Raw genomic sequence first — 121,896 nt, forward strand, 5'->3', positions numbered from 1 at the left:
GTGTATGACCTGCCCTGCCCTCTCTCTTCACCAGTTCCAGCTCCTACTAGCTAGTGAAGATCAGCCTGGGGGTCTCTTCAGCCAGAGGGTGGTGAATCTGTGGAATTTGTTGCCACAGAGGACAGTGGAGGCAAGTGACTGCAGAAATCAAGGCAGAAATCGAATGGTAAAGGGAGGAAGGCAGGAGAATGGGGATTGAATAAAAAATCAGATGTGATTGAATAGTGGTTTGACTCGATGGGCTGAATGGCCTGATTCTGCTCCTATATCTTATGGGGCCTGGCTGGGTTCTTTGTAGCCAGTCCGCAGTCCCCTGCTGTTTCCTGTGCTGAGAGTCTAAATTTCCAAACCAAAAGGTATAACCAGAGGTGGTGTATGTACAGTGGAGAAGGAGCTAGGTTCAGCTCAACTCTGATGCTTAGTCCATTAAAACCTGAGGGTTGTTTGTAACTTTGAATGGTTCCAGAGCCAAAGTCCAAGATTGGAGATCTCACCTGTTGACATCCAACTTTTCCACTATTGTTGGGGGTTCAACTTAGTCCATTGGGGACAAGGTCAGTGTGAACAAGATGTGCCAGCCCGTTTTTATCCCCCCAACCCCCGATCTGGGAACACTTTTCCTAAAAGATTCACAAAGATATAGAAAGATCCAGTTGATGTGCACTGACTTTAGCCCAGTGATTCTATCAATGAAACCATTCAACCTGCCAGAACCCTCAAATTAAACCATAGAACATTACATCACAGAAAGAGGCCTTTTGGCCCTTTCTGCCTAGTCCCACTGACCTGCACCTGGACCATATCCCTCCATACCCCTCTCATCCATGTACCTGTTTAAGTTTTTCTTAAATGTTAAGTAAGCCTGCATTTACCACTTCATCTGGCAGCTCATTCCACACTCCCACCACTCTCTGTGTGAAGAACCCCCCCAACTTAATGTTCCCTTTAAACTTTTTCCCCTTCACCCTTAACCCATGTCCTCTCCCTAGCCTCAGTGGAAAAAGCCTGCTTGCATTCACTCTATCTATACCCATCATAATTTTATATACCTCTGTCAAATCTCCCCTCATTCTTCTACGTTCCAGGGAATAAAGTCCTAACTTATTCAACCTTTCTCTGTAACTCAGTTTCTCAAGTCCCAGCAACATCCTTGTAGACCTTCTCTGCACTCTTTCAAGCTTATTAATATCTTTCCTGTAATTCAATGACCAAAACTGCACACAATACTCCAAATTCAGCCTCACCAATGCCTTATACAACCTCACCATAACATTCCAACTCTTATACTCAATACTTTGAATTTATAAAGGCCTCTTTACGACCCTATCTTCCTGTGACGCCACTTTTAAGGAATTTTGTATCTGTATTCGCAGATCCCTCAGTTCTACTGCACTCCTCAGTGCCCTACCATTTACCTTGTATGTTCTACCTTGGTTTGTCCTTCCAAAGTGCAAACGCTTAAATTGATTGGAAATATTTTACCTGTGAAGAGTTGTACCTTCCCTCTCCCACCCCCCCCCCCAACCCTTCCCTGGCACAGCGATATTAACATGTACTCTCTTTGCCCACAGGCTGCGATTGGCAAGGATGAACGAAGAGATGCGGGAGACGGAAGGATCTTTTGGGCAGCCAGGTCAATATCCCAGCAGCAGCCCCACTGAGCTTCAGTACAGAAAGTGCATACAGGAGTTTATCAGTCTTAAGATAGACGAATGCTAGGAAAGCTGCCCTGACCGGGTGATGTAACTGGGCCTCTTTCTTGACTGTGTTTTCTCATGGGTGGTAATGGGCTACTTCTTCCATGCCTATGCACAGCTGCTGTTGTTGGTGAAAGAGGAAAAGGAAGAGCTCTTGGGTTTTTTGTGTGAACAGCTCTCTGACCTTCACGATTTTTCAGTTCTGCTGTGAGCACTGCCAATCATGGAGTTTTGTAATTCAGAAACATTCCACACCGTTATTAAGGGTTGGTAGTGGAGCATCCCTTTACCTAACTGTTGGACTCCTTCCCTTGCATGGCACTGTTCCACAAAGACCAGCAGGGTGTGGAGTCTTTACTGAATGAAGTGGCTCATCAGTCAGTGGAAGTGAATTGGACTTGCTTCCCCCACGTCTGCTCTAGAAGTAGTGCTTTCCCGTTCCAGAGCGTGACCCAGTGATTCCAATCGGATGTGTCGTATCCTTGGGCATGGCAGTAGAGAGGGCTTGACAGTGACTGGCAAACCAGTTAAGGGTTTGCCAATGGCCACTGCCTCAGTGATGCATGACTGTTGTGCTACTGGCTGCTGTGGAACTCTACAGCAAGAGTCAGTGATGTCGACAGTGGAGAGAGAGAAGGAAGCTAAAGTGAATTTTAAGTTTGCAAAACAGCCTCTAAGTAAATGAAAGCCCATCTCCAGTTAAATGTGAAACCATGGGTGAAATGCATTATAGATCAATAGTTGATGAATGCTAATATTCTCATGAAAGTTAACTTATGTTCATTATTAAAAAATTAACCACTCTCAAGGATTTGGTTTTGAAAGACCTCCATATTAAACGTAGTTTATCTTGGTTCTCTTTGGTAAGATCCTGGTCAGGACTGTCCCCACCTTTGGCAGATCTCACCCAGGACCAGTGACCTTTCCAGCTGCCGCTTTGGCATTGTTGCTCAAAGGAGCGTCCAGCACACTATTCCAAGAGCCAGATGTGTGGCAGGCTTCCTTTGGCACCTTCAGGCCGGAGATGGCCACCACAAGTTCTGTGGGTACATCCCTATGTTTGCAGGTCCTCCCAAGCAAGGACTCGGGGGGGGGGGGGGGGGGGAAGGAGTAAGAAATATCACAGGTTTATTTGAGATCTATTGTTTCAAAGGGAGGTTGTTCACATGTCACCAAGTCAAGCAAAACCCTTCTCTGCTTTCACCAACAACGTCTTGTCAATGTACAGGCCTAATTACTAGCGGCACTGTCTGCCAGGTTCGAAGGAGAAACCTGGACCGTGGTGCTTAGACTCGGTTGCATTGGTGCTGCAGAATTTGTTGCCTTGGTAACAGGAAATAACCATTCAGGCAAATTGGAAAGAGTTAGCAGTCAAATCGGTTGTCTCACAGGACTCACTTTAATAACATCAGCAGTTTATGAATAGCTATTTTAACTGCCCATTGAATTATTATTAAGTAACTTGAAGAAACTTAATATTTATGATATTAATCTTTTCTACAGCAATATGTGGAAATGCAGAGGAATAGGGAAGTGCTGAGCCATATGAACTTTGATCATTCAAACACTGCTTTATGCAGATGCTGCATCTGGTAACCAGAACATGAGCAGCTCTGAAGGAGCTTGGTTTTCTGAAATTGCGTTCTATGGTGTCACTGACCTTGTATCTTTTAATCTTGATGGTAATTATCATTGACAGACCAGGTGACCTTCAGTTTATAAAAAAAGATAGGATTGATTCTGGCTTTGTGCCTGTTAAAAGTAGGTGTTGTGTGTGGACGATATTCATTGCTTGGTTTTCTTTGAAAAGCTGGATATGTCTGTTTCTCCAAACGGGAAAAAGAATTCAGATTTTTGTGAGGGTGGGAGGGGAAGTTGTGTAAATATTTAAAAAAAAAAGGAGTTTTGTTCTAATCGGGACAATTTATTTAAAATGAAATAGACTATGAATTAGATTATATGTATAAAAGCAACTTGGTGCACTTTTCCAACCTTACAGTATTGTTTTCTGTTACACTTTGAATTTTTGACAGTGGAAGTGTTGTTTTACGTGTTTATTTATATGAATTGCCCAGAGGAATAGTGCAATGAAAAAGAAACCCAATACAGGTAACTGTGTTTATTGTTGGAGATGTGTTTTTTTTTTCTTTTGTAACACCATAGAGTGTATTTTTTTAAATTGACACACTTTGTTTTGTATCGGCACAGTACAGACATAAAACGTCTGAGCTTTCATTTAGTGCAACGCACTGGTGCAGATTTCTATTGCGTTGTTTAGCCTAGAGCACACGGCAAGTTCTCAAAAGGTCAATTTTATTACGTTTTGTGAAAGCTGCTCGATTTGCCACAAAGCCTCAGCCTATGGGATATCAACAGGTACAATTTTAACAAAAGAAAAAGCAACAAAAAAAAACCTTCAGTTTGAAATTCTTTCCTGTGCTTCTGTGTATGGAACACTTTTTAAACTGGTTTGTCATAGCTGACATCTCCAAATAAACGCTGTGCATAGCCTCGTTTCATACTCTAGTACAAAAGGCTTACAAGTCGGTAATATGGGTCTTTGGGCAGAAAGGAACAAAATAAAGCCACCCCTCTGCCCCTCCCAGAACTCGATGGGCTTTTTTATTCTCCATTCAGTAGAGCGAGAATGCCCAGGAGCTTTCTCACACTTCTGCCCACCCACACACTTTTCCCCTCCCGGATACGGCAAACAAGAGTTCACGTTAGAGGGCTCACGACAGTTTAGCCATGGCTTTTGCCAGGTGAGCTAATGATTCTGAAACAAACTTGATCCCAATTCAGGACTTCCCAGTAGCCAGGACTACTTTGTGATAATGATGAGCGAGATCTCCTCTTCATCTCTTGCATACTTGCCTCTTCTAACTGTGGCAGGATTGGACTAAAGTAGGGGCTCTCCACTTTTTTTTATGCCATGGACCCAGGTTGGGTAAACTTGGACTACAGGCTCCTCAACTCTGTTTTGACTTTTAATATCCTCATCAATGCTTGTCCTAAGTCCATGTTTCTGCTAGATCTCCAAAGCCTATAACTTCCCTTAGTATCTATATCAATCTCAGTCTTAAAGGTATGATGAGGCAAATTGACTCCTCACACTGTGAGTTGCCAATTTTGTTTGTACTCAAAGCCACTCACCTGCGCCAACTCCATCTCTCTTCCTGGGGTGCACACACACACTGCTTCATCAGCCAGTTTGAAGAGGTTTTAGTTTTGTCCCTGTTGTATTAAATTATCTTGCTGCAGCTGAGAGGTTGATTACATCCAAACAGTGCAGTCAAAAGTAACCCCAGCTTCTATGCAACGTATAAACACAAGATTCTGCAGATGCTGGAAATCCAGAGCAACACCTACAAAATGCTGGAGGGACTCAGCAGGTCAGGCCAGCCTTCTCCGCCCCAACATTCCCCAGCCTCCTCCACCCGAATACTCCTCAACCTTCTTCCCGACACTCCCCAGCCTCCTCCACCCCGACACCCCCCACCTCCTCCACCCCGACACTCCCCAGCCTCCTCCACCCGACACTCCCCACCTCCTCCACCCCGACACTCCCCAGCCTCCTCCACCCGACACCCCCCACCTCCTCCACCCCGACACTCCCCACTTCCTCCACCCAGACACCCCCAGCCTCCTCCACCCCGACACTCCCCACCTCCTCCACCCCGACACTCCCCACCTCCTCCACCCCGACACTCCCCACCTCCTCCACCCCGACACTCCCCCAGCCTCCTCCACCCTGACACTCCCCACCTCCTCCACACCGACATCTCCCCAGCCTCCTCCACCCCGACACTCCCCAGCCTCCTCCACCCTGACACTCCCCACCTCCTCCACCCCGACACTCCCCAGCCTCCTCCACCCCGACACTCCCCACCTCCTCCACCCCGACACCCCCCAGCCTCCTCCACCCCGACACTCCCCACCTCCTCCACCCCGACACTCCCCACCTCCTCCACCCCGACACTCCCCAGCCTCCTCCACCCCGACACTCCCCAGCCTCCTCCACCCCGACACTCCCCACCTCCTCCACCCCGACACCCCCCACCTCCTCCACCCCGACACTCCCCAGCCTCCTCCAACCCGACACTCCCCACCTCCTCCACCCCGACACTCCCCACCTCCTCCACCCCGACACTCCCCAGCCTCCTCCACCCCGACACTCCCCAGCCTCCTCCACCCCGACACTCCCCCAGCCTCCTCCACCCCGACACTCCCCACCTCCTCCACACCGACATCTCCCCAGCCTCCTCCACCCCGACACTCCCCAGCCTCCTCCACCCCGACACTCCCCAGCCTCCTCCACCCCGACACTCCCCGCCTCCTCCACCCCGACACCCCCCGCCTCCTCCACCCCGACACTCCCCGCCTCCTCCACCCCGACACTCCCCGCCTCCTCCACCCCGACACCCACCGCCTCCTCCACCCCGACACCCACCGCCTCCTCCACCCCGACACCCCCAGCCTCCTCCACCCCGACACTCCACACCTCCTCCACCCCGACACTCCCCACCTCCTCCACCCCGACACTCCCCAGCCTCCTCCATCCCGACACTCCCCACCTCCTCCACCCCGACACTCCCCAGCCTCCTCCACCCCGACACTCCCCACCTCCTCCACCCCGACACCCCCCACCTCCTCCACCCCGACACTCCCCACCTCCTCCACCCCGACACCCCCAGCCTCCTCCACCCCGACACTCCCCAGCCTCCTCCACCCCGACACTCCCCACCTCCTCCACCCCGACACTCCCCAGCCTCCTCCACCCCGACACTCCCCGCCTCCTCCACCCCGACACTCCCCGCCTCCTCCACCCCGACACCCCCCGCCTCCTCCACCCCGACACTCCCCGCCTCCTCCACCCCGACACCCACCGCCTCCTCCACCCCGACACCCCCGCCTCCTCCACCCCGACACCCCCAGCCTCCTCCACCCCGACACTCCACACCTCCTCCACCCCGACACTCCCCACCTCCTCCACCCCGACACTCCCCAGCCTCCTCCATCCCGACACTCCCCATCTCCTCCACCCCGACACTCCCCATCTCCTCCACCCCGACACTCCCCACCTCCTCCACCCCGACACTCCCCACCTCCTCCACCCCGACACTCCCCAGCCTCCTCCACCCCGACACTCCCCAGCCTCCTCCACCCCGACACTCCCCAGCCTCCTCCACCCCGACACCCCCCACCTCCTCCACCCCGACACCCCCCACCTCCTCCACCCCGACACTCCCCACCTCCTCCACCCCGACACCCCCAGCCTCCTCCACCCCGACACTCCCCAGCCTCCTCCACCCCGACACTCCCCACCTCCTCCACCCCGACACTCCCCACCTCCTCCACCCCGACACTCCCCACCTCCTCCACCCCGACACCCCCCAGCCTCCTCCACCCCGACACCCCCCACCTCCTCCACCCCGACACCCCCCACCTCCTCCACCCCGACACTCCCCACCTCCTCCACCCTGACACTCCCCAGCCTCCTCCACCCCGACACTCCCCAGCCTCCTCCACCCCGACACCCCCCACCTCCTCCACCCCGATACCCCCCACCTCCTCCACCCCGACACTCCCCACCTCCTCCACCCCGACACCCCCAGCCTCCTCCACCCCGACACTCCCCACCTCCTCCACCCTGACACTCCCCACCTCCTCCACCCCTATGCTCAGGAAGAGGGAACCCAGCACATTCCTAGGTTCTGTAGTTGCCCATGTGTAGTCCCTGTGCAGTGCTGCAGCTAATGGAGGAGAGGCAGGGACAAAAAGGTTCCACATGGGTCGTCGTCGTCTTGTAAAGTTTAGTGGCGGTTGGCACACCAACATCGGGGGCATTACCACCAACTACTGAGTTGGAGTGTGGAGCAGACAGGAAGTACATCCACTATAAACCCCCCACCCCCAAAAATAACATAATAGCAAAAAGTCTAATACACACTAATATATGATCCAACGGAGCACTCTTCTAAGTATTCATGTTAAATTGTGTCTAACCCAAAGATCTCAATTTAACAATTAGATATTTCCTTTACACCTCATAAGATCTACATTCAAACTATATGTTGCACCATTTCTTGACAGGTGCACCCCTACAAATGTTTGTATCATGCATATTAATTCAAAACAAATAACTATTCAACCTAGTATGTCCAACTCATAGATGAGTAATTATAACTTCTTCCCTCCTTTTATATCCATCTCCCATTTGAGCTCCCAACATCCTCTGAATTTTATATAAATGCCACCCTTTCTTTTCCTTATCCTAACGTGGTTACCACAGGCATTTACGTCCTTGATTTTTAAAGTGATTGTTTGGCTAGAATGTCTGCCACCTCATTTTCTTCAAACCCAATATGGGCCGGGGCCCATAAGGTCTGCAGACACAAGCCTGGACTCTGCACTGCTAACAGATATTGTCCAATTTCAAGAAGAATGTCTGGCTACAACTTTAAATCTACATATTTAACAAATATAAACTGAGAACGAATCAGAGCACAGGAGTACATAATCGGGGCTTAATACACTATTTCAACTAATTCCACATGCTAGCAACTATCTCAGAGCCAAATACAGATACCTTGATCATCTAATAACATAGATACACCAGAACTGGATCTTTTGAACAATAGACAATAGGTGCAGAAGTAGACCATTCGGCCCCTCGAGCCTACACCGCCATTTTGAGATCATGGCTGATCATCTACTATCAATACCCTGTTCCTGCCTTGTCCCCATATCCCTTGATTCCCCTATCCATAAGATACCTATCTAGCTTCTTCTTGAAAGCATCCAGAGAATTGGCCTCCACTGCCTTCCGAGGCAGTGCATTCCAGACCCCCACAACTCTCTGGGAGAAGAAGTTTTTCCTTAACTCTGTCCTAAATGACCTACCCCTTATTCTCAAACCATGCCCTCTGGTACTGGACTCTCCCAGCATCTGGAACATATTTCCTGCCTCTATCTTGTCCAATCCCTTAATAATCTTATATGTTTCAATCAGATCCCCTCTCAATCTCCTTAATTCCAGCGTGTACAAGCTCAGTCTCTCTAACCTCTCTGCGTAAGACAGTCCAGACATCCCAGGAATTAACCTCGTGAATCTATGCTGCACTTCCTCTACAGCCAGGATGTCCTTCCTTAACCCTGGAGACCAAAACTGTACACTGTACTCCAGGTGTGGTCTCACCAGGGCCCTGTACAAATGCAAGAGGATTTCCTTGCTCTTGTACTCAATTCCCTTTGTAATAAAGGCCAACATTCCATTCGCCTTCTTCACTGCCTGCTGCACTTGCTCATTCACCTTCAGTGACTGATGAACAAGGACTCCTAGATCTCTTTGTATTTCTCCCTTACCTAACTCTACACCGTTCAGATAATAATCTGCCTTCCTGTTCTTACTCCCAAAGTGGATAACCTCACACTTATTCACATTAAACATCATCTGCCCACTCACCCAGCCTATCCAAGTCACCCTGAATTCTCCTAACATCCTCATCACATGTCACTCTGCCACCCAACTTAGTATCATCAGCATTTTTTATGCCTTCATCCATCTGTACAGATATGCAAGAAGCCTTGTATATATTGCCGAACATCCTGTGCCACTGATATAAACCAACCTTCATCTTAAAGTCCTGACGAAGGATCTCGGCCTGAAACGTCGGCTGTACTTCCTGTAGATGCTGCCTGGCCTGCTGCGTCCCACGAGCATTTTCTGTGTGTTGCTTCATCTTAAATCTTTTTTTAAGGCAAAGTAGTGACAGAAAGGGGTACAGTGGGACCATATTGCGCATTAAGCAACCCAAGATTTCATACACGTTCATTTCTTACCCACCCAAACCCGAAGGCGTCGCTAATGTTGCCTCCCACGCGGGTCAGGCCTGCGGAGCTCGGCAAACCGCTCGCCTCCTCTCAGAGTCCGAAGTCACCTCCTTGCCCTGTCAATCGCCATTGACAAACCGGGCCACTTAGAGACCAAATGAAGCAAAATTCCTCTACGTAACGTGGTGCCCTGAAATATTCAGCGCAGGTTTTAAAATTTAAAATTATTTTAATCTGAAAACACGCCCGTTCCACGATTCGTAAGCCCGTTACTTCCTGCCAAAGACCGGAGAGAGAGACAAACCAGGTAAAAACCGCGGCGGAAACCGGCAGCTCATTCCTGCTGCAGGTTCATTCGGCTGTAATGAGGTTGGCTGGCTGAATTCTGAGAGTGGGGCGCGGCGGAGGGTTGAGGGTGGTGGTGGTGGTGGTGGTCTGGGGCAGGGTTGGGGACCGGGGGAGGGAAACTGAGTTCTTCTACCTCCGGCTCCGTGACTCCCGCTGATAGGAGCTTGGTGAATGACAGGGTGGGGAGGCAGCAGATAGCCTGGTGAAAGGGATAGACTGGAACACCTTCTGCCCAGGAATCGGTGCCTACAGGCGGGGCATACCGGGGGTGGGGTGGGAGGGGTGGAGAGGAGAGTGGTGGGTATGGGGAAACCAAATGGTTAGTTAGAAGTCGATGCCAAATGATAAATTGGCAAATTACCACGGCAAACTTTGCGTGTATGTGCTTGTGTTAGATACCGTAGGAAGTGCAACCCCGCATTTTAAAGTAGTTGCTGTGAAAAGTGTGTAGAATTGCTGTAGGCCGCAGTCTTGCTGTAAATATGCTACGCAACTTAACCCTATCACTGCCTGCTTTGTCATGAGCCTGCGCGTTCTCTGTACTGAATGTTGTATTCGGACTGATGCATTCTGGAGCTGGATATCTTTGTACAATTTACACTTGTGTCTGCTTTCTTATTGTCTTTTGAAACATTGTTAATAAATTCAGTTTGAAATCCTAACCTCAACTGGTAGTCTTTGCTTGCTTTTGCACGTTGTAATTCTGCCACTGGCACTCGCGTCTTTACTGATCACTTTAGTTTTTATATTAAAAAAAAGCACTGCATCAATATTAATGCTCGTCGGTGTAGTCCAGATGCTTTCGTTTTAACTTACCCCAATCTCTCTAGACCCGCCTCATGGCCTGCTCGCAACTCCCCACCCCATGACCCTTGTGCATGTCAGCTACGGTTCAAGCTCGTCCGAAGGTCGAAAGTTCAGGTCCGACTCCGGAGACCGGCTCTAATCTGGGTCAGTCTTGGTGCCGCAATGAGGAAGTGGCGTCTTTTCAAATACGAGACGAAACCTCACAGGTGGGCGAAAGAGATAAAGTGTGGGGGCGATCACTCTCTCTTTAGTGGTCATTACAAATCTACCCCCCACCCTCGTTCAGAAAACAATGTTGTTGCCGCAGCGGTCGCTGAGTGTTTCAGGGGTGGAGAGGTGAACGAACGAATGTTGTATACGTTTTTTTAAAAGTGTGGAGCCAAAACGTGACCTGTTGGGTGACCTTCAGTAAGCAACTTTGATCTCATTGTCTCCTCGCTGGCGACACGCGAGGAGACGATTATAAGAGTTGTCTCTCTCGACTGTTTTTGTCTCTTAATGCGCCGACTTTGTAATGGGCCACTGTCTCAGAAGGCGAATATATCCATAGAGTGGAATGTGTGACCTGTCAGTAGATATTAAAGAGTATGAACACCAGTTGGATTGTTGAGACCTGGGATAGTCCGGTTGTTTGACACCCATCGGTCTCGCTATGCCAGCCCGAGCACCTGACAAGGGAACACACCTCTTCAAAACATGGGGACTCGCAGCCTGAGCTTGGTAAACGGTTAAAGACCATTTAAGATGCAAATACCTATTATCAATGTTACTTTTAAAACATTGTAGAGAGAGCCCGTGGATTCCTGTCCTTGGCAGGAAGCCCCTTCGACGCGCAGAAGCACGAAACAGATTGGAAAAGGTCTCGGAATTAGAATTGATTGATTATTGTCACATGTAACAAGATACAAGAATATCTTGCATACTGCTCAAACAGATCAGTACAGAGTAAAACGATTACCATAGTAGAGATTAGAAGTGCCGGAAGCAGCTTGCGACCAGGTGCCAAACTCCGGCGCCATCTTCCATCAATTTTCCAATCTTTTATGTTTCCGTCAGTTGCATCGCCAATCTGTTATTTGTGCCCTAGAATTTTTTTTAAAATGCCATTATTTGCGAAGTACGCGCTACCTCCAATAAACACAAGAATGGGCCAGGATTGAGAGGGCCTGTTGGAACGTCAATTAAAATACAAGGTGGAAAGAATTATTTTGAATAAATGGACATTTTCTCCTCCGTATTCCCTAATCACTCTTCCTGCAATGTATTTGTATTGAACTCTGGGCTTTGGGCCTGACGTGACCACGTTGAGTTTCATATATGGCGAGAGGAAGCTAAGATGGTCCCTTTTGGTGAGGGTTGGTCTCCAAAAGTTCGAAAGACAGAACTCTTAAAAAACGTGGTTCCAATTGGGGGGGGGGGGGTTAACGCTACTGGACTATCCTGTTGTTTAGAACTAAAAGCCATGAAGCAGGAGTTTAGATTCCATCGTTTGGAGTGTGGGAACCTATAACGCCCAGTATAATGGTAAACTTAAAACATTGAATGAAAAGCCAGCATTAGAAACAATTAACTTTAGACCACAGTAAACGTGCTTCCGAGTTATGTGAATATTGCAGATATTAATTCAAACAAGAACCAGCCTTCAGTTCTTATTGTACCCGGAAACATCCTTATAAATTTTCTCTGAACTCTTCCAATCTTACTGACGTCGTTCATGTAGGTAGATGACCAGAACTGTGCACAATACTCCCAGACCCTGGGGAAAAATATATTAACTAGCAACACTCTTGTGGGAGAACAAAGTCCACCCAGCGGAACTGGGAAGGGGTGTTTCTGTTATCGGGCATTCTTTGTAAAGCTACCGCGCGCCAATGCATTAAGAAAGATGGAGATGGTCGGGCAGCATCTTTGGAGAGAAAGAAAATCAAACGTTAAAAAAATTTCTCCCACCATTGTTACTGCCTGACCCATGACGCTTTCTCCAACAGTCTGTTTTATTTCCCATTTTCAGCATCTGTAGGGTCCCCCCCCCCCCAAAAGGTAGAGGATGTTGAGTCTAAAAATGTCATGCTGTCTTGAAACTTGCGTCGCCTGTATCCAGGTGTACGGGTTTGGGCGGCTGGATATTCATGAAGAACCGTCCTGTTCCGATTAGAGATCGGGCAGCTTGATTTACAGATTCCCGTCGGGTCGAAAGGTCGAGGCGGCATCCCAACGTTAGAGAAGAGGTGGGATTCTGAACAATGGGAGGCGGCAGTGAGCCTGTGGTTTAAACCCCGCTAATGGAGAAGCGAAGGCTCCGAACCCACCCCGAACACGGGGACAACTTTCTGCTGCATTTCCCGTTCATCGCATACTGTAGAACAAGCTCCCATGGGTACAGGATACCAGTTATAACTGAACCCAGGAGTCAATTTTAACCTAGGTTACTCCATCGAGAGTTGGCGGGTTTGCATGTTACTTACATACACCTCCTATTTCTACCGCATATCCATCCGACTGGGTGGGCTTCCAGCCAGTTATCAGGTCGAGTGTCCGCAAATTGGACAACGTTTATGCGCATCGCAGACCCAACCTACCGCTTCTCAACAAAGGTTGTTAGCGACAATCAGGAAGATCGTCTCCTGTCCTGTACCGGGTTACCGAGGCCAACTGTACGAACTAATTTAAGAAACAATTGGTTAAAACGTAGTTGAGCGCGTAACAGAGCGGGGGCAGTAAGTTACCTTCTCCCTTAGATTGTCCAAGCTTGGGCCAAAGCATGGAAGTGTTGAGTTTCTCTTCTGCAGATGATGAGGAGCAAGTACAGTAACGAGTAAATGCTGCCCTCTACTGCTCAAAGACGGCAGATTCTAAAGTACTGCTCACGGCAGAAAATATTCTTCTTGGAGAAGGACGGTCTAAAATAGATTTACATACGTTAACTACAGTCTCGGACATACGAAAACGTGTCGTCATTACTTGTTCCATATTAAAGCTGCCACGACACCTACTTCTGTTAACTTGCCTAAGTATCAAAAAGCATGTTGCAGGAAGCATAGCCCATTTTGGTAGCCAGGGCCTCTGAAATATCCCTCAATATTGACGCCCAAAGGCATTAGAACTGTGCCTCCTTTTTGCATCCAGTGGTTCTGGGACTCTCCTTGATATGGCTGTTTGTAGAAAGTATTCCAGTTCTCCTGGAACTCCACTGCACCGATGTATCCAGTGTTCTTAACTGGTATTGGAAGCTGCAGTATTTTTCTAAATTAATGCTTTTAGAAAGCTCGATCAGATCTAAAAAAGCATAGTACCCTAGTAACCCATGTTGGTTATCTCAGATAACATCTTTTATAGGACCATAAGATATAGGAGCAGAAGTAGGCCGTCGGCCCATCGAGTCTGCCCCGCCATTCAATCATGGGCTAGTCCATTTCTTCCAGTCATCCGCACTCCCCTGCCTTCTCCCCATACCCTTTGATGCCCTGGCTAATCAAGAACCTATCCATCCCTGCCTTAAATACACACAATTATGAAGAAACTAAGCAATCACTCAGTTGCTCTTTCACCAATGGCATTCATCATTTCCCATGCAACGCGTAATTATGTTTCTGCAAAATATTATTTAACATGATTGTGTAATTCCCCCCAACCCCAGATCTTCACTTGCTCCCCAGTGAATGCTTTTTGATGCACTTCTGTTTCCTTTCGGTGGAAATATACCTTTCCCAGTCAACCTTTCAGCCCCCCCCCCCATTTACAAAAATCTCATTACATTTTCTTTGAGTTCAGACATCTCAAGCTGAACATCTCTCAATTTATAAAGCTAAAAAACTTAACTCAAAAAGAAAAATCAAAAATCTTGCAGATGTTGGAAATCCACTGAAATTGCTGGGAAACCCGGCAGATCAAGCAGCATCTGTGGAAAGTAAAATTGTTTCAGGTCAAAGACCCCATTGGTGCCACCTGACCTCGAGTGTTTCAGACATTTTCGATTTTCCACCTCTCATTCTTATCATTTTGGTTAGATCTGTTACCCGTGACCTTAATATTCCGATAATAACTGGGGCGTTTAAGATAGCACAGACATTTTCTCTTAGCATCTTACCAGATCTCATTCTAAATCCATTTTACCTTGCAGGTGATGAGACATATCATGATATTTTTAGGGAGTTTTCGCACATGGCATCCAACAATCCCGAGAAGCTCAACAGGCGAAGTTTCCAGTTCAGCCATTCCTGCAGGTAACATACGAAGATGTTCCTCGAGGCCTTAGCCGTGTGTTCAGGAGAATCGGGCCACAGCCAGTCGACCATGAGGAGAGGCTGTGAACTTCCAGAATCCTGACCGAAGTTTTGATACACTTCCGCCTCCAGGGGGCAGTCAAAATACTTGACAATTCTGATATTTGTCATCAGATGCAGACTGAGTTGTAGTTTCCAAGTACAAACTTGAAATATTTGTTTTAAATCAGCTACCACCACTCGTGCTTCAGAGAAAACATCAGTTGAGGAGGAAAATGCTTATCTTTCTGATCACTATCTAACAACTCCCTTTTACAACTTTTGTCTTTTATTGCCAGCTGACATTGTATGGGGATTGATTATTTTTAAACATCTAATTGAAACGTCACTCTCAAAACTCCTTAAGTATTATCTGGGTCCAAGATTCACACCATCCTATCACTCTCAGAACCTCCACTATACACTCCCTCACCAGGGGTATCTTGCACAAGGGTGACTCGGAAGAGGGACAAGCAGTCGACGTAGATAGATCTGGCATTCACACGTCCAGCCTGCCGTCCAGTCATGAAAATGGCCAGCTTGCCTGGGATGAACTTGTTCATTGATTAACTTGTGCCAGAAATTTCTCACATTCCATTCATCTCTTAAACATGACAATAAAACAAAATTAGGCTGCTGTCTATTGAATCAGATCCCAGGACAGCCCTGCTAGCACACTTGAGAGAAAAGCCTTCATTTAAATAACAGAATATTCCAGTACTCTATATTTTATAGAACTAATTTTTCATTCTGTTTCAGTCCAAGAGTAGACATTGTGGACCTATGAGAATAAAAATGTGTCATGATGCCAAGTTGCTGGCAATATACATGTGATTTTATATCAATTATTTTCTAATTAAAAAAACACTTTGGTAATTGGCCAATACCATATGAAGGTTATGATACCTTGAGTAATCACTTTATGCAACCTTAATATATGTAGAGGCTGTTACATTTAAATATGGTTGTCATCTTAAATTGTTTTCAACTTGTGGGTAAAGATCTTACTCCATCTTTTTCCTTTGCCACACCATACTTCTCTTTATGTTGTCTGTTTTTAGAACCTCCATTCGTTCTAATGAGATCAGATAGATGACGTACGCATCAACTCTAGTACATCCTCTATTCTACCCTTCTTAACTAAAGCACCAAGTTTACGAAGTAGACAACTCCTTCTGCCTCTGCTGGTAACTTACGTTGGTCAAAGGCAAACCAAATTTTCGACTAGTTGAAAGATGTGTAACATGTGGCACCAGCTATTAATCATAGCACCTCCTAATTATTTGATGGATATTTCCCCTTCCTGACCACCCTTTCCATGGAATCTCACTGAAAGGTAGCATAGGTCTGGCGTCCTTCACGAACTTATATTCATGCAACTACCAAGCATTAGGCAGTTGGATGTAGATTATTGAGCTCAATTTTGGTGTGTCAGTGCTTTCAGAAGAGAGGGAGAAATTTAGGAAGGGAGGGAGTGAAAGAGCAGAAGTAAAAGTAAAAGCATTTAAGCATTGCTCATGTTTGAGGAACAGTTGCTCAGCACTTTCTGTTGAGAGGATCAGTTTCCAAAACATTATTTATTACAAGCTAGTTTGTAAGAGACTGGTACTGCTCATTTCTAAGCTTGTTGAAGCATGAGATGATGCACTTTGTGTACTTGCTTTGTGTAATAAAAAAGATTGTATGTTCAGACTATACAGGTATAGTCTTCAAAGTTTGCCACTTATAAAATCAACCCTTGTATATAATGTACATGTAGGTCAGGGAGTAAGAAGTAATATATCACTCAAGTATATTTTTAATAAACTCGTGTGGAGTATAAACACCAGCATGGAGCTATTGGGTCCAATGGCCTACAGCCTTACTGTAAAATTCAATGTTATTCTATGTAAAAAAAAATATCAAACTGTTGCAACAATTATGTTGAATATAAACATAAATATAAATAAAACCAATCTGTTTAACATACTAAATGTTATTGCTTTCTTTTCTATTGCAATGTGCATGAAGTGACAGTTGGCACTTACACAAATAAATTTCAACAGCTACTACTGAGCCAATGTTCAAGTCATGGGAACGTGGTCTTGGCAGGTTTAGTTTGTGACAATGCTTGGACTGGGTGATACAGCTGATTGAGGCTCAGTGCTGGTATCTGCAGCAGAACCCACTTCTGCCTGTGTAAAGTCCAATTCAAATTCTGATTAGGGTGATCATGGTCATGAAGACAATAACTCTTCATCCTCCAATGTAAGCTCACCTTGGATTCCTTCCCTGCTTTGTCATGGTTTTGCATGTGCTTGTTATCTGCAGAAACTGCGCACTAGAAATTGCAATGCCTCTGCTCCAGGAAAATGCTACCCACTTGTGTACAACTTTTCTGATGTGGATCTATCATGGTCTCTGTAACGTTTATCAGCTTGGGACACTTACCTAGGTCCAGCCATTTATATCAAACAGCAGAACAGCCACCAGTGATAAAAGGCTTGCTTATGTTGCCATGTTCTCATACTTCGGTGCTTCCATAGCACTGTTGTCATGCCAGTTTCCTGGCTGTACCATCAGGCTTCACCATCATTTTCTCTGCATCTACATAATCAAGATGTGCTTTACATTTGAATATTAAATTCAACACCAAGGTCAAGGGGCTTTGTCAGGTCAGTATCAGTAATTTTACCCAGAAAATGTAGGTGTGTAACAATCACTGAAGGACAAGATTGAGGCTGGCTGGGTTACCTAATATTCACACTTAAGTACTGTTTATTGCTGACAGCTGTGGAGTTCCATTGCAAAAAAAATTCCAATAAAATCTTTCTCCAAATATCCGCACTACTTCCTTATATAAAACTGTTCTTTTCTGCACTTTGTTTGTAGTAACCTTATAAAATTAAATATATATCCTACCACTAGAATCTACCTTTACAGGTAGAGGTTTCATTCTGTGACTATTTTACAGACACTAGGTTCATCAATTACTTCAGATATTCACCACTGGACAGAAATACCTTCTACCACACTTGCCGTGCATATCCATTGATAAGAAATCTTTTAGAATCATAGAGTACTACAGTGCAGAAAAATGCTCTTTGGCCCATCCAGTCTATGCCAATCTGATCTTCTACTTAGTACCATCTACCTACACCCATACTATACACCTACCCGAATTTGTCTTGAATGTTACAACCGAACCCCCATCTACCACAGTCCTTTTGGTCATGCAACAAAATTTCAAACACATACCCATAATCCTACTCCACCAGAGCCATATAAATCCTGTTAGTGATTACGCTTTTCAAGATTTGACATTTAACCTTATAAGAAATATTAATCTCCTGTCATCATCCTTTGGATAACTTGAAATTCAAAATCAAACTAGTTAAGCTTTAGGAAGTACGCATTTATAAAATTATTTTTAAATGAAATATATTGACCGATAATCATTAGGAAGATATGCTCCCTCTATCCTAAATAATGACAATTGATTTTCTCTCCTGGCCCCTTTGGAAGCTCATATCAATTTCCCACTTCTACATTACTATTGTTACCAATGCCAATCTCACAACCCAGTCACACAAAAAAAATCTTTGACCTTTATTTTTGCAAACTACTGCCCTCAAGTGTTCCTTGTCATATCTATGGCTGTCATCACATTATCACTTCCCAAATTGGTGTCCATTGTTTCTGATACTCCACATCTAAACCTGTTAAATCAGTTTATATGGAAACACTAAAAAAAGCTGGAGGTTATTCAGACTCTGGGCCTATTCTGCCATTCAACGAAACCACGGCAGATTGTCCAATTGATTTTCGTCCAGCTACTGCTCATTGATCAAAATCACAAATTATGTATTTGATGTGGTGAGGATATTTCCAGAAGTATGAGAGTCTTGGACCAAAGGGCACAGCCTCAGAATAGAAGACATCCCTTTGGAACAGAGATAATGAATCTCTCTCGCTTGAGGGTAGTGAATCTGTGGAAGTCATTGCGAGACGACTGTGAAAGCCAAATCATTATGTATATTAAAAGAGGTTGATGGGTTCTTGACTAGTAAGGATGTCAGAGGTTATGGGGGAAGGCAGAAGAGTAGGGCTGAGAGGGATAAATATATCAGCCATGATCAAATGGGCAGAATGGATTAATTCTGTTGCTATATCTTATGATTTTATGTTACACTGGTAAATCTTCTCTCAAGATTTGCCAGAGTATCCACTTCCAAACTCTTCATTTTCCATCCCTGGTACCAATTTGATGAAGTCATACTTTCTAACTTGTAACATCAAAGCTGTATGAGTTAGAAGACTGACAACTTCCACATTCATTACACTGCCTCATTTCGTCCATGTTAATGAATTCATTGATAACTTGGTGGCATTTATATTTGGCCAGGCCAAAGTTCTTCCTTCCAGCTCTCAACTTCAAACATCCGTAAACTTCATTATCCATATCCTGATATACCAAGCTTGCAAATTTCATTATCCTTTTACTTAGAATCCTAGACTGGCATCTTGTTCAACAATGACTCTATTTCAAAGTTCTCAACCCTAGTTTTGAAATCCCTCTGTGCCCTACAGCACCTAACTCCTTTCAGGTATACAACCTTCTGATATCTCAGTTCAGTTACACTGTCTGCTGTACCAGTAGTTTTCACCTTTCCAACTTTGGCAACTGAGCCTTCAGTCAACTCTGGATCTCAGCACTGGGATACATGGAATCTAAGCTACACGCACCTTTACTCCATCTGCAAAGTGCAAGATTTCCGGGTTGCCAAGCAATTTAATTCCAATCCCCATTCCCATTCCAACACGTTGGTCCATAACCTCCTCTACTGCCACGTTGAGGCCACTCTCAGGTTAGAGGAGCAACACCTCAGATTGCATCTACGTAGCTTCCAAGCTGATGGCATGAACATCGATTTTTCGAACTTTCAGTAATTTTTCCACTTCCCCCTTTTCTCTTCTTCCGTTTCCACACTTTGGTTCCCCTTGCCTGCTTATCACCTCCTCCTGGTGCCCCTCCCTCCCTTTCTCCCTCAGTCCACTCTCCTCTCCTATCAGAACCCTCCTTCTCCAGCCCTTTACCTTTTCTACCCATCATCTCTCTGCTTCTTATTTTCTGCCCCACCCACCTGGCTTTACCTAATACCTTCAAGTTTGTAATCTTCCCTCTTCTCCCACCTTCTAACTCTGGCTTCTTCCCCCTTCCTTTCCAGTCTTGATGCAGGGTCTCGGCCCGAAATGTTGACTGTTTATTCATTTCCATAGATTCTGCCTGACCTGCTGAATCCCTCCAATGTTTTGTGAGAGTTACATCTAAAGTTTTCCACTTCTCTTTCAGTGACCTAGCAACTTGTCCAAGCTGCTCCAATTTCTACTCTTAGTATCTTTCCTTTCAGTTAGTCCTGACGAAGAGTCTCGGCCCAAAACGTCAACAGTGCTTCTCCCTATAGATGCTGCCTGGCCTGCTGTGTTCCACCAGCATTTTGTGCGTGTTGTTGTTTGAATTTCCAGAATCTGCAGATTTCCTTGTGTTTCCAATTTCTACCTGCATGGATTGGTATCAAATTTTGTTTAATAATATGTTTAATGCATGATTATGTTGAAGCTCCCATTTAAAATGAAAGCTGTTACGATGCAGACATCAACTTATCGAGGTCAAGAATGAACTTAATTCAATGTTTAACTTAATAATGAGATATGTATTCTGACTTATATGGAAATGCAAATGTGATACAAATAATTTGATTTTTATTCTAGAACTGGATTCCAAATGGCTTTTACTCAAGATACACTTCATTCCATAAAGAATGCAGCTATTTTGTTCCCTGCATCACTCAGATTTTCCATGGTATTGTTTAACATATATTTTTGGTGCCTGCCAGCCCTCTGGTGGTACCTTCAGTCCAGCTTTTTTCCAGATTTGCTTCAAATCCCTCTCAAACTTTACCTGCAAAAATACAAGAAGATTAATTTAATAAGAGGCATATTCATTCTTTAACTATGACTGGCAATTATAAGAGCTGGTCTTAATAACTGAAACTGTCTCCAACTTTCATTTTTGTATGACAGTACATCTTGGATACAACACAAATGCGTTTACTTAAAAAAAATACCAGCTTATTCCATAGAAACATACTGTGTGCATTGGGGCAGCACAGTAGCAGAGTGTTTAGCACAATGCTTTACAGTACAGGCAACCTGGGTTCAATTCCTACTGCTGACTGTAATGAGTTTGTGCATTCTCCCAGTGACTGTGTGGGTTTCCTCCCACAGTCCAAAAAACAGTAGGGTGGCAGATTAATTGGTCGTTGTAAACTGTCCTGTAATTAAGTGAGGATTAAAACAAGGGTTACTGGCGGTGCAGCTTGAAGGGCCAGAGGAGCTCAATAAGGAAATACAATTGCAGTTATTGAGTAAATACAAGACTGTTTCACACTGAGCTGTGAGAACAGGACAGGAATTAGAATTCAAGCACTCGTCTGGACTAAAATAACTGACATCAGGCAGGAGGTATAAATAACCCTAGGAAACAGTGGCAATGAGAGTGAGGGGTCATTTATCATCCACACTTTCAGCTGTTAATCCATGACAAATGACAATTAACAGACACCATATACAGTGGGTTGAGTGGTGCTGTGAATCTTACTGTCCCTGAACAGAAACATCCACTCAAGAATTCTGCCACAAGTCTGCTTTGCTCATGAACAATTATCATTTGTTAGCTACTGGTGCATTAAGTAATTACTGTCCCTGTGGAAGAGACAGAGAAAAGTGAGTGATGAGGCTGCAGGTTAAGGCACATATACTTACCTGCTATTTAAAAAAAATTTAACGAGTTGAAGTTGAACCACACTGTAGCCAACAGGCTCTGCAATAGGTTGTCAAAACAGCCCACTCATCACCGACACCATCCTTCCAGCCACAAAGGACGTATATACAGAAAGGTGCCGGCAAAAGGTCTGTAATATCATGAAGAATCCCACCCACCCTGCTCATAGACTGTTTATCAGGGAGGAGGCTACGTGGCATCTACACCAGACTCAAAAAACAGTTACCTTCCCCAAGCAGTAAGACTGATCAACAACACCACCCACTAACCCACCCCTCCACACCTCCCACCACCACTACTTAATGATTTCCTGTCAGTCACCGAAGGTACAGACACTCCTGTGCCTAGAGTCACTTTATGGTCATACAACCAATCTCTGTACATAAGCTATCTTATGTATTTATAGTTAGAGTTTTATTAATCTTGCATTCATTATCTTATTGCAGTTTGCTTTGTGCTGCATCAGATCTAGAGTAACAGTTATTTTATTCTCCTTTACATTTGTGAACTGGAACTGACATTAATCAAACTTGAATTCTCACTTCACCCCAGGGCTTACAGATAAACTTCAAACATTTAAAAGTATGTGCAGCTACTATTACACTTTCTTACCTGCCGCCGTCTTCTACGACCTTCCTTGACCCGCCTACGCAAAAACTTTGTACGTTTTAGCAACTTCTTGTACTTGTGCCTGTTCATCTTTCGCCTGCGAATCTTCAATACGTTTTTACATTCGATTTTGTCTATTTTGTAGTTTATTGTTGCTCCATCCTCTTCAAAAAGTTGGGATTCCTCCAATGGAGGGCAGTCATACACCAAAGGATTCCCTAAACCTACACCAATACCTTGTCCGTGGTTTAGGCCCAGACTGGGCACCCAGTATTTAATTGTCAGCCAACTTTCTGAAGGGCTAATGGACAATTTTCTTGGAATCAGAAGCTCCTCCAGCTCATGATCTAGTGCACACCAACGCTGTGGTTTCAACTTGTGTCTTGGAGATGTATAACAATCTTTGGATAATGTACTACATCTTCGAAGAACAGAGCCAAAAAGAGCCTGCATTCCTAAAAAATGAAATAAGAAGTCTATCAAATCCAAAATCTAATTCAACCTAGAGTTTTTTGTAATAGCACTGAACTGAACGGTGAGATATTTCAAGTCCTGGTATTAATATTTAGAGAAATTATGACAATATAAAGGACACCAGGGAAAAGGAAAGGAACTTTGAGGAATTCTCCACTGCACCTTTTTGTAGGGTTGACCAAGGTCTAGCATTGGAACAAGGGCAGCACAGTAGCGTAGTGGTGAGCACAACACTTTACAGTACAGGTGACACAGGTTCAATTCCCACCACTGCCTGTAAGGAGTTTGTACGGTCTCCCCATTGCCGTGTGATTTTCCTTCAGCTGCTCTGGTTTCCTCCCACAGCTCACAGACCTACTGGTTAGTAGGTTAATTAGTCATTGTAAAAGGATAGGGCAAGGACTGAATCGGGGGGGGGGGGGGGGTTGCTGGGCAACATGGCTCGAAGGGCCTATTCCACGCTGTATCTCAACAAATAAATAAAGATTAACAATGTGTTTTTGTTCTTTTTATCCCCCTTCCAATGTTGCCTTTGTCCTTCTCTCCATCCAAGGAAAAATGCAACACTGTAAGAGGAATAAAAATGAAAACTAAAAACTCTTATACAAACTAAATTAAAAATATTTTCTTCTTTTTAGACAAATTACTATTTACACCAAGGTGCTGGCTATTTCAACAACCTTCAAATGGGGAACCTACCACCTTGCATTGTTTAACCTCAATGCAAGGTTAAACAAAATGGTCTTGACCCTGTGCCTAAATAACTTAAAATAAATTGTGAGTCGCTTTGCCATGTTTGGGTTCAGAAAATGTATCAATAATGTAGTATTTATGCAAAATAATTTTAAACAGCAAATATAGCACCCTATTGTATTTTCACATAATACCATTTAAGTGTACAGCGACACTGTCTTGGGGAAGAAATTATCTTTCACTACCCTAAAAAGCAAGGGAACAGCCAATAGAATTTTTCGATGATTCCATTACTGCACTCCGTCAGTTGAAAGATTTATTATCTACATTGCAGAAGTTAAATATTTGCAAACCGTTGGATAATATAAACATTTTTTCATAGCTGCAGTGTTCAATGACTTATATGGAGCTGAAATAATACCATACGACTTGAAAATATAAGTATTGACCTGATTGATTTAGTCATGACTATTAAAACGATTCTTTAAAATATTAAAAACTTCAGATCTGTAATAAAAAACAGAAAATGCATGAAACTCTCAGTAAACGAGGCACCATCTGAAGAGAGGGGAAAAAAAAGAGTTAATGCTTCAGCTTGAAGACCCTTTATCACAAAGCAAATTTGTTTAAGTACCTTTGTTCAGTTTACTTAAGTGACCCTGAGCTTTGTGCTGCGTGTTACTGTATTTCTCAATAGCTTGCTGTTGACTTCTTCCGGTAATGCTGCAACAAGGCCTGATGTAAGACATGGAGACTTCAGAGAATGCAGATGCTGCAATCTGCTTGAGGAGCTCAGCAGTTCAGTGCAAGAGATATCCTGAAGGCCTGATGTAAGCTTAAAAACAGCACCTCACTTTCTTCTCGAGTAAATTACAACATTTAGAGCTCAACATTGTTTTCAACAATTCCAAATAATTCACTTTCTCTTTGTGTTAGACCCGACTACTTCTGCTGAAGTTCATCCATCCCAATTGCTGACTCAGTTCCTCCCTCAACACAGAGACTGCCTGATATGCTGGATATTTCTTACAGCTCTGACCTGCCTCTCTCTTCACTTGTCTCTTTATTATTTTCCCTCTCTATCTACAATTTATCACCATGACAAGTGTGACCTCAGCCTAACAGAGATATTCCCTCTGTCCTATCCAACCTTGCTTCATTAAATGCAACTCTCTCTTTCTCAGTTCTAATGAACAGTTGTACACCCGAAATTTGTTTCTCCTTCCTCCTTTGGGGGGGGGGGGGGGGGAGTTCTCATTGAAACCTTTCGAATATTGAAAGGCCTAGACAGAGTAAATGTGGAAAAGACGTTTCCCATGGTGGAGGAGTCTAGGACAAGAGCGTACATCCTCAGGAGAGAGGAGTGTCCATTTAAAACAGAGATGTGGAGACATTTCTTTAGCCAGAGGGTGGTGACTTTATTACCACAGGCAGCCGTGGAGGCCAGGTCGTTGGGTGTATTTGAGGCACAGCTTGATAGGTTCTTGATTCGACATGGCATCAAAGGTTACCGGGAGAAGTCCAGGGAGTGGGGATGAGGAGGGGAAAATAGATTCAGCCATGATTGAATGGCAGAGCAGACTTGATGAGCCAAATAGCCTGATTCTACTTCTATCTCTTATGGTTTTATATGCTGCCTGACTTGCAGAACGTTTCTAGCATTTTCTGTTTCTATCTAAAATCTTAAATTCCTATAAGAAAAATTTGAATCAGTTAGGACTTTATTCCTTGGAACTTAGAAGATTGAGGGGAAATTTGATAGTGGTATACTAAATTATGAGGGGTATAGATAGGGTAAATGCAAGCAGGCTTTTTCCACTGAGGTTGGGTGGGACTACAACTGGAGGTCATGGGTTAAGGGTGAAAGGAAAAAAGTTTTAAGCAGTACATGAGGGGCAGCTTCTTCACTCAGAGGGTCATGAGAGTGTGGAACGAGCTGCCAACACAAGTGGTGCATGTGAGCACAATTACAACATTTAAGACAAGTCCGGTTAGAAACATGGATGGCAGAGGTGTGGGGGGCCATGGGCCGGGTGCAGGTTGACAGCACTAGGCAGTTTAAATGGTCTGGCGTGGACTAGATGGGCTGAAGGGCCTGTTTCTGTACTGTACTTTTCTATGACTCTGTGACTCCATTCTTGCCGGAGACAAATTGCAGGAAGGACAAAAAAAAAAGACAAATGCACTGCAGCACAGAACCTGATCTCATCAGAATACACATATCAAAATTTTGATATCACAACATCTAAAGTCTGGTGTAAACTTCAGCAGGTTACTTTTCATTTCAAATGTTGACTGGAGGTCTCATGTGATTGCTGCTTAATGGTTATCAATTGCAGACATGATCTCAAAGGGCAAAGTTATGGTAACCGACTCTAGAACTTTCACTGAAAACTCAACCTGTCCAGCCACATTAGAAACATAGAAAACCTACAGCACAATACAGGCCCTTCAGCCCACAAAGTTGTGCCAAACATGTCCTTACCTTAGAAATTACTAGGCTTACCTATAGCCCTCTATTTTACCAAGCTCCATGGACCTATCCAAAAGCCTCTTAAAAGACCCTATCGCATTCGCCTCCACCACCGTTGCCGGCAGCCCATCCCAAGGACTCACCACTCTGAGTAAAAAACTTACCCCTGACATCTCCTCTGTACCTACTCCCCAGCACCTTAAACCTGTGTCTTCTTGTGGCAACCATTTCAGCCCTGGGAAAAAGCCCCTGACTATCCACACAATCAATGCCCCTCATCATCTTATACACCTCTTCCTTGGCCATAGATTGGGGTTTATGTGGTGAAATTACTCATCTCCTGACACCTTTTAGCTCTTCTATCATCTGCAAAGTATACAACTCCAGTCAGGGTGTTGACAGCACACTGTCCACTTGCCTGATGACAACTCTCTAGAAACTTGATACCTGGGACAATATTGTGTGAATGACACTTCTTCATTGACTGCCCGCATGAGTAATTAGAATCCAGAACATCCGAGACATCCAAGGGGATTAAAAATAAAAACTAAGGAGAATGGAATAAAAGGAATTAATGAGGGAAACTGTGTTGAGTGTAACTCACAAGTATGGTGAATGTGAAGTTATGGAAGCCCCCTTCAGGGTTAGAGTTTGAGATACAAGGAAGGGGAAAAAATAGCATTTCTATAGCAACTTTTGAGATTTTAAAAAGTCGCAAAGTTCGTTTCAGTGAGCTGTATCTTTTAAAGTGTAGTCGCTGTTATAGTAGGGGCACTACGGCGGTGTAGTTAGCGCAATGCTATTGCAGCTCGGTGTGTTGGAATTCAGAGTTCAACTCCGACACCGCATTCTAAAGAGGCGAGTAGGTTATTTGGTCATTGTAAATTGTTCTCCGATTAGACTAGGGTTAAACAGGCAGGCTCATGGGTGATGTGGCTCATTGGGCCAGAAGGGCCTATTTCACACTGTATCTCTAAATAAGTAAATGAATGAATGTATGAATTAATTAATAGACAGTATTCTTATAACCAACAACAAGATCAGATATATGAATTCCCGTTTCATTGCATAAGAATACTATAGCAAGGATGGAGGCCACGGCTCATCATGCTGAAATTAATACTTTAATTAATTCTACTCCTCTAGCCTTGTTCTTTGTTTTCCCCCATTTCAAGTTTTTCTCCAAATCCACTTCCTCGATCCTTTTGGTGCATTTCAGGTCACAACACACTACATATAGAAGAACCTTTATTTGTTTCTGGCTCCTTTGTGCATCACTTCCACAAACACCCCAAGACATATAGGCCACACTGTGCTCCTCCCCCTCTCTATTACTTCATTTGATTTTCTTTGACACAATTATAGCTTTTAGGGATTTCCTCACCGAACTCACAGCTGCCTACTTCATCCCTCATAGAGAAGTACAGCACAGACATAGACCCTTTGACCAATCTAGTTCGTACCGAACTATTTAAACTACCTACTCCCTTCAACCTGCACTGGGACCATAGGCCTCCATACCCCTACCATCCATGTACCTATCCAAACTTCTCTCAAGCATTGAAATCGAGCTCACGTGCACCACTTCCACTGGCAGCTCGTTCCACACTCTCACCACCCTCTGAGTGAAGACATTTCCCCTCGTGTTCCCCTTAAACTTCTCACCTTTCATATTAAGATCAACATCAGCATTCTCCATTGCTGCAGATCCAAGGCAAACCGAAGGAGTGTGACCAGAGTTACTGCATTTTACATCCAGGAATTCCCTCAGTACCAGAACCAAGTGACATTGCTACTTTGAGGAATGATTTTCTTAAACCTTCTCTTTATTCTCATCCTTTTCAGTATCACTTTAGCAGCCACACTGCTACACTGACAGTATCCTTTTCTTTAGTGAAGGTGCCTTCACTACAATCACTGTTTAATGGTCTCTGTGACTTGTTTTGTCCCTCAGCCATCTCTATCTACACTATTACAACTTATGTTTATAAAATCTTTATGGGGTTTATTTTAAGTTGGAAGTATGATTCAGTTAATTCCATTCCCTTGTCTTTTCTCCTTTTTTTTACATTTTCAAGTGAATATATTCTTATAGTCTCCAATTCCCTTTTCCAAGACTATTTTTTGTACTTCATACAGCCTGTTTTTCCACTAAATTGTGACCTTTGTATCCTGTACTTTTTCTGTTCTGCATTTCTACTCCATAAATTTTGCCAACCACTAACTTTGAAAGCCTTTCTTGATGTTAATTTTCTAACCCCTACCAGATCCACCTTCACACTAGCTATCAGTTTTAATGCCAATCTGCTAGGTTCAGAAAATTTTTCCACTCAGTTATTTTATTTGGTTTTAGATACACAGATATGTAGAAGAGTACAGCACAGGAACAGGCCCTTCAGCCCACAATGTTGTGCCAAACCAGCAAAAAGAGTAAATCAAAAACCCTAAAAAACTAATCCCTCCAATCCATATCCCTCCACCTTCCTCACATCCATATGCCTAACTTTAAAGCCTCACATATTTATCTCTACCACCACATCAGGCAGCACATTCCAAGCATCCACCACTTTGAGTTAAAAAAAATTAACTCTTATAACCCCTTTGAACCCACTCCCTCTCATTTTCAATGCATGCCCTCTGGTATTACACATTTCTACCCTAGGAAAAAAGATACTCTCTGTCTACTCTGTCTATGCCTCTCATAACCTTGTAAACTTCTATCAGATCTGCTCTCAGCCTCTGCTGCTCCACAGAGATCAACCCAAGCCTCTCATGATAGCACAAGCCCTCTAATCTAGGCAACATTTGGTAAACCTCTTCTACGCTCTCTCCAAAGCCTCAAATCCTTCCAACAGTGGGGCAACCAGAACTTTTGCAGAACTCCAGACGTGGCCTAAGCAGACTTTTATCAGTTGCAAGCAACATAACCTTTTGACTTTCGAACTTATTTTGCCTTTTTCCAAAGAATACAACACCAAGATGTTTTTCAGTAGAGAAGTATCAAATGGAGACATCAGAATTCTGAGCAATGGTCATTAACTATTTTCCCTCTCTGTACTTACTATCCAAACTGGGAATATTCCTTATGTTTTCTCTTTTTATTTCAGATACAGCATTTTAATATGGCTCTTTCTTTTACCACAATCATAATATCGCTCTTTTGAGTTCCAAATTATCTCTGTGAAACTTCAGCTTACCTGGAAATGTGTGTGCTTTCGCAAGTTGCAAAGACAATCTTGACAGAATCATTATGGTCATTCATTCAGAAGCAAATGATTAAAATCTTCAGTTCAACCTAAAAAACAGGATTGCAACAAATCTTAAAATCCAAATGGTAGAGTAGGGTTGAAGCAGGCGATGAGGTGATGCGCATCAATCGAGCAACCAGGTTTTTGAAGAGCCAACATAGTGGGGCAGGTGGTGTTCCTATTTACTTGTGTTCTTGTGAGATTAAGGTGGACAGTACGTTTGGTGGTGAAGCAAGGAAGACTAAGATGATAACTCTGATTGCAAACAGCTATGGAGGGAGAGCTCCTACTGTCTACGATGGTCCTCCTTAATTGCTGTGGAACTGCTCCATCAATTACAAGAGAAATCCAGGGAGCAACTTTGTCCACTAATCTTGTCATTTTACTCCATCAACAGAGAGTGACCGTTCATCCTTCTCAAATGTAGCTGCCAGAGTCTCCACTACAAATGCACGAATCCACAACAGACTCAGTTTTAATGCAGACTGGTGTCAACTGAAACTAGACAATTGGTTCAGTAATTTTTCGACCCCTTTTTTGGCCACAATCCAATTCCAACAAGCTTCTTGGAGTTATATCTACAAGATAAATGGAAACTGTGAAAACCATGTTTCCTCGAAAGTACAGTTATCATCAAAATATGTATAAACTTAGGGATTCATCTCCTTCCAGGCAGCCACAAAACAAAGAAACCCAATAGAACCCATTACAAAAAAAGACCGTCAAACACCCAGTGTGCGGGGAGAAAGAAAACAAATTGTGTAAACAATAAAATTAAGCAAACTGAAGTTCGTGAAATTGAGTCCACAGACACAAAGCCAGCAGCCGACTGAGTAGCCCATAAGTTGCAGGCCACACCCTCAGTACAGCGCAGGGACAAGTAAACCTGACAGAGCAGTGAACTGAACCCGCCCAACGCTCAGAGGATCAGAGATGGAGAGGGTCAGCAACTTCAAGTTCTTTGGTGTCATCATTTCAGAGGACCTGTTAGCAATTACAAAGAAAGCACGGCAGCACCTCTACTTCCTTAGGAAATCGCAAAGACTCAGCATGACACACAAAACCTTGACAAACGTTTTTAGATGTGTGGAGGAGAGAATATTGATAGGCCATGATGTCAGCCTGGTATGGAAACACCAAAGCTCTGAATGAAAATTTCCACAAAAAAATGGTGCACATAGCCCAATCCATCACAGGTAAAGCTCTCCCCACCAACTGACCACATCCACACAAGCGTTGTCGCAGGAAAGCAGCATCCATCATCAAGAAACCCCACTATCTAGGTTATGCTCTCTTCTCGCTGCTGCCATCGGGAAGGAGGTACAGGAGCCTCAGGGCTCACACCACCAGGTTCAGAAACAATTATTACCCTTCGATCATCAAGCGGTTGAACCAGAGGGGATGACTTCACTTGCCCAATCACTGAACTGTTCCCACAACCTATGAACTCACTATCAGTGTTTTCATCTCATGTTCTCAATATTCACTGTTTATTTTTTTTTATTTTTTTTATAGTTGCACAGTTTGTTGTCTTTTTCACACTGGTTGTTTGCCAGTTCTTTCATTGCCTCTATTACGGTCACTGGATTTTTGAATATGCCCACAAGAAAATAAATATCAGGATTGTATATTGATAATAAATTTAATTTGGATTTAAATCCCCCAATTTTAATCATTACTAGCAATGTACATGTTCAGTCATCAGAGTCCAAGTCCAACAGGAACACACTGACTAAAGCCTATAAGAAAAAAGACTTCACATTTGGCATCCATTAAACCAAAAGTTTCTACCAGCCTCTTCCTCTCCCAAACAACACTACCATTCAACAATGAAAGCTTGTGACTAAACCCAAAAAAACAAGTCACCACTCAATCCAATTTTACATCAATGAAGAAATTTACCATCACCTTTCAAACATCAACAACATTGGGGAGCATGCCTTATGAAAATAGGTTGAGTGTACTCGGCCTTTTCTCCTTGGAGCGAAGGAGGGTGAGAGGTGATCTGATAGAGGTGTACAAGAGGTATTGATCGAGTGGATAGTCAGAGGCTTTTTCCCCAGGGCTGAATTGGTTGCCACAAGTTTTAAGGTGCTGGGGAGTAGGTACAGAGGAGATAGACGTCAGGGGTAAGTTTTTTGCTCAGAGAGTGGTGAGTGCGTGGAATGGGCTGCTGGCAACGGTGGTGGAAGTGGATACCATAGGGTCTTTTAAGAGGCTTTTAGCTCTTGGAGCTTATTAAAATAGAGGGCTATAGGCAAGCCTAGTAACTTCTGAGGTAGGGACTTGTTCGGCATAACCTTGTGGGCCAAAGGGCCTGTATTGTGCTGTAGGTTTTCTATGTTTCTATGTCTTTTGGCCATCCGAGGATAAAATATACTCACATATCTCAACCTCTAGCCTTGCACAATGCTGCTGACCTATTGAAATGCCGAGACAGAGTAGAGATGGAGAAGATGTTTCCATTAGTGGGAGAATCTAGGATCAAAGAGCGCAGTCTCAGAATAGAAGGGCATCCCTTTATGACAAGAATGAGGAGGAATTTCTTAAGAGTCAGTGGGTGGTGAATCTTTGGAATTCGTCGCCATAGACGGCTGTGGAGACGAAGTCATTGGGAATATTTAAAGCAGAGGTTGATACTTGATTAGTAAGAGCATCAAAAGTTACAAGGAAGAGACAGGAGAATGGAGTTGAAAGGGAAAATAAATCAACCACGATGTAATGGCGGAACAGCCTCAATGGGCCGAATGACCTAATTCTGTTCCTATTTCATACGAATCTACTTGGCAGCACAGACTGCTGCATTTTTACATACTTCAGTGACACAGCTATCTATATCAAGCTTCTTAAAGTACTAAGATGCCACCACTGATGTCTGCAATTTTTTCTGACAGAACAAGGCAACCAAAACACCAACGGCTTCTCCGGTTACACTCGGTTGGTACCATAACATCAACATTCAAATCATAAACTGTATTCCGAGTTCTGTCACAGAAAGTAACTGCTGGGTGAACAGGGATGCTCGTGGGTAAACAGAAGTACCTCTCGGCACTATGCACCAATGCCTGGTGAAATACCTCCGATTCCATCTATGGTATTTCCTCATACTGGACACTAACGGACAGGGGAGAAAGTTGACGAACACTACGACCCTCAGACCGACCTTCAAAATAAACGTGACCGAGAAGCTTCGAGCACGGCAATTTCCAACTTACCCGCCCCCCCTCAGAATATCCGGCACTTCCGGTTTAACGCTCGAACCGTTCCCCCAGTGCCGAACACTGAACGAAAGTTCCGCTTTCCTGACAAAAATGGCTCTGGGGTTGTCAAGTCAAAATCAGAATTAAGCAGGTTTGGTATCACTGGCATGTCGTGAAATCAGTTGCTTTGCAGCAGCAGTATTTTGCAATACATAATAAAAATCTATGTTACAATAAGTATTTACTGTATAAAAATAAATATTAATTAAATAAGTAGTGTAGAAGAGAGGGAAAATACTAAGGTAGTGTTCATGGCTTCATTGTCCATTCAGAAATTGAATAACGGAGGAAATTGTTCCTGAAACATTGAGTGTGTGCCTTCAGACTCCTGAAATCTCTCCTTGATGGTAGCAATAAGAAAAGGACATTTTTTGGGTGATGGAGGCATCGCCTTTTGAAGGTGCCCTGTTTGTTGGGGAGGCTACTGCCCATGATGGAGTTGACAGTTTACAATGATCAATTAACCTACCAACCAGTACGTCTTTGGACTTTGGGAGGAAACTGAAGCACCCGGAGGAAACCCACAGGGAGAACGTACAAACTCCTTATAGGCAGCAGTGGAAATTGAACACAGACCACCTGCGCTTGTAAAGTGTTGTGCTAACCACTATGCTATCATACCACCCTATATGTTGGGCCCAGGATTTACCCTCAGAGATGTTGACACTCAGGAACTTGAAACTGCTCAACCTTTCCACTTCTGATCACTTGACTTCCCCTTCCTGAAATCCTCAAACAATTCCTGTCTTACTGATGTTGAGTGCAAGGTTGTTGCTGCCACACCACTCAACTAACTAATCTCACTTCTACATGCCTCATCACCATCTGACAAGGAGGCATACAAGAGCCAGGTGGTGGGACTTCCCAAAGTGTGAACATGGGATGGCACAGTAAGTGCTCTTGATGGTGATCTAACAGCAGTTAAGTGTGTTGGCTCCTCTGGCTCCGCAGGTGATATGTCGGTAGTCAGAGACTTCAAGCTGGCCTATTTGAAATCTCCTGCAATGATAGGAAAGGCATTAAATTGCACAGTTTTATGTCTGCTGATTACATTGCTCAGTGCCTGAGGTGGTATGTACACCACTGCTAGAATGATGATGATAAACTCACTCAGAGGATAAAATGGACATTTGACTGCGAGATGTTCCAGACCAGGTGAGCAGGACTGAGACAGAACCACAATGTATGTGCATCACAATAAGTTGATCATAAAGCACATACTAATGCTTGCTACTTACAGAAGTCTTGGACTCTACTAAATCTTTTCTATTACTGAATATATTTTATGTACAGTAAAATTTAAAAAGTAGAAATTATTAGAGGATTAGGTGAGATACGTATGGCAAGGATGGTCATGTTTAAACTGTTTGAAAATAGCTGTTAGTCCTTAAATAAGAGGAACTATTCAAGATTAGGATGAAGGAAATTTTTTTTTTAAAACTTAGAAGGTGGTGAATCTTTTTGATTCTCAGTCCTAAAGGCTGCAAAGGTTCAATTACTGGTTTTAGTCAACATATTAATTCTTCTAATAGCCAGTAAATTTGCAAATGTGGTGGCAATCAATGTTTGAGCAAGAAAATTATAACCTTGAGTAGCAGAGTAGGCTTGAAGGATCAAGTTCTTCTGTACACAAAACAAGCATGATGAAACCAAATTAATCATTTTAGTTCTCCAAACACACACAAAATGCTGGTGGTACGCAGCAGGCCAGGCAGCATCTATAGGGAGAAGCGCTATCGATGTTTCGGGCCGAGATCCTTTGTCAGGTTCTTCGTTAGTTCTCCGTTTCCTTGAGGATCTGCCCCTATGAGTATTGCTCAATTAATGAACAAGCCTGTCCTCAACACTCCCATCCCAAAATTGGTCCTCTCCCCATACTGTGATGTGCGGCACCCTCGCTGGACGTGATCAATAAACAGCTATCCAACTTACTCCATGCAAGTCAAAACTCTTCAAGCACTTTTTAAATCAGGGGATTTTTGTTCTTCATCTTCCCTCCAAACCTACAATCATTTCTTGGTATTTGACCCTTTAGCTAAGAGGAAACAGGTCACCCTGATTTACTAAATATTTTTATAAAATAATGTGAAGCATAGATTAAGGGACTCTGTGTTAAGACAATCCAATCTTTCCTCACAGCTGGAATCTCCCAGTGCTGACAATACCTTCAAGTGTTCCCTTCATCTCAGGAACAGTGATATTCTTCTAATAGAGAAAGACATTGGCTTATTAAGTACAAGAAACACTACCAGCATGCTTTCTGTACTCCACCTCCCCCCCCCACCCATGATGCTTTCCAAATGTTTTCTACCTGTTGTTGTGGAAATACATTCCAGGGTCCCTGTTTTGATATATTCTTACAGTTTGCCAATTATTGTATATTCAAACATCCTTTTGCCTCTCGCCAGACAGAATACCAGTGGTGCTGGAAAGCTTGTGAACCCTATAGAATTTTCTCTATTTCTGCATAACTATGACCTAAAATGTGATTGGATTTTCACTGATGTCCAAAACTAGATAGAGAACCCAATTAAATAACAAAAAAATATATACTTGATTTGTATTATTGAGAAAAATGATCCAATAATACATGAATTTGTTGGAGAAGATATGTGAATCTCTGGGGTAATACCTTCTTCAAAAGCTATTTGGAGTCAGGTGTTCCAATCAATGAGATTGGAGGTGTGGGTTGTAGAGGTGCCCTGCCTTATAAAAATGACAAAGTCAGTTTACTGTCAGAGCCTGCTCTTCTCAAGAAAGATCTGTTTATGTACACCATTCCTCAATCAAAACAACTTTCAGAGGACCTTAGAAGAATTGTAGAGATGCATGAAGCTGGAAAAGGCTACAAGAGCATTTCTAATGACCCAAGTGTTCATCAGTCCACAGCAAGAGAAATTGTCTACAAATGGGGGAAACTCAGTACTGTTGCTACTCTCCCTAGCAGTGGGCATCCTGCAAAGATCACACCAAGAGCACAATATACAATGCTGAAGGAGGTTTTAAAAAAAACCGAGGTTAACAGCAAATGACCTGCAGAAATCTCTATAACTTGCTAAAGTTCATATGTCCACTATAAGAAAAAAACCCTGAACAGGAATGGTGTTCATGGAAGGACACCACGAGGAAACCACTGCTCTCCAAAATATGTATATAAATAAACATAAAAAAATAAAAAATTGCAAGCTTGAGACATGCAGCAAAGAGCCACCTGGATGTTCTACAACACTTCTGGGACATTATCCTATGGGCAGAGGAGACAAGAGTTGAACATTTTGGCAGAAATGCACATTGCTATGCTTGGAGGAAAAAGGGCCTGCACACCAAAACCTCATCCCAACTGTTAAGCAGGGTGGAAGGAGCATCATGCTTTGCTGCCATCGAGCCCGGACAGTTTGCAATCATTGAGAAAAGAATGAATTCAAAGTTGTATCAAGACATTTTACAGGAAATCGTCAGAGTAGCAGTCCGTCACCTGAAGCTTAATAGAAGTTGGATAATGCAACAATGATCTGAACAACTAGAGTAAATCAACAACAGAATGGTTTAAAAAGAAGAAAAATTCTGTTTTGGAATGGCAAGTCAAAGTTCTGATCTTAACCCTACAGAAATTTTGTGGAAGGGCCTGAAGCAAGCAGCTCACCAACATCCTAGAGTTGAAGATGTTTTGTAAGGAGGAATAGCCTAAAATTCCTCCAAGCCAATGTGCAGGACTGATCAACAGCAATTGGAAATGTTTGGCTGAAGTTGTTGCTGTACAAAGGGGGTCACGCCAGTTACTGAAAGCAAAAGTTCACATACTTTTTCCAACAAAGACATATAATCATTTTCTGCATAAATAAATGAACATGTATAAATGTTTTTGTGTTATTTATTTAATTGGGTTCTCTTCAACTACTTTTAGGTCTTGCATTAAGATCAGATCACATTTTAGGTCGTATAGACACAGAAACTTCTACAGGGTTCACAAACTTTCTAGCACCAGTGTACCTCTCACTTTCTGCACAACTGACTATACTGGATTCATCTGTTTAAAGGCAATAACTTTCCCCCACTTTGTTGACTACATGGGCAATTTTATATTCTGCAACCTTCCAAAGCCCTCTATGTTTCAGTCCAAGTAATTGATACATAAAACACAAAGAAAGGGAAGATGTAGGGACTCCACTGGCACTGACGTCCAAAAAAAAATTCCACTTCCCTTTCTTTCTTTTCCTTCAGTTATTATACAACATGCAAACGAGGAAAAAGTCAAGTAGTTGGTAGTTTTTCAGTTTCCGAAAAAGAAACAGGCCTTATGATGCAGATATACCATGATCTGTGTTGGAGAACAGCATGTTCTATCACATCAAAGGTAGAAGAGAGATCTGTACAGTACCAAGAGGAAATCTGCAGATGATGGAAATCCAAACAACACATACAAAAGGTTGGAGGATCTCAGCAGGCCAGGCAGCATCTATGGAAAAAAGGTACAGTTGATGTTTCGGGCTGAAACTTGTCAGCAGGACTGGAGAAAAAAAGCCGAGAACTGTAGATTTGAAAGGTGGAGGGAAGAAAAACACCAGGTGATAGGTGAAACTTGGAGGGGGGAGGGATGAAGCAAAGAGCTAGGGAGTTGATTGGTGGAAGAGTCAGAAGGCCATTGAAGAAAAAAGGGGAGGGGGAGAGCACCAGAGGGAGACAATGGACAAGCAAGAAGGAAACATGAGAGAGGGACAAGAGGATGGGAAATGGTGAAGTGTTGGGGGGGGGGGGGGGGGGAGGAAGAGGCATTACTGGAGGTTAGAGAAATCGATGTTCTTGCCATCAGGTTGGAGGCTATCCAAGCGGAATATAAAGTGTTATTCCTCCAACCCAAGTGTGGCCTTATCCTGACAGTGGAGGCGGCCATGAATGGAGATATTGGAATGGGAACAGGAAATGGAATTAAACTGGGTGGCCACTGGGTGATCCCGCTTGTTCTGGCGATCAGAGAGCTGATGCTCGGCAAAGCAGTCTCCCAGTCTACATCAGATCTCACTGACATACAAAGGGCCACACCAGGAGCACCAAAGACAGTATATGACCCCAACAGATTCACAGGTGTTGCCTCACCTGGAAGGACTGTTTAGGGCCCTGAGTGGTAGTGAGGGAGGTGGTGTAGGGGCAGGTGTAGCACTTGTTCTGCTTGCAGGGATAAGTGCTAGGAGGGAGATCAGTGGGGAGGGACAAATGGACAAGAGAATTGTGTAGGGAGCAATCCCTGTGGAAAGCAGAAAGTGGGGGAGTGGGGAGGGAAAGATGTGTTTGGTGGTGGGATCCAGCTGGAGGTGGCAGAAGTTTTGGAGAATTATGTGCTGGATGCGGAGCCTGGTGAGGACAAGAGGAGCCCTATCCTTGGTAGCCTGGTGGGAGGATGGGGTAAGAGCAGACATGTGTGAAATGTAAGAAATAGAGGAATAGTACAGAGTGCTTCATTTGTAGTGATAAACGTTATATCCATCACCGTGGTGGGACAAAAGCTGATTTTGAAAGAAAAAAAACATTTGCAGGGGAGTAAAAAAAAAACTGGGTCCAAATTTTAGTAGTTGAAGCATTCACATGTATGAAAATTAAAGATAAGGTAGATGCTTTCAGGGATAGAGAAAGTGCTCTGCCACATGATTCTGAGCAAGGGTTGAGGAAATGCTAGTGGCACTTAGTGTGGTACAGCCAGCTTTAGAATTGGTGCATTGTATAAGATGCAATCCATTATTTTCTCTAATTATGGTCCCCATCTTAATTGAGAGTTAATGACTGAAACATGCATACTCTGCATAAATATTAAGCCCTGATATCAAATGTAGAAACAACCCTATGTATGCTTTAATTTATCAAGAATTTAATTTTGGAACAAAATATCATGACTATTCTATCCCAAACTCATGGCAACCAGTGATAAAACATGACAGTATCTTCTTTTAAAACCTCTTTCACACAGAATAGAGAGAGCTATTTACTGAAATAATTGTATTCACAGTTTTAGGAAAGACTTCAGATTGACCATCAGACTCAAGAAGGCAAGCAAAGATTAACTCACATTTAATTCCATTCGTCAGTAAAAACAACTGATTAGCAGATGAGTGAGAAACTCCAGTGCAATCATTTTCACACAAAATATCGAACAAAGTTCATATTCATTGTTGAAAATTTTCCCTATTACTAAAATTTTGAATCAATATATGACCATAGTTAGTAACAGAATAACTCTACTGCAATCAGATTATCAATACTTTTTCTTGATAAGAAAAATCAAAAATCATTTCCATATATTGCTCTTCTCAGTGATTCCATTGACTGCTTCAGTTACCACACAAAACCACAAATCTAAAAGAAAATACTGGTTAAATCAATTCACTACAGAATATAGACAATGTTCCAAAATCAGCTGTTTGCCATTATTTTACCCCAGAGCTGTATCTCTATTTCAGAGCTGTATTTCACAACCACGTCAACATTCCTGGTGATTCACAGGATGTCACAGCAAAAGCGTTGTGTCTCCTTCAGTGCAATTTAAGTTCAGGTGTACTATTAAGTATTTATTTTGGAAGGTAGTGATTTTTTTGAGAATTACGTAGATGAAACACAAACATTAGTCATACCATTGCATTAACACCAGATAAGTATTTAAAAATCTTACTGCATCAATGGCACTAATTACATACTTTGAACATAAACTATCAAACACTGAGGTAATGAAGATAATTTCATTACAATTAAATGTTGATTTCCAGTCTTTTACTCCTGCCATCATTTCTGATCTTTTCTGAAGCAGCCCTGAGAATTCTGTCATCCAGAACTCAGATATTACAATGGATAGAAGAGTACCTACCAAATACACAGCTATATCAGCTGAAGTGTTTTAAGAACAATTTTCAGTAGGTAACATGCTGTTAAAAAGTTTAATGGAGAAGCTCAATATAATTTTTAAAAATCTATTCCATATATGGGTATCTCCATGCAGTCAATGGAACATGAGTCTCCTTTACAGACTGTGGTGAAGTCCAACGGAGAATGTAGTGGGGTCCTCCAGCCTTGTCATTAGTTCCTTAAAAAAAAGTGAAACAGTTAATGTTTTTCACATCTGTAGATAATATTTTAATCTACTCTGTTTGAGCACCCTTTGAGAGGAAACATTCATACTTCATAATAGTAAAGTTTAATTTTTGTTTTGCAGTTAATATCTGCAAGGTTTAAAAGCAACAATGTGTAGACCCCATTTAACTGATTTTAAGAAAGTATGTGGAACATTTTACATTACTTCAGATGGGCAACAGGAAAGATCCTGCATGCACACATGGTTCCAAGTTTGGAAAATGTTTCCAGAATGTAGCCAACACCTCAAATTCAACTTTGGACACTAAATAATGCTAGTGAGTAAGTGTGTCCACAGTCAGATACACAAACGATTCATGTCAAAGGCTCAATAAGGAACAGAAATTCAACACACAGTCGGCCGGCCCTCCTTACCCGCAAGGGATTGGATCCAGGAGCCCTCGCAGATACCAAAAAACGTGGATGCTCAAGTCCCTTATTCAACCTGTCGTAATGTGGTAGATCTTAGGACCTAGCAGAACCCCAAACCTTATTTAACCTGTCTCAGTGCGGTGGACATTAGGACCTGACAGCCGAGCACTGAATCCGCAGTGTTTCTCTTCTCTAAAATAATCAGGATCACGATTGAAAATAAAGTGGAAATAATAAAGCGATTGTAAAGAGCTGAGGCCATCAGTCATTGGAAAAGCATTAGGCTAAAGTCAGTCAACGATCAGAACAATTTTAAAGGATAAAGTGAGAAAGGCCCTGCCCCAATGAAAGCTACAATTATTACTAAGCAATGCAGTGTTTTAATTATTGGGCTTTGTGATTTTGGGTTTTTGATCCTCCGCATCAACCAGGCACAGAAGGAGAGCACGTTCAGAAGTGATCTGTCACTGGATCGAACTTGGGAACTTCCTGAGCCTGGCGCTTAAACATATGTTCTTAAGTGTTTTATATGCATAGAAAGGTAAAATATATACTATATACCAAGACAAACGTTTGACTAACTGATGCTAAATAATACCAGATGTACCCGTTCCAACTTACATAGTAAGAGAACTTCCAATTTTTTAAAATCCCGATCCATGGTAACCTATGCACATCCTCCCGTATACTTTAAATCATCTCTAGATTACTCATACCTAATATAATGTAAATGCTATGTAAACAATGCAGTATAACAACTAGTTTAGGGTAGTGGTCACCAACCTTTTTAAGCCCAAGATCCCCTACCTCGGCCTTAGTTCAAGGCAAGATCGACCCCAGAGCAATTAGTTACACGCATGCGCACCAGGGCAGAAAAGACCGAAGTAAAACCCCACAACCCGGAAGTGGAAATAATGTATGAACACCAGGGGTCACCAACCTTTTATGCACCGTGAACCAGTTTAATATTGACACCATTCTTGCCGACCGGCCAATGGGGTGGGGGATGGGGGTTGTTAAACATGATGGGAATACAGCGATACTTGAAGCAGGTTCTTTATGTCCAGTCTATTCCGCAATTTCATGGCTCTCGGCACTTAGCTTCTGTCCCGCGCTGCTCACAAAATCCGACGTGTTTGTCTAAGTGCAGGGTGCTTGGATTCAAGGTACCGAAGCAGTTTTGAGGGCTTCATTGCCTCATTAGACAGCCTCCGGGCCTGAACTCCAGCCTCCCGCTTGCCCGCTGCCAGATGTCTTGGCCAGGTGAGATTGGTCATGGGTCGGGTGAAAGGACAAGGTCAGGGCCAGAGGGCCCCGTACCGGGGGGGGGGGGGGAGGGGGCAGCAGTCGCAGTCCAAAGAGAGTGAGTGAGGAGTTTCACAGGGAGTGGGCCTGCCTGCCCCCCCCCCACCCCGTAGGATCTATCCGCCAACACAAGTTTGTTTCAGTAGATCGCAGTGAGGTAACTGCTCTGATACTTACGAAACGCTGAGCCCGAATTTGGTCGTCTGCGAATATTTTAGCACTGGGTTCCCCACGAATATTCAGTGTGCTAAACAGTTTTTCCTGCTGGCCAGTTACCCGAGGCCAACCAGTGATCCTTGGCACAAGGGGATCACTGCATTTAGGCAACTGATGACCTCAAGTGGGTTCAAGTTCAACAGTGGGCTGACAGGGGATGAGGAAAGGTGCAACTGACTCATATCGTTTCCTCCCGGCCCGGTGGTTCAGGACCACTGAAGTAGTGTGTAGATTGGGGGAGCTGCACGCATGCGCACTGGGCAGAAAGAACGGAATTAAAACCCCGCAAACGAGAAGCAATCTCTCAACAGTATTTGTGTATTTATTTTTCTTTCTTTCTTTTCGGGATCTACTGGGAAAGTCTCAAAGATCTGCTAGTCGATCAAGATTGATGGGTTGGCGACCACTAGCTTAGGAAATAATGACAAGAAAAAAAGTCTGTATATGCTCGAACAACAAGTGCTGGAACAGCATTTCTGGGTTTTCTCAATTCGCGGATGGTTGAATTCGTGCATGTGGAACTCGGGGGTAAGGAGGGCCGACTGTAATTCCTAAAATAGTGTGAATATTGTAGCAAATTCACAGTGGGAAATAAAAGTGAGATTGAGAGGAATTTAAATCATCTAGATGGGCTCGAGGATGCTTTAACAGCAAACACCAGATGGATTGTTCAGAACTCAATTCACTAACCAGAGATGCGAGCTCCTCCAAATGGCTGCTGTGCAACAACTGAGCCAGTCGATTTGTCATTGATGTAGAAGTTTCCAGCAGAAAATCGCAGCACTTGGCATGCTTCAGCTATAACACTTCTGTAACAAAATGGAAATCAAACTTTCAATTCATACAAGATGGGAAAGTGGTTCTTTTAACTTAGGGAGGTGCAAAACAAACATTAAAGAACAAATTGAAACGGACACAGTTAAATGGGAGGAGTGGAGTCAAGTACAATGATCAGGACGGACCACTGTACTTGCACCCCTGGAGGACATGCTTCTATTCTACATGACTAAAATAATATTACATTGGAAAGGGAATTAAGATACAATGGATCAGAAATTGTCTATTTGTCACTAAAAGCAACAAATATGTTTCAATAGTCTTCAATCTGGGATCTCCTGATGCTGCCTTGATAATCGGCCTTTATTTATCAACATCAGAGTGATTTTAACATTACTCTTAAAATACAATTTCCTGATGTTTGAACTTTTGGTGCATACTTATTGGGAATTAATTGCGGCCTTTACAACTGAAGCATACAAAGAATCTAGTTGATTATCATCGAGAATCTAGCAAAAATTTATTTAAACCGCACCTTTAACTTAGCTAATTACTGTTAAAGAACTTTCAAAAACCATTTTTAAAAAAAATTAGGAACACAGCAAGTAGACAAATTTGCCAACAACCCTTCCACAATGATGCTCTGGTCCCACCAATGCAAGAGATCCCATTGCCTCAGTTACTTCACACAGTGATTTGCAAGTGGAAGATCTTCAGGATCCTCTGTCTGCCACCCCAGTCTTTTAGGTCTTCTCGAGTGTTTCTCAATGCCCTTCATAATCCAGAGTTATTTAAAAACTGCTTAAGTAGAATTCTTTTATAATTTAAATTTAAAGACATTTATCAATTAAAATAAGAACAAAATACTTCTTAATGCAGGTTGTCAACTCCTTTAATGGGATTCATCTATTACTGGCAGCATGGCTGTATAATTCTGTGGACTTAGCTAAGAAACAGATCTAGCTCTTCAGCTAGCTCCACCATACCAAGTCTATACATGCAGCAGGCCTAGGCAAAGAAGTCAGAAACCTCTGACCCACTGAATTGCACTTACTAATGAATTGCTTTTGGAGCACCAGGTATTGTTTGGTCCTTCACTGGTCAAGGTTGTACAGAGAAAGGGAATGTGGTTAAGGGAAGTGAGGAGAGATTGAAGTAAGAAATTCCAGAGCTTAGTTAGGCAATTCAAAGTACAGCTGCTAATGGGAAAATATTTCTGGTAATGCTAGAATAACTGGGTGATTATTGGACTGGAGAATACAAATAAAGGAATTTGCAAACAAGATTAGTATACACAAAATGCTGAATGAACTCAGCAGGTCAGGCAGCATATATGTATCAGCCCATAACAGTGTTTATTCCTTTCCATAGATGCTATCTAACCTGCTGAGTATTTCCAGCATTTTGTGTGTGTTACTCTGGATTTCCAGCATTTACAGAATATCTTGCATTATTGAAAACAAGATTCCAGCCAAATTTCAGAAAGAAATACAAATATTCAGAAATACAGTAGATTCCAGTTAATTGGATGATGAAGGGTCTTGACCCAAAACATCGACCGTACTCATTTTCATAGATGCTGCCTGGTCTGCTGAGTTCTTCCAGTATTTTGTGTGTGCAGCAGTGTACACTGGATGAACTCCTGTCAATAAGTACTAGAAACTAATACAGAGTTTTATAGTACTGTGGTAGTTATGGCTGTGTTCTAATTTGTTCTGCATTTCATTTAAATACATAATTTGTTACTCAGTTAAACAGTAGTTTTTCTTTTTTTTAAAAAAAAACCTTTTTAACAATTTCCATGAGACTTCGCTTAATTGGGGCAGCCACTTAATTTGGACAAAATGTATTGCTCCCAATGTGCCCCAATTAATTGAATTTACTATCTAGCTTCACTCACCATAAAGCCATTTCTTCTGTTATGGCAAATGGGTCACTCATTTGCAACGACTTGTGCCATTAATCCATTCTAGTTGTGGATACTGTGTACATAGAGTCATAATGTCTTAAAAACTGCCCTTGTATAATTTTTCCCCATTTTCCCAGGACCTCATAAGTCTTACAACATGAATGATTTTCGACATCTTAGTTATCTCCTAATTATATTCTACTTGGTTATGGCTCTCTGGAGAAAACTACAACCAACTCAATAATGCACTGCAGAAGGAAATTTAAAATTACTAAGCTCCCATACAGGTATCAGCAACACCAGGAAGAGAAAGCTCTGGTTTTGAGAAACTGCTTATTCTTTAATTACAAATCTCACCCCTCTGGTTAGAAGGAGCCAAGAAGAAATGATGGTCTTCTCTCTCCCTTTAAAAAATTGAGAAGAGTAATGATCCAACTGTGACAGATGAATTTCAAAATAGTTTTAATTAAAAGCAGTTTGAAGTTATAGTATTTGCTATAACTTCAAATACTATTTTTAAATAAATTAGTTAACATGAATATCCATGGGCAATTTAAAAGGCATTGATCATACTTTCAGAATTTGGCTACTGATTAAAAAAAAACTTACTTATCTTGTGCAAAGACTGCACCTGTGAGACCATAAGGTGTGCTTGTATCAATCAAGTGAAGAACTTCCTGGTACTTGTCTTCTGGATAAACATACACAGTTACGATTGGTCCAAAGATTTCCTGAAAGCAGAGAGAGCAATTTTATCACCGTTTTGTTGTGTTGTGCTTGATAATTCCACAACAGCAGCTGAAACCAAAAGGCCAGGTCTTAACTTGTGAGCATGAGTATTCATCAAGTCCTGTATAACCAAAGGGATTCAATTTTTCAAAGCTAAAATCCAATTTTGTTGTGCAGCACTAAAGGCTGAACTGTGCGCAGTGAAGGGAAGGACCATTAGTGAAATTAGTACTTTTAAGAGCAATTCACATGTCACAGTAAAGAGAAAGCCACAGATATTTTCAATAAAAAAAATAAATTTCCTGATATTTATGGAAATACATAAGTTTGATTATTTTGAGTAAATTTCAAATAGTCTTAATAATATTTTAACATCTAAAACATAGGTTCTTCATAGCGCAAAGTGGCTCTTCAAACCAAAATACTCATGTTAAATAAGCTCTAAAGTAAAAACTATCTTAACATTCAAAGGTCAGATATTTCCCCATTTGCAGAAATGCATTGGCAGATCAATTTCTTACCTCTTTCATTATAGGGTCTTGAGGATCCTTTGTCTCTATAATTGATGGCTGCACATAATAACCAACTTCATCATCACATTTTCCACCTGCTATTATTGTTAAATTTGGTGAGGATTGTGCATGTTTAATCCACTTCTTTATTCGAGCAAAAGACTGAAAGAAAATAAAAGCTTGTTATAACACACTAAACAGAATCATAAGTGTTTGAAATTCCCCCCTCCCCCCCATACAGGTGGCTTTGAAATATCTTCCTGCTTCCTTAACCATGGCTTCCCCTCTACCATTCTGAACAGAGGCTTCATGATCCACCTCCTGCACTTCTGAACTCCTCTTCTTGGGCAGGACAAGAACAGAATTTCCATGGTCCCTCCCTTCCACCCACCATCCTACACAATTTTCACCCGTTTCAACAAGATTTCACCACCAGATTCTTCTCATCTCCCCTTTCTGCATTTTGATTGGATGACATACTTCATAAACCCCAGTTTGATCTTCTGTCCCGTTACGTCCGTGGCCCCCTCCTTTTTGAGAATCGCAAGATCACTATTAAGTCAGGCCAGGAGACCCAGGAAATGAGAGAAAGACATGCAGAATCCACAATGAGTTTGGAATGTGTCTTGGCCTCCGAAAGGCGGAACCATTGATAACGGCTATTGTCCCTTGGAGATGGAATTGTGTATTGAATACTGTACAATTCATCGAAGCCCCCAGGCAATGAACCAGTGGGGGGGGGGGGGGGGGGGGGGTTGGTGGAGGGATTGCATCATCTCAACCTGATTGACATCTGAGACCCTGAGTCAGGATAAAAGAGGGTCTGGGGAACAGCCCCTTCAGACGCACCAGAAGAAATGCTAGAACTCCTGTAACAGCGTAATAGCGAAAGCCGGTGGAAAAGCCCACGTGCGTCCTTTTCCATTTGCCTTGGAATTGGTGGGCCTTTACTACGGAAGCACGGCTTTAGCTAACCACAAAGGGGAAATCAGTCCCCAACGACTCTCGAAGGATTGACATCATAAAAGGAATGGGCAAGTTAAACCTCCGTCTTTCTCTCCAACCAAAAAGCTTGAATGAACTTGAGTGACTTTTATATTTCCATCGGACAATACATTATCCCCTAGACAACGATAGAGCTATTTCTTATTGATTATTATTATACCCGCGCTTTTAGATTTAGTATTGATGACGTATATTATCTGTATGTTTGCATTGATATTATTTTTGTGTATTTTTATCAATAAATACTGTTAAAAATAGTACCATCAGACTTCAACGGACCTCTCTATCTTTGCTGGTAAGTGACCCAGTTATGGGGTACGTAACAGTCCCAACTTCCTGATGTATGGCATTCTCTTGTGCAACTGCACGAAAACTATGCCTGTCCTTTCACTTCTTTCATTCCACCTTCCAAAGATCCAAACAATCTTTCCAGCAAAAAAAGGCAATTCACTTGCACTTCCTCCAACTCAGTTTTCACAATATGGCCTTTCTCTACATTGAGGAAACCAAATGCAGTTAGGTGAATACATTGCAGAACTCTTGTATTCAGTTTGCCGAAGTGACTGAATTTATGTTGCTTGTTACTTCAATTCTCTGTACCACTCCCACCCCAATCCCTGTCCGTGGCCTCCTGCAGTATTGAGCAAGGCCTAAAGCTCAAGCAAAAACTTATCTTTCATTTGGGCACATTGCAGATTGCAGGTCTAAAAGTTGAATTTCCAACTTCAGTTAACTCACTTTCTTTCTACTTGCATTAAGGAGAGGCTATTTTTTCTTGCCATTCCTCTCCTCTTATTTTTGTTTATATATTCTGCCCTGCTAGAAAATTCCAAACTAAACAAAATTATAGTCATTAGCAAAATATTACACAAAGGAGCTAACTACCTCTTAAAGGCCACATTATTTCATTCACTATCCTCCCAACTTTCTGTTACCTGGGCTAATTATTTTTTTTTAAAGTTGTGAAATGTTAGCCATGCTACCTAACCTGTAGCATTTTACCAAGCATTTCTTAATTTTAATTTTTCACCAATTGAAATGAGGAGCTGAACATTACATCACTACTGGCATTCTTTACCTTGTCATCAATAACAGCTGAAAAGAATGTTGTGAAGTCCTCAGCTGGCTAAAATAAAAAACATTAATAAAGATTACAATCCAACTTACTCAATTCACATCTCAAAAAAATGAAAGTATTTTACAGCACATTGCAAAGTAACAAATATCATACACTTATTTGATATTGCATTGTCTTTCAAGTCTCTATTTAGATTAACAGTATAGCCATCCCCATACACCAACTTTAATAGTCCCAAATTATAATCTGAAAGGATTGTAATTTCAAACATAAAGATCCCAGAATTGTAAATCAATTCAGTTACATACAAGGCAACCATCTGTTTAGCTGTAGAATCAGATTATCAGAAATTTACAAAATGAAAATCTGCTTTTTCAAGGTCTGAAAGAAAGAATTACTTTAAAATTAGTGAGTGCTTTTACAGTTAATACAATGTGAAAACAATTGGAAATCTCCCTAAAAAGCTGTATAAACTGGGCTGCAGAGAAAAAGAACAAAACTTGGTTAGAAAGGGTTGCTAAATCAAATGGAAATAAACTACAGATCAGCCATAATATCAATGAATGCCAAAACACAAACAGTTGAATGACTTATTTCCATTTTTCTTTTTAATAATACTCCCTTCTGTTTGCCACACATACTGAAGACAAATGTGTTCAGTTTGGCCAAAGGTTTGTGGCAATTAAATTTCTAAGATTATGCCTCCATGTCCAGATCTAACAATCACACCAATACGATGCAACATTAACAACTCTGCAGCATGTCCCCATGGTTTCTTGCTGAGCTCACACTGGTGTGGACTGGAAGATTTTAGTGGGAAAGGGCCACACTGAAATGTTGCTACTTGTTTAATAGCATCACACTAAATGGAATTCTAATTTTGTGTGGCAAGTTTAGCACCTACATTGGGTTGTGTCCGTAAAACTCAGTGGCAAGGACCAGAACCTACAAAAGAATAAAAATTATTTTAACTTAAAACAAATGCCTTTCTTTTTAAGTCCATGGCCTTAATATAACCAGTTTTCTTTGCTACAACTATCTATTGACACACACAATCCAGCTGGTGGATGAGATCTTAACAAGTCCTGGCTTATGAGCAGCTGCTGCACATCCTATTCTTTCCCTCCATCTTCACATTACTGACTCCAGGTGCACATTTATTAAAATGAGCTGTTGTGGTTAAATTAACCTATTTAACATTTGTGCTTTCTATGCATGTTAAAAACAAGTGTAATTGCACTTAGAAATTTTAAAACTATCCTAAAGAAACTCTCTACATTGCTATCTCTGGTGGATTAGTTTCAGAGCATTCTGGGCAATTCAAGTGCATGGAATTTTACCAGACAGCAGTTATTCAACACTGCAAGCTCATACCAGAAAATCTGCATACTAAAACCACACTGCCTACAGCAAAATAAAACCCAGTGCTGACTGTCATTTAATTATAACTCAATGCATATGCACATATAATACCTACGGACACCAACTGAAGACTTTAATCAGATGCAGTATACTGGCAAGAATAGTGGGATGCAGTATACTGGCAAGAATAGTGGGAAACATCATGCTGAAAGTGTTACTTTGTTGCATTTATTTGTTACTAATAGAAGATTTTACAATTTTAATGCTGACCTTTTTGTAACAAGCTATAATTATGCAAATGGATTGGAATCTTTCTAAAAATTACTTTTAAATATTTGTGAAGATCATAGGAATGAAACTATGCCATTCACATACAAGTCATGATCATCCTTGACAAGTATAAGCTAACATTAAAATAGCAAACTGTAGGTTCTAGGATGCAATGAGATTCACTGGAGAACAAAAATATTACAATCTAACAAAACAGATCATATTTATGTAGATTTTAATTATTGATTAGTGTATTAGTTTCCATTTTCAAATTAAAAATCAGTAAAACCGTAATACAGACTAAATGCTGTTTCTTTCAAGACTGCACATTGGAGATAAAATGTGTGGCATTTGCATTGATTTATACCATAAAGTTTCTGAATGCATTTGTTTCTTGTAGTAAAACCAAAAACTACATTCAATCATTAAGCCAAAGCCAAGCTATTTAATCACATTTATTTCTATAATAATCATTTCAATATACATGCTTAAGTTCATCTAATCACCACCTTCTAATTTACAGCATATTCCTAATTCCTATTTTCAACCTGGCAAAGGCCTATATAAAAATACCTTCATCTTGGATTCAGAAATTTTCACTTTAAAAACTGCATGATGGCTGTATTTTAATTTCAATCTTACTTACATCTCCCACTTTTATGTTCTTCTGCTCCTCCAGAAGATTCTTTTTTATTTCAGGCCACAGTGAATCAGGCACATACAACCTTGAACACGCTGAACATTTCTGCCCTCCGTACTCAAAAGCAGAACGAATGGTACCATTTGTTACACTGATAACATCAGCTGATTTATGCACAAAGTGGAAGTTTTTACCACCACATTCTGTATATAAAAAAAAAGATTTACCTTAGAAATCCATTTGATTTTGAGCATACCAATGTGATTAAGCAATAGGTAACAGTTAGTCAATTCAGGCAAAATCTTAAAACCTTCTGATTCCCTAACTTGACAGCATGACACAACCTCTTTAAAATTTGAAGGGGTTTCCATTTATAACTCTTTTTGTAAAAGTTACAAAAGAAAATAGAACTAAGTTGAATTAGGGAAAACACAACCCTTCTCTTTAAATGGTTCTTAACACAAGAGATTCCTGAAATGATACTTAAGCTTTTGGTTCTTGGTAACTGTTTAATTCACATTAGTCTAAGGATATTATGTGAAAGTGCTTCCATAAGAGAACAAGCAATGGAGAAAATGTCCAGAGCATTAAAAAATGAATCACAACAAATATCTGTAAAAATTTTATGGCCTTAGATTTGGTGACTGATCACTTGGAATATAAAGTCATTTTAAGATCAGAGACTCCTTGGCTTTGAACTAATGAGCATATTATCTATTAATATATATATAATTTTGAATTAACCACTTCTAAAGACTCAACTGCAATATATTTCCTTTACAATTTTCACAAAATCTTCCTTCCAGTTGTAGTTTCTTTCCTGATGCATTTTTATTCAAAGAGTCACACCAATATTTGGAGCATTATTCAACAATACATTTTTACATTTGTGAGCTTTCATAATATTTCTCTTTGGAGTTGTTCCTCATCTTTCTGTAAAGGCTATTATGCGCTAAGCAGTATGTAATGAACCAAATTGTAAAATGTCAGGCAATATTGTGCCGGAGAAGAAAGAATATGGTTTGGAACTATTCACAACAAATGTATATTGCCACTTTCTTGAGAATTTTCCTTTTGTCAGCACCAGATCAGTTTCCATAATTTACTTAATTGGCATTATAACTTCAACCTCAGAAACTTAAAGTAGGCTATCAAAAACAAAATGAAGATATTTAGTAATGTCTATTTACACAGAATGCTTCAAAGGAGTGCTGGTCTGAATTTAAGAGAAATGTTCTCACCTCCAGATAGGCGAGGAAAACAACGGTACTTATCCAGATTTGCAGACACTTGTTTCCAAAGATGTTTAAATGTTCTAGAAAAGGAGAAATACATAAGTTACAAAAATATGCCAAATAATTTTTCATAGTTGTAGAAATTTAGTAAGAAACATTTAACATGTTACATCAAATAATAAAAATCTTATTTTCTGATCTGATTGAAACATAAGATTATTAAGGGATTAGACACGCTAGAGGCAGGAAACATGTTCCCGATGTTGGGGGGAGTCCAGAACCAGAGGCCATAGTTTAAGAATTAGGCCATTTAGAACTGAGTTCAGGAAAAACTTTTTCACCCACAGAGTTGAGGATCTATGGAATGCTCTGCCTCAGAAGGCAGTGGAGGCCAATTCTCTGGATGCTTTCAAGAAAGAGTTAGATAGAGCTCTTAAAGATAGCAGGGTCAAGGGATACGGGGAGAAGGCAGGAACGGGGTACTGATTGTGGACGATCAGCCATGATCACATTGAATGGTGGTGCTGGCTCGAAGGGCTGAATGGCCTACTCCTGCACCTAATGTCTATAAATAATCTTAAGAAAACTGGTTTAAAGTTAGAGTTGAAAAAAAATTCAAAAATCCAGTTTCTGTGCATTTGGCAGCAAGAAGAAACAGATACAAGATAACTGGCAAATAGGAGTGCAAGAAACTTAGAACAGAGTTATGATGATCCGAATACAGAACCCAAATCTGGTCATGGTAAAAGCAACCTTAGAAGTAGCACTTGAATCAGAACTAGATGAAGTTGTACTAATGTAATTACATCATGTCATTACTAATGCTGCTATGGCAGTTCAATTCTTTATCCCTCATCTTGTATGCCCCAGTTCTGCTTTCTAGCTGTTACTTTACTTAAAACTAAGTACACTGATTTTCAAAGAATAAGGTACAACTTTAAAAAGGAGCTATTATTTCTGCATGTTTTCTAGAATATTGTCCTTTAACTCTAAGGCACCTGTAAACGTGATGCCCTCCAACTTTGAAGCGCATTCCATGAGACAAAAATTGAGTCACTATCAATTCCGGAGATATATCATTTCTAAATCTTTTGCAACTTAAATACAAAGTAAGCCTAACTTGATTCACCAATCTTGTCAAACTTGTTTACATCAGAGGTTTAAGATTTTGGAATACCTAACCCTCGGGAAATGATGCGAAGAAACATAACCTTTGTTATACTGTCTCTTCAAAAATTAAAAATATTAAAATGTCAAAATCCATTTCTACCATCCACGGTTAACCTTAGATTAACTAAATTGTATTCACTTTCAAGTTAATTCCATAACAAAAAAAAATCAACAATTGTCTACATGCATTTGTTCAGCACAGCATTGTGGGCTGAAGGGCCTGTATTGTGTTGTAGTTTTTCTATGTTTCTACTTGGTTAATTCTTCACTCCGTTGAATAATCAGTCACTACACTCTGGACTCATGTTGTAATCAGCATACAAGGTCAGATAAATAATCAAATACTGCTTCTAATCTATATTTGTTCCAAGCCCAGAATACCTCTTTCACATATCACCACCCAGCTTCTTACCTCACTGCTCTCCCCCGCTCAACCACTTTCTCTCTCCCTTGTCTCAACTATCACCAGTTCGTAATCCTTCCCCTTTCCCAACCTGCTTAGTCTGGTTTCTACTCCTTTCCTTTCTAGATTTGATGAAGGGTCTTGGCCCGAAATGTTAACTGTTTATACCCTTCCATAGATGCAGCTTGACTTGCTGAGTTCCTCCAGCATTTCACATGTGCTGTACCAGAGTACAAATACCTCAGAATATAGTGTTTTAACATCAATTTCTGCAGTTCCCCTCCCTAAAATCCTTTTTGACCTTTATACAATTTTACATTTTTTCTAACAGTAATTTAGTTCTCATTTCCAACATCATTAGTAAATATTTCAGGCAACATAAGATTTTCCCTTTATCTGAGTAGTTAAGACATTTTCAGATCTAAATTATTCCTTCAATGCTCCTGGAAAAGTTTACTAACAACTACACTTTCAAGCAACCAATCTGACCTTAAACTTCCATTCACAGCAGTTTGGCAGTTAACTGCTCAAGCACTTCTCCATTCATATCCACACCTCCATATAAAACTCTTAACTACCCTGGCTGAGGGCCCTTATTAACATTCCAAGTGCACAGAATCACAGAACATTACAGCACATTCAGCTCCCCTAGTCCATGCAATGCAATTATTTTGCCTATTCCCATCAACCTACACTTGAACCACAGCCCTCCATGCCCTCCCATCATGTACCTATCCACATCTCTTTTAAATGAGAAGAACTGAACCCACATCCATCCACCACTTCTGCTGAAAGTTCATTCCACACTCTCTCCATCCTCCGAGTAAAGAAGTTCAACTCATGTTCCCCTGTCCAAGGAGTATATAGACTTGTACATATCTAGTACATAATTGAGTCACCAATACGTCAATGGATTTTTCTCAACTTATATGAACCAATGGTTATCACTTCTTTCAGCTGGTACTCCAGGGTTATACTGGAGAGAAATAATGTTTGTCTCTTAAAATTTGTGACACAACCAACTCAGGTGCTCTAGTTTCTTCCTTTACGTTCCCACTAAGACAGATCATCACCCTGATTCACTTGCTCTAGTCCCATCACACATCCCCAGGTACATGAGCCACATGGTTCAGTTAATCTCTGAAACTGATGAAGTTCTTACCCACTCAGTCACCAACAAGCAACTCTTAATGGCTCTATTACCTCATTATCAGCACACCCCTTTTGAAAACCATCACATACATCCTTCCACATAATGAGAGTTGGTCTGGTTCCAGTTCTGGCCTTGCTTTTTTCAATACAAGTGAATGGTTTAAAATTATAGATCCATAGTTAGATCTACTTTTTCATGAAAAAAAGTAACTTGCATCAGCTCCCCTATTAGCAAGTTTTATTATCTTTAATCCCCTTAACGTCATTGTTTATTACAGCATTCAATTATTCTAAACTTACAATTAGTTCATCAGAATTCATCATTTCAGCCCTTATGTTTAGTTGCAGCAGCTCTAGCTTCACTCTGCCAGGCTGCAATTTCCAGAATTTTATCCCCAAAATCATTCAGCGCTCTTACAATGACCAAGTCTCTCCAAATAGTTCCTTCCACGACCTCCTTACCTCTGAATTAAAGCACAGATTATAGATGCTATATAAAAATAGTTAATTTCTGATTTAAAAAATGCTTAAATGGTCATTAATTTCACTAATAGTTATTTCTGTATTTCTTTTAGTCTTTCCTTTCTCATGAGCCATCACATTTTCATTAAGTTACATAACTTCCTTAATTTACATAACTTCCTTTACTATTGTTAGCTGTGGTACTGATCTCTCTTTGTTAACTTTTCTTGCAGAGTTAATTTTAGTCAGATCATTTCTTTTCCATCTTTAATCTAGCTGACCAAGTTAATTACCATTTAGTTTTCATTTTGCCAATTCCCACTTCTAACCACTTTCTACTCTCCAGTTACTTATCCCAAATAATTTCTAAAGATCAAAAATATCAAGCCACAGACTTTTATTTGATGGAAACACTTAACTTCATAATCTTGCCAAGAATATTTAATTAAAGAAATTTTAACAATTCTTGTCAAAATTAATTTGGATGAAATGATAGTTCCCCCCATCACCATATATTCAAGACTGCACTTTTAACCCTGGTGTGTCTCGTCTTCTCAATTGTAGGCATTTATAGCTCACATCTCCAAGCTTTTCCCTTGTAGTTCTTTTTAACCTCCCTTCACAAAACCTCAAATAAGTGCTATCAAACTCCATGTAGTGTTCCCGCTCAGGTGTAAGAGAACGCTGAACTAAACACAGAGGTAAACCGTAGTCAATGAAAACAGGATTGCAGTAAGATTAACCGTTTACTGTTCACTCTTCCTCATCAACGTATTGTGAAAATTGTTGATAAAACAGTACAAGATTTGTACAGTATTTGTTTCCTTCTTGATATCACATTTACATCGTAAATACTTGCAAAAGTAAAACTACAACTACATTACATTAAAGTGCAGCATACAGTCAGAATCTACCTACGCCATTGACTGCTTTAAATACACTTCAACACAAACTATCCGCAACTCTTTAACTAACGAAAACATAAACCTTATCAACCGTCATTACTTTTAACAGAATCAACGTTAACATTTTAATTCAACATATCGATTATCTCATGAATTTACGGCGTTATTTCACTATGTTTCTAGTGCATAGAAAGACAACTTTTCTTGCGCTGATCTTGCACATGTGAGCCCCCTCTTTCCCATTTCTCCAAACCGGTATTTTCCCACAAGACACGGCGAAACCGGATGTGACGTCATTGCATGCCGCAATATATTACAGACAACGAATTTACTTTAAACAATCCTAACTTTAACTAAAAAATGCTAACAAACAAATTACTAAAGCAGAAATATTATAAACTAAACAAATGCCATAAAGGCAACACTCCATGTTATCCAACACTTACGTACTCAATTCACAACTGCTACAACTACATTGATATGACAATTATAGTCCCAGCACAGATGGAACTATAATTGGCTACCATCAACTTTATTTTATTAAGAACACTTTTCCACTTCATACCTCACACAATGTCATCCCACCCATAATTGTGTTCTCTGATTTGCATTTGTTTTACCACTGAGAAATTCTAATTTTCAAGTTCTCAACCTCAAATTTACATCACACCACAACATTACTTCCCAAATACAAGAGACTCAGAGCCTGATGAAGGTTCCTGGCCCAAAACATCAAATGTTTATTCCCGACCATAGAGGCTGGCTGACTTGCTCTGTTCCTTCAGCACTGTCAGTCTGTTGCTTGAGATTTCCAGCATCTAAAGAATCTCTCACATTTATGGCCTTGCTTTCAACTGCCATGTGCTGAAGCTCAGTCTTCCTCATTTTAGTCTGCTCTTTTTAAACAGCTCCTTATAAACTCTCTTTAACTAAGCTTTAAGTCACGTCATAATATCATCTTAAATAATTTCAGTATTTATGTGAAGCACTCAATAAATAAGTTTGTGAATACTTACGGGACACTGCCAGTGAAATTGATTCCTGCCAAGTGCTCAGAACTTACAATGGTTTCTCCAAATAGTGGCCCATCAGCTGGCACAAACTGAATGACATTTGGTGGAAGTCCAGCTTCAAGAAGTATTTCATACACATTATAACTAGCAGCCATAGCAGTGTCACTGGGTTTCCAGACCACCACATTACCCTGAAATTACATTATCATATTGCTTAAAATTCATGTTATTACCGAAACTGCATTACAGAATAAAGTGTAGTTCCAAAAAAAAAAACACCACAGAAACGGGAACAGAGGGTAGAACTCAAGTGGTATAAACTAATCACATTTATTATCACACGAAACAAACAATTCCACTAATTTTAGAGAAAATGGTTGTTGTGATCCCTTCTATTACTCTCCTGTTATTTTTGTTGAGTGATGTTCTTGTGTTTGCAAGTGAATGTAGTCAAATTTTCAGTTGACAATTAAACTTGAATCATCAGGGAAGAATTGTATGTGGTATCTATAGAAATATGCACAACTATGAGACAATGAAGTGCTATATATCATCCATACACACAACTTACTTTTTTTAATACCACACCAAGAAACCAACAAACTGTACTCTGCCTGGTGAGGGTCTAATCCCCGTGGGCACCAAGTACCCTTCACATTTGAAAGGGAACACTAAAACAGGTTCCTATCCATCTGGTGGCAATTGAGTCAAATATGTATTTTCAAATGTGCTAACACTTTCCCAACACTGTTATCTGAAAAGAGTTTCTAAAGCAGGGATCCCAACCTTTTTAAATGCTGTGGACCAATACCATGAAGCAAGGGGTCCATGAACCCCAGTTTGAAAACTCCTGTTTTAAAGCATCTAGCCTTTTTGTATCATGAATTCAAAATGAAACAATGTAAATAAAATGTAAACAAAATACCCAAGGTTGGAAATATTCACAAATGAAAAAAAAAATCAGGACCAAATTAGATGCATCTGGGATGGCAAAGAAACAGGCCTGGAGATAGTAGAGATGTCACGATCTTTAAATTGCCTCTTGATATTGAAAATGGTGGAAAACTACTGCACCTTTTAGATTCTGCCAGCTGTATGTTCTCTAATATCAAGTCTGATCCACTTCATGAAGTGTCTGGGGAAAATTGCCTATTTTTGTTTCTTACCATAAGTGCTGGAGCTCCTGCCAGATTTCCACCTATTGCAGTGAAGTTAAATGGAGAAATAGCTGCTACAAAGCCCTGCAAGAAAAAATGGTAAGTGCGGTATTAGAAGTCCATTATTGACCACTTACTGCAATACAAAACCCTGCTGACTTTTCCCAATGTTTTTACTAAGGATAAAGCAAATCTCTTTTGCATCTTTACTTTTTGCATATACTCAGTTGTACACTCACTTCTAGACTCCTGTACAGAGTTGTGTTTGTGCTTGGCGGTTCACTAATTGGCTGTTCATGCTGAAGTTCCATTGCATATTTGGCATTGAATCGGAAGAAGTCAATTAGTTCTGCTGCTGCATCAATCTCTGCTTGAATTACTGTTTTTCCCTGGAAGAACAAAAGTTACATGTATAATTTTTTTTAAATTACCATTGTCAGGCTAAGACTTTAACTGAGACACTGCATGTTCTCAAGTGGATGCAAAGAATTCCATGGTATCTTTTCTTGGAAAACAGATTGTGGGTTCTCACTGCCTAACCAACATAAATGAAAAAGAATCGAGTCACTACTATAAGAATGTTTATCTGACACTGCTGTACTGTACATATTACAAAAGTGCCAATATTTTAAGACATTGCCTATTATGTGGTTTAGACATCCCAAGCACTTGAAAATGTGCTTAAGAATTTTCTTTATCTTGCTTTTGGGAGTCCACTTTACATACCTGGCCGATAATAGTTCTAGCCAATAGCTCTGCACGTTTTGGCCCACTAATCAAGTCAGCTGCTTTGAAAAATATTTGAGCTCGATCCTCGATAGGTTTGAGATCCCATTCTCTGTGGGCAGACAGTGCTGCATTAATTGCTTTGTTAATTAAATCCTGCAAAAGGAGAAAATTTGAATCAGCATTTACTAAAGTGAAAATAGATTGGGTGAAAAAATAAAAATTAAACTTCTCAAGCAAACTTATTTTTAGCTAAATAGTGAAAAATCAATTTCTACATTCCACATTCAGAATAATTATCAAGCCGTAAGCCCCAGTGTAAAATGGTAATACAAGGAGTTAAAATGCTTTTTTTTTGGGGGGGGGGGGGAGGAGGAAGGGAATGGTGGGCATGGCTCAGAAACACCAGAAGAAATAGGAGCAGAATCAGGTTATTCTGCCTCTGGAGTCTGCTCCATCATTTCATCATAACTGATACATTTTCCCTCTGAACCCCATTCCCCTGCCTTCTTCCCATAACCTTTCATACCCAGACTAATCAAAAACCTACCAAAAACCGAAAAACTAAAGGCCGTTAATATACTCAATTGCCTGGCCTTCACAGCCACCTATGGCAACAAACTCCATTCAGCACTTTTTGGCAAAAGAAATTTCTTATCTCTGATCTCTATGCTGAGGCTGCACCTCTAGTCCTATTCAATATAGGAAGCATTCTCTTCACATCTAGGACTTTGAACATTCGATAGGTTTCAATGAAATCTCCCCCATTCTTCTAAATTCCAGTGAGTACAGGCCCAGAACCATCAAACCCCACCTCGTATGATAAGCCTTTCATTCCCAGAATCATTCTCATGAACCTTATCTGAACCCTCTCCAAAGTCAGCACATCCTTTCTTCTACAAGGGGCCCAAATTCCTCACAATACTCCATGTAAGGCCTTACTAGTGCCTTATAAAGCCTCTTCGGGCAGGTGGGGCTCATCCTCTTTGGGCAGCCACCTGCCTAAGGAAAGGAAAACTCTGATTTTAAGCCTTCGCTGCCTTGCAGCCATACCCACCCATGGAAAAGACTTCGAGAATAAACCCAGAGGAAGAAATTTGGAGCCAGGGTCCCTAAGGCAGTTTGATGTTTACAACTTCACTCTGGCAACCTCTGTGACAACACTGGTGTCAAGTTGTATCGGTGCTCACCCTTCTCTTGGACTACATCAGTGACTTGGAGAGGGGGAACCCGCTGCATGGGCAACAGCCAGTTCTTCAAATCTTCCCGCCCAGGCTTGCACCCTGGAAATCCTCTGGGATCAACAGCTGCCTACACACAAAGCCTCAGCATTACATCCTGGTTTTTATATTCTAGACCTCTCAAAATGAAAGCTAATATTACATTTGACTTACCACCAACTCAACCCTCAAGGTAATTTTTAGGGATTCCTACACAAGGGCTCAAATCCCTTTGCACCTCTAATTTTTGAATTTGCTGCATTCAGAAAACAGTCTACACTTTTGTTCCTTCTACCAAAGTATAGGACAATACACTTCCCAATACTGTATTCCATCTGCTACTTCTTTGTCCATTCTCCTAATCTGTCTCTTTCTGTATCAATTCCATCATCCAAATCACTGACATGTAACATAAAAAGCAGTCCCTACGTTGACCCCTCCAGACCACTAGTCACCTGCAACCAACCAGAAAAGGCTCCCTTTTTTCCCACTCTTTGCCTCCAGCCAATCTTCTATCCATGTCAATATTTGTCCTATGTTACCGTAGATTCTTATCTTAAGCAGCATCATGAGTACCACCTTGTCAAAGGCATTCTGAAAATCCAGCTACACAACAATCAGCCAATTCTCTTTTGTCTATCCCATTTGTTATTTCCTCAAACAATTCCAACAGAACTGTCAGGCAAGATTTTCCCCTAAGGAAACCATGCTGACTTTGGCTATTTTATTACGTGCCTCCAAGTACCCTGAAACCTCATCCTTAACAATCAACTTCAACATCTTCCCAATCACTGAGGTCAAACTAACTGGCTTATAATTTGATTTCTTAAAGAATGGAGTGACATAACAGAATCTAGTGATTCTTCAAAGATAATAACCAATGACTCCACCATCTCCCCAGCCAACTCCTTCAGAACCCCAGGGTGTAGACCATCCAGTCCTTACTACCTTCAGACCTTTCAGCTTCCCAAGCACTTTCTGCTAACAGCAATTGCACTCACTTCTGCCCCAACACTCTTGAACTTCCAGCAACTGCTAGTGTCTTCCACAGTAAGATAGATGTAAACTACTTAGTTAGTCTGCCATTTCCTCGCCCCTACTCCAGCATTAATTCCAGAGGTCTAATATCTACTCTCACCTCTCATTTATTCTTTATATATCTGAAAAAAATCTTTTGGTATCCTCTTTGATATGACTGGCTAGCTTACCTTCATATTTCATCTTTTCTTTTGTTATGGCTTTTTTAATTGCCTTCTGTTGGTTTTTAAAAAGCTTCCCAATCCTTTAACTTCCCACTAATTTTTGCTCTATTATATGCCTTCTCTTATGCTTTTATGTTGCTTTTGACTCCCCTTGTCAGCCACAGTTGCGTCATCCTGCCTTTAGAATACTAAGACCATAAGATATAGGAGTAAAATTAGGCTATTGGCCCATTGAGTTTGCTCTGCAATTTCATCATGGCTGATCCAATTTTCTTCTCACCTCAAATACTACACTATATTATGACTTAGAAGTGTATCTATTTTGCACCTTCCGAGTTGCTCCCAGAAATTCCAGGAATTACTGTTCTGCCATTATAATTCAGAGGCCCCTTCCAATCAACTTTGGCCAGCTCCCCTCTCATGCCTCTATAATTCCTTTTACTCCACTGTAATACTGATAAATCTGACTTTAGTTTCCCCCTCTCAAATTGCAGAGTGAAGTCTATCATCTTAAGGGTTTCTGCCTCCTAAGGGTTTCTTTATCTTAAGCTCCCTAATCAAATTTGGCTCATTACACAACATTCAATCCAGGATGCCCTTCTCCCTAGTGGGCTCAAACACAAGCTCTTCTAAAAGAAAATCTCATAAGCATTCTACAAATTCTCCCTGTAAGAACCTGATTTTCCCAAAATACCTTCATCTTGAAATCCTCAGGACTATCCCAACATTGCCATTTTTACAACCATATAACAATCACAGCACGGAAACAGGCCATCTCGGCCCTCCTCGTCCATGCCGAACTCTTAATCTCACCTAGTCCCACCTACCCACACTCAGCCCATAACCCTCCACTCCTTTCCTGTCCATATACCTATCCAATTTTACCTTAAATGACACAACTGAACTGGCCTCTACTACTTCTACAGGAAGCTCATTCCACACAGCTTTCACTCTCTGAGTAAAGAAATACCCCCTCGTGTTTCCCTTAAACTTTTGCCCCCTAACTCTCAAATCATGTCCTCTCGTTTGAATACAAGTTTTCCATCTTCCATTGTAATTTGTACCCACATCCTGGCTGCTGCCCAAAGGCGTTTATAATTCCCATAAGGGTCTAATTACTCTTACAGTTTCTTAACTATACCCACAAGGTCTCCAAATCTTCTGATTCTATGTTACATCATTCTAAGTACTTGACTTCATATTTTACCAAGAGTCACCCCATCCCCCTGCATAGCTTTTTGTCCTTTCGATACAATGTGCGACCTCAAACGCTAAACTCAGAACTATAATCTCCTTTCAGCCACAGCTCAGTGATGCCCATGACTCGGTCATACCTAGCAATCTTGAACTGTGCTTCAAGATCATCTAGCTTATTCCATACACTGTGTGCATTCAAATATAACACCTTCAGTCCTGCTTTTGAAACCCTTTTCAATTTCTCCCTATATTATACTGCAACTCATCCCACTGACTGCAATTTAACCCTATTATCCCACTGGTCTTCCTGACAGTCTCACTCTACACTGTATCTAGTTGTATACCAACTGCGCCATCCTCAGCCCTATCATTCTGGTTTCCATCCTCCCCCACCATCAAGTTAATTTAAATTCTCCCCAACAGCTCTAGCAAAGCTGCCAACAAAGATATTGGTCCCCTTGGATTCAGGTGTAACTTGTCCCTTTTGTACAGGTCTACCTTTCCCTGAAGAGATACCAATGATCCAGAAATCTGAAGCCCTACCCTTGCACCAGTTTCTCAGTTAAGCATTCATATGCCAAATTATCCTTTTCTTACCCTCACTGGAGCATGGCACAGGCAGCAATCCAGAGATTACTAACCTGGAGGTCCTGCTTTTCAGCTTTCTACCCAACTCCCTAAATTCTCTCTTCAGGACCTCCTCCCTGTTCCTACCTGTCATTGATGCCAATATGTACCAATACTTCTGGCTGGTCATCCCTGCCCCACCACCTTTAGAATGCCATGATCCAGTCCATGACATCCCTGACCCTGGCACCTGGGAGGCAACATACCATGACTGTCTCTTTCCTTCCACATAATCTCATATCTACTCCTCTAGCTGTGGAATCCCGCATCACTACTGCAGTCCTCTTCTCCGCCCATTCTGAGCCACAGCTCCAGACCCAGTGCCAGTCGGTTGCCACAGTCAATGGTATCAAAGCTGCATACTGATAATTGAGGGGAATGGTCACAGGAGTACTCACTGGCTGCCCATTTCCTTTCCTTCTCCTGACAGTCACTCAGGTACCTGCCATCTGCAACATAGGGCTGACTACCTCCCTGCAGCTTCATTCTACCACCTCCCCAGTTTCTGGTATGAGCGGAAGATCATCAAGCTGCAGCTCGGTGCACGTGACCTGATGTGGTTATCCGGCAGGCTGGATTGCACATATCACTCAAAAGAACACAACACAGCCCCACTTACCTCACCCAAACTGGTTGAGCCAGTCTCCCCCACTCTAACACTGAACCACTCAAACAATGGTTGCTCCGCTTGTCCCGACCCCATTTTTATTTGCCCTTGCTATTGAATCACGATTCAATTGGGCCACTGGAGAAAGCCAAAAGTCTGTGAAATGCTCTTTATAAATCTCTCACCCTGACATGTGTGTAGCCTTCTCTCTCAATTCAATTAGGCCACCAGAATCAATTCAATTGTATGTCTTCTCTTCAATCACTCGAAGCCTCTGGTTCAATTGGTCCAGTCCTCTCATTTGTGGGAGGCATTTCTCAAATTCTCATTAATAAAACAATCTTCCAAGTCTAAGGCCAATCTTTGAATTACTCAATCCTGGTAATTACTGATTATTTAGAATGCTGAAGACACTTTTACAAACTGTTTACTTCCCCCCCAAAAATCTGAATCAACCTTGGAAATTTGAACAATAATGCAACAGTCTACAGGTCAGTGTAAGAAACAGATTAGTCTTAATAGTTCTTGCCTTTCTCAATGAATCTTATTTCCAAAACCTTAGATCTCCTACTGTAGTCACAAAATCATAATACATTTATTTTGGTCTGGGGCTGAAACTAATTCTACAAATTTTATGGCATTCTAATATTATGAAAAGAACAAACTGCCATTTCATTGTCCTGTTCACAACTTTACTACTTACCAAAGTGCTTCTATAAAATAGCAAACCAAACAGGGCAATATAGCAGCTAACTTGTTTGCAACAAACCCTCATGATACTAAAAGACAAATTGAACTACTACCTTTAATTGGTTTTGATGTAATGACAAAAAATAGCTACAATAGAAGGGACTCCAAGGAATACAATTTTTTTTTTAAATTACATCCATCTAAGACAAACAGGACTTCAATTTGACTTTCCCCAAAATATTGTCCCTCCAACAGTGCAATATTCCCTCATTATTGCACCAGAGCAGAAACCTGAGTTGGGAGTTAGAAACCAGAGCACTATGATTTAGGAAATAACAGTGGTGCTCACTTAAATCATTTTAATACAATAATATTGTAAAGTCCATAAAATTGGACTGCAGTCTCTATATTTTCCAACCATGCTGTTGAAGGTGTTCAGCTTACCTTGTCAGCATAGCAGAATTTGGCCACCTTGTGTGAATGGTTAAATGGCTAAAATAAAAAAAATATTCTGTAGTTATAGTCTATAGTTACAAAACAATATAGCTATAACACTACTTGTGAGAAAGCCATACTTCCTGCAACAATCAAAAAGGCCAAGGTCCGTCAAGCACAAGGCTAGAATTTCATTTCAAGAACAATTAAAGACACATAGTATTTGACCTCTAAAACACGATTTAGGAAAGGCATAAAGACAAAAAGGAGGAACTGAAAGGATTTATAATAATAATTGTGGGAATGACAGACATCCCACCCTGCAAAAACTCATTTCTGGGAGGTAGCACCATCAATTTGCGAGAGACTCCCGGAACTTCTGGGAGAGGTGGGATGTCTGCAGGAGAGTAGCTCCTTAGCAGCTAGCCAGCAAGTTTAAATAACGTTAGCTATGCTAATGAACGAATGACACCTGTTAAACTCACCTCAACAGTGATTTAACCCACCATGGGCAATAGAAAAGTCACTGTTGCAAACAGTGCAACGAGCAACACTGTCATTATTTTTGACCCCTATTAGGCAGGGGTACACTTTAGTGTAGTCTGGGCTGAAGTACATTTTGTATTTTCTTTTTTTTTGGAATACTCTGACATGGCACACCCACTCGCTCTCTCGCTGGCTCTCTCTCTCTCAAAAAATCGAATATAATTTGTGGGCATCAGGGAGCCACCATCAATAGGCAGGAGACTCCCGGAACTTCCGGGAGAGGTGGGATGTCTGGAATGAGAACTTTATCTGTATGGATAGACAGAGGCCATAGCTGTTCTTTCAGGATTAAGATAATTGAAATGGGATGTGATGATGGCATTTTAAACTATAAACTGTTCAGATCATGTAAATAGGGAAAACTTTACATTAGTGAAAAGCTCAAGATTTGGAGGATATAAAATTGATAACAACTAGCAAAACAATCATATGTGAGTGAACACAAGTTCAGAGTTCAGAACAAGAACTCTGCCAAGTTCAGAACATGAGCATACTTTTCGAAAACAGAGTAGGCCATTGCATCCATCCAGAAAGGGCTTCTTTCACATTAATTATTAGAAACCTGTAAGTTTTCTTTCGAGATACTGGGAAGGCAACTGAAATTTGATACCTAGTTCAATAAATCCTCAAATACTTAAATGCAATCAGAGATTTAGATGAAAGCTAGGGTACATGCCAGGCTTTATGTGGCTGGTAGAAACAGTTCAAGGAACTAAAGGCATATCATGTGCTTGCCCATTCAAACTCAAATGGGAATTTCCTAATTCATCTAACCAGAAAGCTTGACAATTTCACCACTGCCACACCACTACTCCAGCATCTTGCTGATAATTATTTTATTTGAATACAAGGCTTAATAATAACATTCTGGAATATCCTGATGTCTTAATTTCTAAATAGTCTATTTACAATATTTCCTCCCAATTTCAATACTCCCATTCAAAAACATCAAATGATATTGCTTATTTTTAAAGAAAATGCTCACTCTCTACCTGTAATTCAGGAAGTACATATTTTTGCTCTTTAGATCTCTCTGTTATGTGACTTCCATATAGTCTTGCCACTGACAGCAAATCAACTTCTGCCTGGTATCTGCCTGTTCATTTCACTAACCTAGGCCACCTTGATATCCTCTTCACCATTTCCCATATCTGCATTTATGTAATTTCTGATATCCTATTCAAAGAATCTAATGAAGTGAAATCAGTGCTGATCTTTAGCAGTATATCACAATCAAGTTTTCTGTAGAGTAACATTCCTTTGTTTCTGATCAACCAACTTGGTACCGATTGCTATTTTCTATGAATACATCTAACCCAGACCAAGGAGAGCAGACTTCCTTTCCAGAAAAACTTTAATAAAGCAGATAGCTTTAAGACAATATGGTGGTTTTATGGTCACTATTATTGATACCGATTTATTTTGGTTTAGATTTATTCAAATAAATTTACACTTCCTTACTGCTAATGGAATTCAAACTCATGTTTCTAGATTATTAATCCTATCTCCAATGCTAATCGGTTAATTTAACTACTATCATTCAACCCAAGGAAAATATTCTAGATCACCCATCACCGTGCTTCAGTAAATGTATATTCTGAAAAATAAAAAATATTTTATCATTCAATATAGCTCAAAAAACAAATATCAACATGTTCCAATTTATAGAATACAATCTAAATAGAATAAATTGCATTGCTACAGAATAAAGGCAATTCTATGGCGAACTTCATAAGTATTCCAAATATGGTAAATTCGAATCAACCTTTCATTAACTTCAATACTCACACATAGCTGGTGTCGTATCTCTTTAGTCCAGACACGCTCGCCACCAATAACACATGGTATTTCAAGTGTTCGTCCCTTCAAATCATTCAGAGCCTAATGAAAGGACAATCGCATCAAAGATCAGAATCATGGGAGGGCAATATCTAAAATTGCTGTACTGTGTATCAGAACATAAAGTGCCTACCCAATCCCCAAACTAGACCTAGCTTTCAGATCCACTTCTACCCTCACTCTTCTGATTATCTGCCATATATTTTCTTCTTGCCAACACATTTTCAATGTAGAATCTGCAGCCATCATGGCCTACACTCCATTATCTTCCAGAAAGCTTTTCAAACTTGTACCCATGATTACACCTTAGTTACCTAGCCTTCTTGCAAACTGTGAAGTCACATTTAGGTTGGCAAGGACAGGGTTATGCATAATTAGAGCTCAGGACTACACAGACTATCTGAATTAGTCTTAGGTTACAATGCAATGATGTGAATATGACAACAGTGACAGGACATGAGATTAGCTCAGTTTAGAATTTATCAGTCTCCCAGGACTGTGAGCACCAACCAGAATAAAATTATAATAGCTAGTTTCTCAGAAAGAGCTAGGAACATACAGTACCAGAACTGTTTTAAAAAATCATTACAGCAATGATGTGTTGTAACTATCATTGATAATATTACAATTAATTCCACTTTGTCAATATAACAGAAGATGACTACTAGCAGCTCAAAGATCAACGTAGGCATTGATCTTTCAAGATTCAAGATTGTTTAATGTCATTTCCAGGTACACAAGTGTAAAGGAGAATGAAATAATTGCTACTCCGGATCCAATGCAGCACACAAAATAAACACAATAAGGAACAACAATAATTAAAAAACATAAATATAAATACACAAGATAGCTTATATACATACATTGATTGTATGTCCATAAAGTGACGTTAGGCACAAGAGCGTCTGTATACGCGACTAACAGAAAATAATTGTCGTGGCAGCTGAGGGCGTGGAGGGCTTGTTAGTGGGTGGAGGTGTTGATCAGCCTTATTGTTTGGTGAAAGTAACTGTTTTTGAGTCTTTTGGTCCTAGCATGGATGCTATGTAGCCTGAACCCTGATGGGAGTGGGACAAAGTCTACAAGTAGGGTGGGTGAAATCCTTCACATTATTGGCCCTCTTCCAGCACTTTTCTATATACATATCCTTGATGACAAGTAGGCTGGTACCAGTGATGTATTGGGCAGTTTTGACCTGTTGTAGAGCCTTCTTGTCCACCACAGTGCAGTTTCCATAGTATACAGGATGCAGCTTGTTAGGATGCTCTCTACAGTGCATCTGTAGAATGACATGAGTACAGATGTTCATACGCAAGCTCTCTTCAGCCTCCTCAGGAAGTAAAGGGGCTGATCTTTCCTGTTAGCAGATACAACCCTTCCCAACGTTGAGCACATCTACAAGAGAAATGTTACAGGAAAGCAGCATCTGTTATCAAGAACCCTTACCTTTCAAGCCTAGTTCTCTTCTGCCATCAGGAGGAGAGTACAGGAGCCTCAGGACCTACACCACCAGGTTTAAGAAGAGTTATTACCCCTCAACTAGCAGGCTTTTGAACAAAAGTGGATAACTTCACTTCTCCATCACTGAACTGTTCCCACAACCGATGAAATCACTTTCAAGTAGTCGTCATCTCATGTTTTCAATTGTTATTGCTTAATATTTTTTTCTCTATTTACACAGTTTGTTTTTTTTAACATATTGGCTGTTTGTCCTTCCTGTTGGGTGCAGTCTTTCATTGACTCTATTGTGTTTCTTGTATTTACTCTGAATGGCCATAAGAAAATTAATTTCAGTGTTATATAAGATGTCATATATGTACTTTGATACTATATTTACTTTGAACTTTGATTGCCTATGATACGTTCTGAGATAGAGAGACTGGGCGATTCAAGCACTCCCAGGAGTTTGAAACTGCTGTTTCCACCGTTAAACCGCTGATGTAAAGGGGGAGGGTACAAGTTTGTCTCGTTGACATCAAGGAAAATATTATTTGCCTGACCTCAGACCTTGAGCTAGCTCTTCCACCCCTTTTCTGCAGGCCATCTCATCATTGTGGATGATGAGCCCCACCACTGTTATGTTATCCGCAAACTTAACAGTGTGATTGCTTGGATGTTTGGCCGCGCAGTCACGTGCGAGCAGAATGTACAGTAATTGAACTCAGCACACATCCCTGAGGGGCACTCATGTTGAGGATGATGGGGAGAGAGGAGCGATTCTGCATCCTGACTTTGAGGTCTGCTGGTTAGGAAGTCCAACGGTTGCACAGTGGTGTATTTAGATTGATGAGTAGGAGTTCGTTCACTGTGGTCCAAGGGACAATAGTGTTGAATGCCAAAATGAGATCCAGAAACAGCATTCTGACTTAAGTGCCCTTGATTTCCAAGTCTGTCAGGGCCAGGTACAAGACAAATGCTATGGAATCTGTCATAGAGCAGTTCTGTTGGTAAGCATACTATAAGCTAAGAACACACTGTTTTCTGAAAGCTGTATTTACCATCAGCTACAAGCATTGGCACATTTTTCTGTGACCATGTGAGATTCCTCATGTGCACCAATTTTCACCCACATCCCAAAGAAATGCTGATTGGCAAGTTAGGTAGCAACTGTAGATTGCCACTAAGTGTAGGTGGGAGGGGTGTTAAATGAGAATATGAGTGAGTAGGTTACAAGAAATAAGTGGGGGAAATGGGATTGCTCACAGATCAGACACAATTGATTGACCTAGTGATCTTCAGCTTTGTAAAGAAATAACTTTTTATTGTTCTGTTCAAGGGACTAGCTACAATACTGAAGACATCCTGTATTGCTTGTGGGAGTTGCAATTATACAAATACTACAAGTTTACTACGTAAAGCTTTGACCATACCTTCTGTAGAGCTTGCCGTTCTGAGCTTCCTGGTTTAAATTCAAGGATTGGTTCATTCTTTACAGCAACTGCAGCTGTGTGTTTCAAGCAGAATCTGCAACAAATGGTCAGACAGTCAAACTGGAGGTTAAGATTCAACTAATTTAACTTCCCTTCAAATAATAAATATAATTACATAACCTTAAAATAATGGAAACAAAGTGATTTTATAATTCTCTTTGACATACTCATGCATTCTGTGTTTGGAAGATACTGTGTCTTCAGGACCAACTATCACTAAACACCTTTGCATTTCTCTGTGCTACATTAGGGTGTCTTCCTAATTCATTTTCTTAGGTGCAAAGATACTCTTACAACTTCTCCCTTACTTAGCTACATTCCATTAACCCACAAAAAGTGAACTTGATCTATATTTGCCATGGACAAAAAACCTCATGACTGCTGACTCCCCTTCCGCACTTCCTTTCACCCTGTCATTTCTGCAGTTGTCAATATGCTTCTTGTCACTATTGACATTCCTTCCCAACACTCTCCCAATTATTCTCCTCAGTTATAAACATCTTATCTCCTTCAATTAGGAGCGTATTTGGAACACAACTGACTGGACTACACCAGTAATTATCCTTAAAGCCTTACACACTGGAGTCATGATAAACAGTAACTCCTGCTCAGTCTCCCCCCCCCCCCCCACCACCACCACTATTATGTCCTTAACCCCTTTTATTTCTACCTTCAAAAATAGTTAAGCAGAATTTTGAAACATTTAAAATTCTTAAGAGTGTTGACAGTTCTGATAAAGAACTTTCGACACAAAAAGTTAACTGTTACTTTTTCATGGATTTGGATCTTTCTTTTCTTCCAGTTCTGTTGGTGTGTGTAAGCAGAACTTTTTAATTCCATCTGCAGTTTAAACCCACTTTATTGTCCTATATACAATTGGTCAACTTCTGAAATCCACTTGTCCCCAACTTTACATTGCACACGCCTAAATAAAATCTCCAACCGACATTCCTTGCCAATCCCACCCTTAGTTACCCTCTCCAATCCACTTTCTCTGCAAATTGTTCATCAATCTTTCAGCATCGCAACATCAGCGGGGACTATTCCTTGCGACTGCGCTAAGAAACGACCTTGAGGTCCAGGGATATTAAGAGGGTGGTCTGAAGTTAGCTGGTCAGGTTCGCTGCTACACGCACATAATTGCCTGGTTCTGCCCAGGGACCTGACCGAGGAAAGGCTCGGGGAAATCGCAGAGCGACGTCGGAAGGCGGCCTCCTTTCCAGGGGCAGAGCTACGCGTCCCCTCCCCACTGCAACTTCCTTCCTCCGCATCCACATGGTCTTGGCCTCAAGTTGACACTCACCCTGACCTGCCCTTGGCCAGGAGTCGCCTCAGAGTCAACATGGCGCTGCCGCTCACTACAGCCTCGCGAGACGCCCCCCTTCCCTGTTCGTCAGCCGGCGTTGCGGACGAGGCAAAACAGACCAAAAGGCCGCCTTTCCACTTCAGATGCCCTCACGGCGACGTCCCGCGGAGCTCTTCCCCGCCTCCCGTGATTTTATCTTCGTGCTCCGAGCGCAAGAAATGGGCGCTGGGCGGCTCGGGGCGAAACCGACAGTGACCAATTGGGTTCGCGCTTTCACTCGGACAGCCAATGAGAAGCGCCAAGGCGGAGCCGCGGGTGGCGCGCACAGAGCACGCTGAGCGAGCAAGGGGACAGCAGGTACAGTCACTGAGGCGAAGCAAAGTATCGATCCAGAAACACTTGGAACTAACCTGAAACATGCCCTTCGACCCTCAAGTCGAGGCATTGAGTTCAAGTCATGAGATTATGTTGCATAGAACATAGAAATCTACAGGCCCTTCGACCCACAATGTTGTACCAAGCACATAACCCACCCCAGAAACTGCCTAGAATTTCCCTAACACATAGCCCTCTATTCTTCTAAGCTCCATGTACCTAAGAGTCTCTTAAAAGACCCTGTTGTCGCTGGCAGTGCATGCCACACACCCACCACTCTGTGTGGAAAAACTTACCTCTGACATTTCCCTTGTACCTACTTTCCAGTACCTTAAAACGATGTTCCCTCATGTTAGCCTTTTCAACCCTGGGGGAAAAGCCTCGGGCTATCCACACGATCAATGCCTCATCATCTATCAGGTCACCTCTCATCCTCCAATGCTCCAAGGAGAAAAGGCCAAGTTCACTCAATCTATTCTCACAAGGCATGCTCTCCAATCCAGGCAACATCCTTGTAAATCTGCTCTGCACTCTCTCTATAGAATCTACATCCTTCCTGTAGTGAGGTGACTAGAACTGAACACAGTACAGTACTCCATGTGGGATCTAACTAACATTTAGGTCTTAGCTGTAACTTAACCTCACAGCTCTTGAACTCAGTCCCACAGTTGATGAAGGTCAATGCACCATACAATTTCTTAACAACACTCAACCTGCACAGCAGCTTTGCGTGTCCTATGGACACAGGTCCCAAGATCTCGCTGATCCTCCCCACTTCATAGAACTCCAGTTAGGCCACATCTGGAGTACAGTATTGCAAACAGTTCTGGTTGCCCCACCATAGGAAAGATGTTGAGGGTGCAGAAGAGGTTTACCAGGATGCTGCCTGATCTAGAGGGCATGTGTTATCATGAGATGCTGGATAAGTTTAGGTTGTTTGGAGCAGCGGAGGCTGAGAGGTGATCTGATAAGAGGTTTACAAGATTATGGGAGGCATAGACAGAGTAGACAGGGAGTATTTTTTTCCTGGCGTAGAAATATCTATAATACCAGAGGGCATGCATTGAAGGTGAGAGGCAGCAAGCTTTTTACTCAGTGGTGGATGCCTGGAATGCACTGCCTGGTATAGTGGTAGAGGCAAATACATTAGAGGCTTTTAAGAGACATTTAGATAAGCATATGAATATGAGGAAGATGGTGGGATATGGACATTATGTAGGTAGGAGGGATTAGTTTTTGTGTTTTTGTTTTATTTACTTTTCAGCTGGTTCGGCACAACATTGTGTGCTGAAGGGCCTGTTCCTGTGCTGTACTGTTCTATGTACAGAGATAGAATGAAAGGGTTTTCTTTGCATGCCATTTAAACTTTATTTCATATGTAAGTCCATTGAGATCATATTAAAGGAAGCAAAAACAATGTGGGATATAGTTCAAGAGTAAGGAAGTAATATTCCAGATGTGTAAAACTCTGATTAGGCTGCAGAATAGTATGTTCACTTCTGGTCATCTCATTATAGGAAGCATGTGAAAGCTTTGAGAAGGTACAGAGGAAATTTACCGGAGTGCTGCTTGGATTATAAAGCATCTCTTACCTGGAAAGGTTGAGTGAGCTAAGACTTGTCTCTTTGGAGTGAAAGAGGATGAGAGGTGACTTGATAGAAGTGTATAAGATAAGAGGCATTGATAGAATGGATAGCCGTTGCATTTTTCTCAGGGCTAACATGAGTGGGCATAATTTTAAGATGTTTGGAGGGAAGTATAGGAGGATGTCGGGTAGGTTTTTTACACAGAGTGGTGGGTACGTGGAATGAACTGCCGGCGATGGTGTTAGTGACAGATATGTTGGAGTCGTTTAACAGATAGGCACATGGATGGAAAATAAATAGAGGGCTACGTCTGATTGAGGCTAGATTGATCTTGGAATAGGTTGAAAGGTTGGCATAACATTGTGAGCCGAAAGGCCTGTTCTGTGTTGTATAGTTCTATATTCTGATGTTACAGAGAAAGCACAGTGCCATTATAAAAATAAAGTGTAAGGGCCTTGACCAGGTAAATGGAGAGATCAAGAGCTTGTGTATGGGAAATCTGTTCAAGAGTCTGTAAATAATAGAACAGAAGGTGTCATTGAGCCTGGTGATATGTGTTTCTCAAGCTTTTGTATTTCTGCCCAATGGGTGGGGTAAAAAAGAGGGTGGCCAGGGTGGGAGGGATTATGTCAGATGCTTTCCCAAGGCTGAAGGAACTGTAGCCAGTCAATACAGAGGAGGCTTATTTTCATGATGAACTGGGCAGTGTTCACAACTCTCAGCCATTACTTATGGTCCAGAGCAGAGCAGTTGTCATACCAAAATGTGATGCATCCCGATAAGTTGCTTTCTGATTGTTGACTCTGCTGCTTTCTCCATAGATGCTGCCTGACCTGCTGAGTATTTGCTTTCTTTTTTTTCTTGTTTTTTTTAATTGGAACCAGGAAATGTTGTCTGGCCCTTTGGAGGTTTCATGTCAGATCTTTCTGCATTATCCCCATGTCATTTGAGTGCTTGAATATCAACTGGTCTCTATTTTGAATAAACTCACTATTCTCCAGGATAGTTAATTCCAAATAATCAATAATCTTTGAGTGAATACACCATCTAGTGGCCAACATCTTCCTTACATCCACATTGTTTAGTCCTGAATTTTTGTAAGTTTTTGTGGGATCACCGCTTATTCTTTTAAACCCTGGATACTGCAGGCTTTGTCTTTCCAATCCCAACTCTGACAACAAATCCACCATCATAAGAGTATTCCTGCAAATGTTCATTGGATTGCATCTATAGAAAGAAAATGTTTTTTTTATGTAAGGACACCAAAAATGTACACAATACTCCAGATGTGGTATCACCTCTATATAATTATATTTAGACATCTTTACTCGTGTATCTGATATGAAAAGAACACACTGATCGCTGTGGAACTCCACTAGTCACCACCAGAAAAGGCACCTTTTATTCCCACTCCTGCCAGTCAGACAATCTTTTAACCATGCTTGTATCTTTGCTGTAATACCATGGGTTCCTGTTAAGCAGACTCCTGTGTGGCACACTATCAAAGGCCTTCTGAAAATCTAAATAAACAGCATCACTGACTCTCATTTGTTTAAACTTCTTTCCTTAAAGAATTCTATTGACAGGCAAGATTTTCCACTTAAGGAAACCATGTGGACTTTGGCCTGCTTCCAAGTCACCTGAAGCCTCATCATTAATATTTGACTCCAACATCTTCACAACCACTGAAGTCAGGCTAACTGGCTATAATTTCTTTTCTTCTGTCTCCCTCCTTTCTTAAAGAGTGGAGTGACATTTGCAATTTTCCAGTCCTCTGGTACCATTGCAGAATCTAGTGTTTCTTGAAAGATCATTACTAGTGCTTCTACAATATTTTCAGTCACCTCTTTCAGAATCCTGATATGTGGTCCATTTGGTCCAGATCATTTACCTACCTTCAGACCTTTCAGCTTCCCAAGCACTTTCTCTGTAGTCATAGCAACTACACTCACTTACGTCGCCAGACACGTTTTGACTTTCTGGCATACTGCTGGTGTTTTCCACAGTGAAGACTGACGCAAAATACTTATTAAGCTTGTCCACCATTTCTCTGTCCCTCGTTACTACCTCTCCAGCATCATTTTCCAGTAGACCAGTAATCACTCTCACCTCTCTTTTAATCTGATGAAACTTTTATTCTCTTTTAATTATTGGCTAGTTTACCATCATATTTCAATTTTTCCTTTCCTATGACTTTTTAGTTTCTTTCTGTTGGTTTTTAAGAGCTTCCTAATCCTCTAACTTCCCACTAATATTTGCTTTATTATATGGCCTCTTATTATATTTATGCTGTTTTGAACTGTCCTTGTCAGCCTTGGTTGCATTATACCTCCTTTAGAATTCTTCTTCATCTTTGGGATGCAGCTATCCTGCGCCTTCCGAATTGCTTCCAGAAGCTCCAACCATTTTTGTTCTGCCACCACCCCTGCTAGTATCCCCTTCCAATCATGTTGGGCCAGTTCCTCTCGCATACCTCTAAAATTCCATTTACTGTAATATTGATACAGCCGACTTTCACTTCTCCCTCTCAAATTGCAGGGTGAAGTCCATATATTATGATCACTACCTGCTAAGAGTTCCTTTACCTTAAGCTCCCTAATCAAATCTAGTTTAACACACAACACCCAATCCAGAATAGCCGATACCCTACTGGCTCAACCACATGCTGCTCTATAAAAACATCTCATAGGCATTCTAAAAATTCTCTCTCTTGGGATCCAAATTCAGCCCCAACTTGATTTTCCCATCTACCTGCATTAGGAAATCACCTATGAATATTGCAACATGGCTCTTTTTTATATGCCTTTTTGATCTACTGTTGTAATTTGTATCCTTACATCCTGGCTATTGTTCTGAGGCCTGTATACAACTCTCAGCAGGGTTTTTTTACCCCTGCAGTTTCTAAAGTCTACCCACAAGGATTTGATATTTTTCAATCATATGTCACCTCTTTCTAAGGATTTGATTTCATTTTTTTTTTACCAACAGAGCCACCCCACCCTCTCTACCTACCTACCTACCTACCTACCTGTTCTTTCGATACAATGTGGATTTTTGAATACATATAATATTCTTTCAGCCACTGCTCGGTGATGCCCAAAGCACCATTCTTGCCATTGTGCTACAAGATCATCTTCCTAATTCCTTATATAGCGCACATTCGAATATAACACCATCAATCCTGTATTCATCACCCTTTTCAATTTTGCCAACTCATCCTGTTGACTGTAAATTTGCCTTATCATCTGTCTATTCTTCCTCACAGTCTCACGACACACTGCATCAAGTTGTATACCAACTGCCCCTTCCTCAGCCCTATCAGTCCCAAACCCCTGCCAAATCCATTTAAACCCTCCCCAACATCTCTAGCAAACCCTCCTGCAAGGATATTGGTCTCCCTCGGGTTCAGGTGTAGCCCATCCTTTTTGTACAGGTCATAACATCCCCAGAAGGAGAAGGTTGGTGCCAATGACATTGTCAGCAAGGGTGACAAAGTCCTGCAAAGTGAGTTCAGGGAGTAGGTGCTAAGTTAAAAGATAGGACCTCCAGATGTGCAATCTTAGGATTGCTACCAATGCATGTGCTAGTGAGACCAGAAATAGGAAAATCATACAGTTTAACATGTGGCTAAGGAGGTGGTGTCAGAAGGAAGATTCCAGATCTTTGGATCAGCAGGATCTCCCAGCGGCCACACATTTTAATTCCATGTCCCATTCCCATTCTGATATGTCTATCCATGGCCTCCTCTATTGTCAAAATGAATCCAAACTCAGGTTGGAGGAACAACACCTTATACACCGGCTGGGTAGCCTCCAATCTGATGGCATGAACATTGACTTCTCTAACTTCTGTTAATGCCCCTCCTCCCCGTCTTACTCCATCCCCAACGTATTTAGTTGTTTGCCTGTTCTCCATCTCCCTCTGGTGCTACCCCCCCCCCCCCACCTCCTTTCTTTCTCCTGAGGCCTCCCGTCCCATGATCCTTTCCCTTCTCCAGCTCGGTATCACTTTCGCCAATCACCTTTCCGGCTCTTAGCTTCATCCCACCCCCTCCGGTCTTCTCCTATCATTTCGCATTTCCCCCTCCCCCCACTACTTTCAAATCTCTTACTATCTTTCCTTTCGGTCAGTCCTGACGAAGGCTCTCAGCCCGAAACGTCGACAGCACTTCTCCCTATAGATACTGCCTGGCCTGCTGTGTTCCACCAGCATTTTGTGTATGTTGTTTTTTGAATTTCCAGCATCTGCAGATTTCCTCGTGTTTGGATTATTAGGCCCTCTTCCAGGAAAGGTGCGACCTATACAGAAGGGGCAGTTTGCACTTGATCTGGAGGGAACTAATATCCTTGTGGGAAGATTAGCTAGTGCTGGAAGGTTGGTGGGGGAGGGGGTTAAACTAGACTTTCAGGATGATGAGAACCAGAGCAACAGAGCAGATAATGGAGTGGTGTGGGGAAAGATGTGGTTAAGCCTACATACAAAATTAGGAATTGCAATATTGAGTATAGGGGTCTAATGTTCATGAGTTGTGTATATTTCGATGCAAGCAGTATTGTAGGATAGGAGGATGTGCTTGGGGCATGGATCAGCCAGTGAAATTATAACATAGTCATTAGTGAGACTTGGTAGCAGGAGGGGCAGCACTGGTAGCTCAGTGTTCAAAGGTTTCAAAGGTACAGTTAATGTCAGAGAAATGTATACAATATACATCCTGAAGTGCTTTTTCTTTGCAACCACCCGCTAAATCGGAGGAGTGCCCCCAAAGAACAAATAACAGATAAATGTTAGAACCCCAAAGTCCTCCCAGTTCCCCTCCCTCCCGTGAGTAAATGGCAGTAAACAACAATCCCTCCTTCCCCTACCAGCAAGAGAAAGCATCGGCACCCACCACTGAGCACTCAAGCGTGAGCAAGGCAACAGCAAAGACACAGACTTGCAGTAGTAACCCAAAGACTGCTAGTACACTTAGTATTTGACATACCACAGGCTCTCTCTCTCTCTCTCCCCCCCCCCCCCTAATAAGGGAGAAAGAGATGTCTCCACTTCACAGTGTTAAAAGTCCATTGCATTGCTTTTTCCAAGCTCTGTGCCCAAAGATCTTGGTCTCTGGGCACATAGCCTTAGATCTTCCATCTCCCATGGCACACAGATCTCCTGCCCGGACACTGACCTCCGATCCCCCCCCCGCCACCCCAACTCCAGAGCCACGAAATCTCAGTCCTCCGAAGGCAAGCGAAGGATAGACGTATATATTTGGATGGACGGCGTAGAAGAATGAGGGATTTGATAGAGGTATTCAATATTATGAAGGGTATAGAAAGGGTAAACGCAAGCAGGTTTTTTTCCAATCAGGTTGAGTGGGTCTAGAACCAGAGGTCAGAATCCAAATCAGGTTTAATATCACGGGCATATGTCATGAAATTTGTTAACTTAGCGGCAGTAGTACAATGCAATACCTGATAATTCAGGGGAGAAAAGTAAATCAATTACAATAAGAATATATATATGTTTATTAAATAGTTCAGATTCAGATTCAGTTTGTCATTTAGAAACCACAAATGCAATGCAGTTAAAAAATGAGGCAACGTTCCTCCAGAATCAAAAATAGCGCAAAAACAGAAATAATAAAGAAGTGTAGTAGTGTTCATGGGTTCAATGCCATTTAGGAATCAGATGGCATAGGGGAAGAAGCTGTTCCTGAATCACTTTTGCCTTTAGTCTTCTGTGTAAGGTGAAATGTTTAAGGGGAAGATGAGGGGGAATTTCTTCACTCAGAGGGTGGAATGAGCTGCCAGTGGAAATGGTGGATGCGGGTTCAATTTCAACATTTAAGAGAAATTTGGATAGGTACACCAATGGGAGGGATATGGAGGGCTATGGTCCAGGTGCTGGTCAATAGGACGAAGCAGATTAATAGTTTGGCATGGACTTGATGGGCCTTTTCTGTGCTGTACTATTCTATGATTATGAGAAGAGATCCCAATGATGCAGAAAATCTGAAGCCCAATCTGCACCAATCCCTCAACAACGTATTCATCAGCCAAATCCTACTCTTGCCCTCACTGACGCATGGTACAGGCAGCAAACCAGAGATTACTACCCTGGAGGACCGGCTTTTCAGCTTTTTAACTGTATATTCTGTCTTTAGGACTTACTCATTTTGTCAACCTACATCATTGATACCAGTAAGTACCATGACTTTCGCTTACTTACTCTCCCCCGATAGAATGCTATAGACTTGATTTGAGACATCCCTGACTCTGGCACCTGGGAGGTAACGTATATGCAAGTGTCTTTCACAATCACAGAATTTCCTGTCTGCTTCCCTAATTATGGATTCCCCTATCAGTACTACACTGCTCTTCTCCCCACTTCCCTTCTGAGCCAGAGACCCGATCACTGCAGCTTTCCTCAGTGGATCATACCCTCCAACGGTATCTAAGCCAGTATACTTGCTACTGAGGGGAACAGCCACAGGGATACTCTGTACTGGCTGCCTGTTCCCTTTCCCTTTCCTGACAGTCAATTGAAAGATTTCGGTGAAGACCAGTGACCTATTACCATCCAAGGGAGGTGTAAATAGATGATGTGTGAAAACTGAAGTTACTGTAAGTGAAAGAAATTACCACTCTTCGGGCAACACATTTTCCTAATGTACAGACCACATCTTGAGTATTATGTTACATTAAAAATGCAAGTTTAAGTTGTTTCTTCAAGTGGAAAATGTGTCTGGAAAAGTGGGAATCAAGATGGTATAAAAGTTACATCAAAATTTTTTAAAGTTCCATTTGGGTGCATGGAAGGTGCTGTGAGAAGGGTCATATTTATTACAACACAGGCCATTCAACCTATTAAATCCATGTCAGTTCCTAGAAGAGCAATTCCCTCTGTTTTATTCCTCTTTGTCCCTACAACCTACTCTCACTAATTTTCCTTTTGATTCTTTGTGCCATTTACTGTAACCAATTAACCCATTAGCACATCTTTGAGATTGGGAGTAAGCGAAGAGTACTTCAGTAGAGCCCATGTTGTCCCAGGAAGAATGTAACTAACTCTACATAGGTCGTACCTTGACTCAAAATCAAATCTGGGTCATTGGGAGATGTGAGGAGGCAATGTATACTGTATTTCTATTTGTCAGTGATAGAGAATGGCACTTTGAAATACTGAAAAGGGGAGGGAAAATGTACTTAGTGGCACATATTTTGCTTTGTTGTTTCTTATAACTTCCAGATCCTTAAAAATGCAAAACTCAGCTACTTCAGTTGATTGTCCTTTGCTTTATAACATGTAGATGATGGTTTTAAAAACTGATGATTCTTGGCATTACATCTTGAAGGTTTTGTTCACTATGACACACCAAGATATTTAATTTCTGTTTGTTTCAACATTCTGAAGCATTTCACAATTCAGCTTTATCCTTAAAATTAGTTCCCATCCATTAAATTTGATCCGTTCCTTGTACCAGCCGAAGTGGAACCTTAAATTTTGGCAAATCTCATCACTTTACATATCCTCATCATCTTGATACTTTCTTTCCCCAGCGTACCATGAACAACAGATGACTTCAAACTTCCCTGTACTCTTTAGCCAATATTTGGTTGCTCCACTATAGGAAGGATGTTAAGGTGTTGAAGATGGTGCAGAAGAGGTTTGCTAGGATGCTGCCTGGTTTACAGGGCACTTGCTATCAAAGTACCCAGGACTATCGACCTGTCAGCCTGACATCGGTGGTGGGGAAGATGCTAGAGTCCATTATTAAGGATGAAATAGTGGCGTATCTAGATAGCAGTGATAGGATTGGGCTGAGCCAGCATGGATTTACCAAGGGTAAATCATGCTTGACTAATCTGTTGGAGTTTTTCAAGGAAGTAACCAGGAAGTTAGACGGGGGAGATCCAGTGGATGTAGTGTACCTCGATTTTCAGAAGGCATTTGATAAGGTCCCACATAGGAGATTGGTGGGTAAAATCAAAGCTCAGGGCATCGGGGGGAAAACATTGACATGGATAGAAAACTGGTTGGCAGATAGAAAGCAAAGGGTAGCGGTGAATGGGTGTTTCTCGGAATGGCAGGTGGCGACTAGTGGGGTGCCACAGGGCTCGGTATTGGGACCACAGCTGTTTACAATTTACGTCAACGATTTGGATGAAGGCATTGAAAATAATATCAGCAAATTTGCTGATGATACTAAGCTGGGTGGCAGGGTGACATGTGATGAGGATGTTAGGAGAATTCAGGGTGACTTGGATAGGCTGGGTGAGTGGGCAGATACTTGGCAAATGGCGTTTAATGTGAATAAGTGTGAGGTTATCCACTTTGGGAGTAAGAACAGGAAGGCAGATTATTATCTGAACGGTGTAGAGTTAGGTAAGGGAGAAATACAAAGAGATCTAGGAGTCCTTGTTCATCAGTCACTGAAGGTGAATGAGCAAGTGCAGCAGGCAGTGAAGAAGGCGAATGGAATGTTGGCCTTTATTACAAAGGGAATTGAGTACAAGAGCAAGGAAATCCTCTTGCATTTGTACAGGGCCCTGGTGAGACCACACCTGGAGTACAGTGTACAGTTTTGGTCTCCAGGGTTAAGGAAGGACATCCTGGCTGTAGAGGAAGTGCAGCGTAAATTCACGAGGTTAATTCCTGGTATGTCTGGACTGTCTTACGCAGAGAGGTTAGAGAGACTGAGCTTGTACACGCTGGAATTAAGGAGATTGAGAGGGGATCTGATTGAAACATATAAGATTATTAAGGGATTGGACAAGATAGAGGCAGGAAATATGTTCCAGATGCTGGGAGAGTCCAGTACCAGAGGGCATGGTTTGAGAATAAGGGGTAGGTCATTTAGGACAGAGTTAAGGAAAAACTTCTTCTCCCAGAGAGTTGTGGGGGTCTGGAATGCACTGCCTCAGAAGGTAGTGGAGGCCAATTCTCTGGGTAATTTCAAGAAGGAGCTAGATAGGTATCTTATGGATAGGGGAATCAAGGGATATGGGGACAAGTCAGGAACCGGGTATCAGCCATGATCTCAAAATGGCAGTGCAGTGCAGACTCAAAGGGCCGAATGGTCTACTTCTGCACCTATTGTCTATCTTCAAGGACTGGTGTCTCAGAAAGGCATTATTAAGGACCCCCAGAACCCAGGGCATGCCCTTTTCTCATTGTTACCATCAGGAAGGAGGTGCAGAAGCCCGAAGGCACACACTCAGCGATTCAGGAACAGCTTCTTCCCCTCTGCCATCCATTTCCTAAATGGACATTGATTCCATGAACACTGCCTCACTTTTTGAATGAATATTGTTTGCTGTTGCACAACTTTTAATCTATTCATTATGTATACATATAATGTAATTGATTTTTTTTCTTCTATATTATGTATTGCATTGAACTGCTGTTGCAAAGCTAATAAGTTTCATGACATATGCCAGTGATAATGAACCTGATTCTGAGAGGCTAGATCAACTTGGATTCTCTGGATAGGCAGAGGCTGAGGGGAGATCTGATAGAGGTTTGTAAGATTATGTTAGTATAGATAGACAGGGAGTATGTGTTTCCCAGGGTTTAATTATCTAATCCTGGAGGGTATGCATTGAAGGTGATAGGGGTTAGGTTCAAAGGGGATGTGAGGAGTAAGTTTTGTTTATTCGAGTGGTGGATGCCTACAATGTGCTGCCTGGTATGGCGGTAGAAGCAAATACATGACAAGCTTTGAAGAGATGTTTAGATAGATACATGAATATGAGGAAGATGGAGAGATGTGGACATTGTGTAGATAGGTAGGATTAGTGTTTGGGTGTCTTTGATTTTCTTTTTAGTTGGTTCAGCACAACATTATGGGCTGAATGGCCTGTTCCTGTACTGTACTGTTGTATGTTTTATTGCCTAACTTTCTGCTCACACATCACTCACCTAGAATCGATTTCCATTTATATTCTTTTCTGCAGTGTGTACTGATTTATAGAATGTTTAGTTGACTTCTTAGTGAAATGAAATACAACCCATTAGCCCTATGCTTGTATTCTGAATTCAGTTTATACTGCTTGTTTGCTCAAGTTTCTCATGGTGTTGTATTGCATTTGGGTAAATGGTTCACAGATGTTCTCTAACACTCCACTGAAGACAGAAGTTTTTAGGTCTGTGTTCATTAGCTCAATATTGTGCACTGCCTTTCAAGTTGTTCAGATTTCCTGAAATTATGGATCAAAGATTCAACTCATTAACACTAAGCCTTTACTCATCACTCATCTCAGAAAAGTCTGTTCAACTAGTTTAATGTTTAGCAACATTTTGATTTAAACCATTTTAGCATTTATAATGGAAACAAAACAGCTTCCAACTTTCCCTATGTAATATCATTTGTAACAATTTAAAAATCTATCCTTTCTACATGGTCAATTGAACTATTGAAAGAATTTTAAATATCACATGTTTATTTTGACTTTACCTGAGAAATGAAATCAGTGAAATTTAAATTGATTTCAGGAGACGGTGCTTCACAGCTCCAGAAGGAAACCCAAGATCTCAAAAAAGGCCCAAAATTTATTCTGTTACAATCCTAGTTGGATTTGGTTTGTTCTTACTGCCATTTCCAGATTGTTTAATGTTCTTACTCAATGTTTAAGTACAACACTCATGAATCAGCATTTTAAACATGTGCCACTGTGTGAGAAGCCATCTTTATTTTTTGTGCAGCCATCTACTGGAGTGTATTGCTAATAGGATGATCACAATGACTGCAGGATCCTAAGACCTTTGTATCAGATTTGCACAATACTTATTCACACTTTGAATACTGTAATTTACCTCAATCCACATTTACAGAAAGTGCTGGAATTGTAAATAAAGTGGTAAACATAAGAGTAAAAATTTGAAGTTAATGTTTGTACTCTACCACATGGTGGCATCAGTTGCTAGAATTTGTCCTCTGGTGTTTACTCACAATTTCCATTCCTACTCAGTTTCATTGGAGAACTCCTGACAGTCTGGTGATAAATTATCTGAAATGCTTAGATCAAACAGTATTCTCTACAAAATCATCCTCATCATAAGTACCTGTGGTGAACTACATATACCTGTCTAGACACGCCCCTCTGCTGACTGCTCCTGTGGCTCCTCCCACAAACCCCTGTATAAAGGCGATTGGAAGCACGGCTCCTCCCTCAGTCTCCAGGATGTTGTGTGGTAGTCTCTTGCTGCTAATCGATGTCTCTTGCAGCTAATGAAAGCCTATCGTTCCCGTCCCATCTCCAAGAGTTATTGATGGTGCATCAGTACCAAAATGGACTACAGGAAAAAAGGACAACTATTGAGAGAATTGATAACCACAAAAGACATTAGGTCTTTGGTTGCCTGGATTGCAATCTGCAAAACCAAGTGGATATGCAGCATTCTTAGTTTTTTTTTAATTAATTGTACAGACCATCACAGAAACAACTGGAGAGAATAGAGTTTATTTTCAGAATTTTCTGAGATCAAAATTAGTGTATTCAGCAGTCGAATCAGTTCTTACACCAATATTGTTCAATTCTTTACCCTTTCAAGATACCAGTTTTGAAGATATTTAATCACATAACCTATTACAATTCTGAAATGTAACGTCTTGGAAACAGCTTTAAATAAACATTATAACTATTTACAAAATTAAACAATAATTTCAAATCACCTTGTTAACTCCATGAAAAAAAACATAGAAAAATGTCCTGTACAGTGAACAGGCCCCAGATGAGGGAGTGTCAGAGATATATAGCATGCCAATTAACATCCAATAAATAAGGTCTCACGTTCCTTTATCGATCTTTGCACTGCTCACAATATAATAGTTCATTCTTTCAGAGTCCAACTACTGACCAAGCAGGTTTATGCTGGAAGACTAGTTTGGATTCCATCAGGTCAGATTTTTCTTCACTTGAACCTACTACAAACTTGACCTTGACTGTCACCCTTACAGATGCAAAAACCCCTATCTGAACCTTGATCATACCTTCTATTGATGAAGGTGTTGTCCCTGACTGTCTCAGACACATGAAGTCTATGAAGCTGCTCTGTCTTCTACAGGTGAAAGCTTTGACTTTGGTTTTGCCTGCCATATTTGAAGTATCCTGGCCCATTGCCAATAAAAGAAAGCTGTGGCCCAAGCCATTTTATAGATTATGACTGTAACCCTGGTCCTGTTGCCAGTAGGTGACTACCTTAGATCTAGCTGTGTCTTTATAGATGACACTTTTCTCTCCGTCTCCAACAGAAAAATTGTCATCTAGCTGGATAAGTTGAGACCCCTAAATAACAAAAAAAAACACCATCAAGGCACAAGTGAATTAAAACAAATTTGCAAATTACCCCACATATATGCAAGACTGTTTCAAGACAGGTTGATTAAATTTATCCTATTTTAATATTTAAATCTGTGGGTAAATTGAATAATGTAAATAGACATTTGATAGGGTAAGATAGCATACTGGTTACATTATTTGACTTGTATACTGAAGACTGAACCATTGATCCCGAAACACAAGTTTGAATCCCACCATGATCATTGGGAAACGTAATTTCAATTAAACAAATCTGAAACAAAGCACCAGTAATTGTTATAATAATTGTGAATCTACCGGATTGTCATAAAAACCCTTGTGGTTCACTAATGCCTTCAGAGAAGGAAATCTGTTGTTTTTAATCTCATGATTCCAGCCCCACCAATTTGGTTAGCTGTTGAGTGCCTTCTCAGCTCAGGGGCAATGAAGGATTGACAGTGAAAGCCAGTATTTTTAGTATCATCTACATCCCATCATGTAGATTAAATATATATATGGAAATACTTTGCTCACCTGAGTTTCCACATGACACAAATGCATATTTCAATAACATTAATCCATGAGAAAAAAATGCAGGAGACACTTTCATTTACTTACAGAGTCACCAATATTTAAAGATGATAGAATCTATAATACAGAACCATCATTTACGGGTCCTTTAAATTTACATCTTTCAATTCAAAGATCAAATATAAATACTTATAAATAGGTAAACTACATGTATTGCAGCTTCTTTAACACTTCAAGAAACTTGCTTTTTTCGGCCAATTACCATATCTTGTTATAATATGGCTATTTTCAAGATTGCTAAACATTTTTTTTGGCTACAATGTCAGCATTCCTCTAGGTAAGATTTTTAAAAACTAGGTGTAGAGTAAAGGAGTTTCTCCTGCGCCTTTAATTTGATGCAATGTTCCAGAGGCTCCAACAAAAGGAGCTGAGTACCATCTATTGCATTAGAGTCCATTTCCATCTTTTAACCACATTTAAAGCTTGATACTATCAATCATGACATTAGAACCAGTGAGGACACCATTTTAATCTACTGTACCGTTTCTGCTCTAACATAAATTGTTTTGAAGAATGGAGCTTAACAGTGATTTGAAAGACGGGATCGCATCATGCAAAAAAACGCCTAAGAATCGTTCCCTATTAGATTAGCCCCTTTAATTATGTTAATTGATTTATCTCATACAGGAAGGGTTTTAATGAAAAAGGACTTAATTCCTAGAATCTAATCCAATCATTGTAATTTTCTTCTCATGATTTAATACTGATTAAAGCCCACAGAAATTCACAGAGACAAAAGCGAAGTTCCCAAAGATCCACCCAATTTTCCAATATTCTGAAATAAGCCTATCAACACCAATTGAAAATTAGCCACTTGCTCACTTAATTTCTCAAAATATGAGAAAAAGTATAAATTTCAAATGGAAACAATTGGTGGTGGGTAGTCATTAAAAACAAAGCACTTTAATTTTACTATTTCAGTAGCATCTTTTTTCACGATATGTTTCCCAAAACAGGGTGTTACTGATAAATATATGGTCAGTTTTTAAACTCCGGTAATATGTCAGTGCCAAAGGCACACCCTGAGTACAGAAATAGAGTTTGAACAATCAAATACTCATTTTACAAACAAATATTATGCAAGGTAAATTAATGAAGGGCAAAAGACTATAGGGAACCAACATTTCGCTCTATCAGAAAGATCTGTTGCTTGCAAGATAAATGACTTTAAGCTTAACTATCTGTAGTATAACCTAGTTCTGGATCATTAACATCCAAAGTCCTATCAGTGAAGCAATATACTACATGAAGCCATTACTGGTTAGTGGACAATGCATTAGAACATTCTTTTAAAATTATCCTTATCCATAAATAATAGGACCTTGAGGTATCCTAGTTCTGTTTAAAACTGAATTGAAGGATTCCACAGATTGTAATTGATGCAAAATGCTAAATTTACAGAAGCATAAATCATCAATTATTCATGGTCCCGAATTAGACACTAAAATTAGTTCCCATTCTGTACAGCTTTATGTAGACTCCATCTAACCCCTTTCCAGAATCTCAGACTGTAGTGATGAAGTTAAACAATTCAGAGAGGTATATTCAAAGTGCTACTGATTGCACTATCATTCTCATATTTTTGTGAGAATAAGGGACATCCTTTAGTTAAAATATAGAGTTTTCCATCTATAAATTTAATCCAGTTCTTCAGATATGAAGAGCAACCTACATACAGTAGATTCGATAATAATTTATCCCCAAATACAACCTTGTACATACATTCCCATAACCCTGGCAATATTAGGATATTAAATACTACCCAGTGAAATAATAATTCTGTACAAGTCACATAATCCAGTTCTTCAGCAACATCGGTTTGCAGAGAATAATGGCAGAAGAGCTTTATGGTGTTACTAACTTCCAGTGCTTAATGAATAGACCACATCAGACAGTTCACACTGTTTCAGTAATTACATAATTAGTTACAGCAGTTTAATCAGATTCAAACACTTTACGTTAAGGATATGCAGAAACCCAGAAAGGCCCTTGCTGATCCTATCTATCAAATAGCATGAACAAACAATGTAAGTAATCCACTTCCTTAACCCATACAATATTTATTTATCAGCTACCACATGCATTTCAAAGATACTTAATCATTCTTTCAAAATGCTGTGGAGTTCAGCTCCTTCAACAAGATGAAGGCTCTCGATGTGTAAGGCAAGCCACTTGCATAGTAGTTATCATGGTGGGTTTCTGCACCAGGTGGAAAGTCATCATTGCTTTTCAAATTCTGTTCAATGATATTCTGTACAACTATACAAATGTACAGCACCAACACGTAGGGCTTCACTATATATACGTATGAACAAAGCCCTTTGCACCGTAGCAAAAATAGGGTTAAAAGGTGATTGCTGTGGGTACAGGCAGATTGAGTCCATTTCATCTGTATCCATTCATCAGCTCACAGAACTATCACCTTCCCCATCACGCTCAAGTTCATCTGTGATATCATCTGTATTTCCTGAGTCACTACTTGCTGCAGAACTGAATGACGGGGAGTTTCTGTTCAGAAGGAATAGGGTAATGAAAGGGATGAGAAACAAAAAGAGAAAAGAAGAATCAATTTTAACTTAAATGTAAAAAGTTGTTTAAATCACACACTAAATCCTACAGCACAGATAGCTGACTATTCCTGTACTGGTACTTTATATTGAATTCCACTCTATCACTCTTTAGCTAAACTGCAAAAATTTCCCTTCAAATATTAATCCAATTCTTTTTAAACAGGTACAGTGAATCTTTTCTCACCAGTTTTTCAGATGGCACATTTCATTTAAAAAATGTTGTTCCCTCAGCTCCATTTACCATTATATGAAGTCATTATCCTCTGGTCATTTTCCCTTAGTCCTCATTTACACTCTAAAGAACCGAAGCATTTTGAGCATCATTTCAATCCCCCTTCTTTTTTTCTAAGGAAAAGAATCCTAGCTTCTCTCATCTCTTTGATGGCTGCTGGGAGATGCCATTTTTTTTATATAGGCAATTTACAGAAGGCGGTATCTTACTCAAAAGCATTTTTCCATGAAAGGCAAAAAGCTATAGGATTGTGCTTGTTCACCCAATTTTTCCCAGTCTTGATCCTTCTGAGGAAAAAGTGCTGAATACAGTAAATTTCAGCTATTCCCTAATATCCAGACACAGCAGCACTGAAAAGTCCTCATTAATCACACATCCAGCACTTGAAGTCAAATCAACGAACTAGATTGCAGTTGTAGTATGCTTACTGTGGTGTATGTCTGTGACTTAAAATTTGTTGCACTTACAAAGTTCATGCAAATTTCAAAATGGATTCTCTTACCTGCCTCCTGACTGTTTAATGAGCCGACGACAGGTTTCCATCTGAACATCTAAGCCACGCTTCATGCTGCACATTTCCATATATTCATGGAGGTGACGGTTCATATCACTTTTGGCACTGGTCAGCTCCAGCTATACCAAAAAGAAAGATGCAGTCAGGGACTTGAAATAAAAAAGGTAGTTTATATATAATGCAAACAGAAATGGGCTGTTCAGCAGCAAACGGACTCAGTGTTGTTACTGATATGTAAAACTTTTGAGCAACACATGAAGTTTACTAAAACAATTTTACCTCTATTTGGTCAATAGTTTCTTGATATTCCTTTTCTCTCGTCTTGAAAAGTGATTCTGTTTCTTTGATCACTGTTTCCAATGTTTCATCCTTTAAAAGGAAAAACAAACATCAATACACGCTTAACTACTCTTTACCAAGATCCACAAAATATTAAAGGACTGATTCCTACTCAATCACATTGACATACTCTGTATTAAGTGATTGAGTTGAGATGACAAACACAAGGTCACCAATTAGCATGCACAAAGAAGAACTTCTTTTATCAAATCACAACACAATAGGAAGAACTAGTCTTTCAGTCCTAGCATTATGATCAGGAATCTCTAATTTTAAAGTTGAAACCTGAGAATAGTACAGGTTTATTCCTCCATTCCTTATTATTGTTAAATCTATCGAGAGATAACTAAACCACTTGGGTTGGTAGTGGAGGGATGGGGAACAGTGTGGAGGGCTCAATGTCAATTCTAGAACAGAAATAACTTCTGGAGATGGAATTAGTAATCAATGATATTATTCATACAAAAAGAACATGGGCACACAGGTAGAAACTATGGTATTTTTCATACAACATGGCATTGAGGTAATTTAAAGGGGTTGTGGGGTAAATACAAAGGATAAATACTTCCGTGCCACTGAAATATAAAAAATACCAAGAGTCCATTATCTTTCTTGCCACTTTAACTGCAGATAAAAATTTCAGTGTACAGTATATATATAGTGGGGTAAACAGAACCTGGATTATTCATCTCAGTTTCTAATAGTCACAAAAAGAATCTCCAGAAGAAAGGAAGAATCCATTGTCCTAGCTTTGGCTGTTGAGAAATAGCAGATGGAGATATCAACAAGATGCACAGAATACTTAGAGAAAGTTCAACTTGGTAAAAAGCTAAATCAATATTTGAGTAACATTGAGGCAAGGGAGATAATAATGGAAACAACAACACACACAAAATGCTGGTGGAACACAGCAGGCCAGGCAGCATCTATAAAGAGAAGCACTGTCAACGTTTCGGATGAAGGGTCTCGGCCCAAAACATCGACAGTGCTTCTCCTTATAGATGCTGCCCGGCCTGCTGTGTTCCACCAGCATTTTGTGTGTTGTTGTTGTTTGAATTTCCAGCATCTGCAGATTTCCTCGTGTTTGCGAGATAATAATGGATGTGCTTTTTTTAACATTGCAGAATGGCACAGAAGTATTCACCTACAAATATTTAATAGTTTTGATGACATTTCAGACACAAGAAATCCTGCCTTCTATTCACACGACTCACTCAAAAATCTACTGTCTTAACACAGCATGGAGGATTAGAGAGTTAAAAAAATACATTGATAGCCCTATATAAAAAAAACTCCTCCCAAAGTAATTTAATTAACTTGCAAATAAGGATACCTCTGAAGGAGGTTCCACAATGTTTGTGTACTCTGAGAAATCTTCCCATAGTAGTAAAGTCTCTTCATTTTCCTCCCAGCTCAAACTATCACAATCATCTTCGAAGTCAAATGTCTCTCGCCTGGAGAAAAACATAAAAAATATTAATTCTAGACACATGTAAAAGTAAAACAATGCATATTGTGCATTTTCTCCAATAGAAGTGTTAGCAAGAATTAACTTGAGGATGGAACTAAATTTAGCATCTAGTGACCAATGTTCTGGCATTCAAGGGAGGGCATGAGAGGTATTAGGGGTAGGGGCGGGTATCAAAATTACTATTTTGAATAAACTGATTTAAAAGATCATAGACAAGGACATAATGAAAGACATTCCTAGGAAAGAGGAAATATCCTAAAATTACTTGGTGTTCAAGTAAAAACGGATATCGGTCAAACGCCAGCAAAATGGAAAATTAACAATGCTCCTTTTAATAAAAGGGTGAGCAATGTAACATTCTTTCTTTCTTTCTTTTTAAATCTTTTTATTAGTTTTAAACAAACATAAATGAAACATGAATACAAAATGTTGAGAGTACATAATTAATAGTTTAGACATTCAGAATATATAATAATAAAAATATATAACCTCTCAAACTCAGAACATTAATGAACAAAGAAGTAAAAAGAGAAGAAAAAAAGAAACCCCCCCAAAAAAAAGAGAAAAAAAAAACACTAACCAACATGGGCCATTGAATAATATTAAGTACATATACAGTAGTGCCAATAACTCCAAACCTCCATCCAATTAATTAAGGATAATATAAGTAAGGTTTAGGAAAAGACTATTCAACTCATGTGAAAATGTTGAATAAAAGGTCTCCAAGTTTCTTTAAATTTAACTGAAGGTTCAAAAACCACACTTCTAATTTTTTCTAAACTCAAACAAGAAATAGTTTGAGAAAACCACTGAAATACAGTTGGAGGATTAATTTCTTTCCAATTCAATAAAATAGATCTTCTAGCCATTAATGTAACAAATGCAATCATTCGTTGAGATGAAGCGGATAAACGATTATTATCCGTCATTGGTAAACCGAAAATTGCAGTGAGGATGGGGTTGAAAATTAATATTTAAAACTCTTGAAATAATACTGAAAATATCTTTCCAATAATTTTGTAAACAAGGACAAGACCAGAACATATGAGTCAATAAGCAACATCAGAATGACATCTATCACAGGTTGAGTTAAGATGAGAATAAAATCGAGCCAGTTTATCCTTAGACATATGTAACATTAATTCTTAAAATGCATGCAACATTAGATTCGAGGCACAGGTGACATTGATATTTATAAGAACTACTGAATAGAAGCATAGATTTCCTTCAATACAAGATTTAAAGGATATTTACAATGACAACTTTTACCAATACCTGCTTTGAATGTCCAGATTTTAAACCCTGACTTTAAATGATCTTAACTTAGGTGGACTTCAGCTCTTCTTGTCTAGATTATTAGCAAACTATTAACAGAAAGTAAACTACCATCTTTCCAGACTGTCAGTTTTGTAATATTCACCAAAAGCTTTGACTTGAGTATAGACTGAATAATTTCTAAGCCTATAGGTAACATAATTCATAAATATTGAACAATGAGGACAGTAGAAGAACTTAAGAAAACCAGGCTGATTGAATGTAGTTGGTAGGTGAAGTTTAAATGAAGGATGTGCAAAGTAATTTATTTCTGTAGGTTAAATGAAAAGGTTATATAATCTAAACTAATCATTTTAGAGGGGTTGGTTACAAAGATGGAGACATCTGAGGATGCCTGTAAAGAGATAAAAATGTCTTCCTAATTATCTTTGCTTGCTAATCAGCACAAAAGAAAGATCTTGAATCCTCATAAATCACTGCAGAGCACTGGGGTTTAGGGAGTATTGAGTATGTGGTGGAAATTTATCAGAACAATAGCATGAATGCAATATTTCTCTCACAAAATCTGTTCACTGAAACAATGATTGTCCTGTTTAGAAGAGCATAGGGAAAATTAATGATTCAATGGTTTTACAGGTAAATTAACAGGGGCCAACTGCTTGCAATGGCAAAAGCACCCATAGCCAGAGGGAATTGTTAAAATAACTAGAAGGTCTAAATTGTAGTTTTCATGTAGCAAATGATTACAATTCAGAAAGCACAGGTGGAAGCTGATTAAATAACATTCCAAAAAGGAATTAAAAAGGCAAAAGGGAAATGTTCACAAGACTATAAGTAATGAGAAGAGGAATGGGACTATTTGATCATAATTTTATGATTAAATGTAAAAAATAACAGAAAAGAGCCACTTATTTTCTGTAGGAAAGCCCTGGGCAGCTCTATTTCATACCATATTCCAATATGAAAATCAAACATTCATCTCAACTCTTGAGTGTCTTTTTTAATTTATGTTAAATTGTTTGCATGCTGCTTGGACTCCTCATTCCATTTCAATTAGTTAAACTAGTTAGCAGTTTAGTGTGGTAATGTAATCACTTCCTTAAAATCTACATTCACCACATCAATTGCATTACCTCTATCTCAACAAAAATTAATTTAAGATCTCAATTTTGCAAAGCCCCAATATTCCCAATTTGACTAGTGAAAAAATCTCACCATTTGACCTCCCAGTTTCAAAACTAGACAGCATGTCAATAATCGTCTGTTCCACCACAAATAACACCCCCCCCCCCAGTTACAAGACTCTCATCACAGTTATCAGCCTAATGAAATTGTTCTGCAATTTTTATTACAGGCATTCCCTGGGTTACGAACGAGTTCAGTCCCTGAGTCCGTCTTTAAGTCGGATTTGTACGTAAGTCAGAACAAGTACATCCGGTATTGTTTAGTGTCAGTTAGTCAAGCGTTTGACTTAATATGTAGTATAAATTTTACCTTTCTATGCATATAAAACACTTAAGAAACGTATGTATTCCAATAATTAAACCACTGCGTTGCTTAGTAATGATTGTAGCTTTCATCGGGGCAGGGCCTTTCACATGTTCCATTCTTCTCACTTTATCCTTTAAAATTGTTCAGATCGTTGACCGACTGTAGCCTAACGCTTTTCCAATGACCGATGGCGTTTCACCTCTTTCCAAACACTTTATTATTTCCACTTTATTTTCAATCATGATCACTTCCCATCAACAGAACAGAAACACTGTGGGCAATAGGTCTCAAGCTTCACTGGCTCCCGAGTTCCACTGGGTCCTAAGGACCACCACACTGAATTCCCCGGGTACTAAAGTCCACCACACTGAGACAGGTTAACTAGGACAAGCGGGGGCTGTGCTGGGTTTGGGTATTTGATCCTCCACAATATTCCGCGTGGGAATTTAAACTGGAGGTGGCAGTGTTTTTAATACAAGGTCAAGTTATGAACTCGACATCAACCCAGCACGAATGGGAGAGTGCACTCGGGAGTGGTTTGTCACTGGATCAAACTCAGGAACCTGTGTTCTTGAGCCCAGCACTGATCTCACAGCGCCATCAGCTGACCGGAATGGGGAGGTGGGGTCAGGGTGAACCTTGCTAAGAAAAATTTAAGCCAACTACAAAGTTACACATTCAACACAGTGTCAATGGCAACGACTTAAAATGGCGCGTTCTCCTTCCTCGGTTCATAAGTACGAGTTGTTCGTAAGTAGGACGTTCGTAACTCAGGGACTACCTCTATTCCAATATCCTTTCTATAGCAAAGATCCAAAAATAAATAATGCCCTGTACTTGGCTTATTTCTATTCACATCTACATCAGACTGCTATAGATTTTCCAACAACTCACTGTTTTACTGCATTTGTATAACTTCTAAATTTCTTTCACATTGCATAATTTTGATCTGCCTGCAAGCAAATAATATTGACAGTATTGTGTCAGAAAATAGAATTTTCCTCTTTTTTAGACAAATTGGCAGAAATAAAATAAAAACAGAAAATACTGAACAGATCAAGCTTCATCTGTGGGAACAGAAATAGAGTACTGCCAGATGCCTAAAGCTTTTTTTTTACACTTAATGTATACTAATTATGTCCATATTAAATCCCATACTTCTAATTTGTAACTGGACAGCCAAGTTCAGAAGCAACCATTCAGGGAACTAGCCTATGCCCTCTAACTATGTACGGAATATAACCTTATTGTTTGGCAATATTCCAGTTACATAAAGCTAGTTAAAGAAATACATCCTTTTGTCACTAGGATGTTTGATGTAAACAGTAACCCATCAACTTTGCGATAAAGCTCCAACAAAACGCTGAAAAAGCCACATGTAGTGCCTTTATTTGTTTGAGACAACTTTATCCTTGTTAGATGTTAATAAATGGAAAATGCTCTGACATCCAGGCAGTTTAGTCAAAGAGACCTTTTTGTTTTGGCGACTACTTTGGGTTTACTCAGCTAAAAGTATAAACTGTTAGTGCGGAACAAGCATGGCTCCTGCTGTATATTCACTCAGGATCACCCAGTGGAAGCTGTGGCATGCCAAGCATTAAATGGTTTACCGCTGTACAGAACAAAGTCCTTGGACAAATAAACTCCTCTTTGAACAGTATGAAATAGCAAAGACATGAGCAGGCCAGATGAGATAATTCTGCTAATGAAGGAGTAAAACAATTACTCTTTATTAAACTAAGGTATAGTTGGTCACTTTTGATCAGATCAAAAGCAAATAAAGCAAAGAAAACAAATAAAGCATGTAGTTTATATTGGCTACTGATACCTGTAAAAATGTATCATAATTTTAATTCTATGTATGCTAATAAGAGATTAGAAGATGAACAAGATTTCAATTAATTAATATTTGTAAAAAATTAACAATTCTGAACAAATTTTAGAATTGTTCATTAACTGAAACCATGCTGCTCTCCTTGTGCAAGTACACAAGGTTTGATTGGGAAACAAATGCAAGTTGTCACAGTCTAGTTGATTCATGACAACTTAAGTTGCTTTAACATGAAAACTAAATTGAAGCATGTGAATTTACTGGAAGTTTCACAATTCTAGTTCCAGTTCCAAGTTTGATCAATGACCTGGATTTGCTAATTATTCTGTGTTGCGTGACCCATGGATATTTTGATTCAGTGCTGTGTTTCAATGTCTGGCATAGGATGGATTTAATTCTAATCTTCCATCACTACGAAACCACCTTGGAAGATTAATAGACTTTCCTCCCCCAACAAGATAGTCACTAGTCTTTAGAACTCTGACCAGGGTGAATTTAAATCCTCACCAGGCAAATGATCACCAAGAACACATCTATGCAGGAAGATATAGAACAGGAAGTACCCCATAAGATTTTTTTTCTTTTACAACAGTTAATCCAGGCATGTGTGAGGTGTTGCATTTTAGAAGATCAAATGTAAAGAGATGGTACATTGCTAATTGCTGGACCCTTAACAATGCCCCGCAACCCCTGATTTAACCCTGGCCTAATTGAGGAACAATTTATAATGACTAATTAACCTACCTGGTGCATCTTTGGACTGTGGGAGGACCCAGAGCCTAACCCTAACCCACACATTCCACAGGGAAGATGTATAGACTCCTTACAGAAGACTCCGGGATTGAATTCTGAACTTCAACACTCTGAGCTGTAACAGCGTCATGCTAACTACTATGCTACCATGGTGCCATATGTTGCAAATAGCCTCTTATGAGTAGATCACTATGTTACATTATTGTTTTAAGAATTACTGCTATCTTCTGTTCTTTAGTATGCTAATCTTAGCTAAATTGCCTATAATAAGCAATGAAAGAATTGAAATGTTTAAATTGACTGCAAAGGATAGTCCTCCTTCCAATCCTCCTCTAGATAATGACATAAAATTAATGAGAAAGCTGCTTTGTCATTAGACACAAAGGAAAAATGGTAAATGCATGTTAAGTGCATTAACTGATCAGAGGAAACCATTACTTACAGCTGATTGAGCATTCGCTTCATTTCATCAGTTATATTTAGGGATGTGCTCACGTCATCATCAGAATGCCGTGTGGTATCTCCATCAGTTTCAGAGCTCTCATCATCGCACGTGGGCTTTTTCTCTTTCTCTTTCTCCTTCTTTTTGCTGACAGTTGTCACCTTAGTAGATTAAAGAGCAGAAAGAGTCAGAAACAGAATCCCAAGTAGTAACAATGGTAGGAATTACTGAATACTCCCAGTGGTCCAATGCTGGAGAGTATGGTAGCAGGAATAGAAGACAGATTAACATACTGATTAAAGAACGGCACACAGGAATGAATTTCAGTTGGGCTACGCGAGTTGTGACGAAACTCCCTGTAAAGATTTGATTAATACTACTACAGAGGAGAGTTTCTACCAATTTCGTAATAATAATAAATACTTCCGTTATAAGTCATTATTTGTACAATATATTAACTCACTCCATGCAGCAAACATATTGATCTGTCAGTCACTGATTTAAAAATCTTTTATTCATGTGCATGTCAATTTAATCTTAATAGTTCCATTTACCTGAAACATCTTGCTCATGTCCTCAGAATTTCGCTGTTGTGCCACGTCGCAGAGTTTGGCTGTGATGTCAATTCTGCGACAGATATCCATATCCACTTTCATAGCTTTCTCTTGAATCTTGGTATCCAAGTCAGACATTTGCTGAAATGACATGGAAGAAGGCTCATAAAACCTTTGACAAAATTAAGCCTGATGTAAATTTAAAAATTTTAAATAATTGCACGATCTGCCATTCATCAATCTATATGACATCTGTTTAAAATGAATTCAAACTTTACAAAACCACTTATTTAGCTTCACAAGTATAACAATAACACAGACAGCAACCTGGTAACTTTATTTCTGTGATTTGCAATATCAGCTATAGAAGGAATAGTGATGAGGTAGGGGAAGCAATATCGAGGGAAGGGTGGGTGGGGAGTGGGGTTCTGGTATGGGGAGGAGGGGTGGGGAAGTAAATGGGAAGAATTGGACCACTGATGAAGATCAAAATTGAATTCTTTGTGGATAGAAAAAACCATGAAGATCTTGTATTTACAGGGCTAGTTATCTATACTGACTAAGTTAAAACAATTGTATAATGAAATTCCCAGTCAAACTGTCAATTAGATTACCAACTGAATCAAACACCTAAGGAACATCACTATATCCAACTACTTCACAAATGCTGCCCTTAACACAATAGTAGTTTTTCATTTTTTATCATACATTGTAAACATTCCTTGATTAGGTGGCATTTCTTAAACCATAAGTCTAGTTTCCACGTCGCTATTTATAAAATCTCTATTCATAACCAGTTTTGCATCCATTTCTTTGAAAACTACCAGATAAAAGTTAAACTATAGACTTTCAGATCCAAAATGAGAAATCCGTGCCAGAAAAAAATTCCAGGAAGACATCAATCATCAGGCTTAACAACTGGCACATCTACTTCCTTCCAAGAAGGGTTGGGGGTGGGGAATCTATTTGATTTTGCCTTCAAATGCATCTTGATGTACAGCAGTTAGGTAAAGGTAGCTGAAATATGAAATTTCCCCCCAAAAATATGTGGTTGCATTCCACTGGGAATTCTACTAAATTTTGCTTCAGAATAAATATGTTTCAACCTCAATAAAATCCTGTACACTATTATTACTGTGTCTGTAGTTAGAAATGTCAGACATACTATATAACCATCTGGAGTCTCGATTAGTCAAGCGACACTAATGAGAGTTCGAGATCATGGAAATTTCTTGGATTTTATTCAAGATACAGTAACTGTCTGATCCAAAATGACATCATAATAGTTGATGCTTCTGTTAATACAAATTTAACCACTAGTACTTTACTTGATACATGATGTTTTAATAAAAGTTCTACCTTCTATCTAGATTATCCAGTCAAACACAATTCTTCATCTGCTGAGCTTTCTTGTCACTAATTTTGTTCAGATGATTAGCTCACACAATCTTCAGCTTGAATCTCCTCTCTAGACTTTCTCTCAGCAATATAGATATATTCAACTTCAAAATGTACTATCAATACTTTTCCAACATTAAAACTGCATGAAGAAATCAAATTTGTTTGTTTGCAACAAGATGTGGCCTTGAATCATCCATGTGGGAAACCACACAGTCGGTATCATTTCCAAGTGATAACACTGCACTAGTTCCAGTTTCAGTGTAACTTCAGCTTTCTGATGATAGTTTATGTTAAATATATTTTATTGTACTTGCTTTTGAAAAGTAAAACAAAATCAGCAAAGAGCACCAGGGTGGTAGTATGCAGATGAGGTGCATTTTGCTCTCTTGCTCAAGAGCAACTGAGTTTTCCTTCACAGCCTGAACAACAGCTGCTTCCTCACTGGGAGCAGCACAAAGAGTGAGCTAATCATGGTCTTGCCCAATTAGTAATCCATTCAACTACTAAGGAAAAACATCATGCTTTTCATTAGACAGGAAAAGCTGAGGTGAAAGGAAGTCTTTTTTTTAAAAAAAAGGATCAAAAATAAGTGTTAATTCTCAGATTTAACATTCTGAAATCTGTCAGCAGACTGAATGAACTCCCAGTGACATCACGAGTCAATAAGTTAGTTAAAGGAATTCTTTTCCTGAATTAAAAAAAATACATGAGTGGGGAAATTGAATTAGAGCTGTGTATTTCATCAGTTCAGTCACACCTTGAGGGTATATTGGACTATTGTGGTGATCATATTATAGGATCTTATATTCTGATTCTTGGCTATTATAGGGAGGATATATTTTAACTACTTCATTGACTTTTTCTGCTCTCTACACAATGATTTGTGGAAATACATAACAGACTTAACTGAGATAGGTAAACTAAATGGGAAAGATCTACTTCCTTTTGCACAAGGTCAGAGATTTAAAAGTAATTGTGACTTATAGGGCTACCAACTAGTGTTGGAAGGTGGAATCAGGTTGCATGGCTCTCTTTTTTAAAAAATCTGGTGACAGCACAGGCTAAAGTTACAGGTTTTATAAGTTTTCTATGATTTCACAAATCTTAGTCATTCAATGATTTAAAAAAAACATTTATATAGAAAGTTTCTTTCTATTATAGAAGGATATTGAGGTTTTAGAGTAGGGCACGGAAGAGGTTTACCAGGATGCTGTCTGGATTAGAGGGCACGTACCATAAAGAGAGGTTGAACAAACATGGGTTGTTTTCTCTGGGGCAGTGGGGGCTGGGAGGAGATCTGATTGAAATTTATGAGATTACTAGAGGCATAAATAGACAACCCTTTTCCCAGGGTTAAATTACCCTGAGCATGAATTTAAGGTGAGAAGGGGTAAATTCAAAGGAGATGTGCAAGGCAGAGCCCAAGGTGATGATGGCATTCATCAGTCTCTTCAATAGGCACATGAAAGTGCAGAAAATATAAGGATAAAGACACTACATAGGCAGAAGCAATTAGTTTAGTTAGCGATTTGATTACTAATTTCTTTTAGTTCAGCACAACATTGTGGGCCGAGGGGCCTGTTCCTGTGCCACACTGTTCAATGTTCTAATTCAGGAGTAAGTTATTTTAAGAGCAGTAAGAAAAAAAGAACTTGCAGCAAATAGATCAGTACTATTTAAGGAGAAGCTAGATAAGTACATGAAATAAGATAGAAATACAGCAGTCAGCAGAGGCAAGCTGAACTAAGGTGAGAAGAGACCAGTGTGGAACATAAATATTGACACACATCCATGTAATGGTCACGATCTCCCCATGCTCCTGTTCAAAGATCTGCTTGCCAATACCAAGCTCATATCTTTAATCTATAAAGTTAGGAAAACCTTCTACAGTAGGTTTTGTACGCTATTCCACTGACAGCAATGGACTTGAAGTCAAATTATGATTTGACATTGAAGGTTTGTGTTAATTGACTGTATCAGTGGATGCAGAGAAAAGGCAGGTATATGGATTTAGGTCATAGGTCATCCATAAACTCATCGAATATTGCTTGAGTGGCTAAATAGCTCACTCTGATTATATATCATACATGTACATATACATATGGCAAGGTGGAAAAGAATGTCAGCAGCCTGCAAGCAGGAATGGAAAGAGGGTGAGGTAGAGGAAGAATTTGTGGTGAGCACAGCAAGCAAGAGGTGTTTTTGTTGGGGAGGGGGATACGGAATGCAGAAATAACAAGAATGGGTGGCGTAGGGGGTGGGGGAAGTGAAGGAGTATGTGCTTAGTGAAAGGAAACAACTTTACCAGATAGTGACATTAAAACGAAGCATTATAGGAGGGAAAGGTTAAGGGTTTTATTAGATATGCTGTTATACAAAGGAAAGCTAGCACACAGGGTTGACAAGGTGCCTGGGAAAGGTACTTTGCTTTCAGCTATCATCTTGAAGTAATTTTGGCATCACAAAAACTTTATTTATTGTTATAGTGAGTATTTTATGTATATACAACACAATCAACTTGGAAACGTAATTTATAAGGTTTAAATTGGCAGTTTGTCTGCTCACCTGTAAAGTACTTACATCACTCATCAGGCCCTTAAATACTACTAGCTCAGATTTCAATTTTTCCACTTTCTCACTGAGCTCCTTTTGAATGGCTTCAGCTTCTTGTGAATCCTGAAATTACAAATAAATACAGTAACTGCCTTCTTAGCTGCAGGCCCAAACCAATCACAGAAATGGCTTCAACAATGAATGAGTACCGTACAGACTTGGTTATGACATTCCAGTTGGAAAATGCAGTATAGCTGTACATCAGCAGCTACTGCAGTAAAACTTGAGCCAAAGCAACATCACCAAAAACATTTTTCTGCTAAGTGAAAACGATTTGATTGCGTCAGACTTTACATACAGCAATAATTAGAATTTAAAAAGATTAAAAACATGATCCTGAACAGCTCTAACACTCCCCTCTTGTTGGAATTACATTTCACATGTACCCCAGAATATAAAGAGAGCTTTGTAAAATCAGGGAGAAATAGCCTCATCAATATGACATCTATAGTACAGATGAACATGTAAAACACATTGGCTAGCTATTAAAAACTGATAATACAATAGTAAAGAAGCAGTAAACAAGTCAGTATTGAGAGATAATAGCAGGAAGGATCATCAGCTGAAGTATTTTAATGCAAAGAAAAGCACATTTTGAGGATAGAACATGAAATGATAAAATGACACAATAGAAAAACCATAAAAAGAAATCAGTCGTAAGTATCAAATACAATTCAAACACAAGCGCTAATAAATAAAACTTCATATGTTCAGCTATAATAAAAGCTGAAGTATTAGGCATTTGTCTCCAGCAGCCTACCTCCAAAAACAAATCATCATGAACAGGACCACAGCAACCACTGCAGCAGAGCAGGCTATTTGTGGTGGAAAGTATGGGCGATGGGGGTGTAAAAACTGCAGGTCTGTGTAAAAGATTCAGATCTCTGTGCAGTTGTGGAACTTTTAAAAAAATCTTTCGCATATGAATTCATTAGATCAGGATTTCAAAGATTATGGAACTATGCCAAAACGATGATGCACAGACCAGCCACAAAAAAATTTAATTGCAGTAAAAGGGTTCAAAAGATGTACACATTTCTGTTTCTAGGCAAATTATTCCTTTCAGAGCTGTGTCAATTTTCACTCTCATTCCTAGGAATTCAAAGTGAGTGCTAAACGAGGTGTCAGATCAATTTTATAAGATTACACAAATTGCACAGAATATACACCACTGAAACAGGAAACCCACTATACTTCACTGAAGCCTCCATAATTTCTTTTCATACCTCATGAACTTAACTCATTTCCTTTTAATTATAACTACTGTACACGCTTCAAATTATTGGCTCTTTGTGGTAGCTAATTTCACATTTCCATTGTTTGTGAATAGATTATTTTTAACTGAGCTCCACCTTTCATTTTGTAATGAATATATTCAATCAATGGACTAATGCTTCGCCCTAACCCATTAAATGAGAACCCCCTTTGAGCTTTACTCTGACAAAATTCTCTTAGATTGTCACCAGACATTACTTTTTAAGTTTGAGGGCAACAGACTATTTGTCCCTTTTTTTAATCAAGCATGACCTTCAAGAAGCACGATCTGATATTTTATGTTGACTAGGCCAGACTAACTTGCTTCTTGCAACCACTTAACTTAATTTCATTTTAGAGAATCCAACAGAACACTAAGGCACACCTCAAGGATGCTCTACTCCCTCTATACTCAGGACTATATGGGTAGGCACAGCTCACAAGCCATCTATAAATTCGCCAATGACACCACTTTGTTGTTGCAGAATCTCAGGTGGCGACAAGGCGGCGTACAGGAATGAAATAGATAGGTTGGTCTTGTGGTGCAGCAACCTTACACTCAAGGTCAGCAAGATAAAGGAACTGAATGTGGACTTCAGGAAGAGAAAGTTTGGAGAATATTTCCAATCCCCAATGAGGGGTCTGCAATGGAAAGGTGAGCAGTTCCAAGTTCCTGGTGCATCAACATCTCAGAGAATCTATCCTGGACCCCATACTGGTGGAATCATAACAAAGGCATGCCAGCGGCTATACTTTATTTGGTATGTCGAAGACTCTAGCAAAATTCTACAAATGTACCGTAGAGAACGTTCTAACTGGTTGCATCACCACCTGGTATGGAGGTACCAGTACACAGGATTGAAAGACGCTACAGAAGGTTGTAAAGTCAGCCAGCTCCATCACAGGCACTGGCCTCCCACCATTGAGGATATTGTCAAAAGGCAATTACCTCAGGAAGATGGCATCTATCATTAAGGACCCTTGCCCTTTTCTATTCACTACCATCAGGGAGGCGGTACAAGAGCCTGAAGATATACACTCAATGTTTTAGGGATAGTTTCTTCTCCTTCGCCTTCAGTTTTATAAGCTGTCCATGAACACTACCTTGTTTAGTGAATGTGTAGTAATTTGTTATGCCTGCACTTTACTGCCACAAAACAATAAATTTCACAACTAATGTCAGTAACAATAAACCTGATTTAGTAGCCAAACTCTCCATTCTGGATCATGTCTAAAATTCCCAACTCCCTCCCTTTATCTCTCTTTCAGTGTCAGAAAATGAATCCAATCTCAGAAGAAAAAATACCCTTTCACATTTACTCTGTCCCATGTTTTGTATGCTTCCACCGGTTCATCATTTAATTTTCTAACTCTAGAATAGGGGTTCCCAACCTAGGATCTATGGACCCCTCGGTTAATGGTAGGAGTCCATGGCATAAAAAAAAGTTGGGGACCCCTGCTCTGGAGTATAAAGGCTCATTTTGCTCTTGCTTCTCCTCAGCCCACCTTTGAACAATACTTCGACCTCGTGAACCTCCCACGGAACACGATGAAAAGGCAAGTACAGTCAACCTTACCCAAGAAAAACCTTCTCAGTATTTTCATATCTACACTTGTGGCTAACTTTTTACTTTTTTTTAAGCATTTGCAGCACTTTTCTGTATATTCCACCTCATTTGCAAGACAACAATTCATTTACTTTCCTCATTGCTTGATGAATTTGAATATTAATTTTGTATTTTGTGCATAATTTTCAAATTCCTCTGTTGATCGACATTTACTTCCCTTGTACGTCTAAAGAATATTCTGTTTTTATTCTTACCAAAGTGAATAATTTTACCTCTCCTCATATAATATACATCGGCTAGTTTTTCCCCATAATTATTTGATCTGTTTATATTTCTACAACAGCCAATTTGTAGTTAACATTCTCATTTCGCAAGACCAGTTGCCTTTCAACATTTTGATGCAGGCCTTTTAACTATTATTTATGTTTTCCAATGCAATTTACTTGTGTTCAACCTTTAGCTTTCTTTCCACTGATCAGAGGTTTACATTAGTTTCCCTATACATAGCCTTACAAATCAATCCCTTAGTTGCAAACAATAGACATCTATTTGCAATACTTTTTAAAAAATGACCACCTATTGCCATACCAAGTCCACCATTCCACCTCCACTTGAAACTTTTCAACACTGTATGGTAATTGTGGAAATGTTTCCACTTGCAAGTAAGACCTGTATTAGAAGCTAGAAATGCTAGACAGTCAAGAACAAGTGTAATAGGAAACTCGAGAAAAATTTTAACTAAAAAATTACAGAACATAGAACTTGCTACTATAAACAGGCCAAAATACCAGAGCTCTTGACAGGGAAGCAATAGCACAAGGAAGAAAATGCTTGTTATATGGATGACGATTTGAGAATACATTTGACTTCGATCCATTTGACCAAGTAGCCCTAAACTGACTGATAAGACAAGGTAGCCTTTAGAAAAAATTGAATTCCAATCTTTATTTAGCTGCCGCCAAAACAAACCAGAACTAGAAATTCATCTAATCTTATTGTGAAGCACCTATGATATATACCAGACTCCCAGTAAACCAGTCCAGAACACGAGCGCACAAGTTCACTCAGATGACTTGGCATACCTCAAGCCATGTCGGATTTATAAAGTATTTATAACTTACCACCTGCAGTGCAGCTACAATATCCTGCAGATGCTGCCTGAGATTGAGTTCTTGTTCCCACCTAAAGATAGAAGACACAAGTACGATTGTTAGAGAGCTCATATTGAAACCATTATCGCATGAACATCCTTCAATGCGTCACAATTAAGTGCTTAGTGAATTACGTTTAGACTATATGCTGGAGATTGTAATTTCTGAGTGTGTCCCAATATTAGAAAGACATCCATATAAGATGCATTTCAAACATAAACTTCCTCAAACATAAGAATGCAGGCAAAAGTTTTGTACAGCAGTTTGGCAAAATTAATGTTTTGCAAGTAGTTAAGTACTTGAATTTATTTTGATGCTTTTCCCGACAAGTTAAAATGCCACTTGCACGTCAAATACAGAATTAATAGGAAAAACACTACTCATAACTTTGAAATCATTTCCATCATTAAAGCATTAATACCAAGTTATACTGCAACTGTCAATGAATGTCTTTCATTGTGTTGCTTTCCTGACAGGCAGAACAGGTGCAGAACATTCTGCAAGGCATGGGTCACCCAGAAGTCATTATCCATAACCAAACCAATGACAAAAGCAATGAATATGCGCTTACATGGTTTTAGGCACTAAATTGAAAACTAAAGAACAGCTTCTCAAAGATGTAATCCTTGAACTACTGCTAACACCATTGTTATCAGGTGAGCTAATGGTGTATGGTGAAGAAATGGCTTAAGAAAGAAAACTTAAATATTCCACTTCCAGAGGCAGGAGAGTCCTGTACAAGACTGACAGTTGGCATCTGAACAAGAGTGAGATACATGTCAACATAGGGAGATTTGCTAATGCTGGGAGGAAGAATTTTACCTAATCTGGCAAAGAGCTGATGTGAAATGACACAAATAAAACTTGCTAGGGCCCTTAAGAGTTGTATATTTCAAAGGGATTATTTCTTATTCTTTCAAACCTAAGGTGATAGGTTCATCTACCTTAGTAAGAATGCCAAAGGTTGAGAGAGTATGCATACTTTATGAAAATGGTACAAAAGACTTGATACTGACAGTTTATGAGAAACATAATGGGTAATCTGCAATTGCTGACTGAGCAGTATAGTCAGATTCAATCACAATTTCCAAAACAAAATCCATTACATACCAAGTGCTATGGGGAAACATCAGTGATATGAAACAATTGATAGCTGTTTAAAATAAAAAAGCTGACATGCTTGATCTTTTGATTAAAGAGGTATGCCTTGGTGACTTAATTAAGATGCTACTTATTCCCAAAATAACTATAACATGGCAACAATTTTCATGCATTAGCCCACTGGTCCCTCTGGACTGTCTCGCCAATTCCCAAAAGATTACTCTGGTCCATCTCCAAACCTATTATGCCTGAAGCCTGGTAGGAACTAGATGTCCTTTTGAAATAAAAGTAACAACTTCAAAATCACACATTATATAAAAAATATGGACCAGTAAAAATAAACAAACCTTATAATGTTCAATTTCATTAATCGTTATCCTAGCATACTCTATCTGGAATAAAAACCTTTTATTCTTAAATATCTCTTACACAACAGTTAAACATATTCACATTCCCAAAGCCTATGGACTTAAATGTGTTCATTGATATTAGCCTCTCAATAAAGGAAGAAAGTATCATATATCTAGCCCCTCCTGAAATCGCTGGAAAATCTAGCACCTATTCTACAATTGCTCTCCCTTTCAGCACAGAGATACCAAAACTGCACTCCAGACACAGAAATAGCAAGGTAACACAACTTAAAATCACTGCTTTAAAGTTGTCTTTGCCATTGCTTCTGTCACTGATCACAAAAATCATAGCTAATCTTAGAACACCATTCAAAATGGTAACCTAAAGCCTTCTTACTTTAGCAACACCCAATGCATTCCTCTTAAAATATACTGTTGCACTTAACAAGTCTTGTTGGAAGACATACAAATTGTATACAGTATCTGTGATTACAGACATATTTATATAATTCTCAGTGAGGTCAATTGTCTTTATTAATATTTAATTCAATGCTTGAATGAAATATTCTATTTTGACTTTGGATTTTCTACTGCACTTCACGAATTGTGCTCATTAACCAACCCCCCCCCCCCCAAAACATTTACAGAATAACCATTAGCAGAGCTTTCTTAGCCAACTTTTAAATTAATTGATGTGTGCAAGTTTCTTTTTACAAATTAGTTAAATTTAGATCAATTAATTGTTGTATAGACCAATATACAAGACATAAATAGTGACAGCAAGGTTATTTGGACAAACTCTTCTAGTTGCGACAACTCAAACTTTGCAATGCAGGCACACAGAATTTGTCTGCAGATTATCCCATTTCTACATGAAATATTTCAATGACAACACAAATAAAAATGTTTATCTACCCTACCATTATTTTTCAAAAGCAAATAATAAACAGAATAATGTAGTTTATTTCAATCCAATTTTTAATCCATGAATCTAGATTGATTTGACGTTTCTATGTCTTTCAATTCAAAAGAAACTCAAGCACACTTGAAGACAAAGATATTCCCTTACTGCCACTCTGTAGGAAATGCCTATGTTAAGAAATACCTGGTGCATTCATTAGTTCTCAACTTCAGTATTGCTTCACACCCGCTAATGTAATTCAGCCAAAATTTTAATCAGACTGCCAATGAAAACAAGAACTCGTAACTTAATCCCTGTCATCATCGAGTATGTCAAATGAAATTGCAGCCAATTACACACTTTTAAGATGCATTTAATGTTGAAACATGGCAGCCAATCTGCCTTCAGGAAGGCTCAACACACAGAGACAAGATGTGTAATCAAACAATTTTCATTTACTGCTATTGGTTGATAAACGCTGGCTGGACTATCAGAACTCTGCTGATATTGAAGTAGCAGATGATTTGTAGCTGAGCAAACAGCACCTCACTTTCATTCTGTTTATATCTCCTTATGTCCTCAAACTTGGAAGTGAAAAACTGATCTCCTGGACTTTAACAATGCAAGTTTTTTTTAATATAGTTACCTACCATGTGATGTGCAAAATGACTAGCCCCAAGATTCTTCTATTTTGTCTCCCATGATCATGAACCTTAGTCTTCTCATTACTCCCACTGCACAAGTCTGGCACAAACATACCTATAACTGTAATTCATACTGCTTCAGATGTGAAATAGGGCAAAGCTACAGCCTCTAATTCACTCAGCAAAGAGATAAATAAAGTAAATGAGGACAATCAAACATTCCATCAAGGAAAATTCATTCTGAATTTATCTTTAGGTAAGATCTGGGAAATTTTTCCTTCAGGGATTTCTTAAGGAACTTTGTGGAATATGAAATGAACATATGAATATTGAATGCTCTTTCCTAAAAACTGTAGGATCTTTCATTGCTATATCTAATTTAAGAACATAAATGTGCATATATAATACTGCTGCTGGCCACAAATATGAATACTATTCAGTAAATACTGTATGAATACAGCAATTATTTGCTATACAAGCTGCAAATCTGAATCCCCACAAAAGGCTGTGGATGCAAGTACCATATTTTATATACAGCATACATTTTACTAACGGCCTTGTTTCCTGAGTTTTTATGATTGGCATATGGCATATGCTTTAAGACAAAATGTGTAGCAAATTAATGGTTTATGATACTGATTCTAATGAAGATATAATACAAGGCAAGCAGGAAGATTACTCTACAATCTATAACATTTAGCCACTGATTTATGATGCATAAATAAATTACTTAAATGGTAGACCCATATTGTTCAGGAAATACCCAATCAGATTGCTGTGCCAGTGCTAATATTTCAAATAAGCTGCTGCTAGGATGTTTATCAATTACCCACTTCTCTTCATTCTAGATCTTAAATCCTCCTTAACACCACTCAAAATCTTTTGGCAATGTTTTAAAAATATAACTAATGATAAGTTTGAGGTCAGAGTTGCCCAAGGAAATAGTTCTTGTTTTACTAAAATCCCCTTCAATATCTTCATTAGATTACTTTTTAACTTCTTTTCCAAGCATAAGAGCTCTAAGTTTGCCGAATTCCCCTCACAATGATAAACTTCTAATATAACATTTCCAAGTCCCTTGCATCTTTGTTCAGCCACAGTTCCCAGAACTGTCTGCAGAATTCCAGTTAGCAATCTTAACTGGTGACTTATACAACGATCTTACTTTTACATGTTAGTACAGTATTTATAAACCCAAGCACCCCATGCTTTTTTATAACCACAATATCAACTCTGTGCCACCTTTAACAAAATGTATGTGGATATCAAAATGCCTATTTATCTACAAGTTAAAATCATGTTATTTTGAAGTCCTTTCCTTCCTTTCATTACTCCCCAAATGAATACTTTTTCTACACTAAATTCTATATATGTTTCTTCCTCCACTCCATCCCAAAGTTTATATCATCTTCATGAATACATATTTTCAACTAATCTGTAAGCTTTAAAGTGCAGCTCTATGCTCTTGATTCTATATCAGTTTAAAAAAAAGACTGCATGCAAACTTGGAACTCAACAAGCTACCACTCAGAGAAACACCAATCTTCCACAACTTGCATTCTATGGTGTCTTATCCATATGACCATTTTTACACTAGCAACTACACTGAATGCCTTATCTTACATATACAGTATATTCTATACTGCATTGATCAATATTTCCCATCACCTCGAAAAATTCAATCACAATTGCCTGACTTTATTTCCCTTGAACAAATAATGCATTAATTTGTAAAGGTAAGGTTATTCTGTTGTTGATAATGATGTCCTATAAATTTCCCACCATCAGTGTTAGCTGGTTAGCACATACTTTCCTAGTCCATATTCCCTTTCTTGAAATGTGACATTAGCAGTCCTCTTGCAGTCTTTCTGCATTCAAGAGGAACAGAAAATGTGATAAGTGCCTCTGTTGTTTTTCTTTTCCAGTCTGACAAAGTGATATATTAATTAAATTCCAGATTTACCACAAGATATTCCAGGAATCACAAAATTTTCTGATCTTTATCTTACTTACTGCTTATGTAATAACTGGCCATTTTTGTTATTGATATTCAAATGAACACACTGTGTAGGATCCAATATTTGGAGCGGGCAATTTCACTATGGAGCAGCTTCTTATTTGTGCTGAGAAACCTGGACCACTGCCAGGATTAAAGATCAAAGAAATTTTTTCATATGTTTTGACTAAGGTTATACCTATCTGTTGAGTCTTTGCATGACAGAATGTCTTGGCTAATCTTCATGGGTGTGGTATATTTACAAGTAATAAGGGCTCTTCACGCAAATTTCCTGCAATTAAAATTTATTGAAAGTGGGAGATAGAATACAAAATCCAGAATTTTAACTGCAGAAAGAAACATCAACTTCCTGATGCTTCATTGGAATTTTGTAAGGCAATTAAAAAAAATTATCTTTAATGATATCTACACTTTATTTATTTTATTTTTTGTGGTATCAGAACAAGACAGATAAAAATCAAATTTCAAACATTTGCTGCTATTATACACGCTTGGCTAAATGCACAGTCATATGAAAACAAAAATGCCACCATGGATATAGCTATCTGGATAGTAAATCTCTGAACTAAAATTTCCTAAGTACAGGGAAAGAGAGAGACATTTAATTTCTGCCCCATGGTAATGATGCTGGTCGGCCTGAAATAACAACCAAACGGCCAAATTTGATCCTGTGGTGCACTACAACACATTATTAACCTTTCAAGAAACTACTTTTAATCCCAGATTCCTTCCCTCTAATCTGGTTTTTACTTTAGCTTGATATCAAACTAAAAGTACACATCCTATGGAAGTTTCTTGTGGTGGAAAATCTTCAGTCTACATGCATTTCATTCACAAGGTGACCTAGATGGTGCCCCTTACAATGAGGTTTTCATTAATATTAAACTTAAGTGTTGAATGCGAGTATGTCCATCTCTTGTTCATTTTCACTGTTGCTGTTGAGTAGGCACAGATAATGTTAACAGAGCGAGAATTTTTTTTTGAAGTTCAACCCCTTTGCTTTTCTTGGTAAGGAACAAAATCAAATTAGGTTGATTGATTAAAAAACTACATTTGTGAAGCTGTTCTGGACAGGGTCATATTTTCAACTTGCATTTAAAATAAATAAAGCCACAAGTTGAACAAATAGAAAGAAAACAAGTTGGTTGTTTCTAGAAAATGTCTAAAATAAAATGACAACAGGATTTTAATTATGGTCCAGTTTTTCCATAAATAATTCTGAGAAACACTCTAGCAGAAAATATTTGAAATGTAATATTTATGCCATGCAACAAATTTTTAAAATACTCTGCATGTAAAATGGACCGAGGAGCTAAGGAATAGATGGCTCTGGGGGGAAAATATCAAAAGCATTTCTTGGTAAAGATTCAGCTACTCACTTGGTGTAACTGACAGAAAAAAGACAGAAAATGCAGATTAGTTACTACCACACAAAGTTAGTTTCTAGGTAAACCATTCTGTCTGTTTTGTTACAATCTCAATTTAATCTGTACTAAAATTTTGGACTTTCAGTGAGAGGCATCAACACAAGAGAGGTACAAGTATCAATGCCACACTGAAAGCAGGTCCCAATAAAGACCACATATACATCAGCAGTTCTGTCCGGCAAACAAGGGAACACAAGATGGATTTCAATAATACATCTACTCTACTCAATGCATAAGAACTGCAAAGTGACAGCCCTAAATACAAGTCACATTTTGAAATCAAATATACTCTTCTGTTCAGTTAAATCTTTCACTTTCCTTTGGAGTTAAGATAAAAGTCCCCATAAGGTTATCCAAGGTGTCTATTCTGACATTCTAACAGAAATAGCTCAATAGCCTTTGTACAATTGTTAGTATTTGATGAGTGCTGCATTTACCTTCAGATCTATAATCAATAACTTAAAATATTCTTTTTGAAGATTTACAATGCAAGAAATTTATAAATATTAATACTTGTTTCTCAACAATGCAGATAAATTGATCATTTTGTACAGTTTCTTCCTACTTCCATGTATACAATTTGTGAGATTAGCTGTAGATTGACTGATATATTCTAATACCCCTCCAAATTAGCTGCATCCACCACCACCCCCCCATTTATCCTTCAAGAACCTTTCTGAGATATCCTTCCAGATGGTTGACTACATTAAAATATTCTCTTTAAGGATTTTAAAGCCACCTTGACTCTGCTTAAATCTCCCAAGCTCAAGACATAAAACTCCATTGTGCAGAAACAGAACAGATACTAGCTGTTCACTACAGCACAATTTCTCTTGGGTTACTTCAAAACCTTCCTGAAGATAACTTCACAACAATGGTATTTTTCCATGCTTTCTGTATACAAAACCATCTAATCAGCTCAAGCAAGCAGAGAAAATATGACCAAAAAGGGTGCCCTACATTTAACAACACCATACAAGAAAAAGATTTATTTGCACAAAGTAAAGGTTGAGTTTTTTTTTAAGAACCATTAATATATGTTCTCTCCTGGCCCAGCTCTCCCTTGCCATACATTTGCTGCTGATTTTTGTAAATTAAATACATCAAAGTCAACTAAGAAGTAAGAAATTCAATAAAGGATACATTACTCATGTTGGATTTCAGTCCCACCCAGTTACCCAATGTAAAAGGAAGAAACTTTTCTTATAGTCATCATCTTTAATGGATTTAGTCAGACACATCTTGAGATAAGATACGTTACAACATGTACAAAGAATTAGTAATGTAACAGAAAAAACCCCTCAAATTATATTGAGGCTTTCTATAAAAGGATGTGCTGGCATTTGAGAGAGTCCAGAGTCTTACAATAGAAGATGTCCCTCTAGAACAGAAACTAGGAAGAATTCCTTTACCCAGAGGGCAGTGAATCTATGAAAATTCAGTGCCACAGACACTGTGGAGGCTAAGCCATTGGATATATTTAAAATGAAGGTTGCCAGGTTCTTGATTAGTAAGGCTGTCAAAGGTTAAGGGGAGAAGGCAGGGTTGAGAGGAATAATAAATCAGCCATGATGGAATGGCAGAGCAAGCTAGATGGGCCAAATTACCTAATTCTGCTCCTGTTTCTCGTGGTGATCAAGAAAAAGCTACTTAGCTCCTCAGCTAAACCATCTACTATTCTATATATCTGCTTTCAATTCTTACTCTTTAACAACATTGCAATTTCTAATTTGAGTTTATCATACTAGGTCTACTTATTTTCAGGGAAAAAATTCCAGGTCACTAAGCTTTTAAATGCATTATAAAATGATCACATTGTGAATGCTATTCAACAGTATTAAGTTTTTTTTCCAGATTCCGAGTACGTAAATGAAAATGTACTAACAGGTGAAGCAACATGAATCCTTAAAATGCTGTGCAAATTTAAAGGGGTTGCAGACATGAGGCTCCCTAAATTATGATCCATTCTTTCCTGATATACAATTTTTCATTCCACATTCTCTAGCCTGATGTCATTGTATGACTTTATCCTATTGCAATTTTCACTAGTTACTCAGGTCATTCATTTGATCAAACCTGTAATGCTTTACATGCATTATATTTAGTCACATTTAGTCATTTATCTATTATCCCCAACTTGTATTGTTTACATTAACTGGGGTATAACAACTTAATTATCTAGTAAGTTATGAGATAATCATGAGTAGCATTTTAAAAACCTTTGCCTAACAGCAGAATAAAGTTGGGTAGATGACTTTCATTACTATCCAATTATCATCCAGAATCGATGCAACCTAATTTAACCATAACCAAGATGGTGTGCTATTATTTTCATTCTAAAGACAATCCTCTCTTACTAATGGTTACCTAACACATTTCTGCCACTAGCCAGATTCATAGATGTAAACTGTATGTATTTAGCTAAAGTGTAAGATGCATTAAATCTAAAAGCAAGGTTAGTGTTACACCTCAGAATACATAAAAACTTGTAAATAAATATATTAAACACACACAATATGCCCAGTGCAAGACCAAGCAAAGAATGCTAGTTAAATAAGTTAGTATTTAAATATTGTTATGCATGTCTTAAATGTAGTATTATGCAATTTGCTTGTTCTTTTAAGTAAATAACTGTTAGTGAAAAAAAACAAAGCTAGGTGTTCTAAAGAGGAAACTAAAATAAATTAAAGAGCTTTTTTTCTGTTCACTCCCCAAGCTTAGCACAAATTTGCCTGGGTTTAATAAAATACACTCTCGCTTCGGGCAATTGGGAGTCAAAGAGTTCATCAGCAAGTTCAGTTGAAACATGGAAATGAAAAATACCTACTGATAATACAGAGACTCCCCAATCTAACACTATATTAGTATTCAGGACAGAAAAACAGCAATGCATTACTCTGGTTCTGAAAAGCCCTACTACAACAGCACTCCTTTGTAAACAAGCTCTCAGTTCAAAAGAATTTTCAGCTCAAATAACCAAAGGTTGATGAGAACTTTAAGCATGGTCCAGCACAAGTGACATTTGTAATTTGTTCAGCAAAGAATAAATAAGAGAAGTGAAGAGAAAAGCTTCAGAGAAAGAATTACAGGCCGGCCATAATGTACATCATTTGCTGCCTCAATCAAAATCCTAGATAAAAGCGGAGGAGCAGTTTAAAGTACAATTTGCCTTGAGGTCTAAAGTGAACCGTTTAAAAAGAGTGAACTTTTTAATCCTGGCAAATGCAAAGTGTTCTGAGAGCAGATCACCACCTTAAAAGATGAGCAATGGTGACTAAAGAACTACAGAAGCAGGGCTTGCTAATACAAAGTAACAATGCCACTTTGTACCCTCAGCATCAAAATCTGCTCTTCTGTTTAAGGTGACCAATGCAAAACTGTCAGCTGAAAAGAAGAGCGATACCTAAAAAGCTAGAACCCAGAGAAGTATGTTGAGGAACCAAGAAGGGAGTATATCATGCGCTATCTGATATTATTTATCATCAGCAAGAAGGACAGCATGGTAGGATAGTGGTTCAATTCCCATCTGTAAGGAACTTGTACATTCTCCTCATGATCCCGTGGATTTCCTCTGGATGCTCTGGTTTCCAACCACATTCCAAAGATGTATGGGTGGTAAGTTGTGGGCATGCTATGTTGGCACTTGCAGCATGGTGACACTTGTTGGCTGCCCCCAGCACACCCTCAGTGTTTTGGCTGTTGCATTAATGATGCATTTCACCCTGTGTTTTGATGTACAAGTGATAAATCAAGCTAACCATTAATTATAGATAGAGGACTATTCAATGATCCACAGTAAACTATCTATTAGGAAGGAATGTTCATAGCATGACAGAATTTCAAGTTCAGTTTGAGGGTGAGAAACGTGAGTTTGAATCTAGCATCCTAAATTAGACCATAAGACATTGGAACAGAATTAGGCCATTTGGCCCATCAAGTCTGTTCCAGCAGTTGATCGTGGCTGATTTATATTCAGACGCATAAATAGCAAATAAAATCAGTTTGTTCCACACTCCCACCACCCTATATGAAGAGGTTCCCCTTAATGTTCCCCTTAAACATTTCACTTTTGATTTTGACCCTTAACCCATTACTTCTAATTGTAGTCTTACCCAGCCTGCTTTCATGTACTCTATCTATACCCCTTATAATTTTGTATACTGTACCTCTATAAAATCTCCCCTCATTCTCCTACATTCTAGAGAATGAAGTCCTAACTTATTTAACTTTTCCCTATAACTCAGGTACTCAATAACCCAGTAACATCCTTGTAAAATTTCTTTGCACTCTTTCAATCTTATTGACATCTTTCCTGTAGGTAGGTGACCAAAACAATAGTCCAAATTAGGCCTCACCGTCTTATATGACTTCAATATTACATCCCAACTCCTGTCTACAATACCTTGCTTTATGAAGGTCACTGTGCCAAAAGATTTCTTTATGACCCTATCTATCTATGATACCACTTTCAAGGAATATATATTCCCAGATCCCTCTGTTCTACAACACACCTCAGTGCCCTGCTGCTCACTGTGAAGACCCTGGTTGGTTCTCAGAGTGCAACACCTCACACTTCTCTGCTTTAAATTACATCTGCCATTTTTCTAGCAGGTCCAGATCCCGTTGCAAGCTTAAATCTTCCTCACTGTCTAGTACACCACAAATCTTGATGTCATCTGCAAAATTGCTGATCTAGATTACCTTATTATCATCCGGATTGTGATATAGATGACAAACAACAAAGGACCCAGCACTGATTCTTGCGGCACACCACTAGTCACAGGCCTCCACTCAGAGAGGTAACCCATCTACAACTACACTCTGGCTTCTTCTGAGAAGTCAATCTCTAATCCAATTTACTACCTCATCTTGAATGCCAAGCGACTGAACCTTCTTGATCAACCTCCCATGTGGGACCTTGTCAAAGGTCTTGCTAAAGTACTTGTAGACAATATCCACTGCCTCGCCTTCATCAACTTTCCTGGTAACATTCTCAAAAAACTCTATACGGTTGGTTAGACATGACTCACCACATACAAAGCCATGCTGACTATCCCTAAACAGTCCCCGTCTATCCAAATACTTATATATCCAGTCCTTTAGAAGGCCTTCCAATAGTCTTCCTACGACTGATGTCAAGCTCACTAGCCTGTAATTTCCTGGCTTATTCTTAGAACTTTTCTGAAACGGAACATTAGCTGTCTTGCAATCCTAATCCTCCAGCACCTCAGCCGCTGCAAAGGATGTTTTAAATATCTCTGCTAGGGCCCCTGCAAATTCTGCCCTTCCTTTCTACAGGGACCGAGGGAACATACTTGGAATGCTAGCAGGCAAGATGCTTCCAGTTGGTTGGAGGGCAAGTGTTAAGTCCACCAGAGGCAAGGTTGTGCAGGAAAACCAGCCCCTCGAGCCTGCTCTGCCATTCAGAATGATCATATTTGATCTAATCTTGACCTTGACACTTCCCTGCTCTCTTCCTAAACTCCTTGAGGTGACCTGTATTATAAATGTCAGACAGACTCTGCCTACACAACTCCAAGCACACAGAGCAGAAGACTCTCCATACCCATTTTAATTGGGTGACTCTTATTCTGAACATATGCCTTCTAAATCTTGGCGGTTCTACCAAGAGAAACATCTCAGTATCCATGTAGTCAATTCTTTTCAACACCTTGCTTGTTGCAATCTGATCACCCCTTCTCCTTCTATAGAATGAGAACATTGACTACAGTCAATCTTTCTTCATTGGTCAGCCTCCTTAGTTTAGGAATCAACCTCATGTACTTTCTCTGTCAAAACAAATGCACCTTTCTTGAAATATGCATGTTTCCCTGTTGCCCACCACTTAGCTTGCAGGATTATCTACAGAAAAAAAACAAGTGTCACCCCTTTAACCCTCACTTCCCCAGCCCCATCAGTTTTGACGTGTCTGTCACATATTACAAACCAACATAGCTCAAATTTCACATCGGCGTGCGCTTTCTAACGTTGGTCATCTTGCTGTTTTGGACATTAAACAGCATCAGTGATGGAAGACAACTTGCAATGTTACTGGATTTCATTATGAAGACATCATTAAGCATATTAAAAGTTCAAGAAAATTAAAAAAAATTCACCCAAACCTTACAATATTTTATGTAAAATGTGATAAACTTCTCTCGCATTCAGAAAATTCCCCTTTATACATTTTGATCGCACTGTAAATCTACAAAAGATCTAATGACTCCTCATAATCCCCGAATATTAAAAATACAGTAACTATTTTTTTAACAAGTTCACCTACAGCTCAAGAAAAAGACAATTTCTCTAGACTGGTCATGACTGATTCACGCAGAATGGATTAACCAATCTTTATGGGAGGTATTCACAGGAAAACGAGCAACTCCAAATTCTGATTATCCCTGAGCTCCTGCACAGTTTTCTGCTAAATACAAAACATTTCCATTTGAACTCTAATTAAACATTACAAACTACTACAAGCTAGTAACTTGACTAGTTAAAAGACACATTGGCTTTGAAAGGTATGGTTGCTAGAAAAATACATTCTGAATCTTGTGTTCAGGCTAATTTGACGTTTTCAAGATATTAAGAGCGGCTGGGTTGGTGACTTCAAAGGGATGTCTAGACATCAAAAGCCTTTTGCAAGTGAAGTCAGAAACCATTGTGAAAAAATGGAAAGCTTTTCAGGTTGTGGATATTTGTATTAAATTCATATCTGACATTAGCGTATTAAGGGATAAGGGGGAAGAGGTTGATATATGGAACCTCTTTCCCTGTGTACCCCTTATACGCTATATGGCATGATCTCATTCCCTTTTCCTTTCCCGTTCAAATAACACTTGATCATTCCATCAATCCTATTTTCTGCAGTTTCCTATGCGTCTTTTTAAAATCAAAACCTTTCACTGGCTTCTAAGCTATACGGCGTTGATCTTGCTGGTTTGCCAAGAGAAATTATAGTGTTCCAGCCCAGTATAAGGAGAGCACAGGAGGTAGATTATTCACCAGTCTCCTGGCTGCTCCCTGTTACCCGACATTGCACCAAGCTCCGCATTGAAAGCGGTCACTCACTTTTTCTTGTACTCGTCCCGCTCCCTCTTCACTTTCGCCAGCACGTTGTACAGGGCCCGCAATTCGGGGGTGATGGTGTCGATCTGAACACCCACTCCGTCCGGGTGGGTCCAGGATACCCCAGGTCCCTGCACCGTCTCTAGGCCGCCTCCCACCTTCCTGATGTGCGTGAAGCTCCAAATGGTCCCAGGGAGACGGCTCGGGTAATGGTGATGAGGCAGAGAGAGCGCACCGGCTGTAAAACCCGAACCTGAGCTGGGGGTGCAGCTGGTACTGGTGTAGCCGGAGCCTGTGCCGGGGGTGTAGCCGGAGCCTGGGCCGGGGGTGTAGCTGGAGCCTGGGCCGGGGGTGTAGCTGGAGCCTGTGCCGGGGGTGTAGCCGGTGCTCGGGCCGGGGGTGTAGCCGGAGCCTGTGCCGGGGGTGTAGCCGGAGCCTGTGCCGGGGGTGTAGCCGGTGCTCGGGCCGGGGGTGTAGCCGGAGCCTGGGCCGGGGGTGTAGCAGGAGCCTGGGCCGGGGGTGTAGCAGGAGCTCGGGCCGGGGGTGTAGCCGGTGCTCGGGCCGGGGGTGTAGCCGGAGCTCTGGCCGGGGGTGTAGCCGGAGCTCGGGCCGGGGATGTAGCCGGAGCTCGGGCTGTGGGTGTAGCCGTAGGCATTGGCCGAGTAACTGTAACATGAGCCCAACGTGAAGCCGGTACCATAGTCCAGCGGAGTCTGTGTAGCCACAGTCCGGGTGCGGCCGAGCCGGGTCCTCCGCGGCTCCTGGGCGGCCTGCAGTTGCTTCTCCAGCAGCTTGTTGCGCCGCTCCAGCTCATGGACCTTGGCCAGGAAGCAGCGGAAGCGTAGGTTGAGCGTCTTGAGGTGGTTAATGTTGGAGCCCAAGTCATTCCGCAGAGCCAGGGTGACGGGGCTCGGCTCCACCAGGCCGCAACTCAGCAGCGGAGGCATCGCCGGCGGGTTCATGTTCACGCCAATGCTCGGGAGTCAGTGAAGCGACAACGGCAGCCGGCCCATGAGCCCGGGTAGGCCGTCGTTGCGCGGAGAGGGCCCCGGCTGACAGACGATCGTAGCTCTGAAACTCAGCTACGCGCTCCTCCGTTCGTCGGGAGCAAACTAACGGTGCGTCCGGCTTCGTGGAAACTGTACTCCGCACTGTCTGTGAGAGGCGGGGCATCTTCCTGCCGCTCCTCCTCCCGCAGCGAGCCGACTGGCATCCCGGCTGTCAGCAACGCCGAGACTCCGAACCCAGGTTTACGTTTTAGATGTCATAAGCACCAGAAAATCTACAGATGCTGGAAATCCAAAGCAACACACACACACACAAAACAAAATGCTGGAGGAACTCAGCATGTCAGGCAGCATCTGTGGGAAAAGAGTGAACAGTCGACGTTTCGGGTTGAAGCCCTTCTTCAGGAGTCTATGTTGTGTGCGTTGTCTAAGTTGTATTTGTCTTTACTTTTTTCCTGTTAGTGCTCTCTGTGCGAAGGGGAGAGTGGATGGGGGAGAGAGAAGAGGGTGAAGATGGGACGGGAGAGAAGGGAGAGTGAATGAGCAATGGGGAGAGGAAAGGGAGTAAGTGGATGGGGAAGGGAGAGTAGGTGAATAAGGAAGGGAGAGGGGGCTGAATGGATGGGGAAAGGAGAATGGGGTGGTAGGTGGAAGAGGATAGAGAGAAGAGGGTGGATGATCGGAGGAAGAAGGGCCAGAAAGAGAGAAGGTCTGCATGGATGGGGGCAAGAGAAGAGCTGGGTGGATCAAGGCAGGTGGAGAGAGAAAATATGGGGGTAAATTGTGTGAGAAAGGCTGAGAAGGAGCCTTGAAGGTGAGAAAAAGGTTGCAAATGATGGGGGAGAGACAAAGAAGGGCTGAGGGCATTGGCCAGAGGGGGTAACTTTGGTGAGAAGCTCAGAGTGGAGGAAGGATGGGTGGGGTGTAAAAGGGGAAGGATGAGGAGAAGAGAGAACTCAAATGAATGGAAAAGCCTTCTTCTCCACTCATACACCAACATTTAACTCCTTTCTCAACCATCTGCCTCTCACACATTCCTATTCACTATCATCTTCCACCCTCTTTCCTTTCCCAAACCACTGGGCTATCCACTTTGCCTCATCCTCCACCCTTTTTCATCCCATCCTTGACCTGTCTTTACTCTCACAAATCTTGCAGTCATCTCTGTCCACCCTCACTGTGTCCTTACCATTTATTCATTGTGATTTTCTCCCCCTTTCCCAACTTTACTCTGATCCTCTATACTTCTCCTAGTTTATTGACCTTGTACTCACCTCTACCTTTATTGAGAAGGGATATAGGCTACAGGGTGGAAATGTGGTTTTAATAATAATAATAATAATAATAATAATATTGATCCCAAGTGGGAAATTCTTTTGTTACATCAGCAACATTTAAAAGCACACTTTGCTGTGTGCAGACTTAACGAATAATAAAATACAGAATAATAATATACATAATAATTTACAAATTTGCAATAATGTGCAATAATAATGTACAAAATAATAAAGCAGAGACTTTTGTACTATGACATGTGTTCCCCTGTTGCACAGAGATGAACTGGTGCATATGCTTATTGCATTTGATAAGATAGATTTTCTGTAACGATCCTTGTGACTGTGGAGCTGAATGAGCCTGATTGAAAGGTGCTCGCTGCCTGTTCAGTAAGTCATGGTGACAATGTGCCTGATTGTCCATAATGGATAACAGTTTGTTTAATGACCCCCACCCCCCACTAACTCAGGAGAGTCCAGATTGTAGCCAAAGACGGATCCACCCTTTATGATGAATTTATTCAGTCTTTTTGCCTCACCAGCACCGATGCTGCTCCCCCAACATTGAGCCAGAAGGAAGACTGCACTCGCCATGACAGACTGGTAAAAGATCTCCAGCATCCTGCCACACACACTGAAGGATCTCAGCTTCCTTAGAAAATAGAGTCTGCTCATCCCCTTCTTGTTAACAGCCTTGGTGTTGGTTTTCCAGTCAAGTCTGTTGTCAAAATGAACACTCAAGTATTTATACTCCTCCGCCACTGCAACCTCTTTTCCCAGAATAGTTGAGGGTGTTAATGCTTTTAAGTGGTGAAATGAGGGCGAGGGTAGGAGTGTATATTGGAGAACAAGAAAAGGTAGAGATGTGTTGTTGAAGAGAGGGTTGTTACTAGATAATCTGTTATTGCAATGGTCGTTGAAGGATAAATATAATTTAGGCTAATAAGAACAACTGATGCACTCCTCTTTGAAGTCATGGAATTATTTACAACTCTTCGTAAGGGCTGATGTGTCTAAAATATCTCACCTTACAGACAACCCAAAACTCTCTTGGTACTGAACTGAAGAATCCACTGAGATTATAAATTCAAATCTCTGGTATTTCCTCAGCATTGCATTAATGTGACAGCTTGGATTATACCTTGACCCTGTGGAGTAACACCCTATGCCTTGAT

General features: G+C 40.3%; 4 protein-coding genes across 9 annotated transcripts in view; 1 reads left to right on the top strand and 3 right to left on the bottom strand.

Annotated features, from left to right (window-relative positions):
- The window catches only part of LOC132382131 (arf-GAP with coiled-coil, ANK repeat and PH domain-containing protein 3-like), a 365,516-nt gene extending 348,616 nt beyond the window's left edge, over positions 1–16,900 (top strand). For both annotated transcript variants that reach the window (XM_059952024.1, XM_059952025.1), the window contains exons 24-25: positions 1,572–1,633; positions 14,806–16,900. In XM_059952024.1, the coding sequence (XP_059808007.1) occupies positions 1,572–1,633; positions 14,806–14,912 (169 nt within the window). In that variant the 3' untranslated portion in view covers positions 14,913–16,900. The remainder of the gene's footprint in view (positions 1–1,571; positions 1,634–14,805) is intronic.
- A 3,704-nt stretch (positions 16,901–20,604) lies between these two features.
- On the bottom strand, positions 20,605–32,549 carry aurkaip1 (aurora kinase A interacting protein 1). Of its 4 annotated transcripts, none has more exons than XM_059952027.1 (4): positions 32,483–32,549; positions 29,217–29,314; positions 22,383–22,834; positions 20,605–20,888 (listed from the first exon to the last, which is right to left on the bottom strand). In XM_059952027.1, exons 2-4 carry the CDS (start codon positions 29,275–29,277, stop codon positions 20,772–20,774), a joined length of 630 nt encoding a protein of 209 aa, XP_059808010.1. In that variant the 5' UTR covers positions 29,278–29,314; positions 32,483–32,549; the 3' UTR covers positions 20,605–20,771. The 4 variants fall into 4 exon arrangements, with proteins under 4 accessions (XP_059808010.1, XP_059808011.1, XP_059808013.1 ...); XM_059952028.1 differs by having other exon boundaries at positions 32,431–32,504; XM_059952030.1 differs by lacking the exon at positions 32,483–32,549 and adding an exon at positions 32,345–32,465.
- A 6,022-nt stretch (positions 32,550–38,571) lies between these two features.
- On the bottom strand, positions 38,572–70,840 carry aldh4a1 (aldehyde dehydrogenase 4 family, member A1). The gene is made up of 15 exons (XM_059952033.1): positions 70,635–70,840; positions 69,272–69,365; positions 66,351–66,443; positions 64,026–64,073; positions 58,039–58,194; positions 57,552–57,701; positions 57,322–57,396; positions 56,159–56,346; positions 51,057–51,130; positions 49,822–50,018; positions 47,544–47,591; positions 45,470–45,622; positions 44,829–44,950; positions 42,224–42,342; positions 38,572–39,593 (listed from the first exon to the last, which is right to left on the bottom strand). Exons 1-15 carry the CDS (start codon positions 70,673–70,675, stop codon positions 39,481–39,483), a joined length of 1,671 nt encoding a protein of 556 aa, XP_059808016.1. The 5' UTR covers positions 70,676–70,840; the 3' UTR covers positions 38,572–39,480.
- A 13,195-nt stretch (positions 70,841–84,035) lies between these two features.
- iffo2b (intermediate filament family orphan 2b) lies at positions 84,036–119,885 on the bottom strand. 2 transcript variants are annotated; one of them, XM_059952031.1, is made up of 9 exons: positions 118,444–119,885; positions 104,903–104,963; positions 100,912–101,022; positions 96,946–97,086; positions 96,392–96,552; positions 90,462–90,582; positions 89,069–89,158; positions 88,778–88,908; positions 84,036–87,981 (listed from the first exon to the last, which is right to left on the bottom strand). In XM_059952031.1, the coding sequence occupies exons 1-9, from the start codon at positions 119,400–119,402 to the stop codon at positions 87,876–87,878; spliced, it is 1,881 nt and encodes a 626-aa protein (XP_059808014.1). In that variant the 5' UTR covers positions 119,403–119,885; the 3' UTR covers positions 84,036–87,875. The 2 variants fall into 2 exon arrangements, with proteins under 2 accessions (XP_059808014.1, XP_059808015.1); XM_059952032.1 differs by having other exon boundaries at positions 100,927–101,022; positions 118,444–119,884.
- Positions 119,886–121,896: the final 2,011 nt, after the last annotated feature.

This window comes from Hypanus sabinus, chromosome 27, assembly GCF_030144855.1.
Source record: "Hypanus sabinus isolate sHypSab1 chromosome 27, sHypSab1.hap1, whole genome shotgun sequence".
Classification (NCBI taxonomy): domain Eukaryota; kingdom Metazoa; phylum Chordata; class Chondrichthyes; order Myliobatiformes; family Dasyatidae; genus Hypanus; species Hypanus sabinus.

What these genes read in the sequence shown, in the direction of transcription:
- aurkaip1 (XM_059952027.1), bottom strand. Translation starts at nt 29,277, where the DNA reads ATGACCATAATGATTCTGTCAAGATTGTCTTTGCAACTTGCGAAAGCA. An exon ending in GAAAGCACACACATTTCCAG is followed by an intron (nt 22,835 to 29,216) that starts GTAAGCTGAAGT and finishes TTCATTTTTTAG; the next exon opens with GAATGCAGGCTCTTTTTGGC. An exon ending in GTCGTAGAAGACGGCGGCAG is followed by an intron (nt 20,889 to 22,382) that starts GTAAGAAAGTGT and finishes GTATTTTTGCAG; the next exon opens with GTAAAGTTTGAGAGGGATTT.
- iffo2b (XM_059952031.1), bottom strand. Translation starts at nt 119,402, where the DNA reads ATGAACCCGCCGGCGATGCCTCCGCTGCTGAGTTGCGGCCTGGTGGAG. An exon ending in TTGTAGCTGCACTGCAGGTG is followed by an intron (nt 101,023 to 104,902) that starts GTAAGTTATAAA and finishes TTGTAATTTCAG; the next exon opens with GATTCACAAGAAGCTGAAGC. An exon ending in AAACTATTGACCAAATAGAG is followed by an intron (nt 88,909 to 89,068) that starts GTAAAATTGTTT and finishes TTTTTGGTATAG; the next exon opens with CTGGAGCTGACCAGTGCCAA.
- aldh4a1 (XM_059952033.1), bottom strand. Translation starts at nt 70,675, where the DNA reads ATGTTGACTCTGAGGCGACTCCTGGCCAAGGGCAGGTCAGG. An exon ending in AATTTCACTGGCAGTGTCCC is followed by an intron (nt 51,131 to 56,158) that starts GTAAGTATTCAC and finishes CTCCTTTTCTAG; the next exon opens with AACATTTAAACATCTTTGGA. An exon ending in CAGCTGTTATTGATGACAAG is followed by an intron (nt 45,623 to 47,543) that starts GTAAAGAATGCC and finishes ATTTTCTTTCAG; the next exon opens with TCTTTTGCTCGAATAAAGAA.